Genomic DNA, 144,179 nt, shown 5'->3' with positions numbered 1-144,179 from the left:
AATAAAGTTAACCTATTAAGGTTACATAGTTTTGACCATTCTCATGATCTACCCTGTGAAAGGCCTGCCTTGTTAAAGGCTTGCAAAGGATTGTTAGATCCCACCCTATTAAAGGATTTTAACATCCTGTTAAAAGTGTGCCTAGCTAAAGGACTTTAGAACACTCGCTTGGAATGTTGCCCTGTTAAAGGATTTTACAATGACTATTAAGTCAACCTTAATCCAAAGGATTTCACCCTACTGATACAGTTGTTAGAAAGTAACAATAGAATGTTTGATCTGATACACTTACTACTTTTCCTTACTGATTTTAGATTGCAATTTTTCCCATCTTGATCCTCTTGATTTGTTATATCAATGTTGTATAGCTTCTCCTCTTTTCTATAAACTGATTATACAATTCTTTCACACTTATAAGTCACCTTGGACAATTCACCCCTTTCACTTGCTTCAAATCTTCACTTGCATCACTTCCTTGCATACACATCCACTCATACTCTCTCTAAATTATGGGGCTTTGTCTCCTTTAAAAAGACTTTGGTGGCTTAGGGTTAGGTATGAATCTACAATTGAGATTCATTCATTTTTCCCACTCAAATCCTTCCATTTTTTCAATTAGCTGCATGTTGATCGCATAGGGAATCTAAATAGATTTGATCTTATCTTCAAAGCTTCAAGATTTATCCATAAGTTGGCTCAAAAATGGTTTACATAGTTGTTTATGCCATCACAAACAACTAGGTCCATTCTTTGTTACTTGACACTTGATAATACTAATGCTCAACACATACTATAATTCTGACATGCTCAACACTTGAATTTTCTCGGCATCAACTGTTCACTCGGCACTTGAATTGCTTAGCACATGAGTGACTTGGCACTCATTGCAACTCAGCATCTATACATATTATACTCAGCATGTGTTACTAGTTTGGCATGAACTTACTAAATGTCTTAAGTGTGTTGACACTCAATTGTTGAAACCAATTTGCAATCAACAAGATCCACCTTCTATCTAATGGGTATGAGAAAAAGTTTACATTAACTTTTGATTACTCACATGGATACACATCAGTTTCTCACTATACCGCTATGTCTAAACATCACGTGATTTTCTGTGCCGACATAGCAACAACCATTGATCATGTGTTGATCAATGGATAAGGAAATGCTTTTTATTTCAAGGTGAGGCCCACCTTAGACATGTGGCTTCTTTTTTTTATGTCACATACTTTATCCATTGATCATGTTTTTATCATGACATAACAAATATTGTGGATTCATTTTTGATCTAACAACCAGAGGTCTTTAGACTTGTCTTTTTGCCATGGCCCACTAGGACACACATCATCATGCCACATAGTCACCATAGTTAAGCACCTCATATCTTCTTACTACAATATAGCAACGATCATTGATATCCAAGCTAATCAACAGCTGGGACAATGTTTTAAAACTACTTAATTTGAAACAGGGGTGAACAAATATATGACATTTTTTGTCTCATAGTGACATCACTTTCTCTAGGGATTTTAAACAAATTAGTTCCACCTTTACATGTGTATTAACGTTGTTATGTTGCTATGAATAAAAGGCTCATACCTTTCTTTAACGAATATGCAACTATCATGGATTCAAAATGTATTGAACAGTTGACATTTAAACCTTGACACTACTAAATCTACAGGGACCCACTAAACACATATCACCTCTTTGATATGTCACATTGTTTAACATCTTTACAATTTTGAAAAGTGATATAGTGACTACCATAAATTTTCTACATATCCAATGATTAGAAAGAAAAACACTAGCAAGGGTTTAAAAAGGTAAGAACACTGGAAGAAGAAAAGAAAACCCTACTAGAGAAAATCACAACAAAGGGGCTCAAAACAATCAAAACCTAGGACAAAAAACCATATATGGAAAAAATCCTAATTAGGAAGAACACTTCAGAATTTTTTTGTGCTTTTCTTGATATAAACCTGGGGTTTCTGATATGACTTCCTACCTTACAAAATTTGAAAATAGGGATCTTGTTGACACAATTTGAAAAAATAAAATTTGAGAGAAACCATTCCAAAAGGGACTAACAATATCAATATGAATTTCATCTCTCACATTTTGACCTGACGTGTCTCCAACTAGCTCATTCATAGTAAATGTATCATCAACATGTACTGATTATGTAGTTTCTTGTGGTTGTAGTTGATCAATGTTAAATATCCTTTTCCATTAAAAATAATATCTCATTCTCCAGTTCATGTTCAAGATCTGACCAAAGTTTTGCAAACATACTTTTACAACTAACCCTATCTATGTACTTTCCATTTATTCATAAATTTCATTGGTTTTCATTTGTAGCATTATATACTAGTTATTTTTCTAATTTTCTCTTCAAGTTGTGGTGTTGATTCTCGTCTTTCTTTGAGTGCATTAATAAATACATCTAGTATGTGACCTTTAAGATTATGTGGGGATCCTCTAAATTTATGAAAGTGGAATGCAATGGAATCTTTAATTACCTTTTTATCCTCATCATTTAATCTTGTAAACTTGAAATTGCTAATATTTCCAACAAATACATGGCTTCTTACTCCAACAACTTCAACAGTTGTCTTTAGTATTATGACTTTGTGTTTTCAAAATTTACCTATGCCAGTTATTTCCTTCTAAGAATGAATTCTCTAATCATCTACCTTTGTTTTATAATTTCTCTTATTTGGTGATTCCTTTGACTTCTTGTTCTTCTCTTCTGATAAGTCTCAATTTTATTGGGTTGTCCAATTTAAAATTTCTTTTCAATGGTAGGTTGACCTTCATCAATAGTCTCCACTTTATTTTATGTTTCACTTATGAGAGGTAGAGCATGTAATTAGGTTTTCTTTGTAGGCTTCTTTCCTTTTCTCTTGGCATAAACATCCAAATTTCTTTAGGTTTCTCCTCAATAGTGGAACTATTTCCCTCACAAATTTTGTATTTTTTCTTCCAATTTGTTTGTGATTATTCTTGATTCCCTTTATATATTAAGTTCCTCAAGGTCTAGAATTGTTTTCTTATAGGCTTCCTCAAAGGAACCATACCTCTTAGCATTTTTCCTTAGGTAAACTCAACAAATAGTCAATGTTTAGAGTAAGAACTCTTTCATTTGCTTCATATCCCTTAGATACTGCTCAAGAAGTTCTTGGCTCTACTACTTGTACTTAAAATGTGTTAGTGTTTACTAGGAAACACATTGTATCCCTATACTTCCAAACTATGTGAGGTGGGATCCTATACCTCCTATGTATTTTTTCTTGAAATTCCTTGAAGAATCCCCACATAATATTGTTCAACCTTATGTCCATAACGATTCAATGTGTAATAGTATCTAGCAAAACTTCCTCTAGATTATTTTCTACTAGAACTTGATCTACAATCATAGCCTTGATGACCATACTTGTTGCAATTGTAACAATGACCATTGAGATGTGTGGTTCTTTGAACATTCACCAATATGCTTCTACATACATTTTTTGTGTGGACAGGCTTCCCACAATTATAACAAGTAGGTTTAGTAGGCTTCTTACTTTGCATGTTCATATGATGCTTAGGTATCTACGAATATTGCTCAACATCAAATTTGGATGATTCTCCAACTTTAAATTTTCTATCATTGATATATCCTAGACCAATTGTAGCTTTAGGTTTTCTTTGTTTCTTAAACTATTAATCAATGTTTTGCATGTTTTACTCATACCTTTTGAGTTTTTCATTAGCTTCTTTCTCAATCTTCAAGTCATTCTTTAGTTGTTTATTTTCTTGTCTAAAACTTTCATTCTTAGCAAGTATTTGCAAGTTTTCATCATTAGTATTACTCAATTGTTCCTTCAATGTGTGGTGTTCTTGTTGTGGTTTTTGTAGAATTGCAGCTTTATCTCTGATGAGGTCTTCAACATTCCTCTTTTAACTTTTCAAGGTTATTTTTGCATCTTTAGTTGTTCTCATCCTTTCAAGTACTTCACTCAATCTTAGGGATTGACTTTCTTGTTCCCTTTTCATCTTGGTTACCACTTCATTCAATGCATTGTTATTATTCACCAGATATGTTATTGTTCCATTAGCTCCCTTAGAATCAACATAGCAAGAGAATGAGACAGAGTATGAGGAAAAAGATCATTGATTCTCTTTAGGTTTATGTTTCTACCACAATAGATATTATCCAAACTACTGTAGAAACAGGCAAGGAGGTGGAGAAGAACATCAAGGAATTGTTGTAGGTGTTGGTCATGGTTGTTGTGTTGGATACAATTGTTAATTGTGTATTGTCTTTGATGTTAGACAAATGTCATATCAGTCATCAAACAGAGTCTATCGAGCTCAGATGATCTGCAAAGTAATTTACAGTGTCTACCAAACATTCCTAAACTTAACAAAGAAAAGTTAATGTTTACCGAGCTCACTTGGGCATTAAAGGATTTTGTAGCAAAAGATAGTATTAACCGAGCTCCCAAGGTTAACGAAGGAAATTTAATGTCTATCGAGCTCCCAAGGTTAATGAAGGAAAGTTAATGTCTACCAAGCTCCCAAGGTTAACAAAGGAAAGTTAATGCCTATTGAGCTCACATGGTCAGCAAAGGAAGGTCAGTGCTAACTAAGCTCACTCGGTCTCTAAAAGATTTTTGTAGAGTTTGCAGTGTTTACCGAACTTCACTTGGTTAACACTAGAAAACCATTCTGGAGCAGTGGTTACTGAGCTTGGTCGGCCAGCAAAGGATTTTACTATTTTGGTATTAAGTTTAAATTTCTTCATGCGCCCGACTGATGCAATGATTCTTTTGTTATTAGAACCTATATTTAAGCCGACTTGATAATCTAAAAGGTATATATATAGATGTTCAAGTTGTGAATTAGTGTGTGAGTGAAAAAATGAGCATATGGATAAGGATGGAATAAGCAAATTGAGTGAACTCTAATGAAGGATTAGATATCTTGGAGGAAATGCAAAGTTGTATTTGATCAGCTAGGATCCAGTAAAAGCAGAATAGAGATCTGTAATCAGCAAAAGATAAGTTGCATATCATTCAGGTCACCTCATTGTTGCTTTCTAATCATTGTAACAGTGAATCTAGAATCTCTTAAAAGAGTTGGTTTAATAGCCATTTTATAAATCCTCTAACAAGGTGACAATTCAGTTGAATTGTTCTGAAGACCTCTAACCAGGCCACTCTTAACAGGGTGATTAAATCCTCTAACAAGGTCACACCTAACAGTGTGTTTTGTAACCTTTAACAGGGTTGGCTCCTAACAGGGCTCACTTCAGAAGAGTGAAAATTGGTGACTAGTTACTTGGTGTTTTTTCCCATATTGGATTTCCACGTTAAATCTGGTGTCTCTTGTGTTCATTTATTTTAATCTTTGTAAGCGTATTAATGACTATGAATGCTAGATAAACAGTAATTAATTAATCTACCGAGTTATAGTTCTTCTGTACTGTTTACTGAGTATCAACAGTATGTAAAGACATCTAAGGGATTTTGGAATTGATTTTTGTGGTAACTGATTCACCCCTCCCTTCCCAGTTACTTCATCTATATTTCCAACAATTGGTATCAGAGCTTTTGATGCTTGCAGGACAAGATTTCAAGGATCTAAGCCAAAGATTAGGATGTCTTATAAGAGGGAAATTTCAAGACTTAATAGGGAAAACTTCTCAACATGGCAAGGGTTGATGAGACTTCATCTAACTTCTATTGGAGATGCAGGACTAAAATACCTTGATGAAAAACATGCAGAACCATCTAGTACATTATCTGTCAATGATATTGCTAAAAAGAAGACCCACAACATTATGATGATAGATATAGCATCTACTCTGAGTTATGAAAAATTTGATGACATTAAAGACTACAAATCTACCTTTGAAATGTGGGAAAAGCTTTAAAAAAAATATGGAGGAGATGATAATGTAAGAAGAGCCAAAGCAGAAAGTCTGAGAGGACAATTTGATCAAATGAGGATGAGAGAGGATGAAAACATTGCAAAATATGTTGAAAGAGTCAAAGAATGTGTCAGTGCAATCAAAGCATCTGGAGGAGATATCAAGGAGGAGACAGTAATAAGTAAAGTTCTTAGAACTCTACTTCCCATCTATGTAATCAGAGTTTCTGCAATTCAAGAAAGAAGTTGTGAAGCAAATCACAAGATAAAGCTAGAGGCCATAGTCAGAAGATTGACTGCATTTGAACTAGACAACTTTGACAACTATGTTCCAGCTTCCAAGAACATTGAATCAGCATTTGAAGCCAAGCTTTCACTTAAGGAGAAAAGCAAAAAGAAAAAGGAATCTCAGTCAGGAAGTGAAGATGAATCATACCAAAGTTCAGATAGTGATCTTGAAGTGATTGAAGCTCTACTAGGAAGGAAATATTCTAGAGGCAGAGGTAAATTTAAAGGTAAAGTTCCTCTAATCTGCTTTTCATGTGAAGAAGTTGGTCATATTGCTGCTAGGTGCCCAAACAAGGAAAATAAAGATGACAAGAAAGGTTGCAAGTACAATGGCAAGAAAGACTTCAAATCATTCAAAGATAAAGGTAAGAAAACATGTTTTATGGCTAAAGATTCTAATGATTCTAATGATGAAGAAGAAGATGAAATTGTCTACATTGTTTTGAAAGATGAATCTAATAATGATAAGGAAATGGCACTCATTTCTCATATGAGAAAAAATGATACATGGATCATAGATAGTGGTTGTTCTCATCACATGACTGGTGATAAAACTAAGTTTGAATACTTTGAAAACTATGATGGTGGCAGTGTAAGATTTGGTAACAATGAACCTTGCTGTATAAAAGGAAGAGGAAGAATCTCTCTAACCAAAGAACTTATATGTGATAATGCCTATTTGGTAGAAGGAATAAAGCATAACTTGTTAAGTGTGGCATAGCTACTCAATAATGGATTCAAAGTAGAATTCATGCATGGAAAAGCAAGACTGTTGGATGGCAAATGAAAACTGATTAGATCAGGCACTCAAACAAAAGGTAACTTATTTTATCATGAACTTGGTGAATGCTCATGTTTTGTTGCTCAATTTGAAGAAAGTTGGTTATGGCATAAAAGGTTGTGTCATGTCAATTTTGATAACTTAGTAAAGATAAGCAAATTCAAGAAAGTAAGAGGCATTCCTAACATAAAAGAACTTGAAGTTGAAATGCAAGAAGATAATAATGAAATTCTTTCAAAAGGAAAGGAACCTGTATTAGCAAAATATGTCAGGAGACATCATTCAGTAGATTAGATCATTGGAAACAAATCTGAAAGAACCATGACAAGAAGTAAGTTGAAAGGTACTTGTTTACTTGCTGATTTTGAACCCAGAAATATCAATGATGCATTGGAAAATGATAGTTGGATTGAGGCTATGAATGAAGAAATAGAACAGATAGAGAAAAATAAGACATGGACTCTTGTATCCAGGCCTAAAGATAAAAATGTGATTGGAACCAAGTGGGTATTTAGAAACAAGTTGGATGAAGATGGTAAGGTATCAAGAAACAAAGCTAGACTAGTATGCAAAGGATATGCTCAAGAAGAAGGAATAGACTATGGAGAAACTTTTTCTTCTATTGCAAGATTGGAAGGAGTTAGAACCTTACTTGCATATGCTGCTCACAACGGATTCAAAGTTTATCAAATGTATGTCAAGTCAGCATTCCTCAATGGTATACTGGATGAAGAGGTCTACATTGAACAACCTGAAGGTTTTGTTGATCCAGATAAAAGGAACATGTTCTGCAAACTACACAAGGCATTGTATGGTCTAAAACAAACCCCTAGAGCATGGTATGAAAGATTGCATAACTATCTTATTCAGATTGGTTTTCAAAGAACTAATGATAACAATAGTTTGTATATAAAGGAAGGACCAGATAATAAGATTGTTTTGGCAGAAATATTTGTAGATGATACTATTTTCACAGGAAATGATGATTTTTGCAAAGAATTTTTAGAGAAAATGAACAAAGAATTTGAAATGTCTATGTTTGGCAAAATCAAATTCTTTGTTGGTCTTCAAATTCAATAGAATAAAAATGGTATCTACATCACTCAATCAAAATACATCAAGGAGATATTGAAAAAGTTGGGTATGGAAGATTGTAAACCAGTTGGGACTCCTATGTGTATTGGATTAAAACTTACCAAGGAAGATGAATCAAAAGAAGTAGATCAAACATTGTGTAGATCTATGATTGGAAAGTTGTAGTATGTAGTTCATACTAGGCCAGATATTGCCCTTGCGGTTGGTATTGTAGCAAGATTTTTAGCAAAACCAAGAGAAAATCACATGATGGCAATCAAAATAATAATGAGATATTTGAAAGGAACTGAAGATTATGGTTTATGGTACAAATTTGGAGGTAATCTGGATTTGAAAGTGTTTATTCATGTTGATTGGGCAGGAAACCTTGATGACAGAAAAAGTACAAGCGGAGGAGCATTCATTCTTGGAAAAAGGTTGGTTTCTTGGACAAGCAAAAAGTAGAATTGCACATCCCAATCTACAGCAGAGGTAGAGTATGTTGTTGCTATAGTAAACTGTTCTAATATTGTTTGGTTTAAATAGTTGTTGGAAGGCATGAAGGTGGAAATAAAAGAACCAGTTGTTATGTTCTATGATAATACAAGTGCAATAAACATATCTAAGAATCCAGTGATGCATTCCAAAACCAAGCATATTGCAATAAAATATCATTTTGTCAGAGAATTGGTGCAATACAAGGAGATCATATTGGAATATATTCATACAAAAGAACAAATTGCTGACATATTCACAAAGCCATTACCTAAGGATGCATTCTTGTATCTAAGAAGTAAGTTAGGGGTCACTCCCCTATCTGAAATTCACTAAAACAAAGTTTTAGTGATGCATCAACGCATACCAAGTTGAAAATCTATAAATTGGTGCAGCATAATCAAGAAATATTGCATATGAACCAATACTAAAGGTACATTAGAATCATTTGAGTATTGTTGTCTTTAGCATGTTTTGTCAAAGAGGGAGAGTTTTTTGTCATATCTTTCTGAAATTTGTTTGAAAGGAAGAATTTTTCTATGATATCCCTCACAGAAGGAGATTACTGAAAGAGGGAGAGTTTTCTATCTAATAGAGAAAGTTGTTCGAACAATAAAAGGCTTGTTAGACTTGTTTTCAAATTTCATTCTGCTATGACATGTTGTGTTGCCGTCAATGCCAAAGAGGGAGATTGTTGGATACAATTGTTAATTGTGTATTGTCTTTGATGCTACACAAATGTTATATCAGTCATCAAACAGAGTCTACTAAGCTGAGATGATCTGCAAAGCAATTTACAGTGTCTACCGAACATTCCTGAACTTAACAAAGAAAAGTTAATGTTTATCAAGCTCACTAAGGCATCAAAGGATTTTGTAGCAAAAGTTAGTATTAACCGAGCTCCCAAGGTTAACGGAGGAAAGTTAATGTCTATCGAGCTCCTAAGGTTAACGAAGGAAAGCTAATGTCTACCGAGCTCCCAAGGTTAACAAAGGAAAGTTAATGTCTACCAAGCTCCCAAGGTTAACAAAGGAAAGTTAATGTCTACCAAGCTCACATCATCAACAAAGGAAGGTCAGTGCTAATCAAGCTCACTCGGTCTCCAAAGGATTTTTGTAGAGTTTGCAATGTTTACTGAGCTTCGTTTGGTTAACACTAGAAAACCATTTTGGAGCAGTGGTTACCGAGCTTGGTCGGTCAGCAAAGGATTTTACTGTTTTGGTATTAAGTTTAAATTGCTTCATGCGGCCGACTGATGTAATGATTCTTTTGTTATTAGAACCTATATTTAAGCCGACTTGATAATCTGAAAGGTATATATATAGATGTTCAAGTTGTGAATTAGTGTGTGATGAAAAAATGAGCATATGGATAAGGATGGAATAAGCAAATTGAGCGAACTATGATGAAGGATTAGATATCCTGGAGGAAATGCAAAGTTGTATTCGATTAGCTAGGATCCAGTAAAAGCAGAAAAGAGATCTGTAATCAGCAAAAGATAAGTTGCATATCATTCAGGTGACCTCATTGTTGCTTTCTAATCATTGTAACAGTGAATCTAGAATCTCTTAACAGAGTTGTTTTAATAGCCATTTTATAAATCCTCTAACAAGGTGACAATTCAGTTGAATTGTTTTGAAGACCTCTAACCAGGCCACTCTTAACAGGGTGATTAAATCCTCTAACAAGGTCACACCTAATAGTGTGTTTGGTGACCTTTAACAGGGTTGGCTCCTAACAGGGCTCACTTCAGAAGAGTGAAAATTGGTGACTAGTTACTTGGTGGTTTTTCCCATATTGGGTTTCCACATTAAATTTGGTGTCTCTTGTGTTCATTTATTTTAATCTTTGCAAGCATATTAATGACTATGAATGCTAGATAAACAATAATTAATTAATCTACCGAGTTATAGTTCTTATGCACTGTTTACTAAGTATCAACAGTATGTAAAGACATCTAAGGGATTTTGGAATTGATTTTTGTGGTAACTGATACACCTCTCCCCTCTCAGTTACTTCATCTATATTTCCAACATGTTGGTCTAGGTGGTATTGTTGGTTCTTTTTTTATTTTTCAGCTTTTTGTTGAAAACTATAGGTTCTAGGTCCTTGTACAACCTAGGTGTGTTTGGTTTAAACTTGTGGTTTCAGGTCTTTGTAAAACCTGGTTTTTGTGTTTTTTGTTTTTCTCAAGGTTTCAGGTCCTTGTAAAATCGAGCTTGTTCTTAATGTTGATCTTTTGGTTTTGTTAAAGGGTTTTGGGTCCCTTCAACACCTATTTTTACCTTAATCTAAAACTTTTTCTTCAAATAGCTCATCAATACTAATTAGGTTTTCACTCAATTGTTCTGATAGTTCCTTCCTTTTTGCAAATGGGACTTTTATCTTATCTTCCAATCCCCTAATTTTCTTGTTAGCTTCCTCCAAGGTGTCTTCCAAATCTTTATGATACCTATAACTTTCCATCTCCTCACATCTACTCACAAGCTATTATAAATTTCCTCTAGAGAACCAATGCTCTGATACTAGTTTTTGGAAATAAGAGGTATTGAGAGGGGAGATGAATCATTACTATAACAATTTGTCTATTCAAACTTTTAATCATAAGCTTAAACAAATATTCTTTAACTTTGAGCAAAGTAAACCTTTCTACATATCAACCATGTGACTGAAAAGTAAAGCAATAATGCAATGAACAATAAATAACTCATACACACACATAACACACACAAAATTTGTCTTGCAAAAACCCTTGGTCAGAGGGAAAAATTGCAATGGGGATGGCACCCACAACTCCTCACTGCAGTAGAATTTTTTTGCTTGATTAGGATATATAAATGTCACTTTCTAGGTTACTCAACTTGTTAAGAGTGACTGATACATTGTTAGATGTATCTAGATGTCCTATTACAAATTAACTATATTGTCAAGGGATTTTATCATACTGCTATAGTGTTTATCCTAATAAGGGATTTACATAAAAGTCTTGTTAAGAGCTACCTTGCTTAATACAACTCTCTTGTAACTTGTGTAATTCAATTTGTCATGACAATTCAATTTTATAACCTTTTTTTCATACTAGTGGCAAACTCTCATCACGTGTTCTTCATCACAACTAACTCCTTTTAATTTGTCCTCACCTTCAAGTAGAAAACCTAATTAGGATTTGAGCTCCCTTCAAAACTTCCTTTCCAATCCATCACTAACTTGAACATTATCGAATTTCTAACCATGTTGGCTAGATTTTACTCTTTCTATCATTCCCTAGGTAGAATATTTCTTTGTTCTTGCTAGCTAAAATATGTCTCAAATTCATTACTTAGATTTGTATTTCATTTCCTATAAACCCTTTCAATTGGCTCTTTAATATATGTAGAATATTTTCCTTTTTGTTTGGATTCAATGAATTTAACTCCAACATATTGATTTTATCGATTTCTCAAAATTGGTTAACTTTTGCAGCTCAAGCTCTAGGTGAGTCACTTGTGTAGCTCTGATATCATAATATCCTCTAAAATCAACTCATTGTTCTCAGTTACTACTCTACGTGTACTCTTCTCAAAACCTTTATTTATCATGCATTTATTTTCCTTCCACGTAATTATAACTACCAGTACATTTGTTACAAGTGCTTTTCTTACTTGTCTCGTGTTGATCATCAATTCCTGGTACTCATAGAACATCTCTAGAGAGGAAATGAAACCATATGGACATGGTGCTCCAGATGCTCAGGTCCTCGTCTAAGAGTTTCAACTCCTCACCGGATGACATGAGAACTTCATCCAACCTGACTGTGATTTCCCTAACATGTCTCTACACCCTGAAGAGATCTTTGATTGCTTGCATACCCTGTGACTCTATTTGACTATCCTAGTCATCTACTACCTTAGCTTTACACCCAATCTTAGCATACTAGATTGATTCTTCTAGAGAAGAAGAATTGGGATCAACTCGCTGCAAAGAATTGGTCATCTTCTAAATTATCTTAAGCGAGTGTTTTCCTCCAAGAGCTATTTTTTCTTTTCCCATAATTGGTCATTATTCTAAGTAATGATACTACATCCTAATCATCCTTTTGTAAATTAACCTAAGTTTTATTACCAAGTCCCACTCTCGTGAACTTATAATCAAAAGTTTTTAGTTCATCCTACGATATGTCTACCAAATGTTTTGCAATCTCAGCATATTTTACTTTGTTCTAATCATCCATAACCTTAAATACTATTTTGACTCTTTCTTGCTGGAGGTTTGGTCATATTGGGTTGTTTAAGTTAAAATCCTCTAAAGGAGTTTCTTGTTCCTTTCTCTTTGTAGTGATAAAGTAGGTCGGGCTTAACCAGCACACTCAAAGCATTGACGCTTCAGTGGCTGGGCGCACTCTTAGTCTATGACCTGACATGTCTTGTTTGTAACAAGCATTCTCATTTTTTGATTTTTGGTTTCCTTGTTTCCTCCGGCTGACGTTCGTTCCTCACCGTTTGTTTGATCCAAGTAACAGTCACCATTAACATTTGAATCTAAATAGTTCCCACTTAAGATTTTAAATGTGTTTGATAACATTAAATAAAATTGGCACTGCCATTTATCTAGCTTCTTTCATGAAAGATTTTTGGCAGGTGCAAAGACTTTCGTTCTTGCTAAGATTTCTCTGAGGTATTTTCGTGCTTTTCATTACTAATTTTTGCAGTGGAAGAAGACTGAGCATGTTGATGATTTACTGCATAAATTGTGTATTTTGGAATAGCATACAAACATCCCTCAAAGCATAGAGCTAGAAATACGTCGGTAGACATGTAAGAAAAATGTTGAAGCATTTTCAGGGAATACAAAATATTTCAGCACATACCTCAAATAATTTTGGCTGCATGGAACGTTGTGATTGCAGGATATAAATAGAATGCATTCAGATTGGGGTGATCATAAACCTAGTCTCCATAGCATTTTCTTGTATCCTCCCAACTCGTACTAAAATGGGAGCATTAGAATAGGATAGCAACATCCTCCATGGGAAGCTTACTGAATTTTTCATTTTATTTTTTTTCTTATGTTGAAGTTGTAACTGCCCTGGTCAACGTTTATGCAAAATATATAATGTTTGACAAGCACATGAACTATTTAACAACATTGTGACTCAACGAATTCTTCCACAAACTACCATGATTTTGAAATATGCACAATATGTAACCATAGGCAAGGAACCTTAGCTTTTTGACAAAATACTTTTGTGCATGGAATGTCACGATTGCAAGTTGAGGATATCTTTTTCTTAGATTCATGGATTGCCAAAATAGTTTCTGAGAATTTTAAATAATAAATTGTTTATTCAATATCATGAATCTAATCTTAGTGTTACAAATAATACAAATCACAACAAATTTATTACATTCAAATTCTTTGAAAGGTATGGCACTATTAAGAGCAGTGTTGCCCATGATTGTTTTTGTGCTTTATTCTCGATTTCAAATATACTAATGTATTATTACCTTTCCCATAGCTATTATAGATATCTATGGAAGAGACGTGAATGTTGACATTGCATTAAATAAATCTTTTGATGGGATCCATATTAAGTACTTTGAAAATGATAGTCAAGGTCTCTACCTTGAGAGAAGATTTTTTTTCTCAATCTACTTTTGTTGATCTCTAAAAAGATATCCATTTTCCATAATTCATCACCAGAGTTTAGGAATTCAATACCAAATTTAGGTACAATAAAGGGACAAATATTGAAATAAATGAATATCATGCAATTAAGGAATGAGAACCATCTAACAAAAAATAATGAGGCCAACACCCTCAAGTTAAATCAAATGTGTAGGAAGTATCACTCCAACACAACAATTGATTTGTATTTGACTCTAGTGGAATGATTCTAGGAACATCAAGATTAAATTTAATATTAGTCTCATATCTTGCTAAGACTAGGGCAACCATTGATAGCAATATGTGAATAATAAGTTGTTAAACTATAACACTTACTTTAGTGAAAGTGATGTTTATTCTTTGATTAAAGGATAATCTTTTATATATATTAAATCTTACTTGATTATTATTGTGCTACAGTTGCATGCTTTAAACATTAAGAAGATATATAAGAGGGCTTCAAGATCTAAGATCAATTTCTTCAATCATCAAAGAAGCCAACTTTGACTTCAAGTGGAATTTATATAGAGGGTTAGAAAAGAAAATATAATAAAGACATAAGGCCCCGTTTGGTTGGGGAAGATAAATTTGTGCCATAACCAAGTTATCTTATAACCAGGTTTTCGAAAACCTGGTTTTGTGGTTTGGAAAGTCAATGTTCTGTTTGGTTGACACAGAAGATGAATATACCGTGGACCCCACAATATTATTAAAAAACTGTCATAAAATTCAAAACCTGGTTTTAATTTCGAATTCCACCTTTTTGTTGGAAGAAACTTCTTCCAATTTTTGACCAAAATTGGAAGATGAAATTGAAAACCAGGTTATAATTTTAACCAACCAAACACCAAAGTTTTTTTGTAAAACCTGGTTTTACCCCTAATAACCCGATTTTGGCCCTCATCTTCCAGCAACCAAACGGGGCCTAAGGGAAGCATTATCGGGGATTTGTGTAATAGCAGTATAATTGAGTTATTTCTACAAATTTTATCTCTTTGTTTTTCACCATAACTACCACAACTTATTTTTAAAGGCATAAAAATATCTCTAGAAGAAGGAAACATGAAATAAATTAGGCCTTAGACATAATATTAATATCATATAAAAGGAAATAACTTAGGCCTTTGACTTGAATCCAAATTGATCTTCTGAATGAAATGTGCTATTAATATTTGACGAACTTCACTTATGGTATTCATATAACAATAAGGAGTCTATTTCCTCATTAATGTTTGAATCCTCCTCACTTCAAAGTAAGTCACTATAAGTTAAGATTTATTCAATAAAGACAAGTTACATTTAGTGAGAGATTATCCTCTATTATATTTGCTAGAATTGGCATTTTTAGCTCATTTCCTTAGTTAAGTTGCAAAATGTTTTATGTTCTTTTCACATTTAGCTACCTGAATTTCTCAAGATTTCTTTGCCTTGGTATCCTATTTTCTTTTCTTGGACATCTATTCATTTTGAGATAAAAAAAATTATTTCCTTTATGAGTTTATCCTAATTCATTCTTATAACTAGAATTAATCCACTAAGATTGTTGAAGTGTCTTCTCCTTTTTAACATAATGTTCTTTAAAAAATGCATTATTATTATTATATTTTTGGATGTTTTACAACTATGACTTTTTTATGGAGCATATATCTTGGTGCTTGTTATTTTTATAAGACCAATTCTCTAATATTTCATACTTGATCTATGAAGGATTAATCTTAAAGAAACATTTTTTACTTGTGCCTTTTTATTTATTCTCATCATGATTTGTATCTTTAGAATTATTTGTTATCCTTAAATGTGGCATTAATTTTCATCTTCTAGGCATATTTTATATAGTTTATGTATTATCCCCCTAATCATTTGCATACACAATGCATGCTACACATCCATTAGTGCAATGTCAAAAATAGCCTCATCTTACTATGGTCCTATATTCAACCTCACCAAATATTATTCTTTATATACTATCTAATCTCACTATTGTAAACATTTAATTTTATATGGGTGTGGCTGCCTCATCCAACGAAGTCCAAAATTTTCTATTATTTCTATAGACACCAAATTATCCATGCTTAATTATCCTTGTTATATACTCCCAATCTATATTCTAAACCACATAGTCTCGTACAAGTCTTGGATTCTAACTATTTGGTCCTTACTTTACTTCTTTGCTTACACTCATTTTCAATCTAAAATATATTGTGTATAGTATCAATACATTTTCCATTTTTTTTCCTTTTCCATAATATAGTATGCATTCCAATATCAAATGTAATAATTTGTTAACCAAAAATAATGCACTTACCAATCCAAAGGACTATGTAATGGAGAAACCTCCATGTGGTACTCAAGACTTATTGTCTAGGGCTTAAAAATCCTTAAAAATATTGATTTATTTTATCAAGAAGGTCTACACCATTTTCCACATACATGGAAATAATCCAAGTATACACTACTATCAACCTATACATGCTCTAAAAGTAGTTTACTATGAAGTTTTCTCATTAAATTCCTCTCAAATTTTAATACAATGCTAAATAGAAACAAATTTCAAGTTTTTTCATGGATTAATAACCACAACTAACAAAAAAAAATATTGAAATAAACTAAAAAATATCTACTTTTCATAATAATTAAATATTACCACATTGTCTAGGGATTCTCTTAAATTACTTATGTTTAAAGACACAATGAGGACCATAAAATTCAATGTTATGATTGTCATTGTAAAGGTTAGGATGTTATTCCCTACTTCAATATTTGTTTATCAAATTGTAATGTAGATTGAGAACTAGATTTGATCTCTTCAACTGTAACATCTTGAATTACCTTATACCAAAATTCTTATTTTGAAGTTATAGTTATCTTTTATCTTTTTTGTCTCTTATTATGATAAAGAAAACTTGGACCAATGTTTTGGATTTGACATGTTGTACTTTTAGGTCTTCCTCATGTTCCAATATTTGAATGGACCTATTTTATAACAAGATAAATTATAGTTTAAAAGGAAATTTCTTAAACCTTTGATTAATTTAGGAGAAAAAATAATTTAGGTCGAATTAAATATACTATTTTAATATTCTCATTTACCATAATATTTTTAGTTGTGCTTTATGTAATTTAATTTCTTAGGTTCTATATAGAAACCTAAAATTATCCTCGTTAAAAAAGATAAAGAGAAAGGCTTGGATCTACAACCTAGGGAATTTATTCTCATTCTATAAGGAGGCCTCCCAAATTCATCAAAGATATCTTTTAACTATTATATAGCAATGTAGCGGATCATGCAACAAAACCTCAATCCCCAAATCAATCATGAGGATTAGGTCATCAACTCAAAAAAGTTTAACGTATTAGAGGCATGAATATATAAGAATATTCTTTTACCATCAACATAACATAATCACTCTCATCCAAATCAACCAGCAATGTGAACTCCAAGTCCATCAAACATTCTTATCAAGGCACCTTCCAATACTAAATCAGAAAGTGTTAATTTCTACATGTCTTTGCAAAACAATGATACTTCCAAGAGTTATAACATCCTTTTAATCTTAGGCAATACTGAAATGTTGTAGGCCTTGGTAATATACCACCATACCTTCATCAAACTTAAACATTAACTTATCAATACATTTACATTACATTAGTCCATCATTGGAAATTACCTTACATTGCTCAAAAGGCCTTGAATAATGATCACACAATCAAGGAAAATTATAGTTCATATTCACAATGTTAAGAACAACATTATTAGCAGCAAGCCAATCAATATAATTTAATCATTCAGGAAGCATCCTCTCACTACCCACTAGGCCCTTATTACATGTAGAAACTAGATTAAAAAAAACCTCTTAAACGCCATCCCTCAAAGTTAGGACTATGTTGTGGTGTCCACAACTGATGCAGGAGCATCCAGAGGTATAAGGGCAATCCTGTGTCACCCAAAAAAATGTACTTAGACTTAGTTTCTGTTTCATGTCTTTACATTTTTGGATACCCATTTGGCTCAAATAAAGGTTCCAACTCTCATAGTTCAACTATCAGTGCATTTGAAAATCCCAAAAAAATAGGAGCATGTATTTGGGCCATCATTTCGGTAAACTAGAAGGTGTGAATTGGCCAGATGAATGTAATCATGATTTAGAGCATTCCAAAAAAAGAATCAGGTCAATAGGCCCCACGATTTGAAAGTTATTGCAGTTTTTCGAGTTTTGGAGACCTCCTAAGAATGCTTCAAAGTCAGGTTTGGGGAATTAAATGACCTCGAAAAGGGTCCAAATATGGGGGATGAGTGAAGCTTGTCCATAGGGCTATAGAGCGCTTTGAGAGCTTTCTGAAAATGTAAACGGTTCGTCAATCGGAGCTACGGTTCAAAAGTTATGCCTCCCGGAAGTTCGGCTACCGTTCTGGATTCTTCTAGATTTGCACCGACTTCTAACGCAGCTTCTGGAACCTTCTATTTTGTCGTTGGATGCCTACTAGCACTTTCTAGAATGTACTCCTAGTCCTTAACCCTCTGGGGTCTATTTAAGGAGATTTCTGGCATTGTAAAAGGCAGTTCGGATTGGAGCTTGAGAGGAGGTGCTAAAAGGAGAAATATTCTCCAGATTTATGCTATTGTAAGCCCATAGGGCATGTTTTGAAGTTTATTTTCTCTGCACTGTTTGTACTAGCCTATTTTCTCAGTTAATATAATTTCCCTTTCCTATTGTGTCCATTCTGTTGTTGGGTTGTGTCCCCATCAAGTGGTATCAGAGCGAGTTTTCCTGAGTGTGTAGACAGAGCGCCGACTGTGAGGCAGTTTGCACCAGGACTGTGTGGTTGTGGGTTCGAGTTAGAAGATTCCTCCACGAAGAGAATGTGGTGCAAGGGCCAGAGCTATTGATCCTGAGGAGGTTAGAGCCCTCCAGAGACAGGTACAAGCATTGCAAGAGGAGCTTCGTAGAGGAGCAAATGTTGCCGCAGATGACAATAGTGAGGATGACAATGAAGAGGAAGTAATGGAAGTTGACGGGGAAGTTCTGAATCCTGTAGAGGAAAGGCTTTTTAGGGCCATTACTAAGTTTGGGAAAAGACCTACAATTGAAGTGGGTATATTTTCAGGAAATTTGAAACCAGATGAGTTGATCGATTGGATCAATGAACTGGAAGAATACTTTGAGTATGAGGATATAAAGGACCCAGATAGGGTTAAGTTTGCAAAGGCCAAACTGAAAGGCCATGCCAAAATCTGGTGGCAAGAGATTCAACTGGAAAGACTTAGAAGATGAAAGGAGAAGATCACAAGATGGGATCGCATGGTGGACAAATTGAAGAACCAGTTCATTCCTGTGGACTACGAGCTTGATCTGTTTAAGAAGATGCATGGGTTAAAGCAAGTAGGAAGATCAGTCCAAGAATATACAGAGGAGTTTTACCGACTCCTGATTAGAGCGGGGCATGCAGAAGCAAATAAGTAGAAGGTTGCTCGTTATATTAGTGGGTTGCGACCTAGCATCCAGGAGGAATTAAGTCTGGTAAGAATGACCAGCGTTGAAGAAGCATACCAATTTTCCCTACGAGTTGAAGAGAAGCTGAGTAAAAGGTTTGAAGGAAGACAAAGAGGTCGCGATCAAGGAGGAAGGGGAAGCGGTAGATCATCTGGAGACTGCAATGAAACTCAAAAAAAAAATGAAGATGAGGGTACTAGCAGGAACCAGAGGAATGAGGGTTTCAACCGCTCCCGTGATCAAGACTTTGGAAATCAAAGAGGAAGAGGTAGAGGACGTGGACAAGGAAGAGGAGGCTTTCATGGTACCTATTTCCATTGCAATGAAGAAGGTCATTGTGCCTTTGAATGCCCTCGACAACAAGGAAGGACAGATAGGAGAGCTGAGGGCCAAGCTAGGGTTGCTCATGTGGATGAGGATGCACAATCATCACATTCAGAGGATGCAGAAAGAGGAGAGACCTTGGTAAATGAAAGAGTCCTACTAAGTGGTGAGAATGAACTAGGACAACGGAGGAGTTTGTTCCATACCAGATGCAAGTGTGAGGATAAATGTTGTGATTTGATCATTGATGGTGGTAGCACTGATAACTTGGTATCAGAAGAGATGGTCTCTAAGCTGAAGCTCAAGAGGGAGAAACATCCCCAGCCCTATCGGATATCTTGGGTAAAAGATGATCATAAGGTCTTGGTAAGTGAAAAATGTTTAGTAAAATTAAAAATTGGGAGTTACCATGATGAAGTTCTCTGTGATGTTATTTCGATGGATGTTTGCCATCTATTGTTGGGTAGACCATGGCAGTTTGATAGACATGCAATGGACATGCAAACACATACTCTCTGACAAAGGATGGAGTTCACCACAAATTGAAGCCCATGAAAAAGGAAGGTGAAAAGGTATGTAGCAGTGCTAGGATTTGTCTTGTTGATGGAAGGAAGTTTTTAGATGGCATGAAACATCAGCGTATGTGCTATGCTTTGATTCCTAGGAAAGATAAAGAAGGTAGTAGTGAAATACCATTTGAAGTTTTAGATTTACTAGGGGAATTTGGAGATATTATCTCTGATAATGTTCCAGATGGATTGCCACCAGTAAGGCAAATCAATCATCAGATAGATCTGATTCCAGGAGCTAGTTTGCCTAACAAGGCTGCTCACAGGATGACTCCTACTGAAAAAGAGGAGCTAAATAGACAGGTTTAGGAGCTGTTGAGGAAGGGCTTGATTCGAGAGAGCCTGAGTCCATGTGCAGTACCTGCAGTACTTGCACCAAAGAAGGATGGAGAATGGAGGATGTGTACAGATTCTTGAGCTATAAATAGGATAACCATCAAGTACCGGTTTCCTTTACCAAGGATGGATGATCTTATGGACTGCTTGAGTGGAGCTCAGTACTTCACAAAGATAGATCTGAAGAGTGGCTATCATCAGATACGGATTCGAGAAGGAGATGAGTGGAAAATAGCCTTCAAGACCAAGGAGGGTCTTTATGAGTGGTTAGTCATGCCCTTTGGATTGACGAACGCCCCAAGCACCTTCATGCGGCTCATGAATGAGGTACTTAAGAAGTTCTTGGGAAAATTTGTTATTGTCTATTTGGATGATATTTTAATTTTCAGCAAGACTTTGGAAGAACATTTACTGCATATTCATAGTGTCCTTGAAAGGCTAAGGGAAGAGAAATTGTTAATTAATCTAAAGAAGTGTGTCTTTGCAAAAAGGGAGTTAGTCTATTTGGGATTTTTTATATCACCTAAATGTCTCAAAATGGATTCAAAGAAGGTAAAAGCCATCTTGGAATGACCTACTCCAAGGTCTGCTACTGAGGTAAGATCATTTCATGGTCTGGTTAGTTTTTACAGGAAGTTTATTAAGAATTTCAGTGGCATATGTGCACCTCTAACTGATACAATAAGAGGGGATAGAAAAGAGTTCAAATGGACTACAGTAGCTGCGAGAAGTTTTGAATTGCTGAAGAAGAAGGTGACTAAACAGCCTGTGTTGGCACTTCCAGATTTTAGAAAAGTATTCCAGGTGGATTGTGATGCTAGTGGTAGCGCTATTGGGGCTGTATTAAGCCAAGAAGGTAAGCCTATTGCATATTTTAGTGAAAAATTGAATGATGCAAAGAAGAAGTATTATGTTTATGATCAAGAGTTCTATGCAATAGTTCAGGCCTTAAAGAAATGGAGGCATTATTTATTGCCAAAGGAATTTTTTTTGTATACTGATCATCAGGCATTACAGTACCTAAATAGCCAAGGTAAATTGAATCAGAGGCATATGAAGTGGGTAGAATTCTTGCAGAGTTATACATTTGTGTTAAAGCATAGAAGTGGAAAATCTAACAGGGTTGCAGATGCATTAAGTAGGAGACAGCTGTTGCTTACAACAATGCAGGTTGAAGTAGTTGGGTTTGATGAACTCAAGAATTTGTACCCCGAGGATCCTGATTTTGCTGAAGCATGGAAAGCTTGTAAAGAACCTATTGCTGTAGATAGAACCAAGTGGTTAGACTATTTGATTCAGGATGGCATGTTGTTCAAAGGTAGTCAATTGTGCATTCCAAGGAGTTCCATGAGGGAAAATCTGATTAAGGAGAAACACAGTGGAGGGATGGCAGGACATTTTGGTTGGGATAAGACCATTGCCATTCTTAGAGAACATTATTTTTGGCCTCAAATTACACAGGATGTGAATAAGTTTGTACAGAGTTGCCAGGTTTGTCAAGTTGCCAAGGGGTTTAGTCAAAATACTGGCCTATATCAGCCATTGCCTATTCCATCAAGGCCATGGGAGGACATAAGTATGGATTTTGTTCTTGGATTGCCAAGGACACAAAGGGGTAATGACTCAGTATTCGTGGTGGTTGATAGGTTCTCCAAAATGGCACATTTCATTCCATGCCACAAAACTCATGATGTTGTCCATATTGCAGACTTGTTTTTCAAAGAGGTGGTAAGACTACATGGTCTTCCAAGGAGTATAGTTTCTGACCGAGATACTAAATTTGTGGGGTATTTCTGGAGGACATTGTGGAAGAAGTTGAGAACAGACTTGAAATTCAGTTCCACGCATCACCCATAGACTGATGGCCAAACAGAAGTGGTAAATAGAAGTCTGGGCAATTTGCTGAGATGTTTAGTTGGAGATAAGCCCAAGGGATGGGATTTGATTCTACCACAGGCAGAGTTTGCTTATAATAACTCTGTAAATAGGAGTACTGGAAAATCACCATTTCAAATTGTATATGGGAATAGCCCAAGGATTGCGCCAAAATTGAGGAAGATAGAACAAGGGGAGAGGACAAGTGCTGAAGCTGAGGAATTTGCTGAACACATCAAGCGTCTACATGAGGAGGTTCAAGCACACATTATCAAGATGAATCAAGAGTATAAAGCTAGGGCTGATCAAAGGAGAAGACATAAGGAATTCCAAGTAGGGGATCTAGTCATGGTGCACTTACGAAAAGAAAGATTTCCAGCTGGTACTTACAACAAGCTGAAAATGAAGAAATTTGGCACCTGCAAAGTTTTGAAGAAACATAACTCAGGAAATGCAAATGAGGTGGAGCTGCCAGATGGTATTCACATTTCTCCCATTTTCAACATTGCAGATTTAACAGAGTATCATGATGATGGTGCAGATGAGGAGCCAGTTTTAGAGCCATGTCCAATTCTTGCTTCTAAGAAGGAGGAGATAGAAGAAATTCTAGATCATCATGTGGGTAGGAGTACCAGAAACAGGCAGTATGAAGAGTATTTGGTCAAATGGAAAGGACGGTCGATCGAGGACTCAACTTGGATTTCAGCAGCTGAGGTTTCCCATTTGAGATTTCCTCTACCATCCATAAAGTGACAGGGTCACTTTTCAATCTACCCTGGGTGTCTGATGCAGGAGCATCCAGAGGTATAAGGGCAATCCTGTGTCACCCAAAAAAATGTACTTAGACTTAGTTTCTATTTCATGTATTTACATTTTTTGATACCCATTTGGCTCAAATAAAGGTTCCAACTCTCATAGTTCAACTATCAGTGCATTTGAAAATCCCAAAAAAATAGGAGCATGTATTTGGGCCATCATTTCGATAAACTAGAAGGTGTGAATTGGCCAGATGAATGTAATCATGATTTAGAGAATTCCAGAAAAAGAATCAGGTCAATAGGCCCCACGGTTTGAAAGTTATTGTAGTTTTTCGAGTTTTGGAGACCTCCTAAGAATGCTTCAAAGTCAGGTTTGGGGCATTAAATGACCTCAAAAAGGGTCAAAAAATGGGGGAACGAGTGAAGCTAGTCCATAGGGCTATAGAGCACTTCGAGAGCTTTCTGAAAATGTAAACGGTTCGTCAATCGGAGCTACGGTTCAAAAGTTATGCCTCCCGAAAGTTCGGTTACTGTTTCTGGATTCTTCTAGATTTGCACCGACTTCTAACGCAGCTTCTGGAACCTTCTATTTTGTTGGTGGATGCCTACTAGCACTTTCTAGAATGTACTCCTAGTCCTTAACCCTCCGGGGTCTATTTAAGGAGATTTCTGGCATTGTAAAAGGCAGTTCGGATTGGAGCTTGAGAGGAGGTGCTAAAAGGAGAAATATTCTCCAGATTTATGCTATTGTAAGCCCGTAGGGCATGTTTTGAAGTTTATTTTCTCTGCACTGTTTGTACTAGCCTATTTTCTCAGTTAATATAATTTCCCTTTTCTATTGTGTCCATTCTGTTGTTGGGTTGTGTCCCCATCAAGTGGTATCAGAGCGGGTTTTCCTGAGTGTGTAACTAGTTTTTGGGGGTTTTTGTTCCGGTGTCATTAGGGTGTGTTTTATTTAAGTATTTTTTATCTCTATGTACTAATATGTGCTTCATTGTGTAGGTAAAAATGACATCAACATGTCAAGGTCATAACTTTTGACTCAGAGCTCAAAATTTAGAACTATTTAAACCATTGGAAAGAAGAACTGAAGATCTAATTTCAGTCCCTAAAATAGCGAGCCTTTAGCTACCCAATTTTAGGGATTGATGAAGGTTTTGACTTGAAATTTTGAGTAGAAGACCTCTGAAAAAGCCATTTTAAAATGCCTAGGAAAACTTGTGAAAAAATATGAAAAAGTTTCAAACATTTGATCATCTGGATCACTTGGTTTCTCATCGGGAAGGATAGGGCAGTTAGAGAGAAGACAAAGGTGGAAGATACAGAGGTTGGACACATGAAGCAAAATAGGTCCTCATCTTATGCAACTATTAATGACAAGATTCAACGCAAGTGCCTTGGGATTTTAGATCAAAGTAGGAGTTCAAGTTTATGAAAGTGATTGGCTATAAAGAGGATATAAATCATCAAAAAGGGGCAAAGTATGTACACAAAAAGTGATTTAAAACCCCATTTGAGCATAACCCAGAAACCATTTTCAAAATTGACAACTTTGATTTTTTAGCGATTTGAGCTATCAAGGTGCATAGCTCTGCATTTTTGAGGTGCACAACTTCGTAGGTACGTAGGGCCCCAGATCTGCATTTTTGAGGTGCATAGCTCTGCAGGTACACAAGTTCGTAGCTTCGCATTTTTGAGGTGTATAGCTCCACAAGTATGCAGGTTCGCAGCTCCGCATTTTTGAGGTGTGCAGCCCCGCAAGCACGCAGGTCTGCAGCTTCACATTTTTGAGGTGCACAGCTCTGCAATTCAAAGGTGCAATGATAGTTAACTGCTAGTTCCAAAAATAGCACTTTCCATGCATTGGGAGCACATTCTGATGGGAGTTTAACTTCGACACACACCTAGTGAAGGATTAGCTTCTATTTTTGGTGTCTCCATGCACTTCCACTTCAACTGATGGCTTCCTCCTACTTTCTCTCTCATGCTTTCATTGTTTTTGACATGTAAAGGGCTCATGCATCCAATTAATGAATAAAATATGGATGGAGTCCCTCTAAGCACCAGTTAGATTGTTAGTTTGTATATATTTACTTTGTTTTAATATTTTAAAAGCATTTTATTGCATGAAGATATCTCTCACTCTCAACAGAAATTGAGGAGACGATTTCTTATAAATACCCCATTCTAAAATGTAACAAAGGTCGTCGTTATTATGCAATAAAATTATGCTTTTAGTGCTCACATTTGGAGTGTAGTGATTCTTGCCTGAATGTGTTATATTTTTGTGGATTTTATTCATGAGATTGTGATTGAGCCAAAGGTTTATTGCATTTTTTCTAGTTGTGCGATCTTTTAGTTCTAGTGTTTGCTATAGATTTACGAATTTTTCTGACGTATCTAGATTGAGGAGAGATCACAAATTGTGCCTACATAACTCTTTGTCTCGCATGAGCGCACTTTTCGTGGCCTTGCAATTTGATGAAAAGTGAAACATCATTCGATTATTGAAATTTCCCATCGACAATTGCATCAGTGGACTCTAGGAAGTGTTGCTCCTATTTTTATTGGTTTCTTATCGATTTCTTCAAAAATTTAACTCACAACATGTTGTTTTCTATAGCTTATGTCCATTTAGGATTTCAATTTCAAGTTATTTCAATTTCATGTTAGTTGCTTTCAGTTTTGTTATTTGCTTTCCTAACCCCTTGTTAGAATAGGAACTCATTTCAGTTGCACTATAAGACTGCATTCATTAAAAAAAACCAAAAAATACAAAAATATTGTTCTTTTGTGTGTGATTTTGAGATAGCAAACTGATTTACTTCATTCCGAGTCTAAATCAGAACTAGTAAAGGCCTCCTTGTGAACAATCACATTTATCTTCAACTGAGTGGATTTTGGTACATCGCAAGACAAATACTGAACCTGGAGTTGATCCCAAAAGATTAGTTTTTCAAGAGAGGAATTGCGCTATGGATTCTTTTTGTTGACCTCGTATAAAATGACCACCCAATAGAAGTGGTGCTAGAAGGAGGGCCAACACACTTTACACTCCAAAAATGAAGAAAATTTGACGAAGTTTCAGAATTTTGCATCCCTGCAAATAATCTGTGCTTTACACAAAGTTCAATTTTTTTTTTTGAATTTTTTAGAAATTTAGGTGCGTAACTCTACAAGTATGCAAGTCCATGGATCTGTAGGTAAACAGGTCCACAGCTACGTAGGTTCCCAAATCCACAACTACGTAGCTACGCAATACTCTGTGGTGCGTTGTTTTGAGAAACTGTGCTTCTTCATAGGTGCACTTTTCCAGAATAAACACAAGTTCCTACAACTCAATCACTTTCACAAGCATCACAATGATAAAGGGATACTAAGAACTCCACCCATTCATGCTACACATTCTAGCATCATCGTTCGCTTCACATTCTACTTCACACATTTCTATCACTATGCACCATGTCTTTCTTCAATGCCCAAAGTTCACCTTTGAACCTAACTAGACCATTACATGACTTGCCCAAAAATCTCAAAAAATTTTGCCCACGATTCATCTATGGAGAATCACGAACAGTAGAGGATCATCTTAAAATTTTCAAGGAGATTTGTAATTGAAACCAAATTCAGCATATGGATGTGGTATGTCACCTTTTTCCTTACACTTTGGGGGAAATGGCATTCAATTGCTACCTCAATCTGCCACCAACATCAATAAGGGATTGGAACTCTTTTGAGAGAAAGTTTTTGGAACAATTCAAGATCTATATCAATCTAGCTATAATATATCACTGGTTCATCTCGATTAAGAGGGATCCCCATGAGACTATTTCATAGTTTAATCATCGCTTCTATAGGATGTATCAAAGAATGGAATTTCCCTATGTTATACCATAAGAGGTTGCCATCCATATCTATTTTGGAACAATGGGTTCATTAACTTCTATCTTTCTAAGAAGGCTCCCACCTAGAGACATTGATACCATTGAAAAGGTCTTCAAAGAGGTTATTGCATTCACAAAGTAGGTTACTGCTGCTCCAATGTCAGTAATTACATATTTAGGGTATGAGTCTCAAAAGACCGTTTTCTTTGAGCAGCAGGAAATTGCATCCATTGAAGCAGAAAATAATATGGCTAGAGAGTTTAAGGCCATGAAGGAGACGATGTCTCTTTTATCCAATGAAGTCATCCAAATAAAGTTGAATTCTTCAAGAGACCAAGGCAACCATCCAAGACAACTTGTTTACCCAAAGCAATTATTCTCAGAATTAGAGTAGAAATTTTAACCTTGACAGGAACATCAACAATGAGAATAATTGTATTACAGGTACGATTCCAAGTGAAAATTGGTATGGGGACAATTACGTTTTGGATCAGCCTCCCCAAATCATGGAGAAACAACCTTTGCAGTTTAGTGCAATGGTGTTTGAATCATATGATAAATCTATAGGAGGACTAAATGTTGAAGAGGATCAAGAGGAGTTTGTGTTCCCATTCAATGAATAAATTCTTCCAAGTGTTGATGTCTCAATAAGTGTGGATATGCCAAAAAAATTTGAGGGTGCAAAAAATTTTGAAGTTCCAAAACTCCACAAAGTTACAAAAGGTGATGAAAATGCAAAGGATCTCGAGGTTGGTGAGATTTTTGAATCAAAAAGTCATCAAGGAGAAGATATCAATTCTTCCTATTGTGGTATTGATTCCCCATTGAACAATGCTAAGATACCTCTGTCAAAACAAGATTTTTCATTAGAAGAGATGGATAGAGTGCTCAATTTGATCTCAAGCTTGACTGAGGAAATGCCTGTTTGTGGGTATTCCACACACATATCAAACCATGCAATAACCAAGTCATGTAGAATCCATCCATTTGGGTTCCATTCAGAAGAAATTTGCCCCGATTTCTTGTTATCTTGGGAGATTACAATAGAGGGAAAGTATGATTTTGAACAAGCTTCTTTGGGATGTGAGGTAGAAAACATCTTGGTCGATGATAGTGATGAATCCTGTAATTTGAAAGGAAGGCTAGTGATTGATTTTTCTAGTCCGAAGGAACCTAAAGTGTTTCCACATGTGAGTGGAGTTGTGAACCATGAGATAAGATCACCAGAAAGAGAAATTACAATGTGTGAGTGTACCCCTATGGTGGGGGACTCACTAGATCAGGTAATATCTTTGCATCATCCCTCTCAGTTTGATTATTTTCAATTTGAATATGATGCTAAAGGTAAGAGAACTTGTTCATGGATTAATCATGGTCATAAAGAGTTACCACAACTTTTGATTTTGTTTGATTTGTGCCCAAAATTTGAACCAAGATGGTCCAAACTTTATTTTTCTGAGTACAAAGACAAGTCAGCATTTTTTAGAACTATATGGGGTAGTTCATTACTATCGCACATAATGAGAAATCTACAGACAACCACCCCACATTCTTATTATTCAAGGTTTTCTGTGGATAAGTTTTTTTTTTTTTTGTATTTTTTTTTTTAGTCTTTTTTAGTCCTTCTAGTTAGGTGTTAGTTTTCTTTGAGTCGAGTCTCTTGTTTCTTCTTCTTTTTTTTAGTCGTGTCAGTCTAGGGGTTAAGTGAAATCAAGATTTTATCTTGATGTATCTCATTAACTACTTTTTTGGTTCTGATTTCAAGAAGAGGTATTTCTTTGTCAAAACATTTGGATGATTGTGTCTTATGCCAACCGAGCAACCGACATTTCTTGTAGAAATAGGGGACTTTTAGTCTAGAAATCATAAGCCTAGACCAACAAGTTCTCAACATTTTGCAAATTTAAAGATCTGATTGTTTTAGGTGTTCTTGAATTGAAGTCAAAGGTGACGAGGGATGATCCAAACTTCAACTAGTTCAAATAGGAGGGGTCTCCTCGAAAGGTTGTTGAGATCATTGTTTGGCATGAGAGTTTGCTAAAAAGTTCTAAAAGAGGAATGCAAGGGATGTTCATAAGAGATCAAATCCAAGAAGTGACATCGATGTTCTGACTACACAGTCTAAGCATAGTCAAGATACAAAATAAAAAAAGAAAGAAAAAAAAAGACAGTGTTAAGTTTGAAGGATTCTAAAGATCTGAAATGGCTAAAGATGCATTGCAAAAAAAAGTGTCTTGTATTCAAAAGTATTGTTTCATCAAAAGTAACGTGTTGAATGACACGGAGCAATTATGCAAAAGGCTAAAAATTAAAAGAACGTGGCATCTCTCCAAGAGCCCTCGAACTGATTCTCTCATCTGGGCAAGCAATTAATTGATAAAAAGCCTTCATGGAGATTCTGAATGAATGAGCTAGGAGGAGTGGAAGATTGTTTTGAGTTGTCAAAAAACTTTGATTGACTACATCCTGACATGTCAAAAGGAACGAATAACAATGCACACACTAAGCTTGAAGGTTTCGACTTCTGAGATTTTGATTGCAAAGTCATCCGAGATATGCTCGAGGTGTTCAAAGTTCGGTTGGTGTTTGACACACATCAGAGGAATGTTTTTTGATGAAGAAATGCCTTGGTCATTTCTTCCTTTTTCTGGAGCTATTTGTTGTGGTGTCCACAACACATGCCCCAATCCTTACTAGGAATGGGGACCCCCTACTTTTTTCAACTCTCAAACTCACAGTTCGAGAGTCAAGAGAAGAAAGTTTTATTAGAGTTAGAATTTTAGAGTCAAAATTATAAAAATTTTAAAAATTTGAAAAAACACAAAAACATAGAAAAAATAATAAAAAAATTTAAATTTAAAATTTAAAAAAAAAATCGCAACACACGCGCGCGCCACCAAGGGCCATGTGCACCCAAGGGTTGTGTGCACACCACCAAGGGTCACGTGTGCCCAAGGGTCGCATGCACCTAAAGGCCCTGCGCACACACCTAAGGACCATGCACGCCACCAAGGGCCGTGCGCACCATAATGCGTTGGACGCTCACTTGCGCACACTGTGCACTCTGCGCACGCGCCACGCCACCTATTAACCTCCGATTTTATTTGAGTAACTAGTTTTTGGGAGTTTTTGTTCTAGTGTCATTAGGGTGTGTCTTATTTAAGTATTTTTTATCTCTACGGACTAATATGTGCTTCATTATGTAGGTAAAAATGACATCAACTTGTCAAGGTCATAACTTTTGACTCGGAGCTCAAAATTCAGAACCATTTACACCATTGGAAAGAAGAACTAAAGATCTAATTTTAGTCCCTAAAACAGCGAGCCTTTGGCTACCTAATTTTAGGGACCAACGAAGGTTTCGACTTGAAATTTTGAGTAGAAGACCTTTGAAAAAGCCATTTAAAAATGCCTAAGAAAACTTGTGAAAAAATATGAAAAAGTTTCAAACATTTGATCATCCGGATCACTTGGTTTCTCGTCGAGAAGGATAGGGCAGTTGGAGAGAAGACAAAGGTCGAAGATACAGAGGTTGTACACATGAAGCAGAACAGGTTCCTCATCTTATGCAGCTATTAATGAAAAGATTCAATGCAGGTGCCTTGGGATTTTAGATTGAAGAAGTAGAAGGAGTTCAAGTTTATGAAAGTGATTGGCTATAAAGAGGGTATAAATCATCAAAAAGAGGCAAAGTATGTACACAAAAAGTGATCTAAAATCCCATTTGAGCATAACCCACAAACTATTTTTAAAATTGACAACTTTGATTTTTTGGCGATTTGAGCTATCGAGGTGTGCAGCTCCACAGGTCTGCAGCTCCACATTTTTGAGGTGCGCAACTCCATAGGTACACAAGTTCGCAACTCTACATTTTTGAGGTGCACAGCTCCATAGGTACACAAGTCTGCAGCTTCGCATTTTGAGGTGCACAGCTCCACAGGTACATAGGTCTGTAGCTCTGCATTTTTGAGGTGCGCAGGTATGCAGCTCCACATTTTTGAGGTGCATAGCTCCACAATTCAAAGGTGCACCGATAGTTAACTATTGATTCCAAAAATAGCACTTTCCATGCATCAGGACTGCATTCTGATGGTAGTTTAACTTTGTCACACACCTAATGAAGGATTAGCTTCTATTTTTGGTGTCTCCATGCAGTTCCACTTTGACTGATGGCTTCCTCATACTTTCTCTCTCATGCTTTCATTGTTTTTGACATTTAAATGGCTCGTGCATCCAATTAATGAATAAAACATGGATGGAGTCCCTCTAAGCACCAGTTAGATTATTAGTTTGTATATATTTAGTTTGTTTTAATGTTTTAAAAGTATTTTATTGCATGAAGATATCTCTCACTCTCAACACAAATTGAGGAGACGATTTCTTATAAATACTTTGTTCTAAAATTTAACAAAGGTCGCTTTTATTATGCAATAAAATTATGCTTTTGGTGCTCACATTTGGAGTGTAGTGACTCTTACCTGAATGTGTCATATTTTTGTGGATTTTATTCATGAGATTGTGATTGAACCAAAGGTTTATTGTGTTAATTCTAGTTGTACGATCTTTTAGTTCTGGTGTTTGCTATAGATTTACAATTTTTGTTGATGTATCCAGCTTGAGGAGAGATCACAATTGTGTCTGCATAACTCTTTGTCTCACATGAGCCCACTTTCTATGGCCTTGCGATTTGATGAAGAGTGAAACATCATTCGTTTATTGAAATTTCCCATCGACAATTACATCAGTGGATTCTAGGAAGCACTGCTCCTGTTTTCATTGGTTTCCTATCAATTTATTTGAAAGTTTAAGTAGCAACATGTTGTTTTCCGTAGCTTATGTCCATTTAGGATTTCAATTTCAAGTTATTTCAATTTCATGTTAGTTGCTTTCAATTTTGTTATTTGCTTTGCTAACCCCTTGTTAGAATAGGAACTCATTTTAGTTGCACTGTTAGATTGCATTCATTAAAAAAATATATACAAAAATATTGTTCTTTTGTGTTTGATTTTGAGATAGCAAACAGATTTACTTCATTCTGAGTCTAAATCAGAACCAGTAAAGGCCTCCTCATAAACAATCACATTTATCTTCAACTAAGCAGATTTTGGTACGTTGCAAGACAAATACTGAACCTTGGAGTTGATCTCAAAAGATTAGCTTTTCAAGAGAGGAATTGCGCAATGGATTCCTATCGTTGACCTCATGTAAAATGACTGCCCAAAAGACTACTAATGTCATGTTCATGATAGTTATAAATCTCTATAACATGCATCATGAACAATACATCAGTAATTTATCTTTACCTTCATTAGGTGGATAATATTCAACACAAGGTTCCCTTTTGATAGAAAAGATTATTAAGGATCAAACAATGAAATAAGACTTATCATTTTTTTTTTATCATTGATATATAGTTCATAGTGTATCCTTTTAGATTAGATATTTAAATATTTTATGGATACATTCTTCAATTGTGACTAATGTTATAAGTGTTGTTTCAAAATAATTTTGATCATTCCATGCGACAAGAAATATTCAAATATCAATAACAATCAATACAATGTATTTTACAAATCAAATACTAGAAATTATTTGATTCTTTCCACTAGGGCACCATATTTCTCACAATAGATCGATTTGAAGCCCCATGAGTTTACTTTCAAATTATCGAGGGCTTGAACTTTTTTAATGGTTACAATAGAAATATGAATAAACCATTGCAATTAAACAACTTAGTTACTAAGGTTTAATAATTTAGAGTTTGGAAATCCCATTTAATCTTCATTCATAATTCATGATTGTTGATAAAACTTGGTTCTTCATAAATTTGATTCATCATACTACATTCCCATATCAGTTTTACAAAACAAACAATGCATTTAAACATGTGAAAGTGGTTAAAATCAATACAGAACGTGACTGTACCAAAAATAAAAATAAGAAACTTGAACAAAATCTTGGATTCCCATAAAGAAATAATCCTTTCAGCACCACCCTTACATCAACTCATGAGAAAATCACACTTAAATCTATGTTATTCTTCATTACTATCAACTAGTCTATAGAAATTGATGTCATTTAGAGGTTTCAGAGGTATAACTTCATAATCCCTTCCTCTAACTCATTAACCATGACTTTATTCAAATATTATATAAAGACTTATATACACCCTCTCCATCTATTGGACAATTACGATTTCTAGCTATGACCAAAATGTAACTTTTGCATCAATTCTTGCAACCTTTTGAAATGTTGCACTATGCGGCTTTTGACAACATTTTGATTTTTGTTCTCAAACACATCAAACCTCTCATAGACACTATTAACACCTCATAATGGATAAAACAACACATTTTGCATCATTTTTTCCCTTCCATGACACTTTTACACTACTTTGACCTCCTGGACATATCAGGACCTTGTTGCACAATTTTGACAAAATGTATTACATTTTACTTTCCATTACATCAATAGGGTTCCTTCCAATTCAATGACATTAGAATGACCTTATAAAATTTCATGGACTCAAGTATAAATTACACAACCTTAATCTTGACTAGGTACTCATGTACCATCTTGGAAGCAGGATTCTTTACAATACCAATGTATATTCATGATAATGGTTTTATATGGGTGAAGGCCAAAATTATGGCTTGTTTTAATTAAATCTTGTTTCAAATGCCATTGTTAGTAGACTAAAGAGAACTTTTAGAAAGGTTGTGGTGGAAGAGTGCACACTATTATTGGACACCTTGTAATAATTCATTTGTTTCCCCTAATATTGTTAAACCAAATCTCCTTATGTCCAAAGCAATTATTTCTTAAAAAATTAAACTTAAGGACTATATGATTTTCTTAGCAGCCCTGGATATTTCCAAGATTCCTTCTCATGCTTTCATAAATAAGTAATTGTGTAAATTATAGAATATGAAACTAAGGTTCCAATATTCATTCAACATGATGTTACAAAAAGGGCTTTTTGTTATTTTTTTCAAAACTCTAACTTTACAAAAGAATTCGTTATTTGTCTATCATATAAAATTGGATCCTATAATTATAGGGTATTTCTATGGTCCTCAAATAGTAGAAAAGATGAAATAGTGACCCTATTATTCCCTAAAAGGGTCATGATTAAGATTGTGCCCCTATATGCAAAAACTTTTTCAAAACCTTAGAGTGTGGATGCTTTGCTCTTTCAAGAAGTAAAAATAGTTTCATTTAATCTTCGAATTTCCCTGAGATACATTTAGAGGGATTTCAACTTCTTTACTACTAAATAATATAGGGTCGAGGTGGGGCTTAATGGAATCTTTTATTTGAAGGTGGGGGTCCTTTCCTTGCGATTAGGAAATGATTACTTAAATTGATAAATCATTACTAAAGGTAATGTTTGAAGATATGAATGTAAAAACCCTTTTTTTATACACTTGAATATATGGAAGCTGAGAATTACTCAAAAACCATAGTTTTATAATTAATGAGTTTTTGGTTTCTCCTTTTAGTGTGTTAAGGTGATGGAAAATAGAGAAAACAATAGAATAATAATCTATCCATTTGGACATAAAATTATTTAATTAAATTAAATCATGTAATCATGGAAACCAAAGTTGGGTTCTTATTGAAGGTCCCACAAGAGGATTATATACTTCTAAACATACAAACAATCTAGGTTGTATTGATATAAATGTGAAATATTTTACAATATTTTAGTTGGTTAACTAATTACAATCACTTTTAGAAATGAACATTCTACAATTGAATACATTGTGTCAAGGTTGAATTTGAACGTTAAATCCAATCTTTAGAGGCTTACATGAAGTTATTGATAGGTTTAAACAAATCCACATCAACAAATTATCAAAATATAATACCAAAAAATGGAATTTGGAACTTAATGGACTCTCATGAATGAATTCTTCCTTCTATTGGTTTTGTAATCATTCTATGTCTTTTTCTTTCCAAATTCTCTTTATAAATTAGAAAATTCAACTTAGATGTCCCCAAACAAATTTCAACAACTTGAATGGGGCATGCAAATTATCTTTAAATCCATAAGTTATATTATTATTACTCTACAATATTTTTCCACTTCTTCTAGACATTTATTCTCCTTGGATCACTCTTACGATCATATTAAAATACATTTCAAGCTATGTGTAAGGAACGTAGAACATTTTCTCACTAACTTGTAATAATTATGAATGTTAATGGTAAGAGGTAATGAAGTACCTAGCATGAAAAATTACCCATCAAACCTACAAGTATGGCTCCAAAGGGATATTTCCTTACACACAAGTCTAAAAATATCCAAGGATAGGCAAGTTAGGTGAAGTGCTAGAGTATGCCTATATTTAACATGTTTCCAAGGTTGTAATCTTCTTGACAATAGCTTCACATAAATAACATGGTGCAACTTCATGAATTTACAATCCTTTCACATACGAGAGCAAGTACCTCTCTCTTTTGAAGCATCCCTTTTAAACTTAGGCATTTTGAACCAAAAAGAAATAATAAAGTAGTTCAAGATTGAAGAATTGTATGATTCATTAATTTCAAAACAAATGGATGGTATTTAGGACCTTTTGAGGTTTTTAACAATTTCACCAATAAGGGGCCATTAAAAATATTATTTGATTTAATAGAAGTGTTAAGCCAAGATAAAGAAAGGATACAATTTAGGGGCCTCACAAATATTGATAGTAATTCCCTTTAGTTTTGAATAAAAGACATCTCCACACTCTTGAGTTTCTTTAGTGGTCTTTCTTATGGGTTGTCTATGGTGTCAAATGTTCATTAGATTTCTTTGTGATACTTCTATGGATCATTTATAATGTGACGCAAATGATTTCTATTGTGTGGTTATCATTTTCCTCTTATAGTAGCTCAAACTTAGATACTATTTGATACTATCATGCATAAAAGAAGAATAAATAATATTTTCCTCTTATAATAACTCAATCTTAGATACTATTTGATACAAATCCCCAGCAATGCTTCCCTTATGTCTTTAGTATGTTTTCCTTTCTAACCCTCTATATAAATTCCACTTGAAGTCAAAGTTGGTTTCTTTGATGATTGGGTAAATTAATCTTAGATCTTGAAGGCCTTTTATATGGCTTCTTAATGTTTAAAGCATGCAACTGTAGCACAATAATAATTAAGATTTGATGATGATAATTCTATCTATATATAAAAGATTATCCTTTAATCGAAGAATAAACGTCACTTTCACTAAAGTATGTGTTATAGTTTAACATCTTATTATTCGCATATTGCTATCAATAGTTGGCCTAGTCTTAGCAAGATATGAGACTAATATTAAATTTAATCTTGATGTTCCTAGAATCATTCCACTAGCATCAAATACAAATTAATTGTTGTGTTGGAGTGATACTTCCTACACATTTGATTTAACTTGAGGGAGTTGGCCTCATTATTTTTTGTTAGATGGATCTCATTCCTTAATTGTATGTTATTCATTTATTTCAATATTTGTCCCTTTCTAGACTCTTTGTTGCACCTAAAATTGATATTGAATTCCTAAACTTTGGTGATGAATTATGGCAAATGGATATCTTTTTAGAGATCAATGAAGGTAGATTGAGAGAAAAAAATCTTCCTACCTTGACTACCATTTTCACAGTACTTAATATGGATCTCATCAAAAGATTTATTTAATGCAATGTCAACATTCACGTCTCTTCCATAGTTATCTGTAATATTTATGGGAAAGGTAATAATACATTATTATATTTGAAATAGAGAACAAAACATAAAAACAATCATGGACAACGCTGCTCTTGATAGTACCATTCCTTTCAAAGAATTTGAATGTAATAAATTTGTTGTGATTTGTATTATTTGTAACACTAAGATTAGATTCACAATATTGAATAAAAAAATTATTATTTAAAATTCTCAGAAACTGTTTTGGCAATCCATGAATCTAAGAAAAAGATATCCTCAACCTGCAATCGCGACATTCCATGCACAAAAGCATTTTGTCAAAAAGCTACGGTTCCTTGCCTATGGTTACATATTTTGTATACTTCGAAATCATGGTAGTCTGTGGAAGAATTCGTTGAGTCACAATGTTGTCAAATAGTTCATGTGCTTGTCAAAGATTACACATTTTGCATAAACATTAACCAGGGTAGTTACAACTTCAACATAAGAAAAAAATAAAATAAAAAAATCCAGTAAGCTTCCCATGGAGGATGTTGCTATCCTATTCTAATGCTCCCATTTTAGTACGAACTAGGAGAATACGAGAAAATGCTGCAGACACTGGGTCTATGATCATCCCAATCTAAATGCATTCTGTTTATATCCTGCAATCACAATGTTCCATACAGCCAAAATTATTTGAGGCATGTGCTAAAATATTTTGTATTCCCTGAAAATGCTTCCACATTTTTCTTACATGTCTACTGACGTATTTCCAGCTCTATGCTTTGAGGGATGTATGTATGTTGTTCCAAAATACACAATTTATGTAGTAAATCATCAGCATGCCCAGTCTTCTTCCACTGCAAAAATCAGTAACGAAAAGCACAAAAATACCTCAGAAATCTTAGCAAGAACGAAAGTCTTTGCACCTACCAAAAATCTTTCATGAAAGAAGCTAGATAAATGGCAGTACCAATTTTATTTAATGTTATCGAACACATTTAAAATTCTAAGCGGGAAATATTCGGATTCAAATGTTAATGGTGGCTGGTACGTGGATTAGACGATGAGGGACGGACGTCGGGCGAAAGAAACGGGGAAACCAAAAATCTGAAAACGGGAATGCTTACAAGACATGTCAGGTCATAGACTAAGAGTGGGCCCAACCACCGTAGTGTAAACGCTTCGAGTGTGCCGGTTAAGCCCAATCGATAAGGTTGAGCCATGGAGGTAGCGTGAAAGCGATATTATAAGAAATGGAGGTAGTGGCCATGATAGACATTGAATGATTGCATGAGCACTGTGACAATAGGTGGTCTTCAATCTAAATAGCCACAAGCACATGATTTCTCTATGAGGCTTCAACCATGAATTGATAAAATCTTGTGAGTAAGGTATCCAAAAGAGTAATGGATACATCTGATAGGTTGAAGAAATATGAATATGCATCAAACATCATATGCTCTCCTGGGATGGATGCGGGAATATCTATGGAAATTGGCATGACAAACACATTCACTAGAGGAACATTATCTGTGGAGAAAGAATTAATGAGGAGACATAGTAGCCTCATCGGGTTTTGGTCTGATTCTAATTTCGCAGATTTCACCTTTGCATCTTCTACATGAGGTACATTAGGAAAAGGATTCTCTTGTAGTTCATCTTCATTAGCCATGTATTTGTATTGGCTAAAATAATATGAAATCTATCAAAGATTTTGATGACCATAGAACAAGCCGAATGGAGAGACTCTCAACTTGGCACTCCTGGTACTCATAATCAGGGATTTTCTCATCGTCCTCCAGGCTCTTTAAGATTCCGAGTCAAATTGAAATCAACAATCTAGTTCAAGCACAACTTGTAGTAATCCATCTTCCTAATATCCACCTCAATGCGCATATCAATCCAAACATCTTCGAGGCGATGAACACATGTGAAAATTATATTTATTTTGTCGTTCATCCCTCGATTCTCCAAGTTTCCTATGAACTTGAACTTCTTGAGAAAGATCTCTTGTAGTTTAGTTTCCATACACTTAGCATTTGGAATGGTGACTATATATCTCCCAATTTGGAGTAGATTTTGTGAAGAAATACCAACTCTAGACTTGTGTTGTGTAGGTCAATATGCTTGGACAACCATGAGATCCCTTATGAGCTCTATAAGAATGATTCTATCAATATGATATCAAGGAAGTGTATAAGGCTCACCTCGAAAACAACCAACTATAGTGTAGGTGAAAGTAGGAAACTAAAGAAATATACGCCCGTACTCGTTCACCTTCTTCCATGTTACATTGAACAATCGCCTCTTTGGAAGTGTTTTATCAAAGTGGCACATGGAATGGTTGAAAAACATGTCATGCACTTTTCTATAGCATACCATGCTTGGCCTCAGTGTCAATTGTCCATAGTGTTCCCAAACTGGCACCAATAATATATCACCCTCGGTAGAAGACCAAGAAAGGACTTAAAAGAAGTTGCAATGCACACTTAAGTATGCGTTCATGCAAAATGTAAGACTGTTAAGGACTTGAACAAGTTGCTCTTATAAGGCATCATTTTTTATGATCTCACCACAAAAGATCTTTTGCTTGGACCTCACAATCAAAGAGATGAACTTGTACATCCAAGGCTCAAAAACATTGAACTCCCTAAGACTCATGATTTTGTTGAGTAGGGTGATCAAATAATTTATCTCCTCATGAAAATTTGTCTTGAACAATTTTGGCTATCTACACAAATAGGTTCTCTTGTTCACCAACTATTTCTCATTCGTGAATCTTATGCAATCATGTGTCTTCTTGTTCCACCTCTTCAAAGCCTTTTTCATTGTCATATCAATACACACTGGAGTAGGTGAAATTTTAAAGGTTTTATTGATTGTATCTAGATCTAGCCTAATAACAACATTTCTATCATCATCTCTAATGATTCTAGATTTACGATCAAAGTGGTGTGCACTTGCCAACACAAACTCATGTTCCAAGATAGCCACTAGAAATGTAGAGACAAGGTACATGCTACTCTAAATGAGGACAATCATCTCTTTTTGATAGATAGTTTGACCCTTTTTAGGAAATTAGACATCTTAGCATGCCCAGTCTTTGTCTTTGATTTTACCAACAAAAAATGTCCCTTGTAAAGGTGGAACGGAATTATGGTATTTATAAAACTTGTACTTCATATTTTCTTGCCCTTGAAAGAGCTAACTCTTTCAACATGGCAAGAAACCCAGTGGATAATGAAGCTACAACATGAAAATCCCATAGAGTATGTACATCTTCATGTGACACCAGTGAATCCACTAGGCACTATTAAAGGCTCAAACTTTGCAGATCTAGAAAGGTATGCATACATGATATGAGTGGAAGGCTTTCAAGCAATAGGAAATGGAAGAAAATGGATTAAACTTGTCTTTTAAATGAAACAAATGATGAAATTCAAGATTTTTCTTGAGCATTACAAGTGAATGAAGTGCAAGTATTTATTTAACATCCAAATGAGGTGCAAGTTCATGTATATACAAGAGGGGCTATCTTTTATTTATGATTGCAAGTCAATTGAAAAGGTTTATTACTTCTAATCAAACTTTTAAATTCCAATTGCAAGTAGGAAAGTTAGTTCATTTATGCTTTAAAAAAACTTGCATTTTGGGGTTCTAATGTTTGAGTGCAAGTGGGGAGAGAACTCATATAGCTTTTCCTCTGTAAAGTGAACCCACAAATGAGGTTTTTAAATCTGATTTAGAGTGGGGGGAATTTGCACACTTGAAGCTCTTGCTCCAAGAACAATCTTACATTATTTTAGGAAAGAAACTTACATTGCTTTGAAAACAAAACTCTCAAACAAGGAACTACACAAATTTGAAAAAGATTTGCAACATCAAAGACACAAGCATATATACAAAGCAAAACAAAACTTGCAATTAAAACCCCATTCTTTTTTGCACAAAATGAACTAAAACTAAAACAAATGAACTAAAAGGAAGACTAAAACTCTATAAACTATTCTTCAAAATGAAGAACAAATGCAAATAAAACCATACCTCTTTGAAGAACCAAAATGAAAAGAGAAAGAAACCTTTAAATTTGATGAAAAAACACATCTCTATTGATTTGAACTTAGGGAAAGATCTCCAAATCTAAGCTATATAGACAACAGAACTTGACCAAAGCCCCTCAACATTCAATGCATTCTTAGTCCATGATAGCTTTTTGACAAATTACCATGAACGAGAACCAAAATGCTTGAGAATATAAATGTCTAAGACTCTTTCAACTCACAAATCATGGACCGTGCTTGTCATTGCAAGTCTCCTTGCAATGATGGCAAAAACAACTTCTAAAGGATAAAAATATAGTTTGAACAAAGTAATACAAGTTGAAAACACGTTGAATCTTCCCTAGGTCAAGCTTTATGCATCACATTTTGAAGTTTGGAATGATTCTTTCTTCAAAATTTGTGTTCAAATGCTTTGCACTTTATATAAAGCTCAACACGTTGTTTTTCTTAATACAAAGGTAACACTTGCAATTGGACTTATTAGAAGTATAAGTTGATTGAAAATGACCTTCGTCCCAAAGACGAGCTTCCTATGTACCTTTGCAAGGATTTCAATTCTAAATAAGTCATGTCATCAAGCTTTAAAGTATAATATTTTCATTAAAAAAATAGAATTCCCTTCAAAAAAAAATATAATGTAAGGGGAACTTTAACTCTCCATTTACAAGCAAAAAAGACTTAAAATTACTCAAAATGTTTGATAAAATGACTTAAGAAGCTTTTGTTGGACTTTTGATTTCATATCGGAAGCTTTCAAGCAAAACACAATGAACCCCCTGATGCAGAGATAAATTCAACGGAAGCAATATCAAAAAGGAACCAACACCAGCAAGAAATATATATTGAAATTTCTTCTTAATTAATTCTTCAAATGAATAGTAAATACATTTGCTCTCTTACAGATTTCTTCTCGTAATTTCATATTCCAAAGACTTGCCCTCCACCTAAACCTAATACTCTATTTATACTTGCTAAGACGGTCTACGAAAAATTCTAGATTATTACAAAATAGGAAAAACAGTCTATAGAATACTCTAGATTGATATAGAATGTGGAAGAATGACCCCACAATGATCTGAACAAATTCCAAGAAAAGATCTTATCCTAATGACAAAATCGAAATAAATTTCTCGAGTCGGCACATGCATAAAACTTGACCTAAATACTTTATGTGGGTGCTCCTGCACCATACTCCCTAGGAAATTTGATCTCAAGCCCACTTGAGATGAGCTCTTGTAGAGCGGTACCTTGCTTCTTGATATCTTGTTCGGTCATCCACACAACATCTACATCCGAATAACCTAAGTTTTACCAAATACTGCTTGGACTCCTTTCCTCTTCTCTGCTTAATGACTTTGGTGTCAAGTATCCTTTCTGGTTGTGGTGTCTGCTTAAATGGTAGACGTTGAATGTCTTATGTATTAACAATCTGTCTTGTATCAATTTCTTCAGTGGGTGCTTTGAATGGTGTGAGGTCTGCTATGTTGAAGATGGGAGAAATGCCAATCTCAGGTGGCAATTGAATCTCATAAGCATTTGGTCCAAACTTCTTTAATATTTGACAAGGACCTAGTTTTTTCAACATAAGTTTGGTAGATTTACCTTTTGGTAGCCTCTCCTTGAGAATTGCCCATACTAAATCTCCCACTTCAAATTCTAAGTGTCTCTGTTTCTAATCTGCATGCTTCTTATACTTGTCAGAGGTTTGTTGGAGTTGTGCTTTGACTTCATGATGGATTTATTTTATGGCAGTAGCAAATTCTTCTCCTTGGGCACTAACTTGTTGTTGTGAACTCATATCTCTTAACTAAAAAATCCCTCTAGGATGAATTCCATATACCACTTGAAATGGTGACTTTCTTGTACTTTTGTTGATGGAGTCATTATATGCAAATTCAGCTTGGGGAAGAATTACATCCCATTTTGTTGCATGTTGTCTTGTGAGTGTTCTTCACAAATTGCCCAAAGTTCTATTAACTACCTCTGTTCGGCCATCAGTTTGAGGGTGGTAGGCTGATGTGAATGATAAATTGGTTCCAAGTTTCCTCCATAAAGTTCTCCAAAAGTGTCCTACAAACTTCACATGCCTTTATGAAACTATGTTGAGAGGTAGCTCGTGAATCCTTATGACTTCCTTGAAAAAGAGATCTTCTATATGAGAAGCATCATTGGTCGACTTACATGGTAAGAAGTGAGCCATTTTGTTGAACCTAACTACTACAACAAATACACTATCATGCCCCTTTTGTTTCTATGGTAGCCCCATTACAAAATCCATCGTTATGCTTTCCTAGGGTCTAGATGGTATTGGCAAAGGTTGATAAAGCCTTGCATTTGTAGTCCTTCCTTTGGCCCTTTGACAAATCATACATGTTTCCACAAAGTTTCTAACATCAGTCTAAAGTTTAGGCCAATAGTAGTACCTTCTAACCAATTCTAAGGTTTTATCCAAACCAAAATGTCCACCCATTGTTCCACTATGCTTCTCTTTGATAATGTTTGTTCTCATAGAGCAACTGGGTACACATAGTTGTCCTCCTTTGAAAAGAAGTCTGTCTTGTATCAAAAAATCAGGAAAATCAGCATGGTACCTTTCACCAAACTCCATACATACCTTGTAGATGTCACCCAAATCTGGATCTGCTACATACATGTCCTTAAGTGCTTCAATTCCCACACTTTCTAGTTGTATCTGGGAGACAGTCAGATTCCTTCTACTAAGAGCATCAGCAACCTTGTTTGATATGCCCTTCTTATGCTTGATGGTTAAGGTATATGCCTGTAAATACTCCATCCATTTCATGTGCCTATGACTTAATTTGTCTCGGCTATTCAGAAAACTAAGTGCTTGGTTATCAGTATACACAACAAACTCCTTTGGCAACAAGTAGTGTCTCCACCTTTTGAGAGCTTGAACCAATGCATACATTTCTAGGTCATAGGAAGAATATTTTTGCTTGGCTTCATTGAGTTTTTCACTTGAGAAAGCCACTGGTTTTCCTTCTTGACTAAGAACTGCTCCTATAGCAACCTTGCTAGCATCACATTCTACTTGGAAAACTTTGTTGAAATCAAGTAAAGAAAGAATTGGTTGATCACTAACCTTTTTCTTAAGCAATTCGAAAGCTTCATTTGCTGATAGATTCCATGCAAACTTACACTTCCTTCCTCTTTTAATAGTTTCTAACATAGAAGCACATATATGACTGAAATTTCTTATGAATTTTCTATAAAATGTAGCAAGACCATGAAAGCTTCTAAAGTCTCCAACTATTCTCGGGGGTGGCCAGTATAGTATAGCACTTACCTTTTTTGTATCCATCTTCAAGCTACCTTGGGAGATCACAAAACCTAGATATGTCAGCTCCTCTTGCATAAACAAACACTTTTCCAAATTTATCACTAAAATCTCATCATGAAGTCTTCTCAAAACCATGTCAATGTGCTCTAGGTGTTCTTCCTTTGTCTTACTGAAAATTAATATGTCATCTAAATATACTATGATGAACTTGCCATTGAAGTCTTTGAGTATTTCATTCATAAGTCTCATGAAGGTACTAGGAGCATTAGAGAGTCCAAATGGCATTACCTTTCATTCATATAATCCATCATTGGTTTTGAATGCTATCTTCCACTCATCTCCAGCTCTTATCCTTATTTGATGGTACCCACTTTTTACGTCAATCTTGGAGAAATACTTTGCACCTCCCAAACAATCAAGCAAATCTTCAATTCTTGGCATTGGAAACCTATATCTGATTATAATCTTATTAATGGCTCTAGAATCAATGCACAACCTCCAGGTTCCTTCCTTCTTGGGTGCCAAAACAACAGGTATGGCACATGGGCTTAAGCTTTTTGTAATCAAGCCAGAATCTCGAGTAACTCCTTTACTTGTCTAGCAATCTCTTCATTTTGTTGTGGTGTCGTCTTGTATGTAGCCTTATTGGGTAAAGTAGCTCCAGGAATGAAATCAATACAATGACTAATGTATCGTATAAGTGGTAAAGACTTTGGCATACCTTCTGAAATCAAACCTTCATATTTATCCAAAAATTCTTTCACTTCATTAGGAATTTCCTTCTTTGTTTCAGCCTCCTTTCTGTAATTTCCAACGGGTTCTTGTGGTTGTGGGTTAGGCATCAAAAGAAAACAAGGCTTAGGTTCATCCTTCATGTCCCGTAAGAATTTCTTTTTATCAACCATCATAATTTTAGCTTCCCTCTCTTTATTTTCTTCCACTTCCTCATGATCAGCAAATGGAATCAATCTAATCACCTTTCCATCCTTCTTGATGGTGTATATATTGAGTTTTCCATCATGTTGTGCCTGCAAATCATACTACCAAGGCCTACCAAATAATAGGTGGCATGCATCCATGTCAACTATATCACACAAAATTATGTCCTTATAGTTTTCAATCTAAAAATCAACCCATGCTTGCTCATTTACAAGAGTTTGTTGACCCTTTGTTAGCCATGAAACCTTATAAGGAAAATGATGAGGTATTCTCCTAAGTTTTAACTTCTCAACCATCTCAAGAGAAACTAAATTCTCAGTAGATCTTGAATCAATAATGACTTTACATACCTTACCTCCAGATTGCACGCAATCCTAAAGATAGTTTTCCTTTGTGGTGGTTCCATGGTAGTAGGCACTTTCAAAAGTGTTCTTCTCATCATTAAAATTCTTGCTCTTTCGAGTACACTCTCTAAGTCAGCCATCTCCTTCTCTTGGTATTCATGATCTTGTACCAAATGTGTTCTTCTTTCACCTTGTGAACTTGAACTAGCTCTATCTAGACACCTAGATGCATAATGTCCCTCTTTATTGCAATTGAAACAAACAATTGGACTCACCCTTCTGCCACCAAATCCACCTCTTGAATTGCCTCTTCTACCTCTGAAGTTATCTCTAAAATTTACTTCACTTTGACTGGTTTCTTGCTTTATCTCCTTATGATCTTCCTGGTTTTGTCCTCTTCCTTGGAAATTTCCTCTTCCCTTTTGATTTCTTCCTCTTCCTCTGCTATTTTGTTCTTGCCTTCTTTTCAATTTGGCTTCCATCTTCAATGCTAGTCGATAACATTTTTGTACTTGCCTTCTTTTCAATTTGGCTTCCATCTTCAATGCTAGTTGATAACATTTTTGTACCGTATCCGGACATAATAAATTAAGTTCTTCTTGAATGTTCAACCTCAATCCATTGAGATATCTAGCAACTTTTACACTTTCACATTCACTATGCTTTTCCCTCAAGCTTAGTTTTTGGAATTCTTCGATATAGGCAATGACATCTAGCTCCTTTTGTCTTAAACTTTGTCTCCTTCGATGAAGTTGAATTTCATAATCCTCAGGTAAGCATGTTTCTCTCACCTTGGCACACAACCTTTCCCATGAAGTTATCATGTTCTTACCTTCTTTGACCCTTTCTCCTTGAATGAAATTCCACCAAGTGAGGACTGGTCCCTTCAACTTTGACTTGGCAATTTTTACCTTATCCTTCTCTGCTATATTTTCACATTCAAAATGGTTGTTCAAGGCTTCTATCCAATCCACAACAACATCAGCATCCATCTTTCCTGAGAAGATGGGTAAGTCACCTTTGGTATCCTTCTTACCAACTCTTTCAAGGGCTTCTATAAAGTATCTCCGGTCTGCAGGTAAGTTAACCACCTCCTGCTCAGGGGTATCCTCTTCTTCCCCTTCTTCCTCTTGCTCTAAGGAAACCTTTACTTTCTTGTCCATCGAGCCCTTCATCTTCTCAAATTCATCTAATAACCACTTATTGATTTTCTCCTATTCTTGCATCTTCTTTGCCAGTTCAGCATTGGTGACCATGTTTAATGTTTCAACTTATGACTCTGATCCAAACATAAAATGTAATTGCCTCAAGAGCTTTCCCCAAGCTCTGATACCAAAAATGATGCAGAGATAAATTCAATGGAAGCAATATCAAAAAGGAACCAGCACCAACAAGAAATATATATTGAAATTTCTTCTTAATTAATTCTTCAAATGAATAGTAAATACATTTTCTCTCTTACAGATTTCTTCCCGTAATTTCATATTCCAAAGACTTTCCCTCCACCTAAACCTAAACCTAAAACTCCATTTATACTTGCTAAGACAATCAACGAAAAATTCTAGATTATTACAAAATAGGAAAAACAGTCTATAGAATACTCTAGATTGATATAGAATGTGGAAGAATGACCCCACAATGATTTGAACAAATTCCAAGAAAAAAATCTTATCCTAATGACAAAATCAGAACAAATTTTTCGAGTCGACACGTGCATAAAACTTGACCTAAATACTTTATGTGGGTGCTCCTGCACCACCCCCACTTTCAAGTAATTTATTTTTTTATTTTCTCATAGAATATAGAATGGAATTAAGCCTGCCATAGCTCAAAAAAGGTTTGAAAAGCAAGAGAACTGTGACGAAAAACAAAGACAAAAACAAACAAACAAACAAAACAAGAAAAATCAATCAAAGACATGGAGATATTCAAAAATAAAAAATACCTGCAATTAGAAAATAAAAACCCGATTTTGCAAGAAAGACAAATAAAAACTTCATGAAATCCTTTCAAAATGACATCTCTAGGTTGAGTGAATTAGGCTAAGTCAATGTATAATGGTTTGCCTTTGAAAAACATCTTAAAAATGCTTACCTTAAGATAGTCTTAACTAGGAATTCGTGAGAAATTGCATAGGGTTGTCCAATTTTGTGAGTTCAAATTTGCAAGCAACAATCATCACCTAGATGCAATGAGTGCTAAATGTTCAATTCATTCCCATTAGAGATGGGTTCTTAGTAACCACTACTAATGAAAATTGGGTCAATGAGTTTGACTCAAAAAGCTACAGTTGAATTTTGATAACAATATCACAATTATTCACTTATCTTTCTAAAACTATTAATAAATTTTATATAGCTTTAGACTCAAGTCTTGTAGCTAGCCAAGAAATTTCACTATCCCTTTCCTGAATTTCATAGCTATACAGAAGCTTACAATATATAGTCCATCGTAAACAAGAGTCCCAATCAGGAATGTACTGGTAAACCAACAATTAGATCTATGAGATTTCCACAATCCATGCATAAGAGTTCTAGTTTCTGGGTTAGATTGTGTGCAATTTTTTTAATCATCAACATTTCGGATCATACTACATGATCCATCATTAGGATGCTAGAGAACATGAAGAACAAAAAATGATAAGATGCAGATGTAGCAAACTCCTAAAAAAGGAACAGGAGAGAGGGAGCGGGGGTAGCTAGGTTGAGAGTACCCAGGGTGACAAGACTAAACAATAATAATAATGATAATGAAAAAGAGAAGAAAATTAATAAGGGAATAAGGAGCCAACGGTGAAAAATTAATAAATAAAAAGGGGAAAGGGGGGGGGGGGGTGTAAATACAACCGGAGAAAACTAGAAAAAATAAAAATAAAAATAAATAAATAAAATTTTTTTTTTAAAAAAATGTTATATATATCAATAAATGGGCGAGACCTAATAGAAAAATTGATAAAAAAAATAAATAAATAAACAAACAAACAAAAAAAAAAAACTCACTAGAAATAGCAAATATAACAATAAGGAAATAAATCTGCGAGAGAAACCGAGCCAAACAAGACAATAAAGCGCCGAGAGGTGACCTACAGAAACAAAAAAGAAGGGGGGGGGGGGCGCAGATGGTAAGGGGGAGAAACAAGAGATTGAGAACACAGGAAAGAGAGCGAGGACCTCAACTCGGGGAAAGAAGACGAGGGGAAGAGGGGACGAGGATTTGGGGGGGGGGGTGTTGGGGAGCGAGGAAGGGAGGGGAAAGGAGAACCAAGGAGACAAGGGAAAGGGGGGAGAGAAGAGACACCCGAGAGAAGGAGAAAGGACAGAAAGAAGGTCAGGACCCAGGATTGTTGCTGTGAAGGGAAGATAATAAAGGACGCCAGGAAGTGCTCAAGCTCCAACCTTCATCTCGATTGAGGTTGGAGCTTGAGCACTTCCTGGCGTCCTTTATTATCTTCCCTTCACAGCAACAATCCTGGGTCCTGACCTTCTTTCTATCCTTTCTCCTTCTCTCGGGTGTCTCTTCTCTCCCCCCTTTCCCTTGTCTCCTTGGTTCTCCTTTCCCCTCCCTTCCCCGCTCCCCAACACCCCCCCTCTTACTCGTACCTTGGCCCCTTCCCCCACCCCCCCCCCCCCCCCCAATCCTCGTCCCCTCTTCCCCTCGTCTTCTTTCCCCGAGTTGAGGTCCTCGCTCTCTTTCCTGTGTTCTCAATCTCTTCTTTCTCCCCCTTACCATCTGCGCGCCCCCCCCCCCCCCCCTTTTGTTTCTGTAGGTCACCTCTCGGCGCTTTATTGTCTTGTTTGGCTCGGTTTCTCTCGCAGATTTATTTCCTTATTGTTATATTTGCTATTTCTAGTGAGTTTTTTTTTTTTTTTTTTTTTTTTTTTTTAAATCAATTTTTCTATTAGGTCTCGCCCATTTATTGATATATATAACATTTTTATTTTTATTTTTATTTTTTCTAGATTTCTCCAATTTACGCCCGCCCCCCCCCCCCCCCCCCTTTTATTTATTAATTTTTCATTGTTGGCTCCTTATTCCCTTATTAATTTTCTTCTCTTTTTCATTATCATTATTATTATTGTTTAGTCTTGTCACCCTGGGTACTCTCAACCTAGCTACCCCCCCCCCCCCCCCCCCCCCCTCTCTCCTGTTCCTTTTTTAGGAGTTTGCTACATCTGCATCTTATCATTTTTTGTTCTTCATGTTCTCTAGAAACCAACAATTATTCAGTAAAAATGCCAAGTAAAGATGCACAAATTGCACAATCACATACATATGACAAATTCAAAAGCTCGCCACAACTAAAATCATTGAAATTTTCACTGAATGACAATCCTTGCTCTACCATCTTAAACTTGTTCCAAAAATAAATTATATTATTGCCTAGAAATATTATCTGTATCTTCAGCCCTGTGTCATGCCCTTGTAGTTTGGGGTCAAACTCAACCACCAAAAACGGCAATAACTTCCCCCACTCACCTAAAAATCTAAAAGTTTCTAACTCAACCAAGCCTAAGGTTAACCTCTAAGTGGAGTTGAGGTGATGCAACTCATGATAACCATATTCAATTTTCGCACAAAGGCAAAAATAGACTTTTTGAGTGACCTCAAAAGTCAACAAAAGAGGCTTAGGGGGTGGAAAGTGACCCCAACCCATACCCATACCCCTTGGGTATAAATATTTCATGTTTTAAAACCTTAGGAATAGATTTGGAACCAAACAAAAGCTAAGAAATATTTACGACCATCTAACAATTCTAAAAAAAAATGCAAATTAAGCACTAATCCAGATTAGGGGTGTCTAAACTCGATTAACAAACAAATTAGCAAAAAAGCACTAACTTAATCCAACTTAGGTCCAAAGGTTACACAGCTAACCCTAGCTAGCACGCTGAAAAGCATAAACAATCCACAAGTGTCAAGTGACACTATAAGAACACAATTAAGAACATTAACATTTACTGATCACAGAAGGATACATTCATACAACTCACAATATAATTTAGTTACGAACAACAAGGTTTCCACAATGGCACATAGGGATCAATTTCGTTCCTCCATCGGGTTTCTTGGCTAAAATATCCTACACACTCATTGCACACATCAGTAACCCCATAAAATCACATGCACATATGTATATACATATCAGGGAATCACATAAATTAAAACATACATCTTTCAAATCAAATCTGGATTTCTCTCGTCCTATTCATATTCTTAATCATTAAAATTTCATAATCAAAGTGTTAATTTTGCATTCACTTACTTAAATACACAAGTTCATAAAGCGTTAAATGACGAAACCAAATATCTGAAAGTAAACATCACACAACATGAAATAACATAACATAATATGTTCAGTGTATCCGATAGTGTCTCGATGTATCGAGTCATAAGTATCAAAATAATAAGGTATCAACTATGCTACAAAGGGTCAGGGCGAGGCCTCACATCCTCCTCCACTAGACATGAACTTCCTCTTGGAATTCATCAAAGATAAGGGTACTGAAATTGCATCCGTGTTGCATCCTCCCATGAAACTGTGACCTCATCGTAACAATCCCACTCATCAAGTAACAACTATACAAGACTCCCTCAAATACTATTGTCAATATCAATTTACTAACGAGCATATTACTTTAACAAAAACTTTCCCCCTCAAGATATGTAACTTAAGATGAAATGTAGAGAACCTCTTCTTTAACTTTGGTCGCAAACTTATCAAACTTAGAGCATTCTAATTATTAATTTTTTTTTTTTTTAAAATTGTGTGTTTTTGCCGCATAATTTGGGCATGACACCCTGTTGAACACCTAAGCAACAGCTGATTTCACGTGATCTTGAATACCACACACCATATTTGCAGGCACTGCCACATCAATCATTTTCGGATAAGCAAGGTCAAGATCTGCAAAAAATGCATAAAGTCAGAAGCAAAACAAGAAATTCCTGAGTTTTGATAAATAAATTTCCAGAGGTATAAACTTTCTTGACATATTAGTAAAAATATGCAATTCAAAAAGATAAATTTAAGTAGAAACTATAGAATCTGCTAGGGAAAACTTGAAAAGGATACACTCACTCTCCATAATATTCTTGAATGTTTCCTGCATATCATCCAACATACACAACTTAGTTTTGTATTAATATTCCGTCTAGGAGGAAGTTTTCCCATATGCAAGCAAACAAGATTCTAAGAGTATGAATGCAGCTTTACCACATCCTTTGTAAGCCGGGGATTATGCAGTGATTCTTCCCCTACGGTGGTAACCTGCCAAAAAAATTGAGATGTGTTATTTGACTTTTCGTTATTACTTCTTGGCCAAAAACTGCTTTCATTGCAATCTTTCACTTGCTGAAATTTGTATCGAGAAGTGTTTTCAGAGTCGCAAGTAAACAGATATGGATACAGAAAATTTCAATATCCCCAGATACGGATATGGCTGAATATGGCAATTTTATAAAATAGACATATATCCAATTATTTACATGTAAGGGTGGGTGTGGGTGAGTGTATAAAAGTTTACATTTTAGCTTATAATATTGAGATTTTTATGTTATGTTTATGGATGTTATGATTTAAATATGGGTACCTGGTGTGAATATGTGCACAATTTTTTAAAAGGTTTATATAAATCCTAAATCAGATACTGCAACAAACAGTGTAGTGGCATATTGTATCAGATATGGCCCAACTACTGGCTCATCTAAATGTGTCTTGACATTTGAATACAGAATCAGGGCCACATCTGGGAATATAGAATCCATATCCTGTAACCCCAATACGCAAACGGATAAATATATCCAGACAGAGCGGGAATATCCAGAATCTCTGGGTGTTTTCTTCTCTGCATCTGTAATTTTAAAGAGCAACACTTGATCAAGTATATGCCATACTGACATTCACAAAAATTTCGCCAAGTATAAAAATAACTGATAAGGCTAAAATTTTAGGGCCCATGCAAGAAGCCCATCATCACAAAGTTGAACAAGATGTTAGAACTGATATTAAAGTATTGAAATGTCCTCATTGAGGCTGCAAAAAATGTGAAGAGGAAGTGAAGACTTGAGCAAGCAGTGGTAGCAGATATGACATCAGACAAGGGAATGGTTAAAGCATTGAAATTCGGTTTTTTCCTGTCTACCTGTTATGCTCAATTTATGATTTAAAAATTAATCAATGGTTTTCACATTTTTGAGCAAGATTGGTGCTAGCCATATGGTTCATAATCCAAGCATCTTTAGAAATTATTGTGTTATTTGAGGGAAAAGAAACATTGAGTAGTATTTGGAGGAATGAATCGAAGGCTTTTCATTTGATAAATTATTCATATTTTAATCCATTAATTTCTTCCTTTGTCAAATAATATATTGTTATGAGTGTGGCCCAATAAATTATCTTTCTCACACCAGTCTTAAGATTTATAGATTAAACTCTGCTGCAACAAAATAAGAAAATATGCAATGATGCTCTACTTATTTAGCAGTACTCCAATCACTGTAATGCAACAGTCATGCAATGGTAAATATTATTAAATATCTTACGGGAAATTCACTAGACTAACTGAAATCTCATGACCATCTTCAACTATTTGGTGGCAAACATGAAATGGACTACAATCCAAGTAGAATCTGGAACTGAAGGAAAGATAAAAACATGTAGTTATGTTTTCATCTTCACTACAAGTTACAACCTACAGCTCATGCATAAGTTCCATCAAGCCAGAACAACATTTCAATTCCTTGAAGGATTAGAAGCCTAAAATGCACCAGTATGGATTTCAAAACATTGTAATAAAAGTAGTTTTGTATACCCACAAATATGGCATTTTCCGTACTGCATCAAAATTTGTAATACACAATGTTGATAAATTGTTTTTTAATATTTTATTGAATGCAGTGTCTAAAGAGAAATGGATTTCAGATAAATATATACTTACCGTATGCCCTTTGTAATCATGGGCAGGGAACAGCAATGTGTCAATTGGTAATGTGAAAATCTGAAACATAACAAATACTCTCTAATGAGAATAGAACAAAATATCATAATTACCATTGGTTGGAATAAATCACTGTTGAGATTTATTACAACTAAAGATGCCGATAGTTTGTTTCCTCACCTGTGAGTGTACAGAGTTGTAAAGTTGTTCTGCACTTCCTCCCTGACATGAGATAATCAGCACTATCAGGAATTTCACACATTACGGATAGTAAAAACTCAAAATAAAACAGATATGTTAAAAATATGACAAAAATGCATGCTAAAAATAGTTTTAACTTAAAGACAAATCGAAATGTAGGCAAAGGCATGATAGATTAACCAGAACGGCATACAGATTTGCCATTAACCTGTACTATTAAAGATAAACAGTGCTTACATCTCTAGAGTATAGGCTATAGCTATTAAACGGATGAAAATAAGATTTCACTAAACAAATTTACTCAAATTAATATTTAACAAAAGGAACAGAAGACTAAGGAGAAAGTTGCAAAAAATGTCACTGACTTCAGCCCTTGATTTTGAGGATTTACCTTTCCACACGGAAGTGCCAAGGCATAGTCACTCAGAGAAAGTTCCATGAAGTTATTTCATAAACTACAAGCGCTTAATGACAACCATCAATGGAAATCAATCATGTCCACAAAGACCAACTACAGTGAGGATGTTCCCTGCCCTGTGTATTGAATAAAGAATTGATTTTCATGTAAACGTGCTTCAGGTCCTTTGAGGGATCAGATTAATGACTTCTGAATGGGTTCATCTCATCAATATTTCATGAGGAAATAAGTAAATAAAATCAAAATTTGCACAATAAAGCAAGCAATCTCATGCCCATGTAATGTTACATATGAAGCTATCATAGAAGTGCTTGTATATTGACAAGAAAAATGGTCAAAAGATTTCAGTAAGTATATAATGAAAATGGAAAGATAAGTGTCGATCAAATTTGTTTTGTTGACTGAGATATGGTTAAACTCATCATATCTCTGATGACAATAGCATGATCAAAACAATGTAGCCATATAATGACAAGCGTCTTGAAAAAGATAATGATGAATAACTACAAATACTACCCATTTTACATGATAATTCTGTTGAATCAAGAATCATGTGAACTTGCCAACCAATTTTCAAACATGATACCTGATGTAATTTGATTTGCAAGGAGATAGAGAAAATGGTCCCCGATGTGGAACAGAATCTTCTTTGACCTGGTTATTCTCTATGAAGCCCCAGGTAGAACTAGACTATTTCAAGTTTGGTTGGAAGATACCAAGAACTTGAAAAAAATTAGTAAAAATCAATCATGCCAGATGATAAAATAAAACTATTAATCCTAGAGGCCAAGAAATCCTTTCCATCCCCTTCCATAACTACAATTGTGCATGAAAAGTTCCCATAAATGAACACAAGGACACACATACATAGTTGCAAATGGATAATAAAAATCCAAGAGTTCATTTAAAAATGCTGTCACAAGTAAAATTTACAAAGAAGTTTCAAGCATAGTTAATAGAGCTTTCTATCTCTTAAATCATAGCCTCATGATTCACAGTATATTATTGAAACTCAATCATATTATCAATCACAAAAATTCTATAAAAGTTAGGACAAAACCCACCTGAAAATCAGTCCGTCCACAACCACGTACCAAAAGTGCATCTCCAGTGAATGCCATTCTGGGATTAGGCTGAGAAGGTCCTTCTCCTGTTACATATGTCACGCACCCTTGTGTGTGACCAGGAGTAGGTCGAACCTGCAGATCAGTAGTGCATGAAGTGAATATGATTTTCTGTGGTTGTGTTGCATATTAAGACATTATCAAATCACAAATAGCATTCCATTTCTAATAATAGTAGATCTTCCTATTTGTTTTGATTGCTAACAACAGGCATGTAAGAGAAGTCCGTGACAAACAAATACATGCTCTGCAGGAAAGGTTCAAAACCTTTTGGCATTGCACCTAGAGTTGCTTTCTATTTAACAATGGTATCCCATCTTTCCATTCAAGCTGGGACTCAATATATTCTAAACTTGAAGACGATGAAATCCTATATATGAACAAATAATTCACAAATCGGGCAAAAGTTTAAAAATGGGTATATTGATGAGATAAGTAACATTTAACATGGATCAGCTCTGTACTCCATAACCCAAAGTTCCTATGTGTATTTCACTGGATCATATTTCAAAACAAAAAAATATAACAAGTATGATCTGCTTCTACATTTAAAGTTTAAACAATTTCTTCACAACATGATACACACTGCTAAAATGCAAATGCTATCAAAATCACAGTTATATATTGCGAAGGTCAGTTAGCCTAAAGCTGATGGAATACTAATAAGGGATTTCAAGTCTATGCTAATAAGGAGAGGAATACACGAAAATGTGGAATACTATTAGCAAATTGATAAAAAGTAGTGTTTATCACTTTCTTAAACGCCAATTTCGAACCCATTGTATTCCTAGAATCCTAGTCATCAAGTAAATTAGAGTAAACTAAGCGATTTTTTATAACACTCGTTACTTCATTGACTTCATGACATTAAAAGATAAGCTAGTCCATTTTAATATCACTCATTTTGGTCATGGTGTCTACTTTCTCAAGTACCATTCCATTGAGTGTATGATTTAACAAGTTGTTTCGAAGGGACATTAATATGTGATGCTTCAAATTTGAAAAACTTAACCTGCCCTTATTCTCTTCTCCATGGCAGAACCTCTGCAAAAATGTCTCCACGTTTAGCTCAACAGAATTTTAACAAGATTAATGAGAAACCAACATGCCATGAATTGTTACATAGGAAATAACAATCAAAACTAAACTATAGGCAGCTCATGGGAATGTATTTTAGAGAAAGAGACGTAAAATGCACTGCCTTCCACTACTCTTCTTTAATATCATTTGAATTGTTTGACTTGATGAAATCTTATGGTTAACTCATCCTTTTTGAGCAAACCTTACCACACACTCTCTTCTCCATATCAATCCCACCCTATGAAGTAATATTGTAATATTTAGCTTATAATGGTCATTTAAATCGTTTGGTTAGTTCAGTTAGTAACTTTCTATTCTGTCTTCAGTTCTTGAACAATTATGTTATGGAAAGATATTCTTGTAATCCACTATATAAGGAGTATTCCTCTCCTTTGTTTAATATAACAACAATCAACTATCATTTCACACTCCTGCTATTCATCATGTGTTCTGAACTCATTGTGATAGCAGGCACATAGGCATGTTTAAGGAAATGCATGTCAAATGAAGTCATAAAAATAATGTAACGATGTGCAATTTTTTTCTCAAGTGGTGAGTAACAGAAGCACAAGCATGCAATTTCGGTACTAGGGTATCTTTCGACTCTACCATGTCTTCTCCATGTAAGATGTGGTGTCTCAGCTTTGTACTTTTGAAATGAAAGTTATTCTGGTACAATGATATGGGATGGATAGATATGATGCCCACAACAAGTCTTTGAGCCATGTCTCCATAGCCACTTTCATAATTCGTAAATAAGGTTCAAGCATGACACTGCAACAGCAAGAAAAATGAGAACTGCAAAAGATTCAGGGTCATGGTTGACAGTGGTGTTGTTTTGAGATCAACACATGATGATCAAAGAAAAACGCCAAAACATTTAAAGGAATCGGATTAGATTTAAGAAACAAATATTTGCGAAGTGGTAAACATTCAAGATAAATCCGACTAAACAATTCTGAAATTCCCTTTGGAGAAGACTCAATGAAGAAGAAGAGTTAAGCAAGGCTAGCAGCTTTGTTTGAAACAAAGGCTTCATTAAAGACAATGGAATCAAAGAAAGTGTGTCGGACACTAAGTAAGTAATGAAAACCAATCTATATAGTTAAAGCAGCACAAATAGAGTAAGTTGCATTGACAAACAAGAGCAATTATTAGCTGGTCAAGATTAGCATAGAAGATGAAGAATAGTGCATCAACATGCATATATAAAGTACTTGTTTCAATGAAGTACCATGCTCAATTTACCTTGAACGGACCAAAAAGAAATAGCAGACAGTTTAAATACCTGAGATGCTTACACCAAATAAATGTGTGGCTTTTGGAAGTTTCAAAGTAGGGCTTGTTTAAATTAAAACAATAAATTTTAATTTGGCAGGTTCAAGTATTGTTTGGAGGCATCATAGTTTCATGGAAGGCCAGATTAAGCAATTTAAAATTGGAACATTGGATTCTAAGTGTATAACATAACTTGCACAAAATCAGAATCTAATAGGAACTTTGCTGCTAATAGTTGAGAATAATAAGCCATTTCAAATGAGCAGAATTCTTCAATAAGAATGAAAATCACAATATAATGATCAACTACTACTCACTACCCACAATATACACCGTACTATTGCCTCAGATGCCAACCAGACCAACCAAACTACATATATCAGACTATAAATGTTTAAATAACTTAATTAGGGGTTATGCTAGTCGCAAGTCAGCTAGATATGTCCCAAAATAATTAATGGGTTAAGTGTGTGGGATGGCCCCCTCTTTTGAGAATATCAGCTATGGAGCTTTTACACAAAATCTTAATCTTCCCAGATAGTATTTTCAACTGGACAACTCTCCCACTTAATCAAATGCTCATACTATTTCCCTTGTATCAAGTTCCAAAATATTTAGCTAAACATAAGCTCTAGTAACTCAATTTGGGCTGAAGTTCTTTGTCCAATAACCTGCTTCAAGTCATGAACGTGGAAGACTGGATTTATTTTTGTTAACTTAGGTAACTCCAGTTTGTATGCCACACTGTCAGTCCTCAACAAAACCTTATTAGGGCCATAATACTAGGGTGCAAGTTCGATATCCTTCTTTTATTGTTTTAGTGACATCTCCGTGTATTCTTGTAATTGCACAGATCCTAATTCAAGTTTGATATCCTTCTTTTATTGTTTTAGATCGGCTTGCGCTCCATTCTATACCATGGTATTGCCAAGTTCTCACTGAGACAAGAGAGTACCTCTTGCTAGTGTTGAATGTGCTCTTTGACTAATCTAACATTTGGGTGTACTCACAATGAAGAGGTGATTGATGGTGGATGGTAACCATAGAATGCCAAACATGAAGACATTTTTAATGAATAGTGAAAAGGAATGTTATAATACAATTTTGTTAATGGCAGTCATTGTACACATCTTATTTATCTAAAATTAATCATTAGAGATAGCACTCCAAGAACTTGTTGACAGCATCAATTTGTCCATCTTTGCAGGTGATATAACAAGCTATAAGCAAGTTGAGTGTCTGGACGTGGTATTAAATCCATCCAAACCTAAGTTGCCGATTCGGGTTTAGGGACAGGTTCGGGTTTGAGTTCAGGTTTGTGGGTTCAAGCAAAAAATAAAGAATCCCATTTGGGTTCGTGGGTATGTGTGTGTGTGTGTGTGTTTGGTTTGGTTTGTGTTTGGTATGTACGTGTGTATGGTTTGGGTTCAGATTTTTTTTTGTGTGTGTATATATATATATATACAAAAAAATTAGAGAAATGTGCATAATTGCAAAACTAAGTCATTTCATGGTATGAAAATATGTTGCTTCACCATTGATCAATGACAAATGTCAAAGATAAACATTAAATACTCGCTCATTAATCTATCCTCATGATTGTAAAGAAAATTATACATTGAATTACTAAATTGCAAAACATTGACTAGTTCATCAAATAATAAAGTTTCAAACATAATAATAAATGACAAGTGTTTAGTAAGTAGGAGATAATTTCCACAGCTAGTCAAATTGTGATATGAATATCAGGATTTAACTGTGTGATTTTGAGGAAACTTTGCAAGCAAATGGGGTTGCAAGCTTTGGGTTTAACTATGGAGGAAACTTTGCAGTTAAGCGCGCTCAGGCTGGAGTAGTACTGGGATGGGTGACCTCCCGGGAAGTCCCGGTGCTTCACCCCTGTGAGCATCACCTAGATCCAATGAGTGCTAAGTGTTCCATTTATTCTCATGAGAGATGGATTCATGTTGAATCACTACTCATGAAACATGGGTCATCGAGTTTGACTCAAAATCACACAGTTAAATCCTGATATTCATATCACAAGTGTTTAGTAGTTTATCAATGATCATAGTATCAAATGCTCTTCAAGCGTCAGAAGGGTTGTGCATAGTTGCAAAACTAAGTCATTTCACGGTATGAATATATGTTGCTTAATCATTGATCAATGCCAAATGTCAAAGATAAACATTAAATACTCACTCATTAATCTATCTTCATGATTGTAAAGAATATCATACATTGAATTACTAAACTGCAAGATGAAATTGCAAAACATAGACTAGTTCGTCAAATAATAAAGTTTCAAACATAATGATAAATGACAAGTGCTTAGTCGTTTATCAATGATCATAGTATCAAATGCCCTTCAAGGGTCAAATGAGTCATCAAAAATTGAGGGATCAATGGCTTCATAACTGGCTGTAACTATATCTAGATCCTCATCACTGGAACCCAAACCAGTTCCACTAGTCCCAGATGCTGCTACATTATCCTCCTCCTCAACATTAGAGATTAGATGAGTGAAATATTTTTTATTAGGTTTCTTTTAGCGATACATAAATAAAGTATTTTTAAAAACACTCTTTAAAGTTGTTTTATTTCACATTTTGGACCCTAATGTCCGAGCCTTCCCGGGCTTGCAGTGGTTCTCTCAGGTTCGCTACAGCGCATACCTGCGAACCCAGAGTCTAAAATCCGGGCCCTACCCAACCCACAGCGAACCCAGACACAAATACAGACCCATACAAACCCAGATCTGAATCTGGGTGGCAGGGTGCGAACCCAGTAACACAGATTCAAACATTACTTGTAAACACACAGGATCAGAATTGGTTACTAAGATTTTTTGAGTCTCGTGCAGCTTCTAAATGATATCCATAAATGCCATCACTCTAATCCTTGTTACCAATGGGTGACAGGGCACAAAAATGTGCATGTGGTTAATCGATCAACAACAACCATGATTGTACTAATAAACAACCATGATGCCATCTTTTGTTAGACCTTTTAAACTTGTGACGAAATCCAGCATATCTCTTGCTACCTCTCACTTGAAATGGTTAGGAGTTACAAAAGACCTGAAGTCTTAATTGTCTCCCAATTACTTTGCATACCGAGCAATCTGCTACAAATTCCTGAGTGTCCTCTTTGAGCTCATCTCAAAAGAAATCTTGCTTGATTATTTTAAGTCTTCAAGAATCCCAAGCGTACCCCTACTGCAGATACATGTAGTCTTTCCAAAGTCCTAAACCTAAAGATTAAAATCTTACATAGATGCAACCTATCCTTGTATATGGAACCTTTCCTTTCCATACAAATTTGTTTGACACACTGACATGATGTTGGAGTTTTTCAATGAGAATCTGAGTATCCATGTCCTCACTCTTCTCATGCATCATATACCCAACATGCCTACGATATGGAAATAGCATACAATAGCGACTCTGTGGACTCATCACTCCTAGATAGAACATTAGCCACAACATTCTCCTTTTATTTCTTATATATGATATCAAAGTCATGTGGCCCTTTATGATCTTCAAATGAATAACTCCATTCCAAAAGGTACAAGAATATCTTGATCTGTAATATCTCCCTAACTGTAGCCTAATTGAGGAGATATTATGGTACTGATCATGCTTTAGATGCTAGATGGTTGAATAATGTTAATGATTGCAGGAGGATCTTTGGTCCTTTTCCTTGAGCACACTTTCAATTTGGGGATTGGTGTAAAGTGTTATCTCATTTTTGTTTTGTGTCTTTTGCTTGTCGGTATTGTTTTAGACATGACAGAGTGAGGTGCTTCCCTGAGGCTGGGATCTCTGGGGCTATGAATACTTCAGTTCCTGCTCCTTCGTTGCATGCAGATGCCATGGCGCATTTGAGCATAGTTTCATCTAGCAAGGAGTCCTCTTCCTCTAAGGCTTTGCACAAAATCAAAGAAGTCAATAGTTTCATCTAGCAAGAATCCCTCTTCCTTTATGGGTTTGCACAAAATCAAAGTGAATGGTTGTTTGGAAAGATGCCAGGGTAATCCTGTAATAGTGATTCAGCCAAAGGCAGTCTCAAAGGATGTAATTTATGTGAAAAATCATGCTCTTATTTGTGTTAGTAAAAAGATTTGTCTTTTTGGGATAAAAAAGAAAAAAGACCACTTTAATCCAGAATTAAAGATAAACTGTGACTAACAATTGGAGAGATCACTGTTGTGCCAGTGATCTCTGAAATTTAGAGGTACAGCTCACTCTTCTGATGTAGCCTGATTTAGGGGTATGCTTTTAACCAGAGAGAAAGAAAGGCATGCCTTTTAACCCCAGAGAAAGAAAGGCATGCTAACATATGTGCATAATCATGACACAGAAGTGATGACAACTTTAGAAACAAGGGGAATAGAGATAATGACTCAAAGATCACTTACTTAGCACTCGCAAAGGAATGTCATATGATGAACAAACCCACAGTCTGATATAACAAAGTGATAAGCATCAAGGAGCAATTGCAAAACACAAAGGAAAATGATAATCAAAATGAAGAGCAAATGAATGCAAAGAATCGAATAATTTCCTTTAGTTCTTTAACAAAACTAGAAAGTTCAAAGACTCCTTTTCTCTGTTACAACAAAACATGTCTAAACAAAAATCACTGCCATATCTCCCTTCAGAAATGAAAATGCCCTCTTTTTTATCAATACTGACTCATGCCTCAAAGGACAAGGGGGGTCAGTAAAATCTCCCTCCCATGCTTTTTGATTAAATATTAAGGAATAATTTCCAAAGGGACTTTTCAGTTTCGTAACCACCTCTTATTTGAAGGAATGCAATAAGTATCCTTTCGGAACCTTTCAGTTTCTTTGTAACTAACTCTTGAAAATCTTTAACCAAACTTTCACTTTCGTTATTTTTTGTGTTAGTGATTGAGGCATCCTCCAAATTCAGAAACATATGATGGCTTAGTTTCCATGCCCTCTTAATAACTTCTCAGAGATAGAATTTGATCAGACATCAAGTTGAATGCGAACCTTCAGAACAATCATCTATTTAGAGTTGGGAAATATCTATAAATACTGTTAGAGGAGTTTTTTTATAAGAACAAATCCTTGTTGGTCTGCTCTCTGAACAATATCCCTAATTTGTTCATATACATAATGCAAATCAAACCCTGAGATAACCTCACAAAAGTGCTTTCTTCCTTTTTTATAATTCATCACCTTCTCGAAAAAACTGAAACTGAGGCTGCAACTACACATAATCAGACTGAAGAAAGCCTTCAAGCCATAGGTATTCAGGAACAATCATAGTATTGTTCTATGGCTTATGCATTCTGAAAGCTGCATTGAGAGATAACACCACAAACAGTAGTATAACCATGGACTATCATATTTATAAGTGGTGTGTCATCAAATATGTATTTCTTTCCTCATACTATGAGGTCTTCCCGAATTCATGTGAACTTGCACCATACAGGAGGCATAACCAGTACTCTGTTCAAAATATATGCAGCAACAAGTGCATTCTATATTTGCTTTATTTGGTGGTTGACCAGATAGACATGTGATTCAACCAGATGTTCTCTGCTATGACAGTTTTTGATGTTTCAATCAATAACATATGAGCAAAATTCAAAATCACCAATAAGCATTTGAATTGAGGAACCTCCAAGAAAAGAATGAAAAATGATGGATTTTTATTTTGACCATACTGATTTTAAATAACATATTCTCGAATCTATGGTTTAATGATGGATTTTTATTTTGACAATACTGATTTTAAATAACATATTCTCGAATCTGTGGTTTTGAATTGAAGGCCAGAAAATAAGGCATTTAATTATCCAATATCACTCGAGCACCATATTTCAAGAAAGCCAAAAGAACAGAGCATATTTCTTCACTAGTGCATATCAAGTCTCAAATTGTTGTTAGAAGCGAGTTCACACCAAAGCTTCCCTGATAAGTCTGTCATGTCCCACAAAGCTGACATAACATTCCCATTTTCTTCACAACATTTATTCGAGCTAGCAATGAGGTTCTTTCCACACATCAGGTAATGTCCACGTGAAAGGGGTTGGTGGCAGCATCAATCATAACCTTACCAACTCCATGACTGACATCAACTACATAGATGTCCCCAATCTAAGGGACTACTGATCACCACATTCAACTTTACTGACTTCTTCAGAAATATCTTTCTTTTAATATTTCTGTTGCAAACATCCTTCAAATGCATGATTTACCATGTATCAAGAGCTTCTAGAAGACCCAACAAAGGCAACCTTGAGCACCATTATTTTCTCTGAAACCATAAATTGATATATTTCCCTTGCCTCATAACTGTGGAAATCTAACATCCAAAAGTTCAATCCCTGTATCCTGCACCACATGTTTTATATATTGCAAGGAAGGTGAAAATCAGATGAGGTCTTTGTGAAAAGCTATAGGGCCTGTTAGGAGATCCATCCAGAAGTTAAGTAGCTGAGATATCCAAACCATAGCTCATACATGGGAACTATTAAGTTTGACAGTTATCATTTAGCATCTGTATTTGATTTGATTGGCCAAAAATATGGTTACCAATATAGAAATATGCACAGCCTCAACATTCTCCTCAAAACTAGATAAATTAATTTGTTTTTCTCTTATACTCGAAGTTCTAATACAGATTTCTTTCTACTCTAGTTGACACCATCTGCACAGTGTCCCGAGTTACTAAGGCTCTCAGTCCAAACTTCAAGTGATTTGATTGATCATCATTGTTATCACGATTCCAGGATCAATGTACATCAATTTTAAGTTCGCTGTGTCTAAAGCTTGCTTCATAAAATGTGGACCATTGAGATTTTGGATCAATAAATCTTGTAGCGAGATCCTCATGATTTCCTCCATCACCTATTGTGATACACATGGCACCACAAGGATCGACATTACCCATATAGACATGAGTAGAACATTCATAGGCATGTGCATGCCCTTATATGCCTTCGAAAGGCCAGCCTGAAGCCTTTGATATTAGTCTGAGCCTTCTTCATAGTCAGTATAGGAGAAATAATAACATGTACTCCTTGTGATCCCTCTATGTAACCGCCCATGAGCTCAAACTTGCCAAAGGTTCAATTAGCTGTCCAAAAGAGTCCCATGAAGGCTGCCAGAAATCTGCATATGTTACAGTACCTGACACTATTTTTCAAACCATTGGGAATGATTCAAAATAATGTATCAGGCCCGATGTCAGATTGGGAACTTCATTTTTGTAGTTCCATATGTCCCTTCAGGCCCCAGACTCTGTTCCAGATTAAAGTGAAAATGTTGATGACTCTGTTTTTTACTTTTCCAAATTCTAGAGGGATTGTCATCCTTCAAACGAGTTCTAAAACCAACAAACTACGCCACCTTCTTAAAAGATAACTGGTTTGATGGATTTGAACATCAGTCCCCGAACTGACTTGAAGTTCTAATACTTGGGCTTTATGTTATTTGGCTTTTTCTGTTGTAGAGAATAAGTCAAGCTCCAATGTCACCTTGGGAACTTGTTTTTGGCAGTTGCACAACTCCTGAAAACCCCCAATGCGTGGAGTTTATGAACTTTGCAATGATCTAGAAAATGATTTTACACAAGCTGTAAAAGCCCGATATAGCCGCAATAACTTGGGCAATGTAATGCAAATCCTTTGTATGTGACACAATTACCATAGTAATTAAAAGGTCAATCACTGGATCATACAATCTAATGCAGGAGCATCTTGGATGTAAGGACAATCTTGCATCACCTAAAACCGTTTCTAGTTTATCTTTTTGATAAGGGCTATCTCAGTGCAGAGTTGTTATTTCCTGAAGCTTTACTATTTTAGTAAGTTGGTCGTTAGAGCTTAAAATGTTTCAATTCCTTCCCTGGAGATTCACTTTGGATATATCAGCCTACTAAAACAAATTCATTGCAACATCAAGACTATTTTTGAAGATATTGAATATTTTCAATATTGACAGCATCGTACACAAACTCTAAGCTTAGTTTTGAAGGCTTTAGAGGCTCAAAAAAGGGGTCAAACCTTGGCTAACTCGAGCTAACACCAATCAAGGGTTGAGGAGTAGTTCATGCCATTTCCAAAATGGGATCATAATAGCCAATTGGAGCAACAGGCGATGAGTTATGGTTTTCAGAAGTTGCGCCACCTGAAATGAGTGAAAATAAAATTTCTTCAAAATTTCTTTTGAGTTTCAAAAGTTGTTGGGCCTACTCTAATGTAATAAAAATATAAATAATAATATCTTAGGGTTAAAATTTCTAGAACCTTAGGGTTAAAATATAAAGTCATCCTGAAAATTAGGGTTAAAATTTCTAGAACCTTCTTGGGCGGTTAAAACTTGCCTATATAAAGAAGGCTCGTAGGGTGCTCTAGGACAGTTCTGGGAATGTATATGGTGGTTCTGGGTTGCAGAATGTTGTAATGAAAATGTCTGTGTGGCTTTGCATTTCATATTTTTGAATACTGTAATTCCATTTTGTGAAGATAATAAAAATCCAATTTTCCGATCTTGCAATTTGGTGTTATTTCTCTAATCTGTTGTATGTGTTTGTTTTAGTAATCCCTAAAGTGTAGGTTTATTCATTTTATCAAATAAACAAGACTCGTAATATCCTTTATATTGTAAAAGTGTAGCTCATCATTTGCTTTTCTTACACATTTCAGCCTTTCCAACAAATCAATTTTGTGTATCTCAACTTGGAAAACATTCAAATCGTCTAAAAAATCGAAAGTAATTTAATGGGCCAATTTGCTTTCCCAAGTACATAGAAGTAGCATAAAATGATATTTAAGTCTTGAAGTTCAAAATTTTCCAAGTTCAAAATTGCAAACAATAGCTGGCTTTGACTAGGGAAAAGGATTGTAAAAGACAAAACGAGGTACCTGGAATCTCAAGCAATGATCAATGCTCTGTGTTTGTTGGGCAACAAAGTCAAAAGAATAGTTGGACGATATAGCACTGCTTACAAATGGGTGGAGGGGAGACTGAGCACACACTGAAAAAACAAGCAAGCTTAAACAGGGAACTAGACTACCAACGTACCAAAACCACCTAAATCATACATTGTCATTAGACCGTACCTCAAGGGATGCTCAATCATGTTCATGCAAAGCCATTGACAGGCTGAGAGAAATATCTGACGGTGTGAAATGGTGATTAGCAAACAAAAAGCATCATTCTCAACTGCCAACTTGCGACCACTATGAGAAGTAATCCACAAACAACATTTTGTAAGAATTTCCTAACCAGGCATCCAGTCAAAAAAGCTTATCTACATTGTACATGTCGGAAGGCCAACTAGAATGTTTCGGCATTGTGATGTATGTGCTGACTCAAATTTGCATCAAACATGTTAGTAACTCGTGCTTGATTGTGTAGAAAATAAATTAAACCCCATATTGGGAACCCTTCATAAAGATTCTAAAAACAACAGCTGTCCTGAAGATGAACCGTGCAGATTCTTTAATCTGATTTTATATCAGCTGAACTTCCTTTGACAATGCATATGCCATTTGGTTCTTTTGCTTCAGCCATCATCTCATCTGATATTTTAACGTCTTCTTTAGTACATATCTCATGTGATAGCTGGTGATACGAGATAAAAGGAAGAGATAGAATTGTCATGATATCACCTTCAATTTGAATAGATTTCAGACTTGGACAGTCACTTACCTTTTCTTGGCATACCTTATCTTAGTAGCTTTCATTACTGAATTCAAAAATCTGCAATTTTAGCTGCATGTGTAGCAGAATATCAGCAGTAGACAGTCCAATGCCTTCAAATAGCTTTCCAGCAACTTCATGATTTCCCAAACATTCATGTTGCAGCATTCATTGATATTATGTCCTTGAGTAAATTGATATGATTCATAGTATGATTGCATATCAGCGTGAATGATGACTTCTAAATTCTAACTGTCCTTGATTGTATATTCCTTCTCTAGACTGACCTTTCACAATTGCTTGTGTAAAATCATCTACTGAGATTGCATCAAAAATTCCAAATGTGAAAGATTCTAAATCTAAAAATGAAGAGTGTGGCAGCAGTTTTTCACCTTCATTTGTACCTTTATTATCTATGCTAGCAGAAGGTTGTTCAATGGTGGCTGCAGCTTGCAAGAGAAAAGATTTTCTGTACCTTCAAATGAATGATTTTCAATAAAATTCTCTAAGCCATCTTCACTACCTTCAACATGAAATTGCTAAATCCCTGCAGTGTTAGTGGTGGAAGTTTTAAGCATAGAAGATGCTGATATACCTACATTAAAAACTGTACAATTTTGACAATAGGATATAGGAGAAACTGGCTTTTTTGCTCTTTTTGTATCAAGGACCCTTTGTATAAGAGACTTCCTTCCTGGATAAAGTTTTTGAATTTTGTAAACATAATTCAGATTTTGCAACTTTTGGGACACATTTACACAATTTTGATCTTTCAAAGAGCCAGATAAGATCAAATCATCTCCAATTTCAACAACTATCTTTTGTGCAGCCTTCAAGTTTTGTACCTTATTTCTCTTTAAGTAAACATCTAACCTCTTGGTGCAGCGCAACAATGAATATGCATGACTAATAATTTTCACTTGCCTAATCATTTTGAAGAACCGTTTTCAAAGTTCGATTAAATCTTTCCACAAAACCCCTAATAGATACATCTTCCTTTTGTATTTGGAAAAATTGAAATAATAATTGCCTATTTATCAACTAAAGGGTGGAATCTTTCAATAAACTTCACCTCTAGAGTCTAAACTGTACCATGTTGTGATACATCTATCTTCCAAATTATGAAACCACTCAGCAGCACACCCAATGAGGCTTTCAACAAACAAGCACATAAACATGTCTTCATCTTGAACTCTTAAGGATCTCATAGGCAACACGGAATGCTTGAATTATGATCATCTAGATCTTGTGAGTCTTCACTAGTGAATTTAGGAACAAAATTCCTTGAGCCGTCTGACAATGTTGTGTATAACATTGGTCAAAAGTGAGTTCCCCATAGCTGGGTATGACCAAAGCCACAACATAAAACTAGAATCCTTCTAGAGAGATCTAATAGAACACAATGTCCCCAACCTCCATACCCGAGTCGGCACCTTCATATTTTTGAGAGACCAAAGCAGAAACCTTTTGTTCCCTTGCAATTTGTGATTTCATTAACTTCAACTTTCTATGTCAATTATTGAATCTTCGGTTCACAGCCCCTAGGGTATGAAGTGTTATGTAATGTCGTCGGTAGAAACTGTGTCAGCCAACGGAGTGATTGTCATCGGTGTTTCTGTAGCCGACAAGGTGATTGTCATCGGTGTTTCTGTATTCTGTAGCCGACGAGTAAATAGTTTGTAGCGGACATAATGTTTGTGGCCGACAGACTCCTTTGGGAAGGTTCAGCGGATAGTATTTATATCCTGTCTGGGATCATTGTAATTGATCTTCTATCTTCTATTCATATTATCTAGCATAATGTAATGTTTTGGCATATTCGAATAATAATCTAAGGAATTATGTTGTTCATTGTCCGTATGCATTCATTTAATTTACCTATATGGTAAACATTTGGCGCCGTTGCCCGATGGACCTGGAACAAAGGCTGGAATGAAATCTGATGCCAAATCAACTAAATAAAAACAAGAACAAGTTGAAAGAGAAGGATGAAATTCGCACAGCTCAAGGTCAATTAATTCTGGCACAGCAGGCAGAGCGCCAACAAAGATTCCAGAAGATTGCCGATGGAAACAAGAGCGCGGAGGAATTGTTGGAGGAGACTCGACAATAGGTGGAGTTGGTGGAAGAAGCACGGGAGGAGTTCTTGAATTTGTGTTCGCTGAGGGAAGAAAATTCAGACGGAAGAGCATCAACTCGCACGGCTTGCAGTGCCGAAGGAGCACGAGCGTGGAGTGACCTCTTCATCCGAGATAGACTTTCGCGGGAAACAACTTCAGAAGATCCCTCTTCTTCACCAAGGTTTGCAACTGTCGAGATCGACAGTGTCAAAGAGCAGATCCCCGAAGTAGCGGAGTAGACCGCCGATGTGGGAGTTCAGACTGCCGATGTGGGAGTGCAGACCGCCGGTGTGGGAGTTCAAACTACCGATGTGGGAGTGCAAACCGCCAGTGTGGGAGTGCAGACCTCCGGTGTGGGAGTGCAGACCTCCGGTGTTGGAGTAAACAGCGCCAGTGTTGCAGGATCCAGTAACGCCTCTCTACCAAATTCAGTTGTGATGGCGGGACCCAAAGAAAAGCTGCCAAAGTTTGAGGGCGATGGTACAGCCGACCCCATCCGACATTGTAAGACATGTGAGACGATCTGGAGGGCAAATGGAATCACAGATGCCAACGAATGGGTGAGGCAATTTCCAGCAACCTTACGAGGAATAGCGATTGATTGGTTTTCAAATATGGATCCACAAAAGCTAAATAGCTGGGATAACATTAAAAAGGAGTTCCTAGCGGAATTCAAACTGTTGCGGGATGATAATGAAATCATAGCAAAGATTTTCAATACCAAGCAAAGGAAGAATGAGACTGTCCGCATCTACGCCAGGAGATTAAAAGACTTAATAAACAAAATGGAAAGCAAGCTGGCAGACGGAGTTCAGAAAAGATGGTTCGTGGAAGGCCTCCGCTCGAAGTTGCGGAGGAAAATGAAAATTGTGCCACCGTCGTCATATGCAAACGCTTATAATAGAGCACTGGACCTCGAAAGTGAACAAAAGACAAAGAAGAAGAAAACTAGCTCATCTGATTCTGACGACAACGAGCCTGCCGGAGACGATGGCAGCGACGATGAAGGCAGCAGTAAGAAAGTTCGTGCCCTACAAAAGGATATGATCCGCATGATGGAGTTTAAAAACATGCAGATGGAGCCAAAAGGTAGTGAGCTATGGTGCACGGAGTGTAAGACCAACGGTCATACTAAAGGATCGTGTCCAAAGAACCAATTTTGTGACATTTGTCAGATCATGGGCCATTCGACAAAAGAGTGCCCCTTTAACATGAAGACAAGAGGATCTCCGCAGGTGTTTCTTACACAAGAGGCTTCCCCATCGAGCAGTAGCGAAAATACAAATAGCACAGGTGCCACATCTGGAGGATACAGGAATAATAGCAGAGGGCAAAATAACAATGCAAACAATAACAATAATAATGGGAGCCGAGGTCGAACCCAGTATGATGCAAACGGAAGGTCGATCATTCAATGCCAAGCATGTAATTTATGGGGTCATTTTGCGCGGGATTGTACAGCAGCAAACAAACCAAAACTACTGTGCAGATGGTGCGGACCCGGCGATCACGAAGATTCCAAGTGTCCAAAGTCTGGAGTAAACTTGATCACTGTCGGCACGGATGTAGAGTAGGTTCTGGCAATTACACGGAGGCAAGCCGAGGAAAAGAGAAAATTGGGGGAAGCACAGGCGGAAATTGTAAAGGCATCATCGGCGGGGACATCTCAGTTGAAGGACATCACCAGCACCTTGGCAAGGAACTTTGCAAAACAAAACATTGTACGACAGATCTTACAAACGGAGGTACCGGTCAAGATAAGTGACCTCCTCACAATGCCCCAGTTACGGATGGCCATCCTAAATCATGCACCATTTTCGAAAGCAACGGAGGACACAGGAAGGGATAGTAGTGCAATGGCAGCAACAGACCCAATGCTTTTGGCTCTCATGACGGGAAGGCATCCGACGGTCGTCAAGATGAGAGTTTTGGGAAAGGTTCTAACAAACACAATTGTCAACGGAGGGTCCGGCGTGAATGTGTTACCGGAAGATACCTGAAAGAAGTTGGGAAAACCGACCTTATGGCCACCTGCATTCCAGTTGCTCACGACAGACCAACACAGAATCAAACCGTTGGGAATCTTGAAGGCGCAACCAGTAACTATTGGAACGCAACCATTTTTATTGGATTTTGTGGTTTTTCCATTGAAAAGAAAAGGATATGATGCTATTCTGGGACGGGATTGGTTGGTGCAAGCAAAAGTAAAACATGATTGGAAACGAAATACTCTATCAATGGAGGGTAGAGGCAAAAGATTCACAATTGACCTGCACACACAAATAGTTGGCGAGGAGGCAGCATCGTCAGATTCTGAAAGTGAAGGCGAGAGTGATGACGAAGGAAAGAGGAGAATGGAACCAGATGAAGGAGTATTCAGACTTGACGGAGGATCGAATGACGACGACCTGGACTCCGTGAATGGCCTTTTCCATTGGCAGATAGAAGACTACGAATTGTTCCCGGGTTGTAATATGTTAAGGGTCGATGAAGGTGAAAAAACAGAGACAAATGAATGTCTGAAGGAATACAGAGAAACGAAAGAAAGAAAGGCGGTTATGGCTGAAGCTGAGGGAAAGAACATACAGTCCAAACCAAGAAAAAAGCAAGATCCCATTGTCCAATACAAGGTGAACGGACCGCGCGGAAAGAAAAGGTTACACCGCAGCATAAAATTAGTTGAAGGGTGCCGACGGCAAGGAAATAATCTAGATGCGCAACAACCGCAGGCAGAGTGGGCGACGGAGGTGACACAGAACAGGAATAAGGCGTGGCATGACAAACTCAACAGGTTTCAGCCGGGGCAGTTGGTACTCAAGTACGATGGTCGGAATGAAATCAAATAGGAAAGGTTTAAGGCAAGATGGGTTGGACAATATCAGATCCAAGAGGTCGGCGACAATCGAGTAATAAAGTTGGGGACGTTGGACAGGGCAAGAGGTACCTCAAGCAGTGAACAGATCCAATTTGAAAATATACTGTGCCAGGAAGTCTTCGTCGCCATTGCAGAAGGGCCAGCTGACTCACTTGTCGTTGCCGAATGGCAACAGCCAGAGGCAAAATTGAGGTGCTCTATTTTTTTTTGAAAAAAAAAAAGAAGAAAAAGAAAAAAATTTTAAAAAAGTCAAAAAAGATTGAAAGTCCGCAAACTGAGGCCCGCGGACTCTACCCGTGGGTAGACTATTCCGCGGGCTGTGTCCTGCGGACACATTCCCCACGGGCAGTTGACCGCAGGAGAGTCTTTGTGTCTTTCCGCAAACCAATTCACTCTTCCGCGGGGCAATTGACTTTCCGCGGACCACTATTTCTTCCCGTGGACTATTTTACTTCCACACTCTTTTACTTCCTCCTGCGGAACTTTCCTTGCGCACCACTGCTAACTCTTGCCTCCTCGGGTGAGTCTACACTGAGACCTTTTCTTTCTGTCCGCGGATGTTCTGTTCTCATGCCAATAGTCCTCTTTCGTAATGTGAAAGAGATACAGTTGAGGGAAGGTTGCAAAGACTGGCTGAGACTAGGCATTAGGGTTGAGGTCACGGCTTGCATAGTTATTGAAATTTGTCACACCTCTGTTGTGGATATTGATACAATGAACTGCTATTAATTGGAAGCAATTCAGAAGGGTTAGACTCTTTAATCGATCAGAAGATTGTAAGTTTTGCTGCCAGATTCGAACCTGCCTCCATGCGACGGTGGCAAGACGGCAAGATTAGAGGAATTTTCGGGGGTATGTCATTGCATCGGTATTGATCTCTGGTTGTTCCTCATCGTCTGAATTTTCCTTCCATTGGCGATATATTCTTTTAGTTTTCCACGGTCTGAAGCTCTCTCGCGACTACCCTTTTCTCTCTCACAGATGTGCGGAGTATTTTTCTCTCTCCCACGGATTGTTAATTAGCTCACTCTTCATTCTCTGTGTCAAGGGACATCTACCCTAACCCAGCTGAGGAGTAGGAAAGAGGAAGTGGTAGAGCAAAAAAAAAAAAAAACACGACGACAAATTCAAATTGTTCAGAATGAGTACCAGATGATGCCATAGAAAAGGGGAAATATCAGTAGTTGCCAGAAAGAGTGTAGAATCGGCAGGAAATGATAGAAATGGTGTGTTCTATGCATTTCTGTGTGGGTTGCGAAGTGCCTAATTTGGTCTTGGCGGCGAGGGGCGCTGCCCCTCGACCCCGCCCTGTAATGCGACACGGAGCGCACCTGGGGCGCTGCCCCAAGACTCCATGAGGGCGCTGCCCCTCGACCCCGCCGGGACCCCCAGTCGTTGCGGATATTAGTCGTGGGAGTCTAACTAGTTGAGAAGAGTTGAAGTTGCTGCAGGCATGGACTGTCTGTGTACCAAAGGCACTGGGAGTAGGTGTTGGCCGAGAGGCTGTCTTGGTGGATGCATAGAGAGCTCGGCAGGAGTGGGTCATCCAGAAGGCAGTATAGCAACACTTAGCTCAGTGGACCCAGTGTTGGAAGCAGAGAAAGCAGCACGGGTGGCTATCAAGGTCAGCTTGAGGAGCCAGTATTGTGTTAGTAGAGGCTACAGATGTAACGGGATGAATGTGAAAGTGATGTGACAAGCAGATTTTTTGTTGTAGTCACTCTGTTAATGTATTTTGGTTGATAATTCATCTCAGATATTTTGTAATTGTCGTCCAGAGACGACTTTTTCTTTTGGAGGGGATGATGTCATCGGTAGAAACTGTGTCAGCCGACGGAGTGATTGTCATCGGTGTTTCTGTAGCTGACGGGGTGATTGTCGTCGGTGTTTCTGTATTCTGTAGCCGACGAGTAAATAGTTTGTAGTGGACATAATGTTTGTGGCCGACGGACTCCTTCGGGAAGGTTCGGTGGATAGTATTTATATCCCGTCTGGGATCATTGTAATTGATCTTTTATCTTCTATTCATATTATCTAGCATAATGTAATGTTCTAGCATATGCGAATAATAATCTAAGGAATCCTGCTGTTCATTGTCCGTATGCATTCATTTATTTTACCTGTATGGTAAACATGTAATAACCCTGTTCGGTTATATTTCTCGCAATACCACTTATTTAGACATTTGACATTTCAACAAACACTTGGCGGACAACCCAATTATCATTGAATATATGGTATTTAAAATTCCAAAACACAGTATCGGAATATAAAACAATTGCTTACAAATTCAACTAACCTTAGCCTTATAAATTGCTCAAATAAATATCAAGCACTGGTATATAAATCTGCCATGTGAATTTGCACATTTAAATCTGAAACAACAAATGGCTCACAACAAATTTTGTATTTATTCATTAACTTACTATGCTTCAGAACAATTCCAGCTTGCAATCTATTAAGATTTTATCACCAGCAAAACCACAAACGTCCAGCCTTGAGAAATCCAAATCAGAAATTACCAAACTCTCCAAGATAAAATTGCCCTCTTAGCCACAGTCAAGACAATAAGAGAAGAAATTGAAATATTCCAACCAACAATAGCTCCTCAGCCACAGGAAATATAGTACAAAAAGCCACCATGAAAATCTCATAATTCACAAGAAACCAATCTCCACTATACTTCAGCAATAGAGCAAAAACCTCAGATCAAACCCTTATACCTCAGCAAGAGATTTGAAAATTAGAACCTTAGAAAGGCCACAAAGACAATAAAAGAAAATAAATATTCAAGCACGTTTTTCTCAACAAACGGGCTTGTATTTATAACCTTCAGATTCCCCTTTTTTGTCAAAATGTAACTTCACTGAAGAAGCTTCACCACACAACATTAATTAGAAGCTTCCATTAGATTCTCTCACTTGCCTTGGCTTAACTAATTAATAAATGGCTCTTTCTAATGATAACTCAACCTTCAACTTAAGTTAAATTTATAACTTTATAATAAGCCATTTAATTATTTAATAATAATTTGGCCACTAAAAATATAATAACTCCTTACGTACTCATCATTTAAAATATGTCGTCTGAAATAGGAGTCATACCCCTATTATTTCTCCATGTGACCAAATGCACTTTCCAAAAATAGAAAGGGTCCATCTCAATCAACACCAACTTACCACAAATAGTAAGTACACAAAACTAAGCCCAAACGAAGTCCAATTTGAGTCAAACGAAGACCAACCTATAGCTTACTGAACTTTGGAGAAGATAAGACCCTCCCAAGCCAAGCTACTACCACAAAAGACCCTATATCCACAATAATTAGCCTATGAGGATCACAATAATAGGCTAATCTCTCAAACTCCGATGCCGACAAAAATGGGGACATTACATGTTAGAAATAGGAAATACTGAGAGGAGGGGTGAATTAGTATTTCACAGACTTTTGCCCAACTATGGATATCTTTAACAATCTTTAAGCATGCATATGTAATCAAACTTAAAAGTAAACATAGCAGCAACACAATACACCTCATAACACCATTATTTGTTAACTAGGAAAACCTTTGCCAAGGGAAAACCCCAATGGGGATGGTACCCACAAAATGATCCACTAATCAAAAGTATCTTGTGAAATATATTGACCCTGTTAGGAGTCTATTACATCTGTATAGTATATTTGTCCTTGTTAGAGGACTAGGCCTAGTTAGAAGCCTCAACCTTGTTAGGAGTTGGTATTACAATACAAAAGTAGCAAGATGAACCCACTACTCAAACATGCATATACAATGATATATTTTGTATACAAAACGTATAGATACAAAAACCTTTCTAACAATGTTGATATCTTCAATATCTGATTTGTCCTTTGTGACTCTCTTAACAAAACCTCACATCTACTATCTTTTCTCTGCTCTAACACAAAATTCACACCACAGAATTATCACAAAACAATTACAGTCATCACATAACTTTGCATCTAAAATTCGTTCATTTATACCCATTTGATTTGTCCTATCAGCCTTCATGTCTTCATACGTGTCCCAAAATTCAAATTTACTTTTTGTTAAGTGAGGGTTAACATCTAGGATGTTGTCCCTAACTTGTTAAGTCATTGTTTTGGTAACAATCCCTTAACCAAAATGCCTTTACTTTGTTCTGCCTATATAACCTGTACCTATAAAACTCGTCACAACTTTGTTTGTACATCGAATAATCTTTAGCACTTTTTGGCACGTGCTTAATGTATTTTGACCTTGCTTCCCTCAACTGCGCATAACCTCATTAGCTTCTAATAAACTGCACTAAACCAAAATTAATAACTATTCACTATTTTCCTAGATTATACCTAGACAATTTTCTAAATTCAATCACCCAAAACTTAATCAGATATTTTGCCTTCTTCATAACAGGTGTATGTTGCCATAAATGATAAACCTATATCATCGTTTCATATTCTCCTAGCCAAATTGCCAACAACCTCCCCCTTTGGCATTCATGGCAACATATGGGAAAATTGGCTAAGTCCCAAAATCTTCAAAATTGCAAAACTTGCGAAGTTCTTCCCATGGCCTAACAAAATTTACAAAATGTGGACCATTTCATATATTTACCATCTTTACAACTTATATTCATGCTTAACTCCCCCTTCCACTATACTTATAACTCCTTAAACTCAGCGACTACAATTTTCCTTATGCTACTCTCCCCCTTTGACATCAATGACAAAGGTGAGACAAAACTATATACACATACCAAACTTTGTTGCCTTTATTTCTCTATCAAGCTTGTCTACTAATGAGTGTCATGCACTCTCCAAAGTTCCTCTTCAAGTTGTTGAATTCTTTGTCCCATGTATCCTTTGACTGCTTTCGATATGCTGATTAGTGCACATAGGCCATAGGATGCCAATTGAGATCAGAATAGACAAATCTGGTGAAGGAATCCTTTGTCTCATTACATTCCTTAAGTTGTCTCTACACATGATCAATTTTCAAGGTAAGGTGTTCCCTTAACAATGAAAATTTCTCTATGGTTCTTTCCTTCCTCAACTCTAGTAATCTCAGCTCATCATGAATGTTGCTGATCTTTGCCTCCAAATCTGTTATATGCGCTAATAGATTTTGCAATTTACGCACAATACTCTTCAATTCTGCTTCCTTCTGCCTGATCTCTTAATGTCTATTGTATACTCAAATGATAAAGTGTGTTTCCTGTACAGTTATTTTCCTTCTTGTAGACATTTTCTCAATACCTTGATGCAAGTATCAAGTATTGACAAGTCACTTGTGATATTGTTGCAAACAGTGCTAAATAGGGTAGTATCATATGTAGCCTAAGCTTTTGCTGCTGCAACTTCTACCAATGTAGAGAATTACTTATCAAATTTTGTCATTGTCTTTTCAGTTCTTTTCTCTGTATCAGGTGATGGAGCCCAAATTTGCAGAATTAAGGACTCCATCTATATCTCTTTTTTACCCATCTTTATATCATATTTCATCCTTTTATCATTAACATGCTGACAAAACTAAAACCTGGAAGATCATTTGGCTAGTAAGTGATTCGATCTAGATGATGAGTTAAGCATACCTTTTACCTTGTCCATTAATGAGGTTTCACAGAATTTAAGCAGAGCCCACAATATAAATATCCTTGCAGATTTATACATATGTGTGTATGTGTGAGTTTCCAGAATAAAATAGCAGCAGTGACTCAATTTTCATTTTAATGTGTGTCAAGCTTAGACCTACACATTCAGTAAAAAGAGCTTGCTACCAATAAATCTATTTAAGTATAAACTGTCCATTATGACATTTACTTCTTAAAATCAAGTCCCAGCTGTAGCACTTCACTCCCAGCCAAAGTTCTAAAATTATTGTCACAAATGACATACAAGAGTAAACAAATAATCCACAGAAGTGTCACTGAATTACTTGTTCCTTGGTATTTGCGAATGTTATGACAGCCTGATGATAACTTTGAATACTGGGATATATGGAATGGTCAAAACTGGAGTCAGCAACCACATATAATGATGAGCTCTTGCACACTGAAAAGATACCGGAAGTTACTTGCAACCACTTAAAGAATAATGTTTGAAGATAAACCTTCAAAGTATTATAGTGGCCATTCAAACAGAGATCTTTGGAATCCTTCTTCCAAAATTTGAAGAAGGGATGTTACTGAAGACATGAGGATTTCAACAAAGAGATCTAATTCAATTCTGGAGGATGAAACTGCAATATTAGTGAATAGTAAGGAGTTCAACACAGGCATGTTTGATAGCAACTGATGACAGTGAACCTACAAAAAAAATGAGGAGGCCAATATCCAGTGTTTGAAGTTCAAATTGATTTCTTAACAAATTTAAATACATGTGTAAGAACCTTGAAACGCGAGTCACAAAACAATGAATTTACATGGCAAGAATGAACCCAGGAACCATCGTGAAGATTTGAAGAGTCTTGAAGGACGTCAAAGGTGGTATCGATAATTACCTTATGCACCTAAACAGAGGAAGCATGCCGTTCAGGCATTTTGGAGTGTTATTTCTGTCCATCAATCATCAATTGAGATGCTATGCACAGAATGAGCAACTAAAGTCCTATGCAAAACGTGATCGAATGGATATCAATTCACGGCAACGGTGAAGTGGTAATAAATAGATGTGCATATATTTTTTATGATTGCAATAAACTATCCAAGGAAATATGGCACCCACTTTTCAGAAGGAATCACGTATCCTTAATAAGAAGCGATTGGGCGTTACCCGTAGAATGAAGTGACCAAGATTTGCCACACAGCGAAAGGATGGAGTTGAATAAAAACCAATTCTATCAAGGTGATAAAAAACTAAAACCAATTACACTAAAATATTTGGAGTTAATGTTTTAAAGTTTGAAGAAATTAGTCTAAACATTATGTAAAGTCTAATACAAAGGCAACAGATGAAACTAAACAGTGCGACTTATCTCTGAAGATACATAAGTTATTAATTTTGGAAAGTCACATTTCTTTAGTTTTTAAAATATAAATAGGAGTGAGAAACATATTCCAAGATTGAAGATTCGAAGAACATTCACATTCAACCAAAAGCATTTTACATCTACTTGTACGGAGGAATAAGGGTTATAATATGACTTTGTAATATAATTTCAATTATTTTATTTTAATAAACAAAATGTTCTTTGTTTATTTTATTTTAATAAAATAAAATGTTCTTTGTTTATTATTCAAGGCGTGGAGATTTAAACTGCAGATGAATCGTCCTTTGTAAAAAAAAAATTGGAATTCTGTATACAATTTTAATGTCGGATAAGTGGACATGGTCATTTAGCATTTTAAATTTGATCATCACTGATATTGTGAAATATATAATTGTTTCCGTATCTGTGTCCAAATTGTCTCCCCACCAAAAGAGTTAAAGTTCAATCTGGACTAATTTAAGATTGCATATATATTTGATCTATCGCATCTTGATTATTTGATTGTTGACAGTATAAGTGCATAGAACATTATAAAGTTGTATGTGAAAATCTTCACTGGAGGCACTGATCTTTCTATTATTGAAGTCAAAAAATCTATAACTTCCTACAAGCATCAAATTCCTTACTAACAAACATTATACAAAACATCCAACCATCACTCAGCATTCAGTTTCATTTTGGTCAAGTTTGAAGATTTTGTCAGTCGGAGAACTCCCAAAGCTTAAATTCGCTTTAGAAAAGCTCTAAACCAAGTAATCAAGTTCAAGAAGAAGGTCTACCCGCCTAGGTGTAGCGGAGCCTGAAGTGTAGGAGAATCAAGAAGCATTCACGTTCGTTGGCCAGAACTGATTGCGGAATCCTATCGAAGAAGTGCAAGTTCTTGGATTTCCAATCTGCAGTTTTGGGAACCAACATCAGGTTCATCAATCTATATTTGGGCAATGTCCTACATCTTCTTTGTCATTTTATCAAATGTGTCCAAGGCACTCTTGCTCATCTTACTTGATTCTTCAGCAATCTTATTTAGTGAAAAAGTTGTTAGTTGCAGATATTTTTGTATGTCCATGTTACAATCAAACATCTTGGTAACATCATGTGGCAATCCAATAATTAGTGCTTCAAGAGGGGATCTTGAAGTACTAGCTTGTGTTGCCTCTACTGCCTTAGCAAGTGTTTGAACAACTGCTACTTGTCTCTCCTTAACTGAAATTATAGGTCCTTGTTGGTGTGGCAGTTGTGATGGCTCAACATCCAATCTAATCTTTCTGTTTTGGCACTCGGTCTTCCCTTTTCTCTCTCTTTCTTTTCCTCTTCTTTTTCTGTCTTCTTCAAGGTAACAGTGTTGGATGACACCTTATCTACTATGTTTGACCAATTCACTGAATAGTCAAACTCTACGCTCACTAGTATAGGTATCAAAGATAATTCTATGGGTGCTATTTGACCGCGCATAACATTAGAGTCATGTTTTCTTTTGTTTTCCTCTTCATCATCTAAGTTGATAGTCTTCAATGTAGACTATTTCCAAATTGCCAACTTCTTCTTTCTTTTGTTCTGTAGAGGGGTCAATTTGAACATTTGCCAAGGGGTCTTCACTAGTATCAATAGCGATAGTAGCTCCCCCTATGACCATGGTGTCATCTTCTTCACTTGGTGCATCTCATGTGTCCATGATTGTATCACCATGTTCCTCCTCTATTGTTGTTGTTGTTGGGGTAGATTTTGTCATCACTTCTGCTACTGCATCTTTTGTCTCCTTAATGACTGATTCATATTTTCCTCCCATAATTAATATAGACCATTTCTTGTTCCTCAATAGTGGCTTAGTATTTTCCGATATAGCTTTCATTTCTTCTTCACTCTGATACTTGCATCTTCTCTTATCTTCTTGTCTTCATCCTTGACTATTGGCTTCTTTTCAATCGATTTGTTGTATAAGTCTTCTGGAATATTCCCATGAATATGTACAAACAATTTCTTGAAATCTATCATGTGCATTATCACTACATTCTCTAGTTGCCTCTTTTGCAAGGGGTCATAAAGATCATAATACTTGTTTAGCTGAGTTAGATTACCATCCTTAATTATCATTTGATTCGTTCGGCCAATTTCAGGGTTCCAACTCTCTTTTTCTCACTTCTTTTTGCCTCTTGTGATTGTGGTTGTGGTTGTGTCTGTGGTGGTGGTAGAATCTGGCCTCTCATCTTTCTTGGTGTACATTCCTTCTCTATTGTAGTCTTCTTTCCTTCATAGGTCATTAATACTTTTGGTTTCTTGCTTGGTCCTGGACCAGTGGCCATTGCCTTAATCTTTTTTGATCTTTTAGGGGTTACCTCTTCTTTTTTCTCTTCCACTTTTTCTTGCTTAACAGGTGCAAATGTTACTGATGAAGTTGTTCTTGTAGTTTTCCTTGACACAACTGGTGTATGTATCTCACTTATTACTGTTACATCCCGCTCTTTTTGTTCTTCATATGTTGTAGGGATAACACTAATAGGTGTTGCTTGAGTAGGTGTTGCTGATGGTGGATTGCTTGGTGTAACTGATAAAGGTTGCACTAACAATATGTTACTTTGTTCTGCTGCAGTTTGTTTTGCTTCTACATATTCCTCATGAGTCATTCCTATCTCTTTGAGCATCTTCTTTACCACCCTCTCAACAGATTTCTTTTCTGCCTTGGATGACAGTAATTCCTGTGCTTCTGCCATTCTTTCTTCTGTTGTTTCCCACTACTCACTTTCATCATCAACTTCGTCTTTTAACAATTCAGTTGCATACTCAATAATCTATGTCTCCGTCACTTCATATCCCAAAGGATCAACAAACGTAACTCTGGGTACAACTGCCTCCATGCAAGTCTTATCAGTCAACCATATAACAAATCTGCTTCTTAAATCTGTTCACAATTGACTTTGGGATCCTTACTCTGATCTTCATTTCAGTTTGGAATGATCTTATAAAAATGTTTATTGTTGTGATCACATAATCTTCATTTGTCTTCCTATAGAAAAAGCTTACTAATTCCATTGAACATTAGTCTGATTTCCATTCAAATTCTGGCATGTTTTGGAATCTTTTCATGATATGGAAGAATAGGTAAGTGATTAGGGATCCAAATCTTAAAGTTGCATATTTGTTCTACTTAATTCTCTCCAAATTGTCAAACAATTGTTGCATCAAAATCTCACTTAGCCTCAACTTTGTCAACACACATCTTATATGCAGCATTGATGAAGCCTGCAGAGACTTTATCCTCTCCTGAACTAGAACTCATTTTATATGCTGAGATTTTACTCACAAATCTCACATCATCTTGTTCAATTAGACTTAGCATCATACCTCTACCGTTCCATTTTGTCTTGGAGTTTGTTTGCACTATTTTCTTCACATTCTTTTCATTGATTGGAATTTTGCTCTTGTTACTAAGTCCAGTTACCTCATGTATTAGGTCACTTGTGATGTCAACTACTCAGTCTCCTAACCAAACTTTGTTGTCATGTATTCTACTCAGTATGACTCTAGCCCAATCTTCATTGTCAATCTCATGGCAGAATAGAAACTGTCCAATTTTCAGCTGATCTAAGTGGTTGAACTCATCCTTAAAACTCATATCTTGCTTACAAACTTTCGCAAATTCCTCTCCAATGTCACTATCACTTAGGGTTTCAAACTTACAGTGTATGTAAGATTGTACATCCTCAACAATCTCTACTCTGTCTGGTATTTGAGAGAATGCCCCAGCAGGGTCATCTCCTAATTGTGTAATTGAACCTCTTTTGAACTTATATCTAGGTTTCTCCATTATATCATGAACTAAAGATTGATCCATTCTTACAAAGTTCAAATGACTTCACAGTTAATACCGATAAATACCTTCAAATTGCTGATTTAGAGCTTTTAGCGTAAGGACGTTTGAATTGTTTCTTGAACTCTCCAATTCAACTTCAAGTCGTTCGTTAATCTCCTCCGCAAATTTCTATTGGCTCCCAATGCTCAAATGATGGTTCCTTACATTGATTTAAGTCCTTTTATTCATTACAAATCCGGTCAGCATTAATTGTGCTAGTATGCAAACTCAAAAAGATGATATTGTAACCAGTAGATTAAATTCCCTTCTCAAGCTCACATATGATCTTGGAATTTTATGTGTTGTTGACAATAGCTTCTAGACATCATTTCCATGCTCCTCCTAAGAGCACAAAACTTTATCTCATTATTTCAGGGTCTTATGAATTTCTGGTGTAATATCCCATGTTTCTTCTAATGAATTTGATTGCTCAGATTGATAAGGGTTTGTCAGCTACTACTACTGACTTCAACTTATTTTCAGGTGTATCACTTGTCTTCTTTTCAACTCATACTTGTGTGTTTGTAGGTGTCTTTGCCTTAACAAATGTTTCATTGAAGCTTTCTATTTGCTCTTTCACATTTTCTTTATGTCTCTCATTATTACTTTCATTCCTTCGGACATTGTTGTTTGCATTCCTTCTATAATTCATATTTTGTGATCTCATGTTACTTGTCCTCATATTATTTCCAAAACATTGAATCTGCAAAATCTTGTTGTATGCCCAAAGTTGTTGCAATTATAACATCCTATGACATTGTTTCCATATCTAGGTCTTATTTGACTAATTTGTAATCTACAATCTCTAGCAATATGTCTAAAGTTGTTGCATTTATAACACAACTCCATTTCTTATGACATTAGTAGTACCAATAGGTACTAGCTGTAGGGTTAGTACATTGATACATATTATTACTAAATCTAGGTTTCCTACATTCATTAGCTTTATGTCCATAAGCATAACAATTATAATAATAACCAGAAAAAAGGTTAGTGGACTAACCTGTACAATCCTTCTTCATGTGACCAATTGCATTGCATGCAAAGCAACTTCCATTGAATTGTCTCCTCGCTTCTTTAGGTTGTTTAGATTGTTTAGGTACTTCCTTGTTCAGATCTTCTTCTTCTTGTTCAAGTTGTTGGATCACTAGATTGATTCCTTAGTAACTTCAGATCCCTTAGATAATTCTCTTCCATTAAATCCAATTCTTGTATTATCATAAACAAGTCTTTGTGCCATGATCTGCTTATCAAGTTTTTCAGTGCCAGAATACAACTTCTCAAGATGTTGCTTTGTTTGTGTAAGCTCTCCTTTCACAATAGTATTGTGCTTCTCAACTAATGTAAATTGTAGCTTTGTAGATTCAAGTTCAAATGTCACCTTGGTAAGTTTGGATCTCAGAACTAAATTCTCAGATCCTAAATCAGATTGACTTTTCTTTTCATCTTCGATCAAACTCATCTTAAGATTTGTGATCTCAAGTTCATGCTTTAGAATCTCATTCTCCTTCTTTAGCTTAGAAATTGCATCACTATCTTTTATTTGATCATGCAAGTCTTTCTTCTTGAATTTGATTGATCCAATCTTTTCTTTCAACTTCGTAATGTAATCTTGTGCATCTCTAGGTTTGATCTTCATCTTGTCTCTTTTTTCTGTGATTAGACCAAGTTCCTCAAGAGCTTCCTCCAAGTTCTAGTAACTGATCCATATCCATAGAGATCTTACTCAAGTTGTTAGGCCTTCTTTGAATAATTGTGCTCTGATACCAATTGTTAGAAATAGGATATACTAAGAGACGGGGCGAATCGGTAATTCATAAACTTTTGCCCAACTGTGGATATCTTTAGCAATCTTTAAACATGACTATGTAATCAAATTGAAAAGTAAACATAGCAGCAACTCAGTGCAACTCATAACACCATTATTTGTCTAGGGAAACCCTGGCCAAGGTAAAACCTCGATAGGGATGGTACCCACAAAATGATCCACTAATCAAAAGTATCTTGTGAAAGATATTGACCCTGTTAAGAGTCTATTACATCTGTATAGTGTATATATCCTTGTTAGAGGACTACACCTAGTTAGAAGCCTAAACCCTATTTGGAGTTGGTATTACAATACAAAAGTAGCAAGATGGGCCCTCAAACATGCTTATACAATGATATATTCTATATACAAATCGTATATATACAAAAACCTTTCTAATAGTGTTGATATCTTCAATATCTGATTTGTCCTTTGTGGCTCTCTTTACAAAACTTTGCATCTACGTCTTTTCTCTAATCTAACACAAAGTTCACATCATACAATTATTACAAAACAATGACAGTGTCATCACATAACTTCGCATCCGAAATTCTTTCCTTTATACCCATCTGATTTGTCCTATCGAACTTCAAGTCTTCACAGTGTCCCATAATTCAAAATTACTTTTTGCTAAGCAAGGGTTAACATCTAGGAAGTTGTCCCTACCTTGTTAAGTCGTTGTCTTGGTAAACCAAAACAATCCCTTAACCAAAATGCCTTCACTCTGTTCTGCCTGTATAACCAGTACCTGTAAAGCTCACCATTATTTTGTCCATATATCAGATAATCTTTAGCGCTTTTAGGCACGTGCTTAATACATCAACACCTTGCTTCCCTCAACTGCACATAACCTCATATGCTTCCAGTAAACCGTGTTAAACCAAAATGCACAATTGTTCATTGTTTTCTTGGATTATACTTGGACAATTTTCTTAGTTTAGTCTCCCAAAACTTAATCGGATATCTTGCCTTCTTCATAACAGATGTATGTTGCCATAAATGACAACCCTATATCATCCTTTCATATTCTCCTAGCCAAATTGCCAACATAAATATTATGACAACTGTAAATAATTACTACTTGGATGTTTTTTCTTGGATAGGAAATAGACATAACACCAAACCCTAGCATGTGGGATTCAACTTGTCTCCCTGGGCTTCTGCTTGAGTTCTAGAGGAGTGATATTATTCACTTCATTGCTCTTCTTATGGAAAAACCTTATGGTTCCGTACAACAAATCTAACATAGGAAGGCAATTTCTTACGTTTGAATCTATGTTAAAATTAATTTAAGTAACCCTTTCCAGATTCTAAGGAAATCTTCCATGGATACTCTCGATGGATACAACAGCTCAACTATGAAATGCTTTCATTAGATTTCAAAACTACCATGTGTGTGGGCATTTGCAAAGAAGATGCCCTCGATCCAATCTAGAAATGGTTGCAACTAATGCTCCTTCTAGTTCTTCTCCTATAACTGATCTAATGAAGGCCCCTTTGTCTTATGGGAATGCAATTATGGAGGGTTTTAATCCTGTTAATCCTCACAATAAGGGGAGAGGTTAGAAGAGATCTTTGTAGGATAGGAAAATGACAAGACCTTCAATCACTTTGATGTTCTGGATGACTTGGTTTAGGAAGGAGAGGTTCCAATCGAGATGCCCTCTAGTGCTAGGTCCTTGGAAGTAGTCATGGTAGATGGCAGAAAATGATAATCTAAAATTGTCTTTGGCTAGTCTCCACGATGGGCAGACGGACATGATTTACCCACCTAGACTCTAGATATTTCAGAACCAAATGGGGCTTTAGTTTTGAAGGATAGGGAGCCTTGGCTGATTCAATCTCTCCTCCACTGAAAGAGTTGTTGAATTCTAGGAAAATCATTAGGGCTTCTCATGCCTTGGAAATTTATTCCAGAGAAATCTTCAAGCTAGGCCGCAAATAAAGACTAGGAGAAAGTGAAGCTGATTGGTGAAAAATTGATGGAATCCTAGTCGACAAAGACGATTGTCTCCCATTTCTCCTAATCTCAAATGATTGCTTTTTCATGGAATGTGAGGATTATGAAGAGCATCCCTAGGCAAAAGGTTATTTGTGAGTTGATTGAGACACATTCTCCTAATATTGTTTTTATTCAAGAAACCAAATTGACTCCAGTATATACTAAATACAGCTCCCAAAATCTAGTTTGTGGATCTTGTTCGTGAGTCAGGGCACGTGGTAGTTCTAGTGGTGTGGCTTGATTTTGGAACCCATGGAAAATTGTTTCTCTATGGTGTATATCGAGTTGATTTTCTATTTCCATGATTGCCTCTAATTTGGATTATGGTGAAACTTACTATCTCACTAATGTTTATGCCCCTGCTAATTTCTTCAGCAAATCACAGCTTCAGTCACATGTTAGATTTGTCAATTCTCCAGCACCCTTTCTCCTCATATTGTGGCAGGTGGCTTTAATGTTATTTCGAGCTTGGATGAAAAAACAAGGAGGCATAGCCAAGCTTCATCTATCACCTAATCTCCTCAAAGATAATATTGATCTCTTAAATTTAATTGATGTAAAGCCAAATAATGGTATCTGCACTTCGAACAAGAGAATAAGTGATGAAGATGTTGTTCCAATGAGGCTTGAAAGATTTATTGTCTCTTGCTATAGGATGGGTGATAGGTGTCCCCAATCTGGAGATCTAGGATTGGTGTTGTTTAAACCATTGGCTGATCAAATTCTCATCTATTTCTTTCAAGACATCTAAGAACCCCTCTTTTAAGTTTCAAGATATGTAGTTGTGGGATCTTTCTATCTAAGATTTTATGACTAATTGGTGGCATAAAGGAAAGCTTTCTTTTGTCAAGGCTATGAATTCCTTTGTTAAAAGCTTGCAATACAAGAAATATAGGCTCGAGGGACTAAGTTACTGATTTGAGGGCAGATGCGGATGCAAGTACAAGAAATAGGTGCACGGATGCATGGATTATTTTCTCTCTTTTTTTGGTGGAGGGTGGGGGGGGGAAGTGGGGTGTAGGCTAGTAATAAGTAATTAGTAAATAATCAATATACTTGTTAAGAAATAAGATGTACCGAAGAGTCACGACTCGTTGCATTCCTAACCAACTTGAGTGCTATATGTAAGGGTTGTTGAGAACAATGAAGACATGTTGGTATTGTTGGGATGTAATACTTTGGTACAATCAATAAAGTAATATTATGTCATTGTGGTGTGTTTTCTATGGTATTTATGTTGTTCCTCTGTTAATCATAGAACTTTTTATGACATTAGTACATAGTCACAATGATAATATTGCTTCCATAATTGATATATAACATCATCACTTCTATATTTGGTACATCAAATTTCTAGCATCGTTGCCTTGTACGAACCTAGAGATCTCAAGGTGACAAGTGAAAAGATGGAAATCTAATGGGTCATCCTTTTGATTAGCAAGTATTGGTAATGAACAGTGGCATCAAGGAGGAAGTGACCCATGAGGATCAACTCACATAGGACCTCATTCAGGCGTGGGATATAGTGGGAGACCGATACGTATGACGAGAGGCAGTGCAGAGGGCTCTCCCCAGTAGTACAGTACGAGCCAAACTAATGATGAATAAAGTGGTGTATGATCTCCTGGGGAGCCTTCCAAGATTACTAGCATGTACGCTGGTGAAAGTAGAAGGAGAACAAGAGCCTATGCAAAGAGAACGAAGACAACCATTACTACAATGATACCAAGAAAGGAATCAGCAGGAGGAGGAACACTGTGACAAATAAGCATCGCACATCCAATAATTCCAACAATTAATATCCCACCTGCCAAATTAGGATAGGAGGTACCACAAGGAGACACAGCCAGAGGAAAACGAAGGAAAGTGAGATGATCCTTACGAATTCAACAACAAATAGAGAGACTACAAAGGTTGTAACAACTTGCCGAAGGGTCCCTCAACCCTCAAAAAAATCAATAAGAAACATACGAAGGGATCGCCACTTAGTAGTACCACCAAGGTGGAGTTGCTGCTTGGTACTCTAAACAAGGTAGACACAAATAGGTGGGGAAGTAAGTTGGGTGGAACAAAGCGATTTGTGCACTCGGCAGAAGTCAGTGAGGAGGAAAGAAGTTTGGAAGGAGAGGTAGATAACTTATTCGAGAGTACAGTATGATGAATAAAAGGGTTGACCATTTTCGATGAAGTGAGAACAGGGTAAATGAGTCGGAGACCTCATGAAGGAAGAAGTATTGGTACCACCAAGCTATATACGGAGATGGTGGGAGAAGGGAAAACTCACAACCTAATGGTAAAGAGAAGTAATAGGAGGCACAAAGGAACAACTAAACCACCAAATTTCAAGAACATAGGGAGTAGCAATCAAGGGGGAAAAATGTCAAACACTCCAGACAAATAGAAACTTTCCAAGTTTAATTGTGATGGGTTAGAAGACCCAACGCAACATTGCAAGACATGGGTGACCATTTGAGAGGCAAGTTGACAGGAGGATGAAGATTATTGGGTGAAGGCCTTTCCAGCCACCCTACAAGATACAGCCATTGTTACATTGACCTTCCAGAGACCCAAAAGACAACCTGACACAATCTGAAAAAAGCTTTTGAAGTAGAGTTTAGGTTGTTGTGAAATGACAACAAGGTGGTAGCCGAAATATACAACACACGCCAAGGGAAGAGTGAAACTGCCCAAGCCTACCATCGCAAGCTAAAGAAGTTCATAGGCAAGTTGGACAATAAACCAGTTGATGGATTATAAAAGAGGTTGTTCATAGAAGGCTTCAGTCCTTTTATCCAGAAAAAAAATGAAGGTGTTGCCTCCCTCCACATACAAGGAAGTTTGTGATTGAACAATGGATATTGAAAGTGAGAACAAAATGTCAAGAAATAAAAAGAAAGTAAATGATGACAGCAGCAATGAGGACAGTAATGGAGAATCCTAAACAATCTAGGCACTACACATAGACATGATGCAACTGATGAAGAAAATGACGACGGGGAAAGAACTCAAGTAAAACAAGTAACTATGGTGCACAATGCAAAAACGAAGGACATACAAGAGCTAATTGTCCTAAGAAATCATTTTGCGACATCTGTCAAGTAATGGGATACTCTTTGAAAGAGTGTCTCTACAATCTAAAGGTAATAAGTACACAAGTACTACTAACCATCAAAAAGGCAACTTCACCCACCACACCACCAAGAACCACGACTACCAATGCCTCCCCAAGAGGCTATTGGAATAATAGACATGGAAGCAATAATAAAAACAGTAACCCGTCAAGGAGTTGCATCCAATATGATGCGAAAGGGCATCCGATGATATAATGTAGGAGATGTAGTGGATGGGTTCACTTTGCACAAGAATGTCAAAGCGAGCAAAGTGACAAAAGTGTGTTGTCTAGGTGATGTGGGTCGGACTACCCAAAAGGGAAGGTCGTGAACATGTTGAAAGTTACAAATCCATATGAGGGAGTGATGGCGGTAACCAAATTCCAAGCAAAGAAAGCCTTGTACCCAGACCCCCATATTGAAAAGAAGAGACTGGAAAAAGGAAGAAAAGAGACATAGTTGGCAATGGAAGAAGAGCAGCGACAAACCCATGATGCAACAAACATCTTGGTATAGTCAACATCAAAGAACAACATCATAAAATAGATTATGTAGGTCATTGTACCAATAAGGGTAGCAGTCCTACTAGGAAAGTTATCCCAATTAAGCATGGCAATTTCCATCATGGAAGCGAATAGTAACAGTATAAAGAAAGACAAGGGCATGGAAGGAGAAGTCAAGAGAAGACTTACTCCACGAAGGGACCCCCCAACTCTCAATCCGATGCTATTAACAGTTGGGTTAGAAGGACTGCTACCATAGTGGAAATGGAGATCATGGGTCATAAACTTACTAATACCATTGTGGATGGAGGCTCTGGAGTAAACATACTCTCGAAAGAGACATGGAAGGCTCTGGGCAAACCAACATTATGGCCACCAACCTTCCATTTAGTAGTAGCAGATCAACATGACATAAAACCACTTGGCACACTCGTGGCCTAGAAAATAACCTTCACAAGACGAGAGTTCTTAGATTTTGTAATCATCAACCTAGAAAAGAAGGGATATGATGCTCCAATTGGAAGAGAATGGACAATCATAGCAAAGGCTAACCTAACTGGTAGAAGAACATGTTATCCATTGAAAGCGAAGGGAAAAGATATGCCATTGATCTTCGAAGTCATACATAAAATAGGAATTGGCATTGGACTAAGACTCAAAGGAAGGAGAGTACGGTGAAGAAGAAAGGATGGAACTAGATGAAGAAGGTGTACTAAGACAAGGTAGTTGCTCCGAAGATGAAACAAGCTCCCTTAATGGGTTAATCCACTGGTGTAGGTGGCAATTATGCCAGGAATATTTAAATAAGACTTTTGTTAGTTAATGTAATAAAACATCATTCCGAAGGGGTGTCAATTGTGTCGTCAATTGGTGACAGTTGGAGACTTAACCAACCGTGTCAAGTCTATTTGTACAGAGTTTGGAGAAAGTGAAAGGTGTGGTTAATGTTGGAAACTTGGAACAATTATGCTATGAAAGATATATCATTATGTCACCTATGGCGTAATGTGATTCTATCTTATTCCGGTCTATTGTTGTATTTCATTTATCTCTGGTATTGTGCAATCCTGTGCAATCCATCTCAACTTAAGCATACAAACACTTCCATATTTGGCACATAACAACTAGCAAATGGAGGACTATGAGATATTCTAGCCAAGTTGCCACATGTTGGAAATAACAAAGATGGAAGAGGGGGATATGTATCTGACGAAATACAAGGTATATAGGGAAGGTGTAGCCAGCTTGGATGACACCCCTACTCATCGATTCGGGAAAGATGAGGAAGTAAAGTACAAAGAACCAAATATACAAAAAATAAACATGGGTGAAGAGGAAGAACTGAAAGTGATCATAGTGGGAGACGGATGGGACCCTCTACTAAAAGCAATTGCATTCAAAATCTTTCTCGAATACAAAGATGTATTTTTCTGGACATACAAAGATTTGAAGGGGGTGTCACCAGAATTATGTGTACACAAAATACCCCTAGTACCAAGACCAAGACTAGTATGAAAAAGGTCATAACGTATGAATGAACACTAAGTGGCAATGATACAAGAGGAAATTGCTAAGATGTTGGAGGTATGACTTATTTTTTAAGTTAAAACAAGCGAGTGGGTGTCAACAGTTGCCATCTCACTAAAGAAGGAAGCGAATCAAATCAAAATCTGTGTAGACTTTTGATGCCTAAATTCAATCACAATTAAAGACCCATTCCCAATTCCTTTCATGGAATAGCATACTAGAGGAGGTGGTAGGACATGAGACATACTCGTTCATGGACAAATACTCTAGCCACAACTAGATCAATGTTGTGAAGGGAGATAAGTTAAAAACGACCTTTGTGGTAGAAGGCAGAGTTTATGCATATAAACGAAAGTCATTCGGCTTATGCAACACTCTAGCCACCTTCCAAAGAGAGGACACACCTTGCACTTAACCCAAAGAAATGTCGATTCATGGTACCAAAAGGCGAATTGCTTGGCCACATCATCTATAAGGAGGAGTTGAAGACCAACCCAAATAAAATCAAAGTAATTATTGAGATGGAGATACCAGAAGGCGTTACAGGAGAAGTCTTTTTTGGGTTATGTTAGATACTATCAGCAATTTATGAAAGGGATTGCAAAAATGTCCTTAACTCTAGAGAAACTCACAAGGCAAGGGGAACCATTCACATGGGGAACAGAACAAGTGATTGCATTCAAGGAATTGAAGTCATAGTTGGTAAGTGCACCAATCCTTGTCTACCTATATTGGAACAAGGAATTCCACATGCACAAGCATGTTTACTTTATTATTTGCTTATTTTATCCCTAAGACACAAGGTTCGAGTTCGAGTTCGAGTTCGACAACTATGAAATTCGGATGATGTTCAACAAGGCAAAAAAAATCAAATAAATTCGACAATAAGTTCGTCTTACATAATTTTCTAAAAAAATATAAATATATGATTATGATTGTAAAGTATGATATTTTTTTACTAATCTTTACAAATAAATAGAATTAAAATATATACAAAATAATTGTTCTATTTAATTTTTACTGATTAAATAAAGTGTGAATATTAGAAAATTAAAAATAATAAAAAAGTATTGTAACAATAATTAAATTAATAAATATGCTAAATATTAATATTTTACTGATAATAAATAAATGTATTGTATACATATAATATACACATGAATATTTTCCTACAAAAAATACACATCGATAAAAATATTTTACTCTTAATAAAGAGATAATAGAAATAACATTTATTTTAATAATCTTATAAAAGATTAAAACCTAATAATAAAAACACCATCTACTATTATAATCTTAATAAAGTTTCAAACCTAACCAAATAAACAAAAAAATAGTCGTCCGTTGCTAGAGAAAACGAATAGACGAAGTTACGCAGTTAATCAAACACATAGGTCGGACAGAGCTAAGCAAAGGTGAACAGCAGGAGGTTGGAGCGGAACGCATCTTTATATACGAGCTTCGGACAACCCTTCCACGGTGCCACGATATTCAAATGTTCAAACAATCCTTTTTCCCTAGGTTCAGATACGATTGGATTCATTTCAATAGACCATGGGCATTGTTTTATAAGATTTTTTTGCCCAAAAATCTGATAACATCTCCGTACGAATTTCATGGCGAATTTAGACATTTTTTTAATATTTTATATGGGTTCGCCGAATTTCGAACCTGAAGCCAAAAATTCGGCGAACCCTGTGACATAGTTTTATCCCACCCACTTTAAAAGTCCTAAAACTAGAGGACAGGTATCATAGGTTGCTATGTTGGAACTATGACGAATTTCAATTATGACTCTGACAGGTTCTGATGCAAAGGAAAGGGTGATGGACCTTTTACACAAGATAAATTATTCAAATTGACTTACAAACCCACAGCTTCCTAAAGTGCTCAAATGGCTTTAATAGGCTTAACTCATCCAAGGTTACTCAAAGTGCAAACCCATGATAGATTTGATGTATTTGGGGTATATAAAGATGGACCAAAGTGGTTTCAAGGTTTCTTGACCTATCTCTTGCTCACAATGGCAAAAAGACACTAAACTGGCCTAATGAGGCCTAGAAATCAACAATTAACCTTTTTTGTCTTCAAACACAAAACTTTCCCAAAACACAAAAAGAACTAAGACCATATTCAAACACCCTTTTGGTCATTCTATAACATACCTTAAGCTTAGATATTGGTCTTTTGGATGAAATAAGAGTATTTTTCCTGTACCCCTGCAAATACACTCAAAAGTTGGCGATTTTACAAAGCAACTACTATTTAGAAATATCCCCAAGGTCTCAACTCTTGGACAGTATCAAGAAATGTTTCAAAACCTCTAAATCTAAGAGGAATTAGAGCCAAAACACATAGAACACCAAAAGCCTCAATTTGGTCACTTCAAACCCTTGATTTGAGGTTTCTCCAATCTCACCTTTCCAAATCTTTCCAAGATCAGTTGGTGGTTAATTCACCATTAAATCCACCATATTAAACTATTCAAATCATAAAAAAGCCATGTCATTCAGCCCAAACTCCTGTTGCTACACTTGTGCCATCAAATTTCAAAGGAAAACTCTTAGTCCCAGCCCTGTGATCACACTTTCCAATCAATTTGCTATATATATCAGGTTAGATTTGTATGATACAAGATTAGTATACATCATTCCATGGATTCTAGGCCTTTGAGTCCATGGGATGGGTGTTAGTTACCAAGAAAGCTTCAAAACTAGGAAAGGAAAACTCTGAAATTCAAACTAATTTGCTGATCATGAAAGTACAGTCATGGAAAATGACTCTCAAACCCTCTAAAACGTGTAACAAAGCCTTCACATAACCTCTTGAAACCTTCCACAACTATTCTAGGTTAGATCTAAAAGAAAAACAAGAAATATCAATGCAAAACAATGGATTTGCTGATCCAAAACATGTATTTCATTGATTCTTTGTGTTGTCCGTACACTCCAGGCTTCCTTGCCATACAATGGAGTTCCAAATACAATTAACAATCAATAACAACATTTCCAACCTCTTCCAACCGGTTTGAGGGAGTAGTTAAGTGTTTTGACCACCAAAACTCCATTTCCCTCCTAAATGACTACTAGCCGTTATGCCTTGAACCTTTAAAGTTTTCAACTATTAAAAATGAACTAAAACTTATGAACTTTGCTCACTAAGGTGTTTCCAACACTTAGGAGACTTATTTAAACTTATTTAAACGCAAACAACCTCCTAGAACCTATTGGTTCCCAAAACCGTAGGTTGGAAATCCAAGAGCCTACCACTTCTCCTGTAGGATCTCTCAATCAAATTTTGGCCAATGAACGGAAATCGCTTAGATTCCCCTGCACTTTGGGCTCCGCTACACCCAGCCGGGTTAACCTTCACCTTGAACACTGACTGTTCGGTTCAAGGTTTTTCTATAGGGGAGAGGACCCAGTACTTGAACATCCTAACTTCGCGCTTATCAAAACCCCACGTAAAAATTTCAAATCACTCCCAATTTTTTACAATAGCTTACTTGGTGAGTCACCTACTTATTATTACAAGGTAATTGGTAAATACTTGCTTATTAATAACAGAGACCGAAAGGTCAATTTATACAAAAGGAAGAGACGATGTTTCCTTAGGAAACGATCGTAAAGAATAGAAACATTCTATTCCAGAGAAAGCAAAAAACGAAAGCAAACTAAAGCTAAAGATATTTACAAGATAACCATTAACTAATAATAGACGTCTTATCTATTATTGTAATACCCTCCCTTAATGGTTAATCTATCTAACACACCAAGCTGTCCTCTAAATTTGACAAACTTATCAAGACCAAGAGGCTTGGTGAGAATGTCTGCAGTCTGATCTGAGGTAGGAACATACTGCAGATCTATAGTACCGTCTTCAACCAGCTGTCGTATGTAATGACAATGAACATCCACATGCTTGGTTCGTTCATGGAAGACTGGATTCCGTGCTAACTTGATAACGCCTTCGTTATCAACAAACAGAGTAGTCGGTCCTGCTGGTGACATCTGCATATCCCCAAGCATTCGACGAAGCCAGACAGCTTCACATCCTGCCTTAACAGTCCCTCTATATTCAGCCTCTGTAGAAGAAAGAGAAACTGCCTGCTGCTTCTTGCTGGTCCATGTGACTGCACCGGATCCCAAACTGAACACATATCCAGATGTTGACTTTTTATCATCAACAGAGCCTGCCCAATCTGAATCTGTGAACCCACTGAGTTTAGGATTAGAACTCCGAGAATACAGAAGTCCATAATCAGAAGTGCCCTTCACATAACGAAGCACACGCTTTGCTGCCATCCAATGATCAGCCTTAGGAGCTGTCATAAAGCGTGAAATATAGCTGACTGCGAAGCTGATATCAGGCCTAGTAGCAGATAGGTAGATGAGGCTGCCTACTAGTTGCCTATACGTAGTATCATCAACGGAAGGAGAATCAGACTTGGCTGATAACTTGAGACCTTTCTCCATAGGTGTAGATGCAGGTTTGCAAACCTGCATTCGGAATTTGTCTAACAAGGCTCTGGCATATTTGGACTGAGAGATGAATATACCAGAAGGTTGTTGCCAAACTTCAACACCTAAGCAATAATGCATGAGCCCAAGGTCAGTCATATCAAAAGACTAGCATAAGTGTTGTTTGATTCCCTGAATCAAAGATGCCGAACTGCCAGTGATGATCAGATCATCCACATAGATAACCAGAAGGATGATGTCACTGTCAGTAGTCTTGATGTACAGATTTGAGTCTGAAGAACTCCTCTTGAAGCCTTGATCACTGAGGTACATATCAATCTTGATGTACCATGCCCGAGGGGCCTGCTTCAAACCATAGAGAGCTTTTACCAATCTGAGAACCTGATGGTCTTTACCATCTACCTTGAAACCAGGAGGCTGCGTCATGTAGACCTCTTCATGGAGATCACCATTCAGGAAAGCACTCTTTACGTCCATCCGATGGACCTTCCAGCCAAACTGTGCTGCCATGGCTAGGACTAATCTGATGGTGCTCATCTTTGCAGTAGGAGCAAAGGTCTCCTCATAATCAATGCCCTGACGCTGAGAAAAGCCCTTTGCCACTAAACGAGCTTTGTACTTATCCAAAGTACCATCTGATTTGTATTTGATTTTGTAGACCCATTTGCAGCTAATGGGTTTCTTCCCTGGGGGAAGATCAGAAAGGACCCAAGTGTTGTTCTTCAGCAGGCTCTGGTGTTCAGATTGCATGGCCTGTTCCCACTCTGGAATTCCTTTAGCCTCGGAATATGTTTGAGGTTCAAACACACTGTGAATGTTGGCCATAAGAGCAAAGTTAACAGAATCTATAGTTTTGCTCTTTTTTCGAGTAGTTCTCCCATCAATGAGCTCATCATCATGAAGATCAGCAAGTGTCTTAGCCCACCACTTAGGCCGAAGAGGAGAATGACCAACAGTAGTACTAGGAGATGCTTGATCAGCAGGATCCTGATCAGAAGAATTTGGATCAAACTCAGGTGAAGCATCTTCAAAACGAGGTGATCCTGCAGGAGAAGCCGGAGGTGGCTGTACAGGTATCACTGGCAGGACTGGAGTTGTAGGAGCTACTGGAGCCCTCCCATCAGGTGGACCTAATGGAAGCCGAACTCCCAAATCATGAACCTGCATAGGCTGGTCTGCTGGATCAGGAACAAGAGAAACAGGCATGAATGGTCCTCGCTGCTCATCAAAGACTACATCACGGCTGTATATGAGACGAGATGTCTCAACATCAATAAGGCGGTAGGCTTTGTGAAGACTGCTATATCCAGCAAGCATCAGTTTCTGACTCTTGGCATCCAACTTGGTGCGTGAAGCATCAGGGATCCAAACAAAAGCAAGAGAGCCAAAAACCTTCAGGTGACTGATTCTGGGCTTGCGACCTGACCAGGCCTCTTCCGGAGTTTTACCTTTGACCGCCACTGTGGGTGACCGGTTCAACAGATAAACTGCAGTGTTAACTGCTTCTGCCCAAAAACGCTTCGGAACATGTCTGTGTTCGAGCATGGAACGAGCCATCTCGGTGATTGTCCTGTTCCGACATTCAACTACACTGTTCTGTTGTGGCGTGTGGGGTGTGGTGAACTGGCGTTGGATGCCATGTGTATCCAAGAAGCTGGAGAAAACATTAGAACAAAATTCCCCCCCATTGTCTGATCTAAGAGTAATAATAGATTTCCCAGACTCTTTTTCAACTAAGGGTTTAAACTTCTGAAATACAATAAATGCATCGGATTTCTTTTTAAGGAAATACACCCACATTTTTCTACTGAAATCATCTACAAACAACAGAAAATACTTGTACCCAAGAACAGAAGGAGTGGCCATAGGGCCGCAAATATCAGCATGAACAAGCTGAAGTACTTGAGAAGCTCGCCAAGAATCGCCACTGGGGAAAGGTGTGCGATTTTGCTTCCCAGCCTGACATGCGTCACAAACTCCAAGGTGTTGGGTTTGAATCTCTGGCAAACCAAGAACAAGCTCATCCCGAGCAAGTTGTGAGAGATAATGCACATTTAAGTGCCCATATCCCTGATGCCAAAGTGAGCTGATGGAAGATCGCCGAGCAGCCATAGCTAAGTCCTGAGAATCACCAGAATCAGTAAGTCTGAAAAGACCATGATCCTCAAGACCAACTGCAATAGTAGACTTAGTCGCCCGATCAGTGATGGTGCACTGATGTGAACTGAAGGTGACTGCCAAGTGTGGAGAATGTCGCAGCAACTGACTGACCGAGAGTAGATTTAGTTCCATCCCTGGAACGTAGTACACATCAAGGAATATGAGTTTCCTCCCAACAGACTGAATTTGAATGTTGCCTTTACCAACAACCGTGTACTCTTCTCCACCACCAAAGATAACAGAATCTGAATAAGGCTGGTAGTCAGTAAACCAGTCTCTACGGTGAGTGAAATGTCGAGAGGCACCTGAATCAATGTACCAGGCAGATGACTGTACATGATCTACGGGTCTTTTAGCCATGAAGGCATAAAAGGCAGATTCCACCTGCTCAGTGTGCTCTGCACTGTTCGCTTTGGGTTGCGAACCTGATTGCTTAGACTGGGCAGCTAAGCGTTTCTGACATGCAACCTTCATGTGACCATACTTGTGGCAATAGTTGCATTGAATGTTCTTCTTTTTGGTACCATCGGATGCTGGAGCAGAAGACTTCTGCTGAGATGGTTGCTGAAACTTGCCCTTATCCTTCTGAAAGGATTTCGCAGCAAAGGCTTGCTCAGTGGAGGTGGAACTGGAGCTGCTACCGAACTGTTGTTTCCACCGATCTTGCTGAAGTAGCAGGGTGCAGAGATCAGTGAACTTTAGATCAACACCAGTAGATGTGATGTTGAGAGTCTCGATAAAATGCTCATAGGAATTTGGTAAACTCCGAAGAGTGATTACCACAATATCCTCTTCCTCCATCTTGCGACCGATGGCAAGTAACTGATCACGGATTTCCTGAATCCGATTCAGGTGTGCCTGGAGCGAGGTGCGCTCATCCATGACAATAGAAAACAGAGTGTTTTTCAGAAAGAAGGCTCTGCTCTTGTCGGAAGTCTCATGAAGACCTTTTAGATGTGTCTAGATTTCGGCCGCTGTCTTGCCGGATGGAATCTGAGAAAGCTGGTCATCAGCTACGGAGAGTTTGAGAAGCATTACTGCCTCTCGATTGTTCAGATCCCATGTATCTTGATCAGGACCCGGAGAAGTCAGACACTGTTTAACACCCAGAACAAGTTGATCGGTGTTTCGATATTCGAAGATTGCAATGATGCGTTGCTTCCAGGTTCCATAATTGTGACCATTGAATTTGGAATTATGCTCGAGCAGAATATTTGTCAGAGATGCCATGGCACGTTTTTCAATGAAAATCTGTGAAGGCACGTTCTTCGAGGCAAAAATACGGAAGACCCAGAAAAATCAGAGAATGACCCAAAAGAGAGCTCGAAAAACCCAGAAGGAATCTGCTGTCGTTTTCTGAATCCGCTGGCTCAAAAATCGAGGCACAAAAATCGAGGCACCCAAAAAAAACGGACAACCCAGTTGAGTTCTCGAAAAACCCACTAAGAATCTGCAAACAAAAAAAAATTTCGACCCCAAAAATTAGGGTTTCGAAAAAAAACGGCCCTAGCTGAAAAAAGCTTGAAAAAACTTCAGATTTCTTGATGAAAAATGGTCGAATCTGCTTCCCAGAGCACGATGACAGACTGAGACGGCTAAGAGCATAAAGATTTGATACAGAAACATGCAGATTTTCACCCCAAAAACGCGAGTCTTCAAAAAATGGCCACGATTTCCACGCGATTTGCAGACCCGTAATTCGGGAATTTCTCCAAGCAGAAAAACCCTAGGTGGGTTTTGGACAAATTAGCTGAAATAATTTTGGAAAAATTTAAACAAATAATTTCAAGAAGAAATTATAAATTTTTCCGAAAAAATTTAAGTATTTAGCTCTGATACCATATTACAAGGTAATTGGTAAATACTTGCTTATTAATAACAGAGACCGAAAGGTCAATTTATACAAAAGGAAGAGACGATGTTTCCTTAGGAAACGATTATAAAGAATAGAAACATTCTATTCCAGAGAAAGCAAAAAACGAAAGCAAACTAAAGCTAAAGATATTTACAAGATAACCATTAACTAATAATAGACGTCTTATCTATTATTGTAATACTTATAACTAAGGTTTCAAGTCCACATCACCTGTTATGATGCCACATCATCATGCTTTTTGCCAAGTTGTCCAAAATAGCCCAAAAAAAAAGTGAGACCAATGGTCGTGCATAAAGGGTACCCATAGTTGAACAGCTGATGTGGCATCACATCATTGGTTAATTTTTATAACTAAAGGTACATTTTATTCAATTTTAGGTAGTTAGCATTGTACTAACAACTTTAAAGTCACAAGTATTGGTACAATGTTGTCAAAAAAATTGGACATTAAGTCAACAAGTGTAGGTATCAAGTGAACAACTCCATTCACAACTATTGCAACGCGTTCAAGTACTGGGTCCTCTCCCCTAGCGAATTTAAACTTGGAGCTCTTAGACTGGCAAGGTCCTCGAACTCAATGAAACTAAAACTGGATGTTGAATATTTGATAATTGAATGTTTTGTATAAATTTTTGCAAATAATGGAATTGATGCTTGCGGAAGGAATATATTGATTTTCTGACTTCAATAAAAAGACCAGTGCCTTTGCTCATCCGGGCGATAAGAGTCAACTCAGAGAATTTTTACATACAACTTCATAATGTTCAATGCACTTATACTGCCAACAATTTTAATAATCCAAATGTGACAGATCAATTATAATGCAATCTTTAAATTAGTCCAGATTGAATTTTAACTCCTTTGACTGGGAGACAAACTGGACATAAATGCGGAAACAATTTAATATTTCACGACATCTATGATAATCAAATCTAAAATGCTAATTGACCATGTCCACTTATCTGATATCAAAATTATAGACAAAATTCTAAAATATAATTATGAAGGATGTCTCGCCTGTAGTTTTAAATCTCCACACAATTCAAAAATAAACAAAAGACATTTTATTTTATTTAAAAATAAAATAATAGAATTTTTATTATAAAATCATAATGAGCCCTTATTCCTCCTTACAATAATATAAATGTAGAAATGCTCCTTGTGAATCTGAATGAATGTTCCGATCTTACCTCTCTCGTTACTTTACATTTCTCTCATTATTTATATTTAAATAATATAAAGACCCGACTTTTCAAATGAAAAATCATACTCCTTTAATAATCGCACCTCCTCAATACTTTAACAAATTACTTTTATTAATATTTTCGTAGCCTTGAATCGGAGGTATGGATTTAAAAATAAATTATTTACGTCTTTATTAATAGCATCACGTAGGAGATATTGTCACCACTCCTCACAGCATTCCGTCACAGTTCTGCTGTGAATTTCTATCTCGGACATGAATGTTTATCACCTACGTAGTCGCATACCAATTATTTATCGATGGCGACCTGGCATGTTTTCAGCGATGACCAAAACTATTTTAGCCACCGTGGAGTTTCCTTTTGGTTTGAGTATAAAACGGAGATGGGATTGTATCCTTTGTTGCACATTACTTTCGGCCTTCCATGGCAGCGTAAATGGTCTTCTATGTGAGAGTTCGATTTGAGGAAAGCTTCCATTCAATGACATCTTTGGTGTTCTTTCTAGTTCATATTTTTACACCTGTTTGCACACTGTCTGGTGGATTTTTAAGACATTGAAGCTTTTTCTTTTATTGGGTCTACACATTAACTTTTTATCGCTATCTGCAGACTGCTATATCATCACCCCTGCGCAATGGTTTGAATCTAAACTGCTTGATCAGGTCCTTCATATACACACATACATCCAAGACTTTATAATATGCCATCGGTTGCGATAATTTATATATATTCCAGATCACCGTCTTCATTCCAGTTACAAGTTCCCAACTTACCAGCAGTATATTTGTTCCTTGTTCACACAGATAATATATTCTCCTGACTCTTACAAATATCTGTTTCCATCGCTGCTGTAGATATTCATGTTGAAGATTGCCTTGACTATTCCCAACATCTTCTTTATGCAACCTTTGATTACTGGACTGACCTTCAGTGTGTGTAGATATGTTTATTGCTAATATGTATCAATTTGAATACATTCCTCCATTCTGAAACATTCTTTTTGCATCTTGGAAACTCTTCATATTATAGATCATAGAAAAGAATGTGTATCCATCAATATAATTGTGTAAGCATTTTCCAGTTGGTAGAGTAAGAGTCTATAATTCATCTTCAAATGATTACAATCTGAACAAAAATACTTTGTGATAGACCCTTTGCATTTTCACCTATAATCATAAAGAACGAACACCTCAGTGATTGCCATAAACTCTGCCTTAATGAACAGATTGCCATGAAACATGAATAGGAGTAACATCAGATATATAGGCGCAGAAACTAAATGAATGAGGATCTGTATTGCTGCAACATGATTCAATAAAGGTTCATGCTTTCCCTAATGATTTCTTTCTTTAATCATAGCGTTTACTTGAGATCTCTTGTACTCCAAGTCCTTAATGTTGTGAGATTTCGCCATCATCTCCAATATAAATGGAGCCCCACAAATTTTCTAAAAATTTGGGCTCCATCAGAACCTTCTAGACACATTAGGACACTAATGGTCCAAATTACATTCATTTAATCCATTTAAGGATACTATTTCATTCAAAGCCATTTCATGGTATTTAAACCATTATAGGAGCCAATACATCATAGTTGATATGATTTCACCATTTAGGATTCCTTTGACCTCCTTGGACCTCTAATAGCCATTAGGTGTCTTGCATTCCTTCATATTCTCCATGGTTTGCTTGTTGTTCCAAATAGTTTGCTTGTTGTTCCTAAGTGCCCCTGCACCAGGCTCTAGTTCGGTGGAAGAGTCAGAGAGAGTTATTATTTGATAATTGGTATTTATTGTGGAGTTCACTTTTGACAAGTAGTGTTAAGTAAAAGTCACATATGGCAAGGAGACCATTAAGGATGAGTTATGCATTGTTGCTTTGGAAGTTGCTAAATGCAACTTGTCATTAGATTAGCAAGCTGTTTTTATGACACCATATACCTCTTTGGTGTTGGAGTTGGTTTTCAAGACCATGGGCATTTTCCACTTGTGTTGAACTCTACAAATATGTGGTTTTCTTAGTGTACTTTGTATGATAAGTTGGATATCAATGTCTCTTTGCAAAGGTAACAAATCTTTCACGCTTGATAATGTATGGGCATTAACTTACAAAATGACCGAGTACAAGTGAGGTAAATGACCCACTTTCCACTTTCTACAATGAAAAGTGCAATATTAGGCCTCCTAGGTGCACAACCAGCCTAAAACAACAATGTTCGGTCCCTAAAAGCTAAGATCGCATTCATTACCTCTCTAATGCACTTGTCAATGCTGGTTTACTGATTATAACCTGCTTGCTTGTAGTGCCTCTCCTATCATGGCAAGGAGGTAATATTTATCTCGATGTAGGTGTGAATGTGGAATAAGTAAATATACTTGTTACTTAAATGATTGTTGCAGAAAATACATTATTTTTAAGTGAGTTCATGTATATGAGGTACATGTTTCAAAGAGTAACCTATACAAATTAAATAAAATTGTGTGTGTGTGTGTGATGACTTAAATAAATTAATGTTTTATGTAATTTATATATCCATTGTGCGCTTCATGCCTCAAGTGGAGAATCCCTTATATGTATTTTTGTGTAAACTGCATTTCATATCTATACTCATTCTTCTCCTCCTTCTATGAAAGGTGTCATGTCCTTTGTAGGGTCTTCAAAAGATAAAATTTGCCCTTGTAAATGACCTTAATATGGGACTATAACTAGATCTAGATACTAATGTTATGACACCACTATGAAACCTTACTAAAATGATTAAAAGAACTGTATATGGTTTATACAATGGTATGTTTTAGTTAATATTGTCTTCACCAATCAAACTTAAGTATCAATGAGTAATCATAAGGACATCAAATGCATCCAAGATAGCTATCCAACTATTTTGAACCAATTACCTAGATGATGTTCAGCTCATTGATAATTAACTTCTAAAATCAATATAATTATAAAACAATGTAAATAGTCTAAGTTGTCGGTTCGGATTCTGGCATGGATGCAGGTTCAAAGTTTGTCCAATTTTTTTTAAGGTTGGGTTTGGATTCGTTTTGGGTTCGTCCATACAAAAACATACAATTTTAAAAAATATGTGTGTATATATATATATATAACAACAAATAAGTCCATACACCACTATGCTAATAGCAAAGTAAGAAGAATCGGAATCGGATCGGAATCGGCAAGGCCGAATCAAATCGTGAATCGGCCATGAATCGGAATCGAATCGGCCATGAATCGGAAAATTTAAAAAACCCTTGAAATTTAGTGAGTAACTTATTTCATAAACCCTTTATCGCTGATTCGATCCACCGATTCACAAAAAATCGTTTGGCTTGAATCGAATCGCCAAATCGCGTGAATCGCATGAATCGCCGTGATTCTTGGAACTATGGCTAATAGTAAACCAACATAGCAAAATACACCACCATATCTATGTTTCAGTTCAATAGGATATTAATTGCATCATTTAGCGGTAACCATACATACAACATGATACACTTGCTTGGTTGCATGGGACATGTTTCCATATTAAGGGGACAGAAGAAATCATCAAAATATAAGTGCAGCTATATGAATTTTTATTTTGTATTGGTTAGAGGATTTCTAATTGGGGTAAATCAAAAAGTTGAGATCCAAATTTTAAGCAATGAAATCAAAGATATCATTTTTTTTTAAAAGAAATTCCTCTATAATCGTCAAATTGGATTTCACCTATTGTCAATTTGGATTTGCTCTATAAGCAAGTTTTCATTTTCATTCACAAATGTAAATGACATATTAACCATCTTTTTTTACCTTTTTAGTGGTCACTTTAAGGGTTGAGAGGTTCAAATAGACCAAATTAGACAAAAAAAAAAAACACAATAAAAAAGTTTTAAAAATTGTTTTGAGACCAAACTTGTCCCCCCAGTTCGGCCATTGGGCAGCAAATTCCTTCAAAATTTGCTCCATATTCTGCCCGGGTTCCTCTGACAGGATTTGTAGCAAATCTGTGGTTTTCTAGGCGAATTTGGGAAGAATTTGACAAGGACCAGGATTTGAAGATTGCTGGAGAGAATTTGGCAACTTAATAAATAGTCCATCTTCATATAGTATTAACCTTATTAGCTATTTTAATATAACAAATTAGTTACTATTTTGTTTTGTAATGGTCATTTACATTTCAAGAAGATATATAACCACTAAGCATAACATAGGATGGTCCAAATTACCATAACTATTAAACACCCAACTGATGTTTTTACGAAGTTTATGAAGAGACACATCTCTTTAAGGCAACTCTTCAATCATGCCATGATATAAATGAGGGAGTAGGATCAGTGAAAAAAAGAGAGAGATGGAACAAATGGTTGGGAATCAATAAACATTTGATCACAATACCACCAGATGGAGAGGGGATTAAGGGAACTAGGGAGGTTCTAGAGTAAATAATCATGACTCCAACAGGCATCAAAATACATCATTGCTGAGCTTTTGATATAATTCAGGGAACATAATATATAATGTTTGATACTCAAGAAGGGAAGATCAACGACGATTTTCCATCAACTCTTATCATCGTCAAATCTGAGGTACCCAAAGGAAATGCTGATGGAGTGATTTATATGATACAGGAAACCTACAAGAATGTTTGCTGAAGGTAAAACCGCTCTCTCTCACTTTTGATAACCACACTAGAATGATCTTCTTATTGCCACACCAGTACTTTTTTAGGGCGACAAAATCATCTTCAGGTACACAATCAACTCAAGAATTATATAGTTTATTATGATAAAATGCTTGTCTGCGTGACTATTAATTTGTATGACTAAAATCATTTCATTGGAAATTGTCCGTAAAGGTTTCTGAACAATTCTTTTTTATATTGTGGTCTCTACAATCTTATTTAATGCTGATTTGTTGAATTGGAACAAAATATAGTATGGAACTACTACCTCAACATTTAGTGCCAAGCAAAACTCTACTATCTATAGCAGTAACATGTTAGAATTAGAATCAACAAAATCCTTGGTGGTATATTTTCTTACCTTAGTACGATATTGATACTTGCATAGCAGACTATGAATTTCAATCACAATCTAGTTTGTCTACTTGATTCCATATCTAGTGCCTTCATACCAGCAGCTTTCTCAGTTAGTTTCAAATGGTTTATTTTAGAATCTATGACATAAATATCTTCTCAAATTAGTATGGTCTTAGATTCATTCAATATATTGTGTAAAGTTATTAATAATTTTCCTTCAAATATTAAGCAAAGCTAGAAGTTGGATGCATGAAATCTTTGTGATTTTGTATGGTTACAATTGTGATTCATTTTATTTAGACACAGATTAAGATTTGTTGGATGGAAAAGAAATTTAGATCAATTTTCTTATGCATATTAGTTCAAAAGCCTTCTCTGCAATTCTATATTGTATTATTCCTAGGATATATGATGTTCCTAAATACTAATCCCTTAGATTTAATGCAAGATGGTTTTCACTTTGAGTATATGTTTCCTTTATTAGCTTGAACATTATGATTGCTTACCGTTTAACACGTTGACCTATCTCATACTGATTTGGTTTTATCTTAAGATTTGATAGTCCGTTCAATCATTGTTTTGTTTCTTTTCTATTACAAGTAATCACATTATCTAGTTGACATTAGATGACATTAGGTTCCCTGGTAAGCTCTTCATTGTTTTAGGATTATTAATTACTTGACACTCTTTGTTCATCACAACAATATACAGTCTAAATTATTGATATATGATGCTGTCTGCATATACTTATTATGCCTGTAATATTTTGACACATGTAATGTAGATATCAAGACAAAATATAATCGTTGCATGCTCAAATAAATTCAGCACTAAATGGAATTTTTATGCCAGTCTTAAAAAAAACCAAAAGTATCATTTCTTACGTGGGAGTATTTCTTATAAATCCTCCCTTAATTAAAGAAATATATGGAACATTTTCACCCCTCTTCTAGATTCCTGATTAAGAGAAGTTTATTTTTGAAAATCTGAATTGATTTTAGAAAAGATTTGTAAAATTTAAATGTTAGGGAATTAATAATAGTATGTAATGCAAGATTTCTTAAGAAATCAAATAGGTTTTATGATTAGGGAATTTTATAGATTTAAGAGATTAAGATTAACTAATTTTATATATAGATTTTAATTTATGATAAATAAGGTTGTTTAATGTTGGGCTGAAATTATATTTGATTAGAAAATAATTATGGTTCTTTTATTCATTAGAGATTGCATGTTATTAAGTGAAGAATTATGTATAATTTCAAATAAGGAATATTCTTCTATTAGTAAAGATGTTTTAGAAGTTAACCTAAATTTTGATAATAGTGATAAGTTTATCTTAGAAACAACTGTCAAAGTTTTCTCCATATACACTTGGATTATAATGTCTAATGTGATTATTTGATTCTTCAAGCTAATGAATAATGTAATTCCTACATTAGAAATTAGTTAGCTTAAAAGAATTCTAACTATAGTTTCTCGCATTTATAATAGTCTAGAGACCTCTTAGGGATTTTCAATTATGTTAAACTAGATTGTCATTTATGATTCTAATTGAAGTAATTATTGGAAAGTGTTGTTTTACTTTATATATTAAATACTTGTGAGTTTATATAGTTGTTATTGTTGAAGATTTGTGCCTCACCCAATTTTGTTTCAATGATAAGAAAGTATAACAATAAGATGCTAAGCATCACATGATTAATACATTCATGAGGTAAAACATATGGATATTAAGGAAGTGGTAGTCATTGAATGTATTATGTTCTAGCTTCATGTCTTCTTAGTGGATGACCAATTGTCATCCATGCAATGACATTGAGTATAATGTGTTTGTTGGAAATGTTGTGAGTAACACCTTGAGTTATTCTCAAGAATGCAACATCATTGAATTTGGTTATGTCTCATGTCTTCTTGGGAGCTGAGGTAGTGTTTTCTTTTATAGATGTCTTTGATATAAGGTAAGTATATTCTTGTCCATTGTATTTGGGTCATTGAGTATTATAATGAGCCACCCAAGTAAAGCTATCAAACATGATGTATTTTGTACCTTTTAACATGGTGAGTCAATACGATATGATTCAACATTCAATTGTCAAACTACGAAGTCTCTAAGCATGAATGTAGGCAAGGCCATCAATGATGAGCCCCCAAGGCTTAGGTCCCCCTAATGTTTTCTTTTAAATTTTTAATGCAACTATTTCATTTCTTCTCAATAATGATAGCTAAGATATTAATGAAGCATTTATATATGATCATGTCTCTAACATGTTGCATCTAGTTGGTTGGAGTGTGCAATTACAGGTCTTAATCCTGGTGGTCATAGTACAATAGCAAGGTTGCAATATTCAGAAAATACAGTGCATTGTTGTAAAAGAAATTTACAAGAGTTATACTATGATATTTTTATGGTCTTATATTATGTTTCAAATAAAAAATTATTGCATGTTTTAGTGTGTGTTTTTTCCTTGTATAGAGGGTTCCTCGATGGGGCATTACATTGCCCGCTTGGAAAATATAAATTATCTTGGAACTCACTCAATTTTTCTTCTCCTTTCTTCTTGATCATTTACAATAGACTAAAGAAACTTGTAAAAAATCACCAAAAGTCAAAAAGGGAATTTAAAGTGTTTTGGGGCATTGTAAATTGTTTATTGACATGTGGAGAAGCAATTCGTTACTGCAATGATGGTCCACTAAAAGAATGAAGATGGTGTTGGATTGGAGATTGTTGATATATCTTATCTCCATTTATTCCCTTATTTTTATGTCTAACAGGCCAATGAATTCTCTGATCCTTGAAATGTGTGAAGATTAATATTATAAAAATGACATTCTTTATGGTTTTCATTGCCAGATTCAGCCGGTTGTCCCTGGTATGGTAGGGATTCAGCTTGTCCATCCCCAACAGTCTGGGAGAGGGTCAATGGTTCCCAGAACAAGAGTTGATCATTTCCAAGTTTCTGAGACAATTTCTGGTTTCTTTACATGACTAGGACGGTCTGGAAACATTTTTGGTCATCCATGAGTCCTCGAAATGGTTTTTATTTCTAATACTTGGACATTTAGGGTGGAAACACATTTCCAAGTAAATGCAGTGCTAGAAATCTACGTTGTCATATTTACTCTTGAAAAGCATTGGCTCTAGGCAATTACATTGTAACTACTGGTGGTTGTTGAACATACAATTGAGTATGGCTTTCAGAGTGAGTTTTTTTTCCCAAAAGGGTCTTACCACATATATCTAGTGTTATGAGTTTATTTGTTTAGATATGATTTTGCATGTGTATATCTGATTTGTAGTACACAAGAGTTTGTAAGAAATTTTTACATCACCTCTCCTATTAGATTTAGCATTTGAAAGCGTTTATTATGCACTTGGATTCCTCTCAAATTGGCATAGAGATATTAAAACCATAATGAAGATCAAAGTATTGCTCAATATCCTTCCAATATTTCTCACCCCCAACAAAAGTCGTCAATCAAAATTAATTCCTTAGTAAATGAACAAAAGCGACCAACATAAGCTGTCCCAACATCTCAGCAATAAACATTATACCACTTTCAATGTATTTCCCAACACAACAATATTTTAAAATGTTTGAATATAAGCCTTGAGTCCTTGTGTGCTCCTCACATTTGCTTGTAATAAATCAGATCCAACAGAATATTTTTCATTGATCAATACTAGTCGACTCCCTATGCTCTCGGAAATCTCTTTAATATTAATTATAATGGCCCAGCCAATATTTATTTAATAATTTGGGATTCTATGAAACTCCCTGTTTCCAATGAATGCAATATCCAAGTTTGATACAAAATATTAGACAATAATAATTTCTTTCAAAACTTTGCACTCCAAGCAATAGCAATAAGAAATTTACCCCAATGTTTTACCTTTCGTCTTGAACATCCAAGATACTTTCATAGTTTGACTAAATCAAAGATTTAGTTTGATGCATATAAATATTTACTTCAATTTTTTGTTATTTCATCCATGTGTCTTCTCATAAGTATTTTCCAGCCATGGGAGTTTAATTTTGAAGATTACCATTTTTCCTTGAAGTGAACCCTTATCATAAAGTAATAAATACCTCCATAAATAGCCAATATTTTGATCTCTAAATCATTTACCACCAAAGGTTTAGCAAACTTTCTCCATTATCAACAACCATGGATCCTGATGTGAATCCACCTAATAGAGAGAGCAGGTTTCCATCCAACTCTCTATGAAGCCTTGAGGGTTTCCATCCTCAGACTTCCTGAAAAGCCACAGCTCTCCAATATTCTCCAATAAAATATCTCCCCTGAATCTTTTCTCCTCTCAAAAACCCTTCTTTGATAATATCATTTTGCAGTTCCCATACTGTTACCATGATTAAGTGACTTAACTTGACCTTAGTTTTCTAAAGTCACTTTATATAATAATTATTTCATATAACATTATACATAATCATATTAAATAATTATAAACAACTTCCCTTTTTGATCCACTTTAGCCTGCACGAATCAATTGATGTTTAATGTCCAAAAGGGGGCATTTCACATATACTGCCCAATTGCATATATTTTCAAGTGACCAAGCAGATGTGAGCTACTACAGCATTTGACAAGGGCATCAGTTCATAACCCAGGCATTCCACACCATATCAATAAGGATCGTATCTTTAGTTTTAAGCTGCAAATTATGGAAGAGGGATCTCAAAATTATTATGTATGGTGTGAATTGTTTAGGGTATGAATCATACTTATATATGTATGAATGACACAACATTGTCTAGCAGTATGCAAAAATTGTAAAGTCCAAATTTTATGATATGAAAAGGTTGCAAACTTTCAAAAAATGCCAAAGGGTTTAAATCCCCATTTAGTTTCCTATAGGTTTGCAATTCTACCTCCATTCTTGTTCCTCACAAAAAAATAAGAAAAATATAAGATGTATAAAACCAATTTGGTGGCATTACAATGACCCCAAGATTGAACATACAAATCAGAATGAACAAGCCCAAAGGCTGATGGAAATGTCTAGATAAAGAATCTTTGACTATGTTGATTAGAACCTATGACATTAGGAAAATTAGAATTGTCAATGGTTGAGAACCTCCTAACAGTCCCGGCAATACATTAAGCATTGTGCAGCCAGTCAGCTTTTGCCTAGACAGAATCACTTTATACCATGTAAGTTACATCTTTCTGCTTCTCTTTCGTTTAGTCCCACTGACTAGCTCTCTGCCATGACTCATGAGCATAAAATTTGTTATAGCTATACACTTCTTGCATGAGCTGCATGCAGTGTTTCTCCTAGAGCTATCAGATTTCCACAATGCATCAGTGTTACAAATTTGTTTCTGGATTTGACTGTGTGAACGATTTTTATCATCAACATTTCGGATCACACTATGTGATCCATCATCAGGATGCATGCAAAAGAAGAGAAGGAGAAAGGAGATAGATAGCAGACCAGAAATCCAATAGAAAGATAATAAAGACCACCTAAACATTAAAATGAAACACAAAAGAATAGGAGTAAAAATAAGATAAGCAAATAGAGTAAACAAAAAGCCAACAACAAAAAATACAAACCAATAGTAAAGACATCAAATAAACAAATAAATACTCAAAATAACTTACAATCCAATAAATAAAATGATAATAACAAGAAGCTAAAAAATAAGGAGAACAATATAGAAAAAAGGCAAGAAAATGGAATAAACATTCATAAAGATCCAAAAAAACATCTAAAGAAGACTAAATTAAACAAATTACAAGAATGAGTGATAAAGAACATATGCGAACTAATGAACCAAAAATTAAAATATAAAATATAAAATTAATAAAATTAATTAAAATAATAAAATTAAAATAAATAAAACAAAAAGAAGAAAATGAAAATTAATAAGTCAAATAGAAAGAAAAATAAAAATAGTGGAAAGAAAAATAATCAATTATATATAAATAAATGTAAAAAATTAAAAAATTAAAATAAATAAATAAAATAAAATACACATACAAGGTGTTTGCTATAAAGAAAAACAAGGAAAATAACAAAAGAAAAGAAGAGGAGGAAAAATTACTAGGAAATATAAATAGAAAACAAGGATAAATAAAGAGGAATAAAAATGAGAAGAAAGAGTATAAAGAAGGATATAAAAGAAAAGGTAAGGTCGATGTTATTTCTGTGGACTTTTGATCTAAAACTATCCAGCCTGAAATTTTATGATGCATTTCAGATTTAACGATTTCTAGACTCATATATACCTCTACTGAACTGCTATTACAAAAACTATACAATATTTTTTAATATATAAAAGAAAAGCAACTCATGACACAGATGTGACAACAGCTTTTCCAAGAAAATCCTCTTGCTATAAACATATTATATAGAATATGCAAAAATAGCATTTCAATACATAGTAATTACATCCTTAACTAGCAAATGAAATAACTAACGTCTATCATAGACACAACAAAGCTATGTTTGAAATCAAATAAGTTGTTGCCCACACGGGAAATATATCAAAAAGGAAAACTTAACAGAGGAATATAATTATTCCATTTCAAAAACTTTAAATTTTAACTTTTCCTGGATATATACCTCCAAGAAAAGATTCCCAAAACAAACTTTGTCGTCGGCCTTTACAAATATATCTGCCTTTGCTTTGCTCGCTTCTGATATCACAGACTTTACACCAGGCATTTTACTCTGCACCAATAGATTGGTATGACTTTCATCAAAATTTAACTATGCAATTAAGCATCATTCATAATGAAAAGAGCAGCCTATTTATCCCTTCCATTGTAACAATTCTATGCAATTACTGGATGAATGTTCTCTGCAGCTCCAATCAAACAAGAATCACAAGATATATGTGATACAGAACTCACATGAAACGTGCAATTAATACACAAGAAAAACATAATCAGACCATACCATTAGAAAGCTTACCTTTATCAAACCAGTCCCAGTGACGTGATCAGCATGGACATGTGTATTCATGGCATAAATCAACTTCAATCCTAGCTCCTTGATCAGATTAATATCCCTATCTGCTGTTTTATCCACTGGATCCACCAGCTTAACAGACAATTTTATACATATACATAAATGACAAAGGAAAGAAAATTTTCAATTCAGCATATAATTTTAAAACGGGCCAAAAGGACTCAAATTACATTCAGGTGCAACAGAGAAATAATGAAAATTTGCATAAGAGAACCTGCATACCAATGAAATTTTTAAATCAAAAGACAATACAGACCTCATATACTCTTTGAAGGCCTGCCTTGATTCTAGCATTTGGAAAGATTTTACCAAACTAGAGAAAGGAAAAATTCAAAACTAACCTGGAAAGCATCACATTGATCAGAGGTTTGCAGTATTTTGTTGGTTTGTGGATAGTTGAATCCACAAACTCGGTGAGTTGCCCTTGGTATATAAATAGTTGAATCCACATTCTGAATATGGATAGTTGAGTGTTCGGTTGGACAATCAAAACAGTTGCACAGACAAAAGGAGTTTGTCTTAATGCTGATGGAGAGTTGTGTAATCAGAATATTTGCCCAAACGAAGACATGTTTGGGTTAATGTTGATGCAGAATTAGATAATCAAGACATTTTCCTAGACAAAAAAGTTTAGGTTAACATTAATACATTTTTTGCTGTTTTTATTTTTCCATAATGTGAACCTTAAGTGGGCGTTGTTACTAAATTAAGGCTTAAGTTTAACAAACTAAGTAGCTTAGTGTAATGTCCCCGTCCTTGAGCCAATCCACTAAAGCAGAAAGACCTTTGTGGATAAGGAGTGGCAGTCCTGGACACCAATAGAAGCTAGGAGTTAGTCGAATTAGAGATGAGAAAACTGTGAAGTCTTATAGATAAGATGTTTTCCCAAGATAAATAAGGTTTGATCCCTAGTAATGATCATCACCAATAGGAATACCAAGTATCTCCATCATAATAAGGGATTGACTAAACCAAGGAAGAATGATATTAAAGATATAATGATCACCGTGGAGATATCCATCATCCTATGAGATACAGTAGAGTAAGGAAATTAATGAATGGTGCAGCAAGAATGAGTAAATGCTTATATATCAAGGAGAACTAATCAAAATATAAACACAGTCAACTAAGGCAAGATACATCCAAAAATCTGATAAAGCATATCTAAGTCATATGGTTGCAGATGATGATTGAGCATAGCAGTCACAAGATCTAATGAAAAAGGATCCTCGAGCATGTTAACTAGCATTGTTCAGTCAATAAAAGCATCAAGAGAGAAGCTCAGAATTAATCATCAAAAAGGATCAATTGTCTATCATGATGAAACTTGGCCAAAAGATCAGCAAGAAATGAACATAAGCATCACTAGTCATTACACATGAAAGGAAGAGATTGATTAATGAACCGGTAATTCCTACAACAAGCAAGATCGAAGCCATAAATGCTGGTACTTATATATTGGTCAGCAATTAGTAGGTTGTCATACGGATCAGAAGATGTATCAATAAAGATAATCATTGAGATATTGTTAATAATCATTCACTACAGAAGGTTAGACAATCACATACCCGATAAAGCAATATCAAATTCGTAAATAGTCGAATTCAACTTTCAATAGACATCATCTAGGAGGATATCAACTAAACGATTAAAAGATTATCGATTGTTTGAGACAAACCACATCTTGCATCAGCAAATATACAGGATGTAATCACAAGATATCGATGAATGAGGGATCAGCAGTGACTGTGATATATTAGGAATGAAAGTCAATATGAAGATCGAGCTACATTACTAGTGGATTATCAGAGAAAGACATCGATCAGATAAAATCATAATAACATCTCCTACTTATCAATTGATGAGCTTAAGGGGCTTTCTAATGAATGGTTCATAAGGCACAACACTTAGTGAAGGTTTTGCAAATGGGGTTGCAAGCAGAGTGGGTTCAACCATGGAGGAAACTCCATAGTTAAGTGCGCTCAAGCTGGAATAGTACTGGGATGGGTGACCTCCTGGGAAGTCCCGAATCGGTTGTTTCACCTCTGTGAGCATCACATAGATCCAATGAGTGCTAAGTGTTCCATTTATTCTCATGAGAGCTGGATTCATGTGAATCACTACTAATGAAACATGAGTCAATGAGTTTGACTCAGAAACTACACATTTAAATCCTGATAGCAATATCACAATTTGACTTCCTGTGAAAAATATCTCGTACTTATCAATTAATGAGCTTAAGGGGCTTTCTAATGAATGGTTCATAAAGCACAACACTTGGTGAAGGTTTTGCAAATGGGGTTGCAAGCAGAGTGGATTTAACCATGGAGGAAACTCCATAATTAAGCGCGCTCAAGATGGAGTAGTACTGGGATGGATGACCTCCCTGGAAGTCATGATGCTTCACATCTGTGAGCATCACCTAGATCCAATGAGTGTTAAGCATTCCATTTATTCTCATGAGAGATGGATTCATGCGAATCACTATTCATGAAACATTGGTCAATGAGTTTGACTCAAAAACTACACAGTTAAATCCTAATAGTAATATCAAAATTTGACTTGATGTGGAAAATATCTCCTACTTATCAACATCAGCTAAGACAAGAATTAATGACTAAATTAATCATAGTTAAACCAAACTAATACAGTTAAGTAGCAGATGTTTACTATTGGTTCCACTAGCGATTAAGGAAGGATTACCTTTCTAAGAAACATGATATTCATTAGTACCATAATTACACCACCCTAGGGGATGGGGGGACAGCGGAATGGGGGGACAAGTTTTCATGATGGGGGAAGAGGGGCCTTAATTTCCGAGGACGATGGTGGGGGACCAGGGGGTTGTATATACTATACATATGGTACTTAAAATGCTAGTTATGAAAATATGTATAGTAATAGAATATATAAAGATGCAAAAGAGTAAAAACTTGAACATTGCATTGAATTGGAACATCAAACAATGAACATAAATAGTCAAATCAGAAAATAGTCAACAACATGATGGCCCCCCGTCCTCGGCGAAGGTGGCAGAATCTAGTGGCGCCACTGGGGACAGGGAAACGGAGTCCCCAAGTCCCCGGTGCGTCCCTGTCTCCAGGACATGGGACAAAAGGTTGGGGGACGTGTCCCCGTGTTACTATGATTAGTAATAACCTGAGATCTAATCAATAATCATTTGCACGCAACGATCTCTGATAATTATGCAGCGAATTGGTTTTATTATGGAAAGGTGTGATTAGTAAAGCGGCATGAGGGAAGAGACAAGATGTGTCTCATTCATTGCATCTCTTCATTTGTAAAAGACAATATGAGTATGCATTCTCATCAGTCATTGAAAGCATCATTGGATAATACCTCTTTTACTTAATCCAGTTTGGATCTGCTCTATTAGAGCGAATTGCCTCTAGGCGTTATCTGTGGCATATAATCCAAGAATTGCAATTAGACAGAGCCTGAACATTGCATATGTATAAGTTCAGATCAGATACAGCAATATCATTGCTATAAGCAATAATTGGAAGAAACTGCATACTTATAAGGTGTAAATAAGAAATAGCATCTATCATTGAAGTTGCAAGCATACAAACACAAATATCAGAGTTGGAGATATCTCTACATTCCACAATCAAATCGACTTATCAGACATAGCAATCCATTGCTAAAAGCAATATATATCAATCATATAAGCATATCATATAAAGCAATATCATTCATAGCATATTTAGTAATTGTATATCACAAATTACTATCCATTCAATACCAATTTTGCACATATTCACACGCACACGCACACGCACACATATATCAGAAATAGCAACTGATATCTTGTGTAGCATCTCTACTTGGCTTTAATTGCAATCATTGGTCAACGTAAGAAGGTTAAGCAATTGTCCCAACTTTCCAAGTTGGCCAAAAGGGGGCATTACACTATTAGATTATATTTTAAATCAATCCGAATATATTCAAATCTCATTTTATAGCTGTTGTTTGGTATGTGATATTGCAATAGTTTTATCTGCTCCGCCAATTTCAACAGTAGTACCTCACACAAACTCATAGATGAGTGTGCATAGATCTTGATTCATGAAATAAGAATCAATATGACTCAAAAACTACACAATTGAATATTGATTAGATAATTTGACACACTGCAGAAAAATGTTTATACAAGATTTTCTTCTATATAAGGGTCTCAGAGTTGAGAATGAACTCTGAACCTACAATAACCAAACAAATTTAAATAATGGGACCTCAAATTCATAATGAAAACTCAAATTAAAATTAAAAATTGGACATAAGAAATCTAAATATCTGACAACAATTTATAAACATAAGTCAAAATCCAAATACCACCATGTATAATGAAAATGAGAATGAAAATCCTAAAACAAACATTCATTAAAACAATCAAATGTAAATCACCCATGTTTTCTACCACTGAGCTGAACCTACTTACCACTGCAGGCTTATCAGGGTGTCCCACATCAGCAAGCAGGTACGTATACGTGGACGAATCCTTTTCGAACAACTGTCTGAACAGAAGAGACCCTCCCGCCATATTCGATATTCCTCTGCAATAATACGAAGTCTGTACAGGAAAAGGAGATAATTTTGCAGGGGCTAGATTTTTCAGGCGGCCAGTCACAGGGGACCGAGCAAATTGGAGGGGTGCAGAGAGCCGCATACTCTTGCGCCTTTTTGTAAGGATCTGGAATGCCTGCTGCACAAGCTTTGGGATTTCCTTCACCGGATATGACGAGGTTTCTTATTAAAAGAAAATGTTCATTTCTTGCAGTAGTATTGATGGAAACAACTTGACAGCAAGAGCTGAGCACCCAATCGATTTTTAAATCTGTTTCCATTATGCGAGGCATATGGAATTTGTCGGGTCTTATTTATTTCTTTGTTAATTGGAAAACTAATTTGATTTTGAAAGCTTGACGATGGAGATAGAGAACACGGGGAAATTTTGAAGAGATTTAATTAGAGAAAATCCGCATGGAGAGAAGGGAGCATGGTCAGCTGCGGAGCACATATATCAACTTGGCATTTAAACATTTGACAAATGATAAGAAAAGGGACCAAAAAAGTAGGAGAATACTTTATCTTTTTATTCTCTATGGTTTAAATTGTTGGAGAGATTTTATTAGAGAAAATAGGCATGGAGAAATGAAATGAAATGATATGAAAGATTTTAATAACATCACGAGGCTAGAGTAGCTTATGGGACCCACACAAGAAATCTCTCAAGAAGGAGAGAATCTAATCTAGCTATAGGCTTTTGGTTAACTTGTCTCTCTATCACTGAATATTGATAATCAAAGTCATTGTTCTCTTCAACTGATCATCCTCAAATAAGTAGCTCAGGTCTCTGTTCTCTAATAGCCCTACATACCCCGATCTGATGTCACTATATGTCGGACATTCCTTGACAAAGTGGTGCTCTGTCTCTACCACCCCCATATTATAGAATAAACAAATTTTGTCTGTCTATTCTTCTTTTGGAACCTGGCATCTACCTATTTCACACCTCAGCTAGTGCGAACTAGTTTTGATTTGCACTATCAGCATTTTTGCTCTCCAATTAATTGGTGCCCTTATATAGGTCTTTTCATCATGACTAGAAGTGGGATTAAATTATTTAGTCAGTGATAGATTGGAAAAAGTTATGTTTGATTGAAGAATGACAATGAAATTAGACGAATAGTCAATGATAGATGATAATAAATTGATTGATTTATCAAATCTATGTGGATTCAAGTGTTGTGGTTCGGCCTACATTTTCTAGACTATGTTATGTGATTATTGTTGCAATCGCATGATGATTGGTGTAACAGAAGGCATAGTTTCAATGGATTAAAGATCATTATGTGAAAAGTTCACTAATTATTTAGAATCATAAATGTTAGGTCCTCATTGATGATTTGGTTGGTACTGATTGTAAGCTCCTAATAGGGCTAGACCTTTATTTGGGTGTACTTTAAAAGAGTGCAAATATTTGTGGGTACTAATTCCCACTATGATTTTTTTCTCTTACGAAGGGTTTCCACATGAAAAATAGTGGTGTTCTTGTGTTACATTTGTGGATGGTTTCATTTGGTTCATTATTTGTTGCTTTCATGACGTATAAGTTGATGCATGTGGATGAATGGTTAATGAATAGATTTGATTTGGGTTGTTTATGTTGGAAGTTCTAATTGGACAGCAAGAGACTTGAGGGAGGGGCGGGGGGGGGGGGGGGTGAATCAGGATTTGTAATACTTTAACCTTTTGAACAATTCTAAAAAGTATTCACCACATTTACCATCTCACATCCAATTGCTTATGCACAAATTTTTCCACAAATTTTACCACATTTACCCACAAATTTTTAGTACTATAGTAATAAAGTTAACTTGTTAGGGTTGCAATGTTTGACCATATCCAATGAACTATCTTGTGAGGGATTTGCCCTGTTAAAAGCTTTTGAGACTGGTAGATCTCACCTTGTTAGAAGATTTTACACTTACAACAAAGTAAGGAATCTATTTGGAGATTTGCAAAGATCTATAAAGATCACTTTGTTGAGAGATTTACCCTATCTCAATCTATTAGAATTGATTTAGTATTTGACCCTCGGTTTTCTCTGTAAGATGATTTTGGGTCTCCTCTTTACAAACTTATCCTCTCTTTGATCTGATAAAGCTATGTTGCCACTTCACTACTTTGACTAGGTTGCTTGCTCTATTGAAAAATAACAGAACACTTATTGCCTCTTTTACCATGTTCATACATTCATACTTGTATTGCATGAATAGTTTGTTCACTCCTTCATATCATACTCTTCACCATACCATAAAACTATATCGAAATAGGTCAAGTTCTGCCCTATTTAAAGATTTCATAAAGAGATTTCTAGATGCTTTGGTTAGCATGAATGTTGATGGTATTCCTTTGGGGGAGTATCCTAAGAATTAGAGAGTATTGACATGTTGTATTCATGACTATGTTTTTCATTGATGTCAACGTAGCAATAAGTCTATGAAGATTGGCAGAGTAGCAGATAGAGATCATAGTTGTACAAACAAGGTTTTGATTGTCTGGTGATGCGCAGTCAAGGACATGTTTTACCTTATGTCTAGATGACAAGGTTAAATATGCAGAGTCCAAGTCGAAGATGTATGAAAGCTATAAGTGATTTACAGAGATAGAGTGCATGGAAAGCAGTTTTAAATGATCCTATTATATCTTCTAGCATAGATATAATCTGGTGATGCACAGTCAACTGATGATAGAAGATAGCCTAATAGTGACATCAACAAATGCAAGTCTTGAAGTTGCACATGTGAAGTTTTGTATATATTGTGAGCCAACAATGCTATTGTAATTGTGAATTAATTAATTATCTTATTATAATTTATTGGGAAAGCCTCAAGGCCGACTTAAGGAATTATTTTGAAGATAGGGTATAAAGGAAAGATGTTTTCCTTGTTTGTAAGTATGTGTGTATCAAGTATTGAATGCAAAGTGTGAAAAGTAGGAGAGTGTTTGGTGAATGTAAGTAAGCGATCTAAGGGATTTTGGATGCAAAGTTCATGATTTGGTATCAAGATCAGAAGGAGCAGAGGTGTAGTTGACATGATAGAGAAAGAGGAAGGAAGTACAATTCAAATCTATTATTCAACAAAGAATAATACAGAGATCATTTGGACAATGGATTCATTGGTCTTTCCCTTGAAGATGTTTGGACAATAGGTCCATTTGCCTTCTACAACTCCTAATAGGGATTCAAAGTCTCCTAACAAGGATTCCTATGTACTGAATGTTGTTACAGACTCGTGACAAGGTCCATCCTCTAACAAGGAATATTTATATTAGTACATCATCATGTGGGTGTTGAAAATAATTGGTTAATTATGTATTTTCTTTGATCTTACACAAAGTGTCATATCTTTACTAGTTAGTGTATGCCGAACTCACTCAAGCATTGAAGATAGTTTCCTATGTCTATTGAGCATTCTAGAGTTTACCAAGTTCAGAAGATAATGTCTACCGAGTTCACTCGATCGACTAAGAGAAATTCACATAAGTTGAGTGTTAAACAAGCACTTAGTTAATGAAGGAAAAGTTGGGTGGAACCAGTATTAACCAAGCTCACACGGTTACCAAAGAAAGTTTGTGAATATGACAACAAACTCTCCCTCTTTGACATCTCATGCCAAAGACAATATCAATGTACTGTACATGTTGATTTCATATGCATTTTTCTCTTTTCAATACTGCATCAACTAATTGATCTTCAACATGTTATGGGTGATGCATCACTAAAATTCATTTTAGTGAGCTTTAGATAGGGGAATAACCCCTAACTTACATCTTAGATATAGAAATGCATCCTTAGGTAATGGCTTAGTGAATATGTCTTCAATTTGTTCTCTGGTATTCACATATTCAAATCTTACCTCTTTATCTTGCACCAATTCTCTTAGAAAATGATATTTTATAGCAATGTGCTTGGTCTTGGTATGCATCACAACATTCTTTGATATATCAATTGCACTGGTGTTATCACAAACTATGACAACTAGATCCTTGATCTCTATCTTCATACCTGCCAATAGTTGCTTGAACCAAACAACATTGGAGCAATTAACTATTGTTGCTACATACTCTGCCTCTATTGTAGACTAAGAAATACAATTTTGGTTCTTACTTGTCTGAGACACTTTACCAAGAAAGAATGCTCCACCATTGGTGCTCTTCCTATCATCAACATTTCCTGCCCAATCAACAACTGTGAAGACTTTCGAATCCAAATTGCCTCCTTTCTTGTACCATAATATGTAGTCTTTAGCACCTTTCGAGTACCTCATGATTTTTTTGATTGTGATCATGTGATTTTCTTTAGGATTTGCTAAGAATCTTGCCACCATACCAACTGCTAGTGCAATATCAGGCCTTGTGTGCACTACATGTTGTAGTTTTCCAATCATTGATTTGTATGTGGTCTAATCTACCTCCTTGGATTCATCATTTTTTAAAAGATTATGTCCAGTAGACATAGGTGTTCCAACTAGTCTTGAATCTTCCATTCCAAACTTCTTTAGTATCTCTTAGATATATTTGTATTGAGTAATGTAGATACCATCTTTCTTCTATTGAATTTGTAATCCAACAAAGAATTTTATCTCTCTAAACATGGACATGTCAAGTTCTTTACTCATATATTGTTAAAAAACTTTGCACAAGTCATCATTTCCAGTAAACAATGTTTCATCTACAAAGATTTCAACCAATACAATATTCTTGTCTAATCCTTCTTCGATATACAGGTTGTTGTTATCATTTGTTCTTTGAAAAACCACCAATTGCAACTAGTTATTGATTTTCATTCTTCTAAAGTGAGCCTTGTTAGGAGCCAACCCTATTAAAGGTTACAAAACACATTGTTAGGTGTGACCATGTTAAAGGATTTAATCACCCTGTTAGGAGTGGCTTTGTTACAGGTCTTTAGACACTTCAATCTAGAAATGTCACCTTGTTAGAGGATTTACAAATAGTTTTTAAGCCAACTCTGTCAAGAGATTTAGATCACTACTATAATGGTTAGAGAGTAACAATTACATGACTTGATTTTGATACAACTAAATTGTTGATTACAAATCTCAATTTTGGATTTTATACCTGATCCTTTTTTATCGAATTTATCTTTTAAGCTCCATAACGATATTCTATTTATCCTTCTAATTCGCTTCCTCAAAGCATTTTCTATTCTTCCATTCACTTACACACATTCAATCCTCAACTTGACCTTATATTTATACCTTATGCATTATCAATTCGGCTTGAATATAACTTAGAATAATTAATATTCATCTCCTTAGTCAGCTAGAACCAACAAAAAAATATATTAAACTCAATATGCCAAAACAAGAAAATCCTTCGCTAGTCGACCCTACTCGATAGGCACTACCTCATAAATGATTTTCCTGTGTTGACCAAGTGAACTTGGTTAACACTGCATCTTCACAAACTTTTTTTGGTAATTGAGTGAGCTTGGTTAACACTGGTTCCATCCAACTTTTTCTTCATTAACCGAGTGAGCTCAATTAACACTCAATTTATGTGAACTCCTCTTTGTCGACCAAGTGAACTTGGTAGGCACTATCTTCTGAACTTGGCAAGCTCTGGAATGCTTGACAGGCATAAGAAACTATTTCCAATGCCCGAGTGATTGGTAAAGATATGACATTTTGTCTAACATTAAAGACAATACACAATTAACCAATTGTTTTCAATAATCTCCCTCTTTGGTATTGATGGCAACACAACACGTCATAATACAATGAATTTTTTCTAGAGAAAAATAAAGTAAGAAGCATATCCTTAGTATCATTATGATTCTCATCCATGAGAACTCCCTCTATCAGTGTAAACTCCCTCTACCTTCAGTTTCTCCCTTTTTCTTCAACATCTTCTGATAGAAAACTCTACGTCTTTGGTATCAGATCAAGGTCTTTGATATCTCTGCAAATTCTCCCTCATCACAACTTTATAAAATTTTGTGAATATGGTAGAAAACTCCCCCTCTTTGACATCTCATGCCAAAGACAATATCAATGTATCTTATGTACTGATTCATATGCATTATGTTCTTTTCAATACTCCATCAACTAATTGATCTTCAACATGCTATGGTTGCCATTGTAACAGTGATATAAATCTCTTAATGGAGTTGGCTTAACAACTATTTGTAAATCCTCTAACAAGGTGGCATTTCTAGGTTGAAGTGTCAAAGACCTCTAACAAGGCCACTCCTAACAAGGTGATTAAATCCTCTAATACGATCACACCTAACAATGTGTTTTGCAACCTTTAATATGGTTGGCTCCTAATAGGGCTCACTTCATAAGAGTGAAAATCAGTAACTAATTGTAATTGGCAGTTTTTCCCAAATTGGGTTTCCATGTTAAATCTTGGTGTCAATTGTTTTCATCTTATTTCTTTTATGTGTATGAAACTAAGTAAAGTAAGTTTAATCATAGATAACGTCTTAAAGATTTACATGTTAAGAATTTTCCAAGTTACAATTGTTATTTCAGTGCTTAACAAGTTACAACATTTACTAGTATAAATTGAGTGCTTGTGTGTTTGCAGAGCATTAGTATTTTTAGTGAAGTTTGTGTTCTGTGTTAACATCTAAGGGATTTGGGCTTTACTTTAGTGGTAAATAATTCACCCCTCCCCTCTCAATTACTCCTCTTATATTTCTAAAAATGGGTACCATCCCCACCGGGGTTTTCCCTCTAATCAAGAGTTTCCCTAGTTAACATATTTGGTGTTATTGTGCATGAGTATTGTGTTGTGATTTCTATTTGCATTGCTCACATGGTTAAGTTGTATTAAGGTTGATAATTGTGATAATAGTTGGATAACTGATTCACACCCCCTCAACCCTCTCAGTTATGTTGGTGGACTATATATTCAAACAATTGGTATAAAAGCATCAAGTCCTTGAAGAGAAAGCTTAACAATTTTAGGAGATCAATGGTGAATCTTTTCAGAAAGGATAGTCCTAAATTTGATGGGGTCAACTATGAAAGTTGGAAGGATAGTATGAAGACTCATCTATTATGTATAGGTCTAGGTTATTGGATTTTGACAAAAAGCAACAAAGAAATTGTAAAAGATAAAAAGCTTGAAGAATGCACTAAAGTAGAAAGAGATTTGTTTATGTGTAATTATATGTGAGCCAAAGAAGCCCTGTTATGAACCCTTCCAAAGAATGAATACAATCAGGTAAAGTCTCTATTAACATCTTATGAGATTTGGAAAATATTAGAATCTACTTTTGAAGGTGATAAGTATACAAAGAGAATAAGATTGCAGAATTGGATATATGCATTTCAAGATGCTAAAATGATGGAAGACAAATCCGTAAGAAGCTATGTTGGTAGAATGTTTGAGATTGTTGCAGGAATTAAATCATATGCCAGATCCAAAGAAGAAGATGAGGTTGCATGGAAGATATTGAAACCTTGACACCAACATTCAAGCAAGCAACCCATATGATTGAACTCTTGATACCTTGTGCTGAGATGTTTACCAAAGAAACCTTTCTTGGAAGATTGGAATCAATAGGAATAGGTATGAGACAGTCTGGAGAATTGTAAGAGTTGAAACAACTTTTAGTGTCTTAAGTGTTCGGCCTAATTTGACAAGAAGTGTGAGCATGCATGGAGATTTTGCTAGCAATAGTAGATCCATAACTAATGAAGATAAGAAGATTGAAAATGGTATAGCCCTTCTTGTAAGAAGAGAACCAAATGGTAAGAATATTTTAAAATTTTTGACTTGTAATGAATTTAGTCATTATGCATCTAAATGTCCTAAAAGAGAGAAAAAAATATAAGGAAAAGTTTAAGCTTAGAAGACTTAGAAATTGTCTATATGCAAATGAAGATGAGGAATCTAATGAAGAAGTTCAAAGTGAAAGTGATGACGAGCTAGTATTCCTAGCCATTAAGGAAGATGATATTGACATAGAAATTAGAGAAGAAAAAGCCCTAGTTCTCAAGTTGAAAAGAAGTCTAATTAGATAATAGATAATGGATGTTCACATTACATGACTGGTGACATGAATAAGTTTGTTAAATTCAGGAATCATGATGGAGGTATTGTTAGAGTTGGTAACAATGCAACTTATCACATCACAGGGATAGGGTCTATAACTCTTGATGGAAAGACTAACATTGATGATGTTTATTTTGTTGATGGATTAAAGCATAACTTGTTGAGTTTTGGAAAATTGGTAGATAAAGGTTATCTATTGCAATTTATAGAGAAGACTTGAATTATCAAAGATAAATATGGTAAGATTAACAAGAATAAGGTCCAAAGGTAATGTATTTTAGTTGAATCCCATTGAAATAACATGTTTGGTTGTTAAAGTGACTAACAAAACTTGGCTATGACATATGAGGTTTTATCATATAAATTTTGATAACGTTGTGAAGGTTAGTAGCACATTTGTGGTTAGAGATTTGCCTCAGATAATAAAGCCTACTAATATTTTTTGCAAAGAATGTATGTTCGCTAAGAAAAAGAAGGTATTAGTTGACAAAAAGTTTGGAACTAAGAATATAGTTTAATGCACAAATGTAAAAATTGATGAAAATTTTGGAATTAAGGAAAAGATGATGGATTACTATTTTGATGAAGAAGAAAATAATACTAGAACTTTTAGACAAAATGTAGAAGTTTTCTTTCAAACTAACAATTATCTGTAGAATGATGTGCAAATTGTTGAGAAAAGACAAGAAAGATCTGAACCAAGAGCACAAGTAAGAGAATAAGTAAAGTTGAGTTAGAAAATCCTACCTCTAATAGAGATCTAACAAAGAATCATCCTCTAGAGAAGATAATTGGAAGTAAAGACAAAGGAGTGATGACAAGAAACATAGTTAATGAAGAGATGTGTTTGATTTATCAAGTTGAACCTAAGAGTGCAGATGAAGCATGTAAAGATGATCATTGGATTCAAGAAATGAAAGAAGAATTAGATCAAATTGTGAAAAACAACACATGAGAATTAGTTCCAAGGCCTAAAGACAAGAATGTTATTGGAACCAAATGGGTATTCTGAAACAAGATGAATGAGCAAGGCGAAGTTGTAAAAAACAAGGCTAGACTTGTATGCAAAGGATATTCACAACAAGAAGGAATAGACTATGAAGAGACATATGCCCTTGTAGCCAGAATGGAAGTAGTAAGAATGTTCTTAGCTTATGCAACAAACATGAAATTCAAAGTGTATCAGATGGATGTAAAATCAGCCTTCCTGAATGGAGAACTTGAAGAAGAGGTATACATTGAGCAACCTCAGGTATACATGAATGTCATCAAGAGATATGGATGAAGTAGATGATGAAAGATATTAGAATAGAATTTTCAGAACCTATTACCATATATTGTCATAACACAAGTATAGTAAGTATGTCTAAGAATCATGTATTACATTCTAAGACTAAGCATATATCTATTAAGTATCATATTTTGAGAGAGGCCACATAAAAGGAGATCATATTGGAGTATGTGAGTACTAAATATCAGATTGTAGAAATATTTACAAAGCCCTTACCTAAAGATACGTTTGAGTACTTGAAAGATATGTTTGGGGTTATGCCCCTGCCTACTTCAAAATAGATGATGTAGAGATTGCATTAGTCTAGTGGTATAGAGCACTATTGTTAGACTAGACTGAATGTTGATGCTTCCTATATGGGGGAGTATCTGTGATGAGCAAAGTCATTAAGGACTCTTGGTATTTGGTATTGAATAGTGTCTTTGGACACTTGAGCTGGTTAAAGTCTTTGAGCAACAATTGACATAATGAGGTCTTTTCATTGATGTCAATGGGGAGAAGAGTGCATGAAAAATATCTCCTAGGTGTGTAAAGGGAAGAAGAGTGCATAAAAATCTCTACTTTATTAGGGAGATTCAAAAAGATTCATGAATATCTCTATGGGAGAGATATACAACATGAAGATACAAAACAAAGTAGTGTTCCAAAGGATTTTAAGATTTGATTGATGAAGAGGATTTGAAAAGATGAGAAGATAAAAAACAACAATAGTAGAGTATGATTTGGTATTCTTGGAACTTGGATGTTTTTCATCTATGTTTCCATTAATGCCAAAGGGGGAGATTGTTAGCATGAATGTTGATGGTATTCCTTTGGGGGAGTATCTTAAGCATTAGAGATATTGACATGTTGTATTCATGACTATGTTTGTCATTGATATCAACATAGTAGTAAGTTTGTAAAGATTGGCAGAGTAGCAGATATAGATCATAGTTGTCTGAACAGGGTTTTGATTATCTGATGATTCATGGTCAAGGACATGTTGTACCTTGTGTCCTGATGATGAGGTTAAATGTGCATAGTCTAAATCGAAGATGTAAGGAAGCTATATGTGATTTATAGAGAGCAGTGTAGAGACAAAGTGCATGGAAAGCAATTTCTAATGATCCTATGATAGAAGAAAATCTAATGGTGATGTCAACAAGTGTGCAAGTCTTGACATCGCATGTGTGAAGTTTTGTATATACTATGAGCTGAAAATGTTATTGTAATTGTGAATTAATTAACTATCTTATTATAATTTATTGGGAAAGCCTCAAAGCCAACTGAAGGAATTATTTTTAAGATAGGGTATAAAGGAAAGATGTTTTCCTTGTTTGTAAGTGTGTGTGTATCAAGTATTGAATGCAAAGTGTGAAAAGGAGGAGAGTGTTTGGTGAATGTGAGTAAGCGATCCAAGGGTTATTGGATGCAAAGTTTGTGATCTGGTATCAAGATCAGAAGGAGTAGAGGTCCAATCAACAAGATAGAGAAAGAGGAAGGAGTACAATTCAAATCTATTACTATGCAAAGAATAATAAGAAGATCATTTGGATAGTGGGTTCACTAGTTTTACCCTTGAAGCTATTTGGATAGTGGGTCCATTTGCCTTCTAGAACTCCTAACAGGGTTGGCAAAACTCCTAATAGGGATTCAAAGTCTCCTAATAGGGACTGGTATGTACTAAATGTTGTTATAGAATCCTAATAGCATTCATCCTCTAATAAGGAATATTTATATTAGTACATCATCTTGTGGGTACCATCCCCACTAAGGTTTTCCCTCTAATCAAGGGTTTCCCTAGTTAACATATCTAGTGTTATTGTGCATAAGTATCTTGTTGTGGTTTCTACTTATATTGCTCACATGGTTAAGTTTTATTAAGATTGATAATTGTGATAATAGTTGAATAATTGATTCACCCCCCCCCCCCCCACCTTCTCAGTTATATTGCTGGACCATATATTCTAACAACATCCATGCTTTGCCTCTTTGTCCAATTCATTCATCACAGAACATAGGGATTTGTGATCCACATCATAAAATGCGTAAAACTCTCTGTAACAATCTCTACAAGTATTTAATATCATGCCCATGTTAGCTTGAAATGATTTACCTCAAAGTTTGTAGGTAAGTTTTGCATTTCTTGGCACATACTATTTTTGATACTCAACACTCATGTATATGTTGTTGTCACTTGGTCTCTATTATGCTCAGTACCATCTATATAATTCGACATTAACATACTTGAACTTGCTTGATTAACATTACACTCGACTTACATTAAAAATACTTGGCAACCACATACTTGCTCAACTACTATAGAGCTTGGTATATACAAGTTTATATACATGACTTGACCTATATAGAGTAGCTTGATCACAGTGATGCCCATCTGACTCTACCTAGTAAATGACAAAGTGTTTGACACTAATAAACACCAATATTTAGAAAGAAAGACCAACAATCTCCCCCTTTGACATTTGTGGCAAAAACACTTTGTCATGATTACATCGTTACAATCCTAACATGAGTACTTCCCCTAATCCTATGACTTATTTCAAAAAATAGAACTTCAAAACTTTAACTTATGTTGAATAAACAATAATGAACAATATATACACATGACTCTACATAGTCTGATTGCTTCAGTGTTATACCCTGATTATCTTATGCATTTGACTTGCCTTGATTTCCTTCTAAACTCTGATTATATTCTCCTTGTTCTATTCTCATATTTTCTCCCTTCAAGATATGTAATCATCATTCCCCCTTGTTTTTGTCACTTATGGTTGTTGTTGGGGTTGAATGGGTGGAACCAAACCATATTTTTCAAGAAAAGGTTTGTGTTTTTGGGTGATCATAGAAAGTGCATGATCCCAAATGGTTCTTGTTAATTCCATAGTGTGATTTTGCAACTGGAGCCCAACTGCCAAATCAATTAAACTATCATCCACTGAAAGATTATGATATTTATTGATAAGATCTTGGGCTGATTTGATTTCCCTTTGTATGACCTCCAATTAAGGTATCAAATTTGTCTGAATAGAGATTAACTATGATCTCATGCTTCTATTAGTTGCTTGTAGCTCGGCCAATTTTCCTTGAGCATCTAATAGCTTATTATAATTTTGGATGCTAGATTTAGTTGGCTACAAAAGAGTGTCTCTTGTTGTCTTTATGTCAGCTTGAATCTGTTGGATGTTTTCTTCAAGATCACTTGTGACTCTTGGCACATCACACAAAATAGTGTACAAATGTTGTACTCTTTGAATTAGTTTAGTTGAATTTTGCACACATTCTTGCAGTTGTTGTTTTTGCTCGACAATTGTTGTAGAAACTTTATCTACAACTGTATTTTCAAATCTCTTTGCAAGCAAACCAATCCATCAACTTTTCATTGGATTCTATATCACTAATAGTTATTTGTTCAACAATACTTACAAGATGGGAAATTATTGGGCCTTGCCAATCAAAATTATGAGTATGAAATGCCTCAACAAAATTATCTTTAATATCATGTAGGACTTTGTAATGCCTACCCATATTTGACTTTTTCATGTCATATTGCCGAATTCTTTTAGGCTAGATTTATGATTAGCAGTACTTGGTTACCAGATTTGATTAGATGTATTTTGTATTCAGTTGATTTATGTGATGAGTTACTTTGCTATTTCATGTGTTCATGATTATTTCTATGATGATACATGTATGTTCATATAGTGATTTTATTTATCTCAGATGATAGTTAGATGTGTGATTTATATGTAGTTCTATGGTTACGTACCCCATACTTGCATGTGTATTGTGTACTTGTATGTTTTACTTAATGTTTGACATTTCTGATGTGGTTGAGGGAGGGAGTCATAGTCACCTGCTAGTTGGGATCTACATGATGCACCACTCCCTTCCATTATCTACTTAGTTTAGATTATATGTGTATGTGCATGCTCAGATTTTATGCAAATTGTAGGTATTAGGCATCGACTTCCCTAAATTACTAGGATGAGTGTGCCCTATCACAATATCTTAATGGTAAAAGAGGGGAGATAATTCTTGAGTCCAAATCCTAAACCTTAAGCCAATTGTCCTAAAAAGCAGGACAAGTACCTAAGTTGCTTACCCTTCTGAATTCGTCTAGTGACATGAATTTGTGATTTTGACCCTTGAGTTTGATCTAGTCTTTTGTTCTTTATGATGGGTTTTCATAGTTGGTCTTGTAAGTCTATTGTGATTTTAAATTATAATTAAATCAAATTAAAAGATAATTTAATAAAAAAGTTATAAAGAAAATTTAGTATTTAATTATATTTAATTAGTTGAGAAATTAATTAAATAAAATAATTAATTTAAAAGACTTTGTTAAAGTTCTAATTTTGGCGTGATCATATTTATCTAATTTAATAATAATAAATTTAGGAGTTTCATTTTTATAATAAACTATAAATATTTTATTATTTAACTTAATAAATATTTTATCAAAAACGTTTCATGAATTAATAAAAGAGAGAAAATTATTAATTTAATAAAGATTATTTTAATTAAAATGCAAAATCTTGCACATGAAATTAAAATAATAAAATAACAAAGAAAAAGGGGTTTCGTGTGATTATAGAATCAAAGCCCTAATTTGGGGAAAGCTCTTTATTAGGAAATTAGAGCTCATTTCTCCACACACAGGTTTAGAGGAGCCATTTTCTGGGAAGAGGGTTTCGAAGGAAAAAGGGAATTGCTTGCGAGTTATATGCATTCAATTGTTTAGCATAAGATCCAGGTAGGATCTTGTAGGTCTCACATTGTAGATTTATTCTTTGAAATATATGTCTTCTCCATGTTCGAATAAGATTGGTTTCAAAATTCAATTGGGTTGAAACCCTTGTTTGTGTTTTTTTATTGTTCTTCATTTTCAAAAGCATTTGTAAATGAATGGAGGAATGAATAACCTTGTTTGGTAGATTTTATAGATTCGTAATTGATTTCTTGGGTTTTGGGATGGGGTTTGAGAAAGAATACCAAAAATGGAATTGTTAAATTTGTTTGGTTGTTCCTAACTTCCCTATTAGATCTACTATGAAAATTGATTTTAAAAATATATTATATAAAATTACCACAATAAATTAATTTACTATGATAATTTTATATATACGTACATTAAATTTCATGTTGTTGTATTTAATACTACAAATTCTAACTGTTTTTAATGTTATATTAAATAAATAAAAATATTTTTAAAAATATGTTTGGGTGGGCAGGGACCACCACCCCCACCCCCTTTCTCCTTCTCCATTGCAGTCATTTTTTAAAGGATTGCATGCAACAATCCTGTTGCAATAGTACATTGGGTGGCCGACGAGCCTAAAACACCTTTTTAAATATGCAATTTAAAAAAAAAAATTATTAAATTAAAAATTAAAAATTAAATTTAAATTTAGTTTGTTTAATTTGAAATTATTTAAATTTTAAGATATTGTAATATAATTTAGTTAATATTATATTATTAATATTCATTATGATTATTAATAAATTTAAAATTATTTATTAATAGTTATAGTTTTTTAATTAATAATTAATATTAATTGTTAATTTTATTAATATATATTTTTAATTATTATTAGTTTTAGATGGTAATTACAAGTGGTTTGGAAATGAGCTTTTAGTGTTACATCAGTCGAGTTTAATTTAAACTAATTGTTTTGAACCTAATGTTGATTTATCTAAATGACCATGATGAATTTTAGGGATATATTTTTAAATAAAGTACGGAAATTGAAACCCTATTTTGTATATCAAACCTATGTGTTTTGAAAACAAAATAAACTATGAAATCAATGGTTAGAATTTTGTTGAGATGTATGTTGTTTATCATGTTGGGGTTTGGGTTTAACTTAGATTGTTGACCAATTTTCAATGTCTACCAGAGGCCAGGAGTTATTGTTTTGGTCATGTCATGTGATGTCATGATGATGTTTGGTATATGATCTTTTATACCTGACCATGGTGATGTGTCACATGTTTCTATGATAAGTTATGATTAGTGCATGTTTGTGTTTTCCAATTGCTTGTAGAGAACTGAGGTGATAATTGTGACTTTCTTGTTGTAACCTTTGAGCTTTCAATTAGTTATCTTCTAGTGCTTTTTACTTATACCATTGAGATCTGACAACTAGATGTCATTGCTAGATGTACTTGTGTAGTTGTTCCTTTCTTTTTGATCTTGTATTTATGATGGATAGTATCATTTTGTAGTATTCTACTTGATTATTAGAAATCTTGTGAAACTATGTATTTTATGGATGATGTATATTCTTTGATCTTTTCATACCCTGTGTCTTGTACATTGGATGATTAAGCATTATGATTATTGCCAAGTGGCATCCTGTAATTGCATATTATTTAATTGGATCTGTACTTGTGATTATTCCATGAAGTGGATTTTAGTTGTGTGTTAGTTTTAATATTAATAAACTCATACATGTGATTCAATGTCATGGAACCCTTAGGAGATGTAATCTGTTTATGATGGTTGTATGTATGTGAGTTATTGCTTCTGCTATGTTGTCTCTTGTTGTTAAATATCTTTCAAAAAAAAAAAATTTGGTTCCCTAGCGGGGCATTATAGACTTGCTTTTGTTGATGTTCATGCCTCAATTCTTCATGTCTCTTCTTCTTTGCCAAAACTTCTTACAACAAAATTATTTGCTCAAGAGTGAGATTTTCCAAATCCAATTGTGGCATCTCAATAACTTCATGTAGACTAACTTCAATATTTGGAGAGAGGTCCTTTATTTCTTGCTTTGATTGAGGGGTTGAAGTGTTGTTGCTTGGCACTACTTTGGGAGATGGTGAGGGGGTATCACCACTCGGTCGTGTTTGTACATTAGTGCTGGAGAAAATAATAGTAGCACTCAACTCTATTTTATTTACCTTCTTATTTACCTCAATATGAGGTTTAGACACTTGTGGTTCTTCTTGATCTTTTGTAGAAATGTCTACACTATTATCCTTATTAGGTTCATCTACCTCTAGCTCCTCCTTGTCTGGATCTGAGGGTCTTTCTGGAGTGTTAGGGGAGTTTGCATGAACTGGTGATATGTTGCCTTGTAGACTTGACACACCTAAACTCATCTCACCACTTTCATTATCTAGAATAGTAACTGTCTCAGTGTCTTTTACTTTTTTTGTGAGATCAAATATACTCTTCCAGAGCAACTCATTTTGTTGAATTACAACATCATTTTTATTTTTGTAAAATCATAAAAAGTGTATACTTAGGAACAATTATATTCTTGCATCTCTCCAAAAATGTTTCCTTCTAATCTTGTGATAGATCAGGCATAACCTTGACTAATGTGTCAGTTCTTATCTTTTTCTCTTCTACTTCTGCCTGTTGCCACCTTCTTTCAAGTTTGACATGTAAAAATTGTTACCCTATAGTTTTTCGCAATGTGCAATATTGTTAGCTAAAAGTTCTTGTTGTAACTTGAAGTCGAACTTAAAGTTTTAACCTACTTTAAGTTCAAGTTCAACTCCACCCCTTTATCACTCCAGAAAGGTCTTTACTCATCTGCCCGAGTTCATATTCTCGAAGTTGAAGTTGAAGTAGGAGTTGATTCGAAACTTCAACTTCAACCTTGACTTTGTGATTTTCTAGCATTTTCTTGTTTTCTCGCAAGTTATATATTAAGAAATCATGAACTCATTTGCAAGGCAAGAAATGGGAGCCACCTAGTGGCGATCTTGAAGATGTGAAAGGAAATAAATATAAAAACTATAAAAAATCATGCTGAAGTAAGATTATTTTTATGGGAAAAGGTGGCGTTTAGATTTTGTGATATCATGAGATGTAGAGCTACATGTGGATTTGATGGGCATTAATTGCAAACAACCTTTTGAGTCTTTTCAGGTACATGAGACACATTTGTTATAAATACTTCCGCCTACTCATATCTGTCCTAAGATTTTCAAGAAATCATTTCCTACAATTACCCATCTAGCTAATATAATTGCTCATTTAATCATTTTGAGCTCTTACCATTGACTGGTAAGCAAAAGAGGTGGAAGGTTAAGCCCTGTTAAGAACTATAAGTGCATTATCCACTACTCTGTCATTTTTTCTGCCTAGTTTTCATTTAAGTACTTTAATTTATCTCTGTGAATCTTCATCTTTCAAATTAAACCATGATGCTTTTTTGCACTAAGATGCCCAAGCTAGAAAAGTCATGCCTCTTGAGTTCCCTCGCAAAATTCGGAATACTTTCCTGGTAAATAAAAATTTAGCTGATATAGTCAAGTGGGCAAAAAATGTCTAGTTTGGACCCATATACTAGAAATTAGCCAGTAGTGATTTACTCGAAGCTGCCACCTTCCCATCAGCCACAAAGTGTCCAAAATTGGCTGTTGAATGTGCAAATCATTATGACCCCAACACCAGGTGCATAAAGAAGGCTTCTGGAAAGGTGTTGGTTAGGATAAATAGGGCTAGTGTCAGTTTAGCTCTAAGAATTCCTCAGAAAGAACCTTATGAGCCTTGGACATTTGAGGAAGTAGAACACCTATATGGTGATAGAAAGAAGGACTATGATTCTATTGTAGCTCAAACTTGGCTTTCAAAACCGATTGAAGGAGGCTCTAGATTGCCCAAACCCTTAACTATTGAACATTTCATTAGGGAAATTATAGAGATTGTGTTAACGAAAGATGAAGTTGAAGAAGTGATTGACCTATTTTATGTTAATAAGATTGAATGCATGCCCATCTTTGAAATTAATTGGACTAAAAGGGAAGAGGATGATCTACTTTCCCATACCTCAAAAGTATTGAGAAGAACTTAAAAATGGTTGAAGTCAAAGAATGTTGAATTAGCTACCCCTAGAGCCCTAGAGAAATATTGAAGAGCCAAACACAAAAAGGTACACTCAAAGCCAAAGGCCATCACTAATCCTAGTATTGGTGATCATGTTGCAGGTTCCCCTAAAGTTGAAGCTGAAGTAACTTCATAGCCACTTCAACTTCAAGTTCATAAGGAGGTGCCGAAAGTCAGAAGGGTAACTCACTCGAGTACTAAGAAAGCAACACCAAGCAAAGGAAAGGACATAGTGATAGTTGATCTAGATCCCATCGAAACAAAGTCAAATCCAAAGCAGTCTCGTAGTTCTCCCATGGCCGATAATACACCAGATCCTCAATTGTTACCTAAAAGCATTAGTACTCAATCAGGTACCCTCACCTTAACTAAGGTTTCTCCCATGATAGATAAAGACCCTACCATGCCTAAGTGGTTGGAAACTTCCATCAAGAAGAAAAGAAGCTTGGTGCCCCTAACAATGCCTATCGATGACCTAGTTAGCAAGTGCCTGGGAAAGTCTTCAAAAACCAAAAAGGCTAGAACTGAATCCAAGATAAAGTTTGATAAAAGTTCAGGACATTGGTCAGTTGATATTTCCAAGCTGCCAAAAGGCAATTCACATGAGGATCTCACTCCTCAAGATTATCATGTATCAAAGATTGATCTTGGAAAGGGGGGCCATGCAGTTGATATGAAGATTTTTGAAGCTTCAAACAAAAAGATTGCAGAAAAAGTTTGGAAAGATGCTCTAGATAAGCAAGATATGAAAGAAGGAATGAGGAGCATAGTGTAATACATCAATGCTATCCTGCACTCGGAACCCAAACCTCTAAATGATATGTCAACAATTGTGGATGTATTTTCTTTAGCCAATCAACAATTTCTCGATAATTTGTAGAAATGTAAAGCTATTGCAAGGACAATCGAAGAATGGTTGCAATATGTCCTAAGTGAAACTATGAAGTATATAAGCCTTCTAGACAAAGCTTTGAAAGAAACTACTGCCATCATCAAGAAGGTGGAGTCCAATAATGAAGGCTTTGAGAAAGAAAGAAACAATTAGATAAAAGTGGCGCTCTAGATAGAGGAAATTCAAGGATTTGGATTGCAAAGGTTCTAAGTTGAATGCCATGTAGTTGGCCTGGATGATAAAACTTCATATGTGATTAAAGATTGTATTGAATTGTGGAATGAGGCACTAGTCCAGGCAGTAAGTGAGATCAAAGAAATCTTGGATGGTCTTAAGCTTGTGGATGAAATAATCCAAGGTGATCTAAAGTGGTTCAAAAAGCATTGTGCAAGTAAAGAAAGTTACTCTGAAGCCCTTGTGGAAGAATTGATAAATGAAGTCCAAAAGAAATTCCAAGAGATTTAGGAGAAGAAAGTGCCATAGACAAGATTTTCCAAATGTCACTCATACTGAAGCTATGTTGATATAATAAACCTGAAACATTTAGAGATGCATGAAGAAAAGGTAATAGGACTAAAGAGGGAAAAGGAAGTTTGGAAGCAGAGAATCACATACATCGACTTACCTCATCAGTCAATTATCTCCACATTTATCACTACTTATGAAACATGGAAGGCTGCAAGAATCATGACTGGCACGAATTGTTCTTCCTAACATGGCACATGTTCATTAGGCAGCTACATTTTGATTTCCTCCTATTTATTTATTTTATGCATTTTAGTTAACACATTTGTGTTAACTAAGAGAAAACTTACTCCTGGCAGAGTAATTTTGGATAACTATCCAGCCCTATGTCGTATAAATATGTAATAGATAACATCTAAGAGGGTTCATCTCTCCGTGGACTAAAATAAGAATACTTTTGTTTTAATATTCTGCACTTCAAATTTTGAATAGAGTATTTCCTGGATTAGTAGCAATTGAAGTAAAATTCTATAGTTTTATGTGTTGAAGCTTCCTAAAGTAGATACTACTATCTGCTTTATGATGATTTGCATTCTTGAGGGTGTATGTTATATGTGGGAGTGAAGTTACATTTGCTGTGTATTATGGAATAATTTGTTTTAAATCTTGAAGGTTTTGGGAGGTGGAATCTATATTACTTCACTATTTATCCTTTGTTTTAACATTCAATCATGTGATTGATACTGATTGTTAAAATCAAATGGTTTTTTAGAATTCACATTTATCTTGTATTCATGAGATAACGTAAAGCTTTTAAGTTTTTTCAGTAAAACACTCATTGGGAAGATTTTCCCTTGATAGAGGATTTAACGATTTTTTTTCATGAAGGTTAGCTACACCTTATATAACACAAAGAAAATCTTAAGTAGAGAACTCCTTATCCATAAATAGGAATTCAATTTGTTAGTTTATAATTTTCTCCCTCTTTTTAAAAATTGTCATGATCTTGGGAAAAACTGTTTACTAACAATTTTTGGCAATCCTCTAGGGAAACCTTAAAAGAAAAAGTTTTATTTTCTTTGAGGTTTCTAATAGATACATGGTTTTGGGAAATGGTACTTCTTAACCATAATTAGTTGCATGTTCTACAACCAAACCTAGGATTTCAAGATATACAAGAAGATATTATTTCTGACCTTAACTCTTGTACCTAGGTTAATTGAGCTCCAAGCACAAGTGGTATTAGAAAGAGAAGAAGAAATAGTTGAGAGGATTAGAGGGATTCTAGTAGTGCAAGAAAGAGTGTTGGCAGAAAGGGTTGCCCATGCAAACAATTGATTAAATCATATTAAAACTTTCACCCTAGCTACAAAAAGGCATATATGAACTAATAGATTTTTAGGTCTAGTGGATTAAGATTTTGAAGCTCTAGCTAGAATTGACTTCCAGCCTGAGCTTTCTTTGAAAAGGAATAAAGCTAAAAACATTACCAGACCGTCATCTCCTACTAACAGTGGTAGTCCTTTTCTTTCTATGCAATCCCTAATTATTCCTTGAACCTTGATCCCTTCTGCTATTACAATCCTACCTATTAGTTTTAGATTACTAGGAATGGCTCAAAATCAACCTTGGGGTGCTATAATAGGACCTCTATAGCTTGCAGGAAATCTAGGTAGATTACCTAAAGGAGCAAGATAAATCCTCCCTAAATTTAGCAAAGATGGGAAAAGATCACTTGAAGAACATTTAAATGCTTTTAATACAACATGTGGAATTTTGGTTGTAGCAACAGAAGATGTTGCTATAAGGTTTTTTATTCAGACCTTAACAAACTTAGTAGTTGATTGGTTTCGTCATTTTCCTAATGCATCAGTCACCTCTTGGGATACTGTGGAAAATGCATTTGAGGCTAGATTCAAAGTAGATGAAGATGCAAATTCTTTTCTCCTACAATTAAGCAAGATGAAAAATGAAATACATGTACCCATATGTGAATTTGTAGCCAAATTTAATAAAGCCTTGCATCAAATACCTATAGCTAGCACACCTAATGATGAGAATCAGAAAGGTTTGTTTTTAAATGCAATGCCCCCAGACATTGATTTTCCCATGAAAAGGGCTAACCCTCCCACACTTGTAGCATCTCAAACTCTTGCTATAGAGTTAGAAGATGATCTTATTATATCTGGCAAGTGGAAAAATGATGTGGAAATACCAAATCCTCAACCCTCAACATCATCATCTTCCAATGATGCGCTCATCCAAAATCTGGCTAATGACCTTCTGGTAGTAAAGAAGCAACTCCTAAAGCCTCATTTCCTTATCAAGAAATTCTAAGGAAATATACCAATCATAATGCTCTTTCCCAAGGGAAACAATTTACCCTACCTCCAAGTCAACAAAGATTGCAAATTGGATCTCCTCCCAACAAGACCAACATGTGTGTTTTTCACCTCACTAATGATCATGAAGGGGCCACATGTCCCAAGAATGTGAGACATGAGTAGCTTGAAGATAAGAAAGTAGCCATGACAAATATAATAGTAGAGGAAGAGTCTTCTGAGGGACCTAGTGACTCCCTAAGTTACTACCTTGAATATGAATCTGATTCTTTTTTTTTTTTTTTTTTTTTTGAGGGGTAAACACTTTGACCTGCAGCTATGAACCAGTGAGGCCACAAACGGGGGACCTCATCCCTATGAGATTTGAACCTTGATGGCAAGGATAACAACACAACAACTTAACCATAACAACATGCCACTATTGGCAATATGAATCTAATTCTAATAGAGGCAGTGGCATTCTAATAACTTTGGAAGAAGCTTCATGTTCAGTACTGACTAGAGGGTAGAGAGTGGCCAAAGCTAATTCTCAATCCAAAAATACTACAATTCTTGGTCAAGTAAAGGATTCCAAAACCAGAGGGGAAGGTGAAAATAAGTTATCACAAACACAAGCTCCTATTGCTCAAATTTTGAAAAGGTCTGATCTTGACTCTACATTTGATATAGTTAAGTGTTGTGAAGTATCTAGAATTCAAATATCCCCTACTAAATACTTGAGAATGAATCCTAGTGAACTCAATAAGTTAATTGAAAATGTCCATCAATCTTCACCTAATATATCTTCTAAATAGACAAATCAAGTCTTCGTTAGTGAAGAAGTATCTACTAAGTAGACGAGTAAAATCCCTGTCAATGAAGAAACCAAAACTCAAAAGTCGAAACACCATAAGGACATGATCTAGCTTGATAAAGTTAGCCTTGAGTTACCTTACCATGGAAAACCTTACCCTTTTTATGTATTTCTTTTTGTTCATGGCTTTAAATTAAGCAATTTTATTATAAACTCTGGTGCATCTGATAATATAATGCTAGCTGCAGTGGCAAAAGCCCTTGATCTACTTCTCACTAAGACTTTTGGCAAGTGCTATTAAATGGATTCCAAGCAAGTACCCTTAATAGTCCAAATCAAAGATGCCCAAGTTTCTTTAGTAGCCTTCCCACAGAAGAGAATAAAGCTTACTATACTAGTAGTTGTCATTCCTATCAGCTATGGCATGCTCCTTAGCCAAACTTTCTATCAAGACTTGGGAGGAGAAGTCAAAATGGATTGGTTCCAAGCTTTCATACCCATATGCAAAGAGAAAGTAACCCTACTTCTTGAAGCCAAGTCTAAGTATACAATTTTCCCACTAATGACCTGAAATCTCAAATCCTTTACAAAGAAATTGATTTTGCTAATTACTTGATTATGTTTGAAAATGAAGAAGCAGGTATGCAATCAGAAGATGTGGATTTACCTTGGATGTTGGAATTTGATGGAAGTTGCTACTCGAATGGGTCTAGGGCTGGTGTTGTATTGATATCCCCTGCAGGTCAAACTTTTCCCTCTTCTTTCAAGTTAGCTTTTGAAAATACGAATAATACAACAGAGTATGAAGCTTTACTTCTGGGACTAGAAGAGGTGAAAAAGAAGAATATCAAGTTGTTAAAGGTGAAAGGTGATGCGAAATTGATAGTAAAATAGGTTAGGAATCTATTTTTAGTGAAAAATGAAAGATTGAAGCACTATGGAAATCAAGTATAGGATGAAATTGAAGATTTCAAAGCTTTTTCAATAGAGACCATTCCTAGAGAGCTTAATATTAGAGCAGATTCCTTGGCAGTATCGACTTCCTTATTGATCTCTCACCCTAATTTTGTAACTGATGAGTATTCTATAGAGATCATTCATAGACTAAGTGTCCCAAATGATAATAACTCATGGAAAGTATTCAAAGATGATGCACATATTAATGCTTTCTTGCAAAGCATGGAAAAATTTGCCACTAATTATTTTTGAAGGCTCTAAATTAGAATGTAGTTAGTTTTGTCCCAACTTAGTAGATGAATAGATAGACGGTATAATGTAATTGAAAGAAAATGTAATACCCAAAGGTCTAGTTGAACTTGAGAAGCTTTTCAATAGATGAGATGCTTTCTTAGCTCAAAGTTCACTCCCTAAAGAGCTCAAAAGTGGCAAATATGAGAAGGTCAACTTAGGAGATAAACATAACCCTAGGATGGTGAACATAGGGACCTTTTGTGAGGTAGATGAGAAGACAAGATTCATAAAACTTCTAAGAGAATATATTGATGTTTTCACTTGGTCATATGAAGGTTTGAAGACCTTCAAGGGAGGATAGTTCAAGCACCACATTACCCTAAAGCTAGGTACTTCTCCTTTTAGATACAAGTTCAGGACCTATAACCCAAAAGTTTCAGATGCAATATTCAAGGAAATTGATAAGATGCTTAAGGCTCATATATTTTTTCCCAAACATCACTCCACATGGGTGGAAAATAAAGTGCTAGTGAGGAAAAAGAATGGAGAAATAAGAATCTGTGTAGATTTTAGGAACCTGAATTAGGCGAGCCTAAAGGATAACTTTGCTTTGCCCATAATGCATCAAATCCTCCAAACAATAGCTAGCTCAGAGATTATGTCATTCCTTGATGGGTTCTCAGGTTATAATTGGATAGGAGTTGTTAAAGAAGATCAACATAAAACAATGTTCACAACTCCCTCGGGCACGTTTTCTTATAAGAGAATGCCATTTGGTTTGATAAATGCAAGCACAACTTTCCAACATGCAATGAGTTCAACTTTCAGGCATCTTAATGATAAATGCATCATGGTTTACCTTGATGATATGACTATATTCTCTAGGTTACAGAAAAAGCATTTGAAAGATTTGAAGAAAGTATTTGAAAAGTGTAGAGACCATGGCATCTCATTAAATCCCAAGAAATCAAAATTTGCTGTGATAGAAGGAAAACTGTTAGAACATATAGTTTCTAAGGAAGGGATCAAGATCAACCCTAAGAGAGTGAAGAAAATCTAGTAGTTATGTCTCCCAATTAATCATAATGGTATCAGGTCTTTCTTTGGCCAAATCAACTTTGTTGGAAAGTTTTTACCTGACTATGTTGAAACCATAAAACCTATGGCAAAGCTTTTAAGTGAGAAACATAATTTCAAGTGGGATGACCTAACAGTTAGAGCATTTGAAGAGGTAAAAGAAGTTATTCCAAAGGTACCCACTCTTTTTCATCCAAATTTTAAGGACTTTATAATGTATTACTATGAGTTAGATCATTCTATATCAGGCATCCTGCTTCAAAAAAATGAAAAGGGAGAAGAAATGCCTATTTCTTTTATGAGTATTCCTCTAAAGAAACATGAATCATGCTATTCTTCAGCTGAGAAGCAAGCATTTTTTGTTGTAAAAGCTGTGAAGCAATTCTAATACTACATTCTTCACTCACCATCTGTAGTCTATGTACCATCTACAACAGTTAAGAACATTCTTACATAGCAAGATGTAGCAGTAAACAATAGGGCTACCTAGGTATCAAAAGTGCTAGAGTTTGACCTAGATATCAAAACATCCAAGCTAGTTCGTGCTCAAGGTCTTTGCAAGCTTATGTCAAAAAATAGAGAAGAAAGAGCTTACCCTAATTTCTTGCTAGTCGATTTGAAGGATGAGTGGTTTTTAGACATAGCATATTTTCTAACATATGG

General features: G+C 35.6%; 1 protein-coding gene across 1 annotated transcript; it reads right to left on the bottom strand.

Moving 5' to 3' along the window:
• Positions 1–51,060: 51,060 nt before the first annotated feature.
• GLY3 (glyoxalase II 3) lies at positions 51,061–118,931 on the bottom strand. Its single transcript, XM_089791188.1, has 9 exons — positions 118,468–118,931; positions 113,949–114,077; positions 113,598–113,705; positions 55,376–55,510; positions 53,873–53,914; positions 53,693–53,752; positions 51,970–52,023; positions 51,835–51,859; positions 51,061–51,660 (listed from the first exon to the last, which is right to left on the bottom strand). Exons 1-9 carry the CDS (start codon positions 118,693–118,695, stop codon positions 51,566–51,568), a joined length of 876 nt encoding a protein of 291 aa, XP_089647314.1. The 5' UTR covers positions 118,696–118,931; the 3' UTR covers positions 51,061–51,565.
• Positions 118,932–144,179: the final 25,248 nt, after the last annotated feature.

This window comes from Cupressus sempervirens, chromosome 1, assembly GCF_028749045.1.
Source record: "Cupressus sempervirens isolate cs-2001-9-10 chromosome 1, ASM2874904v1, whole genome shotgun sequence".
NCBI lineage: Eukaryota > Viridiplantae > Streptophyta > Pinopsida > Cupressales > Cupressaceae > Cupressus > Cupressus sempervirens.
This window is presented reverse-complemented; position numbering and strand designations above follow the sequence as displayed.

Coding starts and splice junctions, on each gene's coding strand:
- GLY3 (XM_089791188.1), bottom strand. CDS start 118,695: ATGCGGCTCTCTGCACCCCTCCAATTTGCTCGGTCCCCTGTGACTGGC. Junction 114,078..118,467: donor ACCCTGATAAGCCTGCAGTG/GTAAGTAGGTTC, acceptor TTGTCTGTTAAG/CTGGTGGATCCAGTGGATAA. Junction 55,511..113,597: donor TTGGGAATCTTTTCTTGGAG/GTATATATCCAG, acceptor ACTGATCTGCAG/GTTCGACCTACTCCTGGTCA.